Source organism: Entelurus aequoreus, linkage group LG11, assembly GCF_033978785.1.
Source record: "Entelurus aequoreus isolate RoL-2023_Sb linkage group LG11, RoL_Eaeq_v1.1, whole genome shotgun sequence".
Lineage (NCBI taxonomy): Eukaryota > Metazoa > Chordata > Actinopteri > Syngnathiformes > Syngnathidae > Entelurus > Entelurus aequoreus.
The window spans coordinates 58,799,831-58,924,067 of record NC_084741.1 but is presented as its reverse complement, the minus strand read 5'-3'; the positions used below and the strand labels follow the sequence as shown (position 1 = coordinate 58,924,067).

At 38.5% G+C, this 124,237-nt stretch overlaps 3 protein-coding genes across 3 annotated transcripts; 2 read left to right on the top strand and 1 right to left on the bottom strand.

Annotated features, from left to right (window-relative positions):
- Positions 1 to 3,329: 3,329 nt before the first annotated feature.
- On the bottom strand, positions 3,330 to 59,688 carry usp45 (ubiquitin specific peptidase 45). Its single transcript, XM_062063620.1, has 18 exons — positions 59,408 to 59,688; positions 54,998 to 55,106; positions 53,703 to 53,872; positions 51,257 to 51,357; positions 50,924 to 51,024; positions 35,473 to 35,624; positions 31,386 to 31,481; positions 28,974 to 29,104; positions 18,707 to 18,794; positions 12,314 to 12,395; positions 11,868 to 11,959; positions 10,822 to 10,878; positions 10,588 to 10,719; positions 8,417 to 9,059; positions 8,194 to 8,291; positions 8,028 to 8,114; positions 7,792 to 7,936; positions 3,330 to 4,727 (listed from the first exon to the last, which is right to left on the bottom strand). Exons 2-18 carry the CDS (start codon positions 55,098 to 55,100, stop codon positions 4,597 to 4,599), a joined length of 2,409 nt encoding a protein of 802 aa, XP_061919604.1. The 5' UTR covers positions 55,101 to 55,106; positions 59,408 to 59,688; the 3' UTR covers positions 3,330 to 4,596.
- Positions 59,689 to 63,735: 4,047 nt separating this feature from the next.
- Positions 63,736 to 74,381, top strand: tstd3 (thiosulfate sulfurtransferase like domain containing 3). The gene is made up of 4 exons (XM_062063619.1): positions 63,736 to 63,983; positions 64,125 to 64,292; positions 69,780 to 69,939; positions 73,714 to 74,381. The coding sequence occupies exons 1-4, from the start codon at positions 63,851 to 63,853 to the stop codon at positions 73,769 to 73,771; spliced, it is 519 nt and encodes a 172-aa protein (XP_061919603.1). The 5' UTR covers positions 63,736 to 63,850; the 3' UTR covers positions 73,772 to 74,381.
- A 23,433-nt stretch (positions 74,382 to 97,814) lies between these two features.
- Positions 97,815 to 105,420, top strand: prdm13 (PR domain containing 13). Its single transcript, XM_062063618.1, has 4 exons — positions 97,815 to 98,011; positions 98,863 to 98,994; positions 99,087 to 99,207; positions 101,960 to 105,420. The coding sequence occupies exons 1-4, from the start codon at positions 97,844 to 97,846 to the stop codon at positions 103,375 to 103,377; spliced, it is 1,839 nt and encodes a 612-aa protein (XP_061919602.1). The 5' UTR covers positions 97,815 to 97,843; the 3' UTR covers positions 103,378 to 105,420.
- The last annotated feature ends 18,817 nt before the right edge of the window (positions 105,421 to 124,237 follow it).

Here is a 124,237-nt window from a genome sequence, read left to right as displayed (position 1 = left end):
AGCCCATGTGGTAATATCCTTTACACACTGATGTCGCTTGTTGATGCAGTACAGCCTGAGGGATCGAAGGTCATGGGCTTAGCTGCTTACGTGCAGTGATTTCTCCAGATTCTCTGAACCCTTTGATGATATTACGGACCGTAGATGGTGAAATCCCTAAATTCCTTGCAATAGCTGGTTGAGAAAGGTTTTTCTTAAACTGTTCAACAATTTTCTCACACATTTGTTGACAAAGTGGTGACCCTTGCCCCATCCTTGTTTGTGAATGACTGAGCATTTCATGGAAACTACTTTTATACCCAATCATGGCACCCACCTGTTCCCAATGTGCCTGTTCACCTGTGGGATGTTCCAAATAAGTGTTTGATGAGCATTCCTCAACTTTATCAGTATTTATTGCCACCTTTCCCAACTTCTTTGTCACGTGTTGCTGGCATCAAATTCTAAAGTTAATGATTATTTGCACCAAAAAAAATGTTTATCAGTTTGAACATCAAATATGTTGTCTTTGTAGCATAATCAACTGAATATGGGTTGAAAATTATTTGTACATAATTGTATTCCGTTTATATTTACATCTAACACAATTTCCCAACTCATATGGAAACGGGGTTTGTATATATAGTACAGTACACAGTAATGAAAACACAGTTGTTCTACTAACTGTACTGTGCTTGCTGCTTACTTAAAAAAATAACACTTACCTTTCACTATTTGAGTAGCCTCTGTTCTACCATTTGAGTACTGGCGAGCGATCTCTGAATACGGGAACATATCCTTCACGGATTTGTTGAAAACATCCGCAAATGAGAACGGGATGTTGCTTGTAAGGTGGCCCATAATACTGCGTTGCCACCGCCTTGTGCTTCTCTGACCGTTCATGAGTGACTATATCCATTCGGCCACTGTGTTATGGGTTATATATAAACCTATGGATAACGGAGACATACATAATAGTCTCCTTTTCAGATGAGAGACGACGCTAAAGGCAGTGCCTTTAAGGCACGCCCCCAATATAGTTTGTCCGGCTGGAAATTTTGGACATTACTACTTGCCGTAGTTTTGAAGCAATGCATGATGGGAATCCGGATGTTGTGTGTCAGTGTATTAACGTGCCGGCTGGAATAAACACACGCTGAGAAATAGCTCCGTGCCTGCCTACTTTATGGGTTATAGATAAACCTATGGATAACGGAGACATATATAATAGTCTCCTTTTCAGGTGAGAGACGACGTTAAAGGCAGTGCCTTTAAGGCACGCCCCCAATATAGTTGTTCGGTTGAAAATCGGGAGAAGGGCTGTCCCGGGAGGTTTTCGGGAGAGACACTGAAATTCGGGAGTCTCCCGGAAAATTCGGGAGGGTTGGCAAGTATGCGATGTGGAGGGGCAACAGCTTTACTTTGAGCTCCCCCCGGAGCCCCGCCACCCGGTGGAGGAAACTCGTTTCGGCGGCTTGTACCCGTGATCTTGTCCTTTCGGTCATAACCCAAAGCTCAGGACCATAGGTGAGGATGGGAACGTAGATCGACCGGTAAATTGAGAGCTATTGCCTTCCGGCTCAGCTCCTTCTTCACCACAACGGATCTATACAGCGTCCGCATTACTGAAGAAGCCGCACCGATCCGCTTGTCGATCTCACGATCCACTCTTCCCTCACTCGTGAACAAGACTCCGAGGTACTGGAACTCCACCACTTGGGGCAGGGTCTCCTACCCAACCCGGAGATGGCACTCCACCCTTTTCCGGGCGAGAACCATGAACTCGGACTTGGAGGTGCTGATTCTCATTCCAGTCACTTCACACTAGGCTGCAAACCGGTAGGCGGGGTACTAATTCATATTAAAATCAAATAGTGTAGATAAAATACTTACAGTTGTCGTGCACAATGAAATACAATTATTTTCAGCCTGGATCTGAAAGTTGAGGCCGGTCTCACATCTTCAGGAAGACTATCACAGATTTCAAAAGCATAAAACTTAAACATAGCCTCGCCATGTTTCGTCCTGACTCTGGGCACCAGCAGGAGACTACTCCCTGAGCTTTTCAGAGCTCCAGATTGTTCATATGGTTCATATGTCAGAGATATACTTTGGCACAAGACTGTGAAGAGACTTGTACACAAGCAAGTAAAGTCTATTCTCTGAGCAACAAGAACTCAGTGCAGTGATTTAAGCACTGGACTATCCATCCATCCATCCAGCCATTTTCTACCGCTTGTCCCTTTCGGGGCCGCGGGGGGTGCTGGAGCCTATCTCAGCTGCATTCGGGCGGTAGGCGGAGTACACCCTGGACAAGTCGCCACCTCATCACAGGGCCAACACAGACGGACAGACAACATTCACACTCATATTCACACACTACGGCCATGTAGTGTTGCCAATAAACCTATCCCCAGGTGCATGTCTTTGGAGGTGGGAAGAAGCCAGAGTACCCGGAGGGAACCCACACAGTCACGGGGAGAACATGCAAACTCCACACATAGAGACCCCGAGCCCGGGGATCGAACCCAGGACCTTCGTATTGTGAGGCACATGCAATAACCTCCCAGCACCGTGCTGAAATTGTCAAATGAAGTGAAATTCCAAATTTTGCTCCTGTCTGACATTGACGTACATTTATTTTTATATTGAAACATTTTCTGCTGCATTTAAGTGGCATTGTAATTATGGTGTGTGAAAAGCAATGCCTCAGGCAATGTGTAGAGCTTCACATGAAGAGATGTGTTTAAGTTGTATTAATGCGTGCCTGGAGATGTGGCGTCAAGCAGTGATGATGTGGTGAGGGCAGCAAAAATGACACTGCTGGTCGACATTGATGACAAATTTGTTTCTTACAAGTGTCTGCAAGTCTGAGGGGGGCGGAGAGGAATCTTTTGTTAGCGGAGATTAACTCATGTCTAATGCATCAGCAGCATGTTCCTGAGCCAAAGGCCATTTTAAAAATAGACAATTTCAGAAAATATTTGCTCATTCGTTGGTGGCAGCTTGACAACCTGTTTTTATGTTCCAGCAGCATGACTTGTATGTCACAGCTTGTAGTAACAAGAAGATGCGCATGGCAATGTTTGTGGACGTTGCCCTTTTCCCAGATTCCACACCCACCTCCTCTTCACCAGCTCGCGACATGTTCTGGAGCAGTGCTGCTTTGCACCTGTCAGGCCACATCAGTGACGACAATGTGGCACACACAGTGACACTTGAGAGCGTTCGTCGCCACAATCCCGCAGGGAAGGCAAGATGACAACTCCAGAGTCGAAAACAACAAAGATATTCATCATGCTTCTAACTCAGGCTTTTCTCCCAAGAGTGGCTAAAACATCAAGAGAATAATATTTTGTCCATATGTCTGATTTATTTAGTTTATGATACATAACAGCTTGATGCAAATAAGTTCAACATTTTATGATGAAAAGTTCTCCTTTAAACAGGAAAAAAACCTTGCATGCCTAAAGCACCATCACCTTGCATTGCTTTTGTTTGTTTATACGTTTACATATACTATTATTACAAGCTGTATGTTGTACATGAATGTCATATCAATCAGAGCAGTTCTATGTTTTTCTTTCCACCATGCACACGTTTCATTAGGATTACAGGTGGCACATAATATGTTTAATCTAGTATTCATCTTTTGATGGCTACACATGGCAACCAATTCCGGTTTGGCAAATGTTCAAACAGACAAGAAAATATTCATCTAGAAAACAAATACTGTATGATGTCATTCAATGATGTCGATGATTCAAACGTGGCAAATATAAATCCATAGAGCAGTAATCCCAGGCACATTACAGCTAAGATCTATATTTTTATTTCTATCATTTTGTTCAACTTCACTGATAGTAACGAAATAGACAATTTTAATGAACCGATTTACTTACAGTAGAACTTAAATACTGTACAATAAAGGCAAGGTGATTTGTTAGGATGATAAAAATGCAGTATATTGTGCGCGCAACAAAATACACATAACCTGCTAAAAAAAAAAAAAAAGTTTGTGTTTGATTTGTTCTTTACTTTTAGCTCTGACCTGCAGCTGCATCTTTGGCAAATGTGACATATTGATACCTTCTTTAGTAAGATACTACTACTTTCCAATACTTAACTGTTTTACTACGCCTATTCTATATATGTTGCATTTTGGCGTATATGTTTCACGGGGGTCATACAAAATATGGCTTTCACTACACTTGACCATGTATTTATGCACGTATTGCTATAGTACCAACTGATAGTAATAATAATCAATTGTCAATTGCCTTCTACTGAACCTAACCAGCGTCACTGGATTTCAAAGATTGCTGAAAACGCTGCTATGACGTGTTACCACAGTTACCGCAAACATCAAATAATAAGCATACTGTAATTTGAAGAGAGCAATGATAGACATGTTCTAGCAAAATAAAAGTGAAAAGTTAATCCTAAAGCAACCGCATCTTCACATGTTTATCTATCAAATATAAGGATTTATGGAAAATTTAAATGCAAATTAGTCATTAAATAAAAAGAGTCCAATCATTTCCCTTTTTTTCAAATGCTTACAATTGTACTAGACAGACAAACACAATTGTCTACTGTGAGAGGGATTGAGTCCAATTACAGGATTTCTTCATAGAATAGCAGATATGCCTGAGAGTTAAGAACCCTGGACTCTGGTACCGTCTGGACTGTAGTATCACTGATGTAGAACCACTGGCCCTGGGAGCTGCTGCTAGAATCCTTGGCACCTGAAACACACGTATGCACCGTTAATACAACAAAGTGGTGAGTGGAAAAGGATATGTAAAACAAGCAAAGAGCAAAGAGCTTTAATTTCTTTTAACTGTATTATCATGGGTAAGCATGTTCTCCCCGTGACTGCGTGGGTTCCCTCCCACCTCCAAAGACATGCACCTGGGGATAGGTTGATTGGCAACACTAAATGGTCCCTAGTGTGTGAATGTGAGTGTGAATGTTGTCTGTCTATCTGTGTTGGCCCTGCGATGAGGTGGCGACTTGTCCAGGGTGTACTCCGCCTTCCGCCAGAATGCAGCTGAGATAGGCTCCAGCATCCCCCGCGACCCCGAAAGGGACAAGCGGTATAAAATGGATGGATGGAAGTAATGGTTCCATCTTTTAACTGAGAAGGTTGTTCTTAAAAATGTGGACTACCAGCCTCCCAAGAATGACCATTTAAATCTAATAATGCTACAAGGCATCACAACAGCATCACCACAGAAAATCGATTGGACAGGCTATTTACTATTACTATTTATGAGAAAAAAATACATTTAAATTTCAGCGTCTGTAAAAATATTTTTTTGACATACAGTAAAATCAAAACATAAGCAAAACATGACAAATGTGTCTTTCACTGTAACACATTACTGAATTGAGTATGGCGTCGAAACAGTGCCCAAAACCTGCTCGCGCATCTCAGGGCATTCAATCGATCACAACTGGACTGTTTGGTTGGTCTTCAAGGACGTTTTGCCTCTCATCCAAGTAGGCTTCATCAGTTCGCGCTAATAGACTTAGATTGGTCAGACTAAATCTGACCAATCTAAAATGACAGGAGGAAGTCTTCTAAGACAAACCAAACAGTCCAGTTGCGATCGATTTAATGCCCTGAGATGACAATGACCTGGATGAATGAGAACATTCCGTAAATTTTTACTCATGCGCACATTCTGTTTGCACTCGCGATGTATTTTTCTACACTCGCGGTGTTCCACCCTTTTAGCACATAGGAGCGGGCGTTGAACTCAGAGCCCAGTAACTCTCCTTCTTTTTGATTGGTCACTTTAAACGCCTACTGTCCTCTAGTCATGGCCAATACGAGGGAGACTGTTGTGTGTCCCTTCAAAAGAAGATTCAAGTCTTTGGACAGAACAACCCAATATTAGTGTATTAGTGCAGTGGTTCTCAACCTTTTTTCAGTGATGTACCCCCTGTGAATTTTCTTTTAATTCAAGTACCCCCTAATCAGAGCAAAGCATTTTTGGTTGAAAAAAAAGAGATAAAGAAGTAAAATACAGCTCTATGTCATCAGTTTCTGATGTATTAAATTGTATAACAGTGCAAAATATTGCTCATTTGTAGTGATCTTTCTTGAACTATTTGGAAAAAAAGATAAAAATAACTAAAAACTTGTTGAAAAATAAACAAGTGATTCAATTATAAATAAAGATTTCTACACATAGAAGTAATCATCAACTTAAAGTGCCCTCTTTGGGGATTGTAATAGAGATCCATCTGGATTGATGAATTTAACTCTAAACATTTCTTCAAAAAATAGAAATCTTTAACATCAATATTTATGGAACATGTCCACAAAAAAATCTAGCTGTCAACACTGAATATTGCATTGTAATGAATGGAATAGCCTACTTGATTTGATGTTCACATTATGAACTTACATTCATATTTTGTTGAAGTATTATTCAATAAATATATTTATAAAGGATTTTTTAATTGTTGCTATTTTTAGAATATTTAAAAAAAATCTCACATACCCCTTGGCATACCTTCAAGTACCCCCAAGGGTACGTGTACCCCTATTTGAGAACCACTGTATTAGTGTATTTTCTCATCTAATAAACATTTTTACACAACAACGATGACATTATCATTCATTATGTTAAAAAAAAAAAAATTGCTATTTTTAACAACTTGATATCATCAAAGATAGTGTATTTCGACTAGCAAAATGTTGTTCTGGATATACAGTATGCGCCTCGCAATGTTGCAATATATACACATACTTTATCATAAAAAAAGGTAGATCATTTATCAATGCTTTGATGTCATAGTGTCAGAGTTGCAAATGTGATGCGCTCACAATGTGATAACATTTGTGTGTTATTTTTTTAAGCACTTTCCTTTTTTTAGGGAATAGGTTTTGTCTAAATTTTAGATTCTCTAGACTACTTTTCTTCAAAAGGGACACAGTTCGACGGTAACAGTTCCCTCGGATTAGCTCTAACCAGGAGACAGTAGGTGTTTAAACTGACCAATCATAAAGGAGAGGTTGCAGAGGCTGTGTATTCAATTCCCACCCCAAAGTGCCAAAAGGGTGGAACACTTCGCATGTAGAGAAACAGAAAAACACAGCACAAAATGAGTCCATGCGAGCGTGGTTTCTGCGCGAACATTTTGGCATTGTTCTGAAGCCATAATTGAGGTTATCAATTAGGAAAGGTAATTCAAGTCATAACAATCTAGATGGAACTAAAAAACCCACATTGTACTGTTATCATATTAGCAGCAATGGTAACTGTCTCAGTTTAAGCCACTTCTTTGAGATTTTTTATAGAATATACAGAGTGGTTCTCAAACTTGTTTCACCAAGTACCACCTCAAAAAACCTTTGGCTCTCCAAGTACCACCATAATGAGCAACATTGAAATACAATATCGTAGTAGGCCTACATATTCATTAAGAACAAGTTTTACTTAGCAAGTCTATTGTAACATTACACACCGTTTGAACAGTAACACTGTTTGAATATAGAAAAATAAAACTGTTACACAACAATATTCAATGAAGTGATTATTTGGCGTACCACTAGATAGAGCACTCACTAGTGGTACCTGTACTACAGTTTGAGAATCACTGCTATACAGTGTATTGAATTTAGAGGCACTCTTGTAAAATTAAAACAAAACTTGGATCCATAGAGCACAAAGGCATCTATTTAACATTGTCTTTACAGAAGAGACATCAAAGACAACTTCAAGCATGCTGCCATAGCCGATCAACCGCGCACAAATAAAAAGGTTCAAGTTTGATAAGTGACCGCTGAACCCTGACCTGACAAGTTCCTGTGATGTTGTTCGGTTTTCCTCTGGGGAGCACGGACTTTTACATATGCAGTGTAGTGACCGCCACGCATTGAGCCACTATGTTCCACAATCCCATACAGGCTGTAAAGGACACGTTCATCATGTGCCAAGTTCTGTCATTGAGAAAAAAAAGATCCAAAAGGAAAACTCAATAAACATACAAATGATTAACAAAAAACTGTATTAATGTTCAGTGGAAGATACCTTGCATGATGCTGAACAGAATGGGGCCAAATCCAACACCAAAGGGAAGTCAACATGGCGGTTCACTTTTCGTAGATTCATCCCTGCCTTTGAGACAAAAAAAACACCCACATAAATATTCAACTTTAAAACATTAAACTTGTAATACCTAAATGTGTTAACAAACCTGATGGAAGCGTTTTAGATGCAATGTGATGACAGGAGGAAGTGAGGAAATGAGCATTTGTTTCCTTGCACTGGTGTAGATCTTTTCCACTTTTTTATCTACAACACCAAAGTAATGTGAGACTCTGAGCCTGCATTCAACATGCCTAACTAAAGTGTTTAAAAACAGCCCTATTACAATCCTGTGTAGGTAAACAATCGCACATTTAAAGATTGGGGCTCACCAGTGGACCTGCTCTTTCGCATTAGCTTCTGTCTGTGTTCAGTGCAGCTCTCACAAAGCAACTTGTTGTTGCCCATCAGTAGTTCCACAGAGGTGAACTGGTGAAGGCAGGACTGAACGGAGCACTCCTTGGAGCTGGGAGTGTAACTGTGGGACAGAGCTTGGAATGCCGTCTGGTGGTGCTGATGATGGAAATTATCACGTGATCTATTTTCTGTAGGCTCCTCTGGAGAACATTTCAAAGTGGGTGAGCTGTCCCCTGAACTGAAACCAAGGCTAACTTTGGACAAAGTGTAGAGTAGTGGCTCTACAGCGCCACCTTGCCTGGAAGAGGATGATGATGATGAGGTAAAGGCAGATATTGGGGATGGATTGACATTAGGTGTCAAGTGAGATTGGACATGGCTGGAGAAGGACGTGTGAGGAGTCCACTCCCCCTCTGAAGCCTCACTGTCAGCATCGTTACTGCTGTCCCGAGGACCAGAATCTGTTTCGCTGCCATCTGAAAAGCTTCCACAAGCAGCCATTTTGCAAGCTGAGACACGGCGTTCTGATCCCCCAGTGCTTTCCTCCTCAGGTTGTTCCATACTGCAGCTTGCACCCTTTCCATCAATCGAGCCAGAAGACCTCCTGCCCTGTGTTTTCTAGAAGAAGAATACAAATGTTAGCCATTTTTAGATGGCAAAGATGGCAAATGGAAAACATTTGGGATACCATCATCCCAGTCTTCCACTAAATATATTTTGCATGACTTTTCCAGGACATAAACCAAAACTAGTGACACTTTTCAAATAACAGTTGCCTATTTTCTTTCTAGGCAGTAAGTCCATAATGGGGTTTGAAAAGTTGACAAAGTCCATTAGAAGCACTGAAATGTGGAACTGCTCCCAACAGAAATGCAAATCCGTTTGGCTGGTAGCGTCACATGGGGCGCTGCGCTGGCTAGAAGCAGAGAAGCGCTGTGCCCTAAAGTTGCCCAGGAGATAAGGTGACAACAGACTAAATGCACATAACTTTTAACTTGTTTGCATTCACTTATTTTTAAACTAATTTTACATCTAATTTCACAAACTATAAATAAATAAATGATAAATGGGTTATACTTGTATAGTGCTTTTCTACCTTCAAGGTACTCAAAGCGCTTTGACAGTATTTCCACATTCACCCATTCACACACACATTCACACACTGATGGCGGGAGGAGCTGCCATGCAAGGCGCTAACCAGCAGCCATCAGGAGCAAGGGTGAAGTGTCTTGCCCAAGGACACAACGGACGTGACTAGGATGGTAGAAGGTGGGGATTGAACCCCAGTAACCAGCAACACTCCGATTGCTGACACAGCCACTCTACCAACTTCGCCACGCCGTCCCCGCCAAACCACATATATGTTTTGTTGTACGAACCTTGTGTCAGTATACAAACATTTCACTCACCCATTGTGGGCTTCGCAGCACAGCCATTGTGGGTGTGCTGATCGATCAATGGTGCTCACTGTTTGTCAGCTAAGTGTTGCAGCCATTAGCTAATGTGTTTAAGGGCTATTTGGGCTGATGTTTAAGTGTTTTTCAGACTTTTGGTAAATGTTTCTAGTTTTGTTGGCTCAAAATGAGTCCAAAGAAAGCAATGGACAAGCAATATGTGGTTTAAAACATTTAAAAAGTATCCACAGTGTTCTCCCCAACTTCCCCTCCCTTGTGCGGCACACCAAGAAAATTAACTGACAAGTTAAATTGGATTTTATTTTTTAATTCTAATTATAGTGGCGACCTGGCTGTTACATTAAGAAGTTGTGTGATTTTAAACTGTCAGTTTAGCACCACAGGGCTAAAGACATAGTGTGTGTGCGTGTCGGCAGGGCGGCTACAAATGAGGACATTTCAGCTTCACTTTGATAATAAATTAAACGTTTATTGTCTTATTATGTTTGTTTGATATACAGTACTGTATAGCATTTTATATTGTGTTCAAAGTTTACAAACCTTTACAAAAAATGACCAAGGTTGCAACCCATAATTCATATTTACATCGTTTCTTATGGAGAAAATTGCTTCAATATACAAACTTTTCTATTTACGAACCCTGCTTAAGAAACAAGTAAGTTCTTAAATCTTATATTCATAATAAAAGTATAGGAATGCATAATGCATGGCAACAAGTAACAATGACGTACCTGTCCACTAGGATGCCTTGTTTTCCTGTTGGCCGCATTTGCAGAGGAAATAGCTTGCTCATTATGTGTCGTGTTGGATTCGTGTTCTCGGCTTCCTTTTCCCGGCCTGCCCCGTTCGGATGGTTTTGATATCTAAGGCCAACAAATACAATACATCTCAACATAATAGTTGCCTAATATTTAATTTGTCCGCTATGAATCATCAATCATTTACAGTGATATGCATCATCTTACCCGTTCCTCTATAATAGGTAAAGAAATGTCTATGAAAGCTTCCTTCACAGTTGAGATCTGAAATAAAAAGCAAGGCATTAGAACTAAAGATCATGTTAATTGCAGTGATGACTTATTTTATTAAGTTCTTTCCCAAAATTCTGTTTTTCTTTAACCAGAATGTAATTGAAGTTTTGGAATTGCCGAGTTCGAGCCCGGACCAAATCCATTCGAAAGTCTTTATTTAGGATGTCTTCTAAACTGATGGATGTAATCAACGCAAAAGGTGCTTTATTGCTTTATTCACATACATATAATAGGTAACCAGCTTATTATATTTTCGAAAAATATTTCTTCCCCAGGTTTTGTAAAAGTTATAGTCAAATGCTTTAATGTGCTGTCTTTTTCCCCAGCAGTAAAACCTGGTATTACGGCTGCATGTTTATCTACTATATGCATTATAATATACATGATATGTACACTACCGTTCAAAAGTTTGGGGTCACCCAAACAATTTTGTGGAATAGCCTTCATTTCTAAGAACAAGAATAGACTGTCGAGTTTCAGATGAAAGTTATCTTTTTCTGGCCATTTTGAGCGTTTAATTGACCCCACAAATGTGATGCTCCAGAAACTCAATTTGCTCAAAGGAAGGTCAGTTTTGTAGCTTCTGTAACGAGCTAAACTGTTTTCAGATGTGTGAACATGATTGCACAAGGGTTTTCTAATAATCAATTAGCCTTCTGAGCCAATGAGCAAACACATTGTACCATTAGAACACTGGAGTGATAGTTGCTGGAAATGGGCCTCTATACACCTATGTAGATATTGCACCAAAAACCAGACATTTGCAGCTAGAATAGTCGTTTACCACATTAGCAATGTATAGAGTGTATTTCTTTAAAGTTAAGACTAGTTTAAAGTTATCTTCATTGAAAAGTACAGTGCTTTTCCTTAAAAAATAAGGACCTTTCAATGTGACCCAAACTTTTGAACGGTAGTGTATGTAGTGTAGAATGCAATAACTCTGGATTGTCAAATTCTTCTCTCCATCCAAACACACTTACATGTTCACACTCTTCACACATAATTGTGTTGGTTAGCTCTCCAACAAATATGCGATCAACGAAGTTCATCTTTACACCTTCCTTCCCATACGCTGATAGGGAAGACAGCTTTCGATTAGTTACAAGCATTATTTTACATCAGTTGTAATTCAATATTTTATATATTTCATCATCATCATTTCTTTTTATTCCTTTATCATGAAAATGCATATATACAAGCCATATACAGTTGACACTTTCGTTGTTTTTTTGTTTCTTATACATTTCCATGATCATGTTATAAGATCTAATAGTAGTCCCTACTAAAATGCAGAACAACACAACCACAGCTACAAATCTTCCTAAGGATTCACATGCTTATTAATCTAGTCTTAATTGTATTTCCTTGAACTGCCACAAGATGGAACTATGGCTCTTAGCCACCCGATTAGTGCAGCATAACAAACCTTTGACTTGACGCCTGGTTTCTTCATCTGCTGTCTTCTCTGTGGGATTGTTAAAAGCTCTGAGAATTCCAGCCTTCACTCTCTGGAAAGGAAATACATTAATTGTGACTTTGAATGGGTTTCCTGGGAGAAATTAAAATCAGTATATTACACTATAATTTCCATGTTAGATTCCTATTGCTTTTAAAAAAATATATATCAGGAGCGGGTACTTTTTTTACAACGAGCGCCACGTATTGAAAAATAACAGGTTGGATGGGCTACTTTGATATTATTCACCCATTTTAAGGATGCTATAACCAAATTCAAGAAATTATATTATGCAGTTCAATTTATTTAAATAATAAATACCTTACATCATTTGTGTTGTGTGTCACACGGCATATTATTATCATCAACATTTTAACTTTTTCCCAAAACATCATGTCTTTTTCCCCCACCTTTTTTTCCAGGTATTTTATTTACAAAAAACACACATAATGTTAATCTAATAAAAGAAAAGAAAGCAATCCCAACTCCAACACAATCCCAGTTTTACAATACTAGAAATTTACTGAAGGCATACAAACACGATACGGAAAAAAAAATAAAAAAATTATTAAGTATCAGTAACAGTATAAATAACAATAATGACATCAATAATAGTGAATAAAAAGTATTGAAAAACAACTAACTAAATTAATTACAATAACAGAAACATGTATCAATACTATTATTAGTAATCATTTCCATCACCATCACAACCAATAATAATGAAAAAACAATGCATCTCATAAGCTTGACAACAACACTGTAACCATTATACATCACAATAAATAAAGACTACTATTTTAAGTTTATTTAATAGTTAAAATAAATGTATAACTTTTTTTTTAAGTGGCCCTAATATTGTGTTTTTAATATTATGCCAGAGGCCAATAAAAACTAAGCTTTGTCCTGCAAATGGCCTCCGGGCACAACTTTGGACACCCCTGTCTTACATTCTCTTAATTACGTCCATTAGTAAAATATTAGCATTCTTACAATAGTTCACTTTGACAGTTACATTTATTATAAGCATCATTAGTGTAAAATAATTATTGCCCTTGTCTGAAGTTGTTGACTCGGGGCTCTCGTCACTAACTGGGCATGTTTCTGTGTGCGCGCGTGTGTGTAAGAAAGACTGAGTGTGTGTGTGTGTGTGTGTGTGTGTGTGTGTGTGTGTGTGTGTGAAGTTTTTTTAGAGGGCCCTCTGATTAAAGGTGACATGGTCAGTGAGTTGTTGATGAGAGAGCTGTGAAGAGGCACAACCACATTAAAGCACCAATCAATACATAATTGGCCATGGTCTATGCCTGCGTTTGAGACCAGTCGCCCCCCATTGTCCCGGGACCCACGCACTGGACTGGGTATTTAGGTCAAAAAGCCTCGTTAATCCCAGTCCAGCCAGTCTCAGCGCACCCACAGTGGCTGCGGTCACATCAGTGAGCACACTGAGACCAGGCTGCAGCTCTCCTAATTAATTACTGGTCACCCCCACCTATCCTCTCCAATGTAACAGCATGCACAATCTCACCCTGGATGGGTAGGGACAAGGGGTGGGGGGGATGGAAAGGTTAACTGGTGCAAAGGCGGAAAGAAAATGAAGATGGGGCGAAGAAGGACAGTCTATGCCCTGAGAGAGTAATAGCAACCATCGCAGTTAATTGCTGATAATTGACTGGGGCCAAATTAGCATATTTAAATCTCTGATACTAATGGCCAATGAACACAAACACTTAGGGCCTCTAAAAGGACGGTCACACCCTTCTCGGTCTCATGCACAGCTAGCTCACCACAAGCTTGTGAATGGACACTGTACTCCACTGTAAGAGTAGAATACTGCAAATGCTATGTGTGCACAATACAACCAAATTTAGGACTGTTTAACATCTGATCTGTTGAGCAAATCGTTTTACTTTATCATGTGTTAGAATTGTTGGTTTTCGTCTAAAATGGTATAAAAGAGTAGATAATATGGCGTTCTACAAGCCTGATTGAATAAATGTGTTTGATTGAATGAATAAAGAAGCTGTATCTCATTCTATATGCTTCCCTTTATTACAGTGGAAATTGGCTGAGTGTGCGTGTGAGAGGGGGTGATGGGCGACCCTTAAGCACAATGGGGCGACGTGGAGTTCATTCAGCAGCTGCGGGTTTCCCAAGATCACACAATGACGCTGGTTATGCCACTTGCAAGTCCACTAAGTGGCACAACTGTCAGTGTTCACAAGTTTGAATGGGAGACGGGGAGCCTAGACGGTGGAGCCCGAGGCTGACCACTAAACACACCCGCTAACTTCTCTTGCTAGGTTTACGCAGCCACTGGTGGGGCAACTGGGAACATGTCAGCCTTCAAAAAGCGAGCTGTGGGTCTGCTAATTGCAATTGGGGGGGTGGCAGCGCCATGAGAGTGCAAAATGCATGGCATCATTAATTGTCTAAAAAAGATAAGCCTCCCAAACATACAAACTCTTCGTCCAACATACTAATATAAAATTGTAAAAAATTGACAATGTAGCATTCCGCTCGTCTTTCATTCAAAATGATAAATAACATTAGATTGTACCTCTGATTATTTCAGTGGTTCTCAACTATTTTCTGTCATATCCCCCAATTGTTTTATTTTTATTTTTTTTATCTGTATGTTTCAAGATAGTTTTTTTACTACCACTAAATATGCAATTATGCTATTACTTATCACGCCCCCCTTCCCTGGACACCTCACAGCGCCCCAAGCTACTGTATTAAAAGAGGCTGTTTGGAACTTGCTCACATTTACATTTTCCTAAAGGGCGGCCCACGAAGTCAATATTTATTTATCGGTATCTGTTAAGCTATACACTATTACATCTCATCCTCCGAAAGGGTAAAAAAAAAAAACATGTTCGATATTTGTGTTAATAATTGAAGTTTATAGAGAAATCTGAGCAAAAAACACCATATCAAAACAAAACAAAAAAAAGACTCCATATAGGGTTTTGTCCCGTTTGTGACGCATTGGACATAAACCTAGGCTGCAGAGAAGGCAGGCAGTGTGTAAGCAGAAGGTCTCTTTATTAGGTCTCTTTATTGAAAAAAGTACCAATGATTGTCACACACACACTCGGTGTGGTGAAAGTACATGTCAAACTACTTCCTTAACATAAATGACCGCTATAACCACAACACCAGGGGGAGCGCCACTAACCACGTTAAACCCAGATTCCGATCTAACAAAGGTCTTAACTCATTCTCTTTCTATGCCACATCAATATGGAATGCACTCCCAACAGGTGTAAAAGAAAGGGCATCTCTATCCTCCTTCAAAACCGCACTAAAAGAACACCTCCAGGCAACTTCAAGCCTAAACTTCCACATCCCACCTCCCCGGATTGTAAATAATCAAATGTAGATACTTATTCTTATGCTTTCTGATCTCTCTATGTTCTCTACTTGCTGTACATATCCTACCAAGACAGTCCTACACTGTTCCAATGTCCATGTCTCTGATGATGCAATTGTTGATGACTGAAGTGTTGATATTAACCAAACCTACCCCCCCCCCTCCACATCCCACACCCCGGATTGTAAATAATGTAAATAATTCAATGTACATACTCTGATGATTATCTTGTGTGATGACTGTATTATGATGATAGTATATATCTGTATCATGAATATATTAAAGTGGACCCAGACTTAAACAAGTTGAAAAACGTATTCGGGTGTTACCATTTAGTGGTCAATTGTACGGAATATGTACTGCACAGTGCAATCTACTAATAAAAGTTTCAATCAATCAAATTAACCTCTGCATTTGACCCATCCCCTTGTTCACCCCCTGGGAGGTGAGGGGAGCAGTGAGCAGCAGCGGTGGCCGCGCCCGGGAATCATTTAAGTGATTTATCTCCCAATTTCAATCCTTGATGCTGAGTGTATTAGCTACCAAACAGAGTACTAAAAAAAAACAAAGCACACCGGCGTGTGCCAAGCAGTCAACCATAAGTGAAACTGCAAAAGATAGTGTCAATTTCCTTGTAAAAAATAAAGGATTGTTGTATCTTAAGCAGTAGACAAAAGGTAAATTACACAACTTAAGTGTGCACTCAACAATGTACTAGCACTGTCGGCTAATATACCCCCTCTAATCCGTGATTGTCCACAAGTGAATCTTCTAATTACAAACCAGAGACAGGCGTGTTAATCAACGCTCCAGACAGAGCAAGCACACAGGAAGTGTAAAAAAAACGGAGAATGGAGCACTGACACAGAAACAAACACAAAACACAGGGAAAAATATATGACCTGGCTTTGAAGATATTTGAAATCGAATGTCCCCAAGAGATGAGTCTTTTTCAAGTGAACGATGAGAACCGATTCACAGTTGTAGTTCATTCGTTTGAGAGTCGTTTTTCACACTGCCCTCTCAGAATCAGAATCAAAAGCAGCTTTATTGGGTTTATTTATTGAAGGAGTAATGACATCACTGAGTTAGAGTCATCCACATACAGGACTGTCTCAGAAAAGTAGAATATTGTGATAAAGTCCTTTATTTTCTGTAATGCAACTAAAAACATGGAAATGTCATACATTCTGGATTCATAACACATCAACTGAAATATTGCAAGCCTTTTATTATTTTAATATGGCTGATTATGGCATACGTCTTAAGAAAACTCAAAAATCCCATCTCAAAAAATTAGAATATTTCCTCAGACCAAGTAAAAAATAAAGATTTATAACAGCAAAAAAAATCAAAAATTTGAAAATGTCAATTAATGCACTCAGTACTTGGTTGGGAATCCTTTAGCACGGATTACTGCACCAATGCCGCGTGGCATGGAGGCAATCAGCCTGTGGCATTGCTGAGGTGTTATGGATGCCCAGGATGCTTCAATAGCGGCCTTTAGCTCATTTTCACTATTGGGTCTGGTGTCTTTCAGCTTCTTCTTCACAATACCCCACAAATTCTCTATGGGGTTCAGGTCAGGGGAGTTGGCAGGCCAATCGAGGACAGTAATGCCATGGTCAGTACACCAGTTACTGGTGGTTTTGGCACTGCTGGATCATGCTGGAAAATGAAATCATCATCTCAATAGAGCTTTTCAACAGATGGAAGCATGGAGTGCTCTAAAATCTCTTGGTACACAGCTGCATTGACTCTGGACTTGATGAAACAAAGTGGACCAACACCAGCAGCTGACATGGCTACCCAAACCATTGCTGACTGTGGGAACTTCACACTGGATTTCAAGCAACTTGGATTTTTCTCCTCTCCAGCCTTCCTCCAGACTCTAGCGCCTTGACTTCCAAATGAAATACAAAACTTGCTTTCTTCTGAAAACAAGAGTCTGGACCACTCTGCAACTGTCCAGTGCTTTTTTTCCATAGCCCAAGTCAGACACTTCTTCCATTGTCTTGAGTTCAGGAGTGGCTTGACCATGGGAATACGGCTACATGCTTCCATCTGTTGAAAAGCTCTATGGAGATGATGATTTCATTTTCCAGCATGATCCAGCAGTGCCAAAACCACCAGTAACTGGTGTACTGACCATGGCATTACTGTCCTCGATTGGCCTGCCAACTCCCCTGACCTGAACCCCATAGAGAATTTGTGGGGTATTGTGAAGAAGAAGCCGAAAGACACCAGACCCAATACTGCTATTCTAATTTTTTGAGATGGGATTTTTGAGTTTTCTTAACCTATATGCCAAAATCAGCAATATTCAAATAATAAAAGGCTTGCAATATTTCAGTTGATGTGTAATGAATCCAGAATGTATGACATTTTCATGTTTTTAGTTGCATTACAGAAAATAAAGGACTTTATCACAATATTCTAATTTTCTGAGACAGTCCTGTATGTATGTCTCTCACCCTTAATATACTGAAGTCTTTTAGCCTATGTATTTAGGCTCAATCCGAATACTTCCCTTTCCCCCTTTCTTTTGCACGTTCACACACACACCGGCTCCCAGAAAACATTTTTATTAACCAATGTGGCCCCCTAGTCAAAATAATTGTCCAGGTCTGGTGTAATGTATACATTTTGATGTATTGACCAAACCTTCAGTTATTACTGTAAAGAGTGATTTCCTTAATGAAAACAAGTTCATTAAAAATAAATAATTTATGAACATTTTGGCGCTAATATTTAGGATGAGTGTAACTGTATTACTGATGCTTTATTTTGTGTAGAAAAATGTTTTTCTAAAAACCAGCATCCTCTGCAGTGGACATGTGGGTTTTGCTTAACCGGGCTATTTTCTTCAGAGATTTGTAACTCCAACAAAAGAAATAGACCAAAAACAAATATCCACTGCAGAGCATGTTGGTTCTCAGGAGGATATCTGAGGTTCTTTTTCATCAAAGAAATGAAAACATATCACTCACTTTCGTTTCCTCTACTCGTATGGAGTCCAGTAAAGAGTGTAAAAGCTCCTGGCTGTCCTGTTGTTGATAGCCTTTAAAACGTGGAGCCCTCAAAGGAAAAAAAGGAAAACATTATTAAAATATTTATGCAAGATTAAAAGGGCATAATCAAACAATGTTCACTTTTGCAATTCTTTTAAATGTAGTAATGTTTTGCAACAGACAAAGTACATTTCTCAAATGTTGAAAACATTCTGATGCTTCTAAAGTGAATCAATTTGTCCTTGTTTGTAGCTGTATGGTAACGACTGAACGACTAAAATATCACATGAACCAAATATGTACTCATCAGGTTATTGCATCTAATCATATCTGTTTGTGTATGTGTCAGTAGACCAAATAACATATCAAGAGACATTATACAGAGCAGACCAAAAGCTTTCCAAATTTTCATATGATGCAGATTCAGTAGAAAAACAGTATTTTGAAACATGTTTATTACACATGGCCTTCATAGGCACATTATTTAAAATCCATTGGGAGAAAGTAAACAGGTCCATCAATCCATCCATTTTCTACCAAATATCCCTCTCAGGGTCATGGGGGGGTGGGGGTGGAGCCTATCCGATCTGCACTCGGGCGGAAGGCAGGGTACACCCTGGACAAATTGCCACCTCATCCCAGGGCCAACACAGATAGACAAACAACCATTCACACTCATATTCACACAAGAGGGTCAATTTAGTGTTGTTAATCAGCCTATCCAGAGGCGCATGCTTTTAGAGGTGTGAGGAAGCCGGAATAACTAGAGACAGCCCACGCAGTCACGGGAAGAACATACAAACTCCACACAGAAAGACCCCGAGCCCGGGAATCGAAGCCAGGACTTTCTCGCTGTGACATTAGAGATCTTCAGTATTTACTTAAAACAACAAAAATAAAACAGTTTAAAACAGTCTTGAACATGGTGTCCACATAATTACTGCAGGGGTCCGTAAAATTGTTGGTAGATTTTTGTGCAGTTTTTCCACATGTCTTTAGATTAGGATTGTCAAACAATTAAAATATCTAATTGCAATTTGTTCATAGTTAACTCAAAATAAATCACAATTTATTGCAGATATATATAATTTTTCATCATTAATAAGTGTACCCTAGACAGATCATTTTTGAGGTTTATATTGCCATGACTGAACAATTAGTTGCTTTAATTAAATGTTTTTTAAACAATATGCTTTTTAAACAGCTCAACCCAAAACTGACAAAAACACGCTTTTAATAACAATAAAAAAAAATACCTGCATTGCATTTTGTAGGAATACAGAATTTGTACCTCTGCTGTAGAAGCACTTGCATTCAGAGGAGAAGAGCTACACCATGTTTCAATACCAGTTTCACACATTATTAACACAAAATGTGGATTGTTACGATCATGTTAGGTAATGTAATCAGTGATATTTCTACCTGAATAAATGCTTATGATATTCTGTATCTTACATATTATACAAGTTAATGGTATTCATATCTCTGCATGACAATGTTTAAACCTTCTTTATTTATTAATAAAATGTAATAGTCAGCCTGATGAACATTCTGTAATTGCGGACTATTAATCAGAACAGGTTATAAAAGAATATATACTTTATTTAAATTTGCCATGAAACATTTATTTAGGGAGAAATATAACATATAACATTACAAAACACGGATGTGACGCATAGCGCTATTATTGTGAAGCCAGAAGTGTGGGATTAGTATTAGAAGTGTCATGACAAGTTTTGACGAAAGTCTCAGATAAAAGTGACTCTAAACTTCCTCTCTACCTTCTTTTTTTCTATTGAGCTTTTATTTTATTTTACCAAAACAGTTTGAGTAACAATCTACATTATATGTTATATACAGTATGTATGTATATATTTATATACAGTATGTGTATATGTATATATATGTATATATATATATATATAAATATTATTATTATTATTGGTATTATATATATGTTATTAATGCACTCAACTGTAATGTAAACATAGACATGAAGCTCCTCCTCTCTACAAGCAAAGGCGCCAGCAGGCATTCGCTACAATGATGTTGTCTCACGGCAATTGAAGATAAAATAGTACTGAGATTTTTGTTATGTACCCTTTTTTTTTTTTTATACATTTCTGCTCACTATTTTCCAGCATGTAGCTCAACAGTAACTGGATGTAATGCCTTTACATTTCCCCGTAAAGGAACGAAGGACGCAAGTGCGTTAATTGTGCGTTAAAAAAATGATCGCCGTGAAAGGAACTTATAGTTAACCCGTTATTATTGCGTTAACTTTGACACCCCTACTTTAAACACACATGAAGATTGAGCCAACATACTGTCATGTAGCTGAATGTGAATAAATAATAACATATAACATGAAAAAATAATATTAACGTACTTATGTTAGCATTTAAGATAGCGAGCAATTAACGCTCTAGTTGTCAGCTCGCGGTTTCAGATCTCGTTGCCAGCTAGCGATTGGCACGTTAGTTGCCAGCTAGCGATTAGCCCGCTAGTTTTGACAGCCAGCGATTAACGCGCTAGTTGCCAGCTAGCGATCAGCGCGCTACTTGTCAGCTCGCGATTAGTGCTATTTGTCGGCTAGCTATTGGCACGCTAGTTAACAGCTAGCAATTAGCGCACTAGTTGTCAGCCAATGATTAGCACACTTGTTGCCAGTTGGAGATTAGAGCGCTAGTGGCCAGCTAGCTATTAGTGGCAGAATATTGTTATTATTTGAATATCTTTAGTACTGCACAATAACAAAGTACCTTTAAGACCAGTTAATTGTAAAATACAATCACGTTTTTTTTCCAAGATATATAAGTAAGGGGTCTCTGCTTCTTCTCTCCATCAGTTTGGGGGTCTTTGGCTTGGAAAACGTTGAAAACCACTGGTTTAGAGCCTCCAGCCATTCTCCATACAGTTTATTAGGATTGCGGGTAAGCTGGAGTCTATCTCAGCTGACTTCAGGCTGAAAGTACAGTACACCCTAGACTGGATGCCAGCCAATCACAGGGCATATATAGACAAACAACCATTCACAGGCATATTCATACCGATGTACAATTTAGAGTCTTCAATTAACCTAACATGCATATTTTTGGAATGTGGGAGGAAGCCAGAGTACAGAGGGAATAAAACCTACGCACACACATGTACAACATGCAAATTCCACACAGAGAGATCCAAACAAAAAATTAAACCCCAAACTCCTGACAGTGCGACCTACTGTATGTGCTAACCACAAGGCTACCATGCAGCCTTAGAGCAAGGTTCTTAAATATTAAATTCTGTTTTGACCCAAGATCTAAAATGCGCTTTGAACTTTGGCCCCGTGTGATTGAGTGTAACACCAAAACAAAAAACATTTAACAGATCAACGAAACTGGGATTCAAATGTAAATATTTTACTGGAATTTTTTTAAAAGGTTTTGTGCATTTTACAAAATAATCTAATATACTAAGAGGAGTCAAATAGTTTTGAATACAAATCCAGGAAAACATTTTACAGACAAATAATTGGCTAGTAGTAGCAGGCATCCAAAAGCTTTATCTTGTGCGCTTGCAGGGTTTTTTAAAAATTTTTTTTAGTTGGAACACTTTCCAAGCAAAGCATTACCACCAATGTGTTGAGAGGAGAGTCTCTCCTTGGTACCGTCCCCTGGCTGTCAACAATGAACAGATGTGTGGGCAGATGTTAAGGCCAGATGGGCAGCAAAGGATAGAGTCACTTGAACCTGTTGGGCCAGGGCAGCCACATAACCAAAGGACAGGTTGGTCTTACAGCATTACAAAAACTAGGAAGCAAGACAGGAGTCTATAACGACTCAGCAAGTCCAGGAGACCAACAATCAAAATATTGATAATTGCTTTTTAGGCAGAGAGTTGGGACAAATAGACAATAACTTTTTTTGGACATGTACACACTTAGTTGGTAAAAGAATAGATGTCCATGCCCGGAAGAAAGATGGCCAACAACCTGTCCTTAATGCAGGTCACAGACGGGAAAGTACAAGGGCGGGGGGGTCTAGTGCTACCTTACTGTAAGTCAACCTCCCCCATCCTTAAATACTGACACAATATGCGTGCATTCGAAAGGCAAAGGTGGGTGGGTGGAGGGGTAAGAATGGTGGAGGGCACATATGTCATTTATTCGCAAGACCTAAAAATGAACAGCATGCAACGGAATGTCCACCTTTTCTTTCACTAACATGTCTGTTAACCTCCTCAAGGAGACCAGAGAGAATGAAAACTATAAGTCACAGGGAGGTAGAAGGTTAACACATAAAAATAAACATGTAAAAATTGGAAAGCTTGGTAAGAGTTAGTGGGAAAGAAGAGGTCTGTAAGCTCATCCCAGTGGAGGGAAGCAGAAGGGCCCTGTAGCGGTGCTCTCAATCTGGCCAATGCAAACAGCTGCGGTGCTAACACAATTAATAGCCGGATGAGTTAGTACCAGACACAAGGCCACACAAGCTCATCCCCCAAACACACACGTATAAGTAGCACAATGCACTTCGAAAGAAATAAAAAAATAAATGACTACTGCACTTACTCACATGAAGACAAACACTTTTATAGAATAATCACCCAACTGTGCCAAAAAAAATAATAATTATATACATATTTTATATGCATTAGTCGTTAACAGACTTTTGTTGGGTGTGTGTTAAAGTTTTATTTGAGCAGTTTTCTCATCACCAAACCTAACTTGCTTTAGATCTTCAGAGTTTGTAGCGGCCAGAATTATTCAATAAGTCAGCTGACCTTGTTGTCATTTAACAATGGTTGTGAACATTTCAGCTTTAATAATACAAAATTGTGTAAAAAAAAAGACATTCTTTATATCAGGGGTGCCCAAATTTTTTCAGCAGGCGAGCTAGTTATCAAATGACCAAGTCGATGTGATTTACCTCAGTTTGGACACACCTTCTCATTCAATGTGTTTTCTTTATTTCCATGGCCATTTACATTGTAGATTGTCACAGAAGGCATCAAAACTATGAATGAACACATGTGGAGTTATGTACTTAACAAAAAAGGTGAAATAATTGAAAACATGTTTTATATTCTAGTTTCTTCAAAATAGCCACCCTTTGCTCTGATTACGGCTTTGCACACTCTTGGCATTCTCTTGATGAGCTTCAAGAGGTAGTCACCTGAAATGGTTTTCACTTCACAGGTGTGCCTTATCAGGGTTGATTAGTGGAATTTCTTGCTTTATCAATGGGGTGGGACCATCAGTTGTGTAGTGAATGAGAAGGTGTGTCCAAACTTTTGGCCTGTACTCTATGTATATATAGAATATATAATACATGTTTTGTTTTTGTAAATGTCAAAGGTGTTTAATAAAAATCCTAGGACGTTTAACGCATATAGATTATTTTCTTTCTTGAAGACAATAATATAAGTTTGTGTAATACCTTATTCTGATGACGTGCATTGATTGCAGTCATACAGGTTTCACAGTAGTTGGTGATAAGTTCCACAACTCTTAAATTTACATTGTGGAAGGAAAAACAGGTCCTCCTCTCTTTCCAATACCACATTAAAGTGGTTGGTTTTGAGCTTCTTATTTGTCCAGCATCCATATTAGTTGTATTGAACTTTATAAAAATACATTGGCGTTATCTCCGTAGCTCGCGAGCTGGTTTGCACGACTTTTCTGAGACCCTTATTCTGTTAGCAAAGGCAGGATGTAGCAGCACTTTTATTGTGAAGACAGGAATTGTGCAGTTGGTCTGTACACTGTTGACTGCCGATACATAAAGAGTTTGTTAAAATAAAAAGTGCTTCTCGCATTCCTGCTGGTTGTTTTTTTTCTTCATTCTGAGCTCACAGCAGCCAGCGTCATATTATAAGCTCCTATAAATACCGTAATTGAACAGGTCCTGTGTAATAACATTTGGTTGGAACTACTTTCAATAATTGTTCGGAAGACCTCTTAAAATGGTTTTGGGTGGATGGTGAAGTGTCGCACCTTACAAAAAGAAGGGAAATGTTTGAAGTTTGCAAATATTTCTATTAAGATGCAATCCGCTCATTTGTATTTGCAGGTTTTCCTGTTTTACACCTAGAAACACTTCTGTATTCCAATGAATTTGTAGTCCAAATTTAATAGACGAGAATGTTAGCCTCTGCCCATGTCTTAGAAAAGCACACAAGCACAATATTTGTACTTTTTTTTTTTGTGAAAGCAACAGTAAATATCGCCTTCTTTAAAAAAAAAAAATCTTGCTCTTGTGCAGACAAACACATGAGGCTCGCCTTATTGTGTTTGTACCGTACGTGTGTGTATGTGTGACAGCAATAGATGGAGTTCATTGTTATTCTTGGCTGTTTCCAACTGAAATGCAAGGCTTCTCGTGGAGGATGGTGAATAATATTTGAAAGATGTGGGTATGTTGACATTTCCGCGAAGTAAACATAAAAAATAAGCTATCTCTCAATTTTTTTCTCCCAATACAACAAAGTGTAAAGTGGGTCATCACTGTCCGAGAAAGAAGCAGGTAAACATGAATGTCTCATCGTGACCTTTTTGTCAAGGCTGTTTATTAGACATGTCACTTCCACTGCAACTATAATTACAAGTATTAATATTTTCAACAAGAATTTAGTATGATTCAATCAAAAGAATAAAAGTACTTTTTCTAAGTGCATTGGATGAAGACAAATATTAGAATTTTAAAATGTTTTTTTACCTCTTTTTGACAACGTTTACAATATACAGTACTACCTCAACTTATGAGCTCAATTGGTTCAATGAACAATACCCATTGAACTTCATTTAATTTAATTGGTGCTGGGCCACTCCATTACATACCACAATTGTAACATGTAACATGCTTTTTAAAAATAAAAAATAACTTTTAGATAAGACATTGTTTGAAAAAGAATACATTACAATGTACGACTGACAAATACAGTTGTTTTATGAGGTACTGTAATGTAATAATAACAGGGTTTCCCCTACGTGTAACTGATCTTGGCGGTCAGCCGCGGCAAAATAAAAGCTGTCACATCTTAAAAATGAGGGGCTATTTTAACGTGAAAACAAATTTAAGTAGTATAATGTTTGCATGGATATATATATAGCCTATCATTTGCGCACTATTGACTAGTGATGCACCAAAAATTTGCTGCCAAAAAAATACTTTGATCACTGAAACAGCAATGCCAAAGCCGGATGTTGTGATGACGTAAGCAATACGCATGGGTTTGTTTGCCGCGTTGTGGACGTAATTTAATATAATTGAGATACTGTATACCCCGCGGACAGCGATCTACGAAATGTGCAATCTGCAAATATTAAAAGGATGGTGGCACTCCTTAAAGGAGAGAAAGTTCAGTTGGAGCAGCAGCGTGAAGCAAGTGTGACATCATTGAGAGTCGCTGTAGCTCTCACTGTTCCTCGCGGACATCAAGCAACATAAGTAAAGAGGCAAAGTTATGTCGATCTCAAGCTATAAACTAACACTATTTAGTAAGACGGGATGTTTTGGGCAGATTTTATTGAGTTCACTGTGGCGTTTGCTATGCCAACAAGCTGCTGGAAGGCTCATAACTTAAATTTTGCTCGAAACTTAAAGTATAACAATTAGCTGAGAGACAGTATCTCAAAATAGTCGTAAGTTGGGGTACTTGCAAGGTGAGGAACCGCTGCACATGGTTTGGATAGATGATTAATTAATAAAGAAAATAACCAAAGGTGGTATATCTCAACAAAAAGAAAAAGGAACACTTGTTCTTTTGACCTCTAATTCGACAAAATGTTACCAGATTTTATGTCCAACAAATTGGAAATATAATATGATATATATATATATATATATATATATATATATATATATACATATATATACCGTAATTTCCGGACTATAAGCCGCTACTTTTTCCCCTCGTTCTGGTCCCTGCGGCTTATACAACGGTGCGGCTTATTTACGGCCTGTTCTTCTCCGACACAGACGAAGAGGATTTCGGTGGTTTTAGTACGCAGGAGGAAGACGATGACACAATGATTAAAGACTGACTTTTTATATACCGGTAGGATGGTTATTTTGATAACGTACAGGCGAGCACTTTGTATTACTTTGCACCGTTGTATTATTTGTACTCTGCACAAATGCTGTTCGCCATGTCAAAGATGTGAAAGTTTGATTGAATGATTGAAAGATTTATTGTTAATAAATGGGACGCTTTGCGTTCCCAAACAGTCATCTCTGTCCCGACAATCCCCTCCGTGGTAGCAGGAACCCCTATATACTACGGTAATTACACATCAAAACCCTGCGGCTTATAGTCGGGTGCGGCTTATATATGGAGCAATCTGTATTTTCCCCTAAATTTAGCTGGTGCGGCTTATAGTCAGGTGCGGCTTATAGTCCAGAAATTACGGTATATAATACTCTTTTTGTTATTGAAATTGTGTGGTTATCATATCAAAATCTAAAGAGAACTTTTAGGAATTAAGAACGCTTATGAATTGGCCAAAGTGTTTGTCTTACTTTTGTCATTTCTTAACATTTCTCAAAAGTTACCATGACATGGTGTTAGTTAAATAAAAAGTGACAAGTGGAAAAAGCCAAATCTATAAAGTGTTGTGGAGTTAAAGAATACAATGTTTGACTGTTTAAAGAGTGTATTGTACTTACTAGTAGGGCTGGGCCGATAAAACTGTCAATACATATCGCGATAGAGACAAAATCGATATCAATAACAAATGGAGGACCGTAGTCCTTTCCACCCTCGTCCGTTCCTTATTCAGATATACAGAAACAACAGCTATAAACTAAAGTGCAGGACTGTATAAATAAATAACAAAATCTAACAAATGTGATACTTTAAATGATTATTAACTGCATAAAATAAATTCATTTTCATACTTAAATAAGAATAACAGACCAAATTAAATGTTGCACAGACCACTTAACTTCCTGGCACTAAACCTGAAAATAATTGTTCGTCTAAGTTTCTCTAACACTATTTTGTTACATTTTATTACGCATTTATTACATAGTACTAATTTTTGCACTTTAATTTAAAGAGATTATTGTTAAATTTTGTAATGTGATTTTAGAATTTTGTTTACATTGATTGAGTGGTTTCCATGGTTGTGTTGATATTTCCTATCTTTTCTGCCTTGAAATCTGAGGAGATTATAATGGAAGTAGGGTTACATTTAAAACAAAAATGTTAACATTTTTATACTTTTCTCCTGGTCCATATTTTCCATAGGTCATAAAAAATTACAGATATCGACCAATATAAAAATTTTATATTGTGATAGTTTTCAGCCATATCGCCTAGCCTGATTTACTATTTCATAAAACTCAAGTTTAGCATTATCCTGATCACAGATTATGCCGGTAATGAGGTAGTCAATTGGCTGAAGCACACATATGCGCATACTTTAGTAAGAGCATCAACACAAAGATGGGTACTATGGGGTACAAGTGGAAAAGAAGCACGATGTGGTCACAATATAAAATCCACAAATAGTATACTACAAGTTTATATACGTTGATCATAAGACTAACAGGCACCAAGTACTTAACATGATATATCTCATTTCAAATGCATGCGCGTGGAATAGATTAGCTCAACGAAATATTAGTTCCATGTGATTGCATACAGGTGGTTGCAGTGCTTGCTGTTTGAGTGCACATTGACTGCATGAGTGCTGTTGGCTGAAACGGTACCAGGTGAGATTGAAGCACAAACACACACATACACACACTTTCAAACAAATGCAGACACACAAGCCTGCTCGAAAGCTAGGTACCAGAATAAATGTCAAAGCCACACCAGAGATGTATCTAGTCATCCAGTATCAAATGTCCTGGTCACCCACCTGCACAACAGTGCAAGACCAACCCTAAACTCTATGCACGCACAAAATGAGCATGGCAGAGTACAGGTTGGATACACAAACAAGAATTTAGCTAAAGAACATGCTCATGTGAAGCTAAGTAAATTAAGGAAGTTATAACATGGCATAAAATGTGGGCAGTCCATCACTGCCACTGCATTAGATAATGGGGGACTTTTAGCAGCTGAGTTGTACAGTCTTTAGGAGAGCAAAGGCACTCTACATTGAGGGTTGGCTACCAGTGGATCCCACATAACAAGAAACATGCTGTAATGTACTGTAATACCATGGTTGACATACAGAGAGCTATAATCTGAGAATGACTTGAAGTGACAACAGGCTTACTATAAAAGAGAATGATCATCGATAATGTTAGTGTCTTACTTCTGGCAGAGCTGATTAAAGAGGATCTTGGGACTGACTGGACCTTTTCCTGGTTCTTTCATGCATTGGAGGAAGAGAAACATGGCTGCAGTCAGAGGCTCAGGACTGGGAAGGGTTACTAATAACGGACCCTGCAATTAATGAAGACAATATAAATAATGGTTGACAGACATTTTGTTTACAAAGGCAGTACCAAATGGCTATACTTGTTTTTTAATATCAACTTTAGAAAATTAAAATAATCTGCATAATTTTCAGGTTGTAATGGTTATATGGTATAACATGCAATACATTGGGAACATTTTACATTTGTAATATTGCAACGTATGCATGTGCAATAAATACATTTTATCCATAGACTGGAGTTTTTTGTAACAGACATTTTTAAAGGAACATTTGTAGCTTCCGCCCTGCCCTTCCCTTCAACTCCTTAGTAAAGATTCACATACATACCAACAACACAGCTACTGCTAATGCATATAGCAATCACTGAAGCTGTTGCTCTGCACATTGCTAATCATTTGCTGCCCTTATACACAGTGGAAAAGCCTTGGTTTATCCACTCACTAAAACTATAGACCCAACTCGATGTCAGAGTTTATTATTCATTTGCATACAAGGGGCAAAAGTAAAATTTTCATTACAGAAATATTTTATTCAAGACAGAAGTTTTGCATCCGAGAACACAGCTCTTTATTTTGTTTTTTGGAAATGATTTTATACAAAGTATAATTCAAATCTGTTAGAAAAATAACATTTGATCAAAAATAGAATTTCAGAGTAAAACTAAAAATTGAGTGAGGCAGTGTATGTTGATGGCATGTATCTCTGTAAGTTGTGACATTGCTTGTCTCCTTTCAAATTAGTTGTTTTTGATCAAATAAAAGAAAAACTTGTTTTCAATTATCTCTGTCATTTGTATGTATGTATTTATTTAAAGGTAAGGAAGAAAATCTGAAAAAAGGGTCAATTGAATAAAAAAATTTTTAGACCTTATTGCTCAGGCCTAGAATTAAAAGAGAACTGCACTTTTTTTTTTTTAATGTTGCCAATTGTTCACAATCATTATGAAAGACATGACGATGGATGTATTTTTTTTAATGCATTCTAACTCATAAATGTAAATAAAAGTCTGCTTACAGCGAAGCCAATTTGAGGTCCTCCATTCCGCCCATAAAACCCAGTTAAAAACCAATCAAAAAAGCGCAAACAATACTCCATTTAAATTTCATGACTTGAATATTAACCAAGTATTACTGATAATGTGGGCAGCACGGTGAAACAGTGGTTAGTGCTCAAGCCTCACAATAAGAAAATTTGAGTCTTTTGTTCTACCCGTGACTGTGTCTGTTCCCTCCGGGTACTCCGGCTTCCTCTCACCTTCAAAGACATGCACCTGGGGATAGGTTGAGTGCCAACACTAAATTGGCCCTAGTGTGTGAATGGGAGTGCAAATAGTTGTCTATTTGTGTTAGCCCTGCGATGAGGTGGCGATTTGTCCACGGCGTAACCTGTGTTACACCGTAAAAGCGAACATTGTGAACATTATTGCGCCACGTATGCTTAAAATAAGCAAAATACGTAAATATTAAATGTTATTATAAATGTGCCTGTTACAACATTACATATATACTTACAGCATGTATATAAAACCCGAATGAAGGTGTTTGGACGTTTTTAAGGGCTTTATAGGCAGAATGGAGCGATTCCCATGGTCTCCATTGTAAGCAAACTTTTGATCGCATGTATTTAATAGGATGAATTAAAAAATACATCCGTCGTCATATATTTCATAATGATTGTGAACGATAGGCAAAATTGCCAAAAAAAAAAAAAAAAAGTTCCCCTTAGAATTAAGTTTATAAAGTAGATTACATTCATGACTATTTATTGGAATTTACCACTTGCTACTCTCTACGCATCTACCTTCAGTGATTATTACTCCGTCAGAAGGACAACTGTATCAATTTTAAACAATCTCAAAGATCATAGGTTAAATCGGCAAATACACACTCTCACCTTTTGAACCACAACGTTGAAAGATCAAGGATCATATATTTATGAATTACACAATTTTATCGGCACGTCCTGCACTTTAAATACAGTGGGAAATACCCTAGTGGCCGTATAATGCAGAATTTGAACTGGAAACCTTTATGCATTTGTAGGTTTTTTTGGGAGTGGGGACACCTATTCCACAAAGGACAACTCTCAAGACTAAAATTGTATAAACTTTCAGTTTATCAACTTTTCTTTTATTAGAATGTACAATTAACAAATATTTCATGATAAATATTACAAATCAATATCACAAATCAGACCAATTGTTTTAATAACAGTAAACATTTGACCAAAATCTGCTATTTTAAAATGTATTGCAGAGGTCAAGAAGATTGAGAAATGCAGTCATACCAGATGGCCATCAACGAGAGGGCAGATCCTCAATTTGTACCCTTTGTCCTTCACTTCCTGGATGAGGTCAATGAGCATGTGTGTTTGAGACAGGTTCTGCAAGAGATATTTCATATCAGTATATTAAACCATTTCTTATAATTTAGAAAATCTCATTGCTGTATCCAATGAGTTCTAAAAATGCCAGGTATAGAGTATCTATTGTATTGCATATTATGAACGAGTAGTTTCCACTCCTAGATTCATTTAATTCAATGCAATAATTTTTTAAAATGTTTCTCTAACTTAAGTAGGGTGGTGGTGCGGTCATTCTATGAAAACAGGTTTTGAATCAGTATTTAATGAAGGACATGTCGGTGCGGAAATATCCCATCATAAGAGAGGAGTATCTGTTCCTTTTCTTGCAGGAGATTTGTTTTGTCGCATCCTGGCAATGACAGTTGCTATGGAAAACACACACAATGGAGCTGGCATTGTGAATGCAGACACAGTTCATCCTCTAACAATCACCTGTTTTCACCCAAAAGATTTCAATTTTCAAGGAGACAATATAAAGGGAGGGAGCAAGAGAGAAAGAGACAGAGAGAAAATAGAAAATAAAGCGCGCCCACTCGAATTTCAACAAACGAGGAAGGTCCTAGGGGTGATTAACAAAATGGCGGAAAAAACAGGTTTATTGTTAAAGAGGCGTGCCGGTTTGCAGTGACCATGACACAACCGGAGAGCGACAAGGAGGCTGTATGGTTGAACTGTATGGTGATCATGCTCTGCACCAACTGAAAGCCACTCGTGTCTGGGCAGGTAAACATGTTAGCATTGCATTTGTCACTGTATTGACCACATCTCAAAACCACCTAGCCGGTTTGCATACAGCCATTGTCAGGAGTGTTTACAAAAGTTGTGAGAACATAAGAGGCCACAAGGTAATTACGACAAAAGATACACAAAAAAACAGCAGTCTTTCAATTTTAACGCCATATACTATCATCTTTCCACTTTGTAGACACAAATTATCAAAAGGATTAGTGAAAAAAAATTATATACACCAAGAGTTATGATAACAAATTGTGTAGGTTTAAAGGTGGTCTTTGGTTTACGACGATCCGTGTTAGGACATTTTGTGGTTTTTCGAACGGTGTGAAAGGATCTTCCGCTACATTAATGGACAGTGATAACTAAGCAGCCTCATTATTAAGACTTCCTCCTGTCAATAAGCCTGCCTATGCGTTACTTGCAAAGCACCTTCAAATGTTCAGTTGTTCTCTTTTTACCTATGCCAAGATGTATATGTAATCGCCGACATCAGTTAGTTAGTTAGCAACTTAACTTAAAAAGTTATGGGCGGATTCTAATGAAACTTAAGAAAATGTCATAAACGGATTAAGGGGCCATCCAAATTACTTATGTTTAACTTACGAGGCTCAAATTCTCTGTGTGTGTATGGTTGCAGCACTGCCTCTACACACAGAGACAAAAAGAGTGGATGACTGACAAGAGTGTGAAAATTTTGTTTCGCTAGAGAAAAGACGCACCCAAGTGCTTAGACTAATGCAAATAGGGAACCCTCTTACAGCCTGTTTGGAAGTGACAGTCGAACAAAGCAACCAGGCACAAACACTGCAATTTTTATATATTATTCAATTCACTGTGTTTTGTCTGTCTGTCTGTAACATTTCTCAAAAAGGCATGGCCGGATTTTGATTAAAAATTCCCAAAATGTCAGAAATGGAAACAAAAACAGAAAAGGAACAAGTTTCGTCATTACCTGTCAATGGGAGAAGACGCAAAGAAAAAAGGCTCCGCTTTTGCTACTGGGGTTTTTGATAAATGTGAAGACTTTTGGCCACTGATTTGTGATCACAGCCACAGGAGAGTTACTTGGCAACTTCGAACTGATTTTGGTTAGCGAGTTTATACGAGAAGCACTGACGTCAGCGAGCTGCTGCGACGTCAAAATCTAAAAGAAAATCTCAAACCCTGAAACCTTCTGTGTCATCTGAATCAAATGATTCTCTGGACACAGGACACAAGGGGAAGTAAGATTTGATGTTGGACAAAGGACATGATGGGAAGCAAGACTTAATGCTAAAAAAATAGTCGATGATATAGAAAGAGTAAGATTAGAACACAAAGCAGACCTGGAAAGAGTAATAAGAGAACTTAAAAAAAAATCATAGAAAAGCAACAACGGAATACGAAGAAGATCTGAGAAGTCTGTAAAGAAGATCTAAGAAGTCTGCAGGAAAATATAGAAAGTCTGCAAAGTCAGAATGACAACATAGAAAGGACCTTCAAGAAATGCGTCAAGAAATGAGGATTCTTCAAGAAGAAGTTATTGCAGTGAAACGAGACAACATGCTGAGGAATATCATAGATGAAATGGATCAGGATAACAATGATACCATTGTGACAGGGCACTGAATTAAACCAAAATCCTATGCGAAAGCTGTGAATAATGGAGGAGAACCAGATAATGTGGATGTTGCCTCAGCAGAACAGCAAGTGGTCAACTTTCTGCAAAAAGTCTTTAAATAAATGACATTTGTAAAGTTACAAAATACTTAAAGTTAGTATTATTCGCGGACGATACAACAGCATTTCGTTCAGGAGAGAACACACAGAAGCTAATACAAATAATAACAGAAGAAATTAACAGATTAAAAAGATGGTTTGACAAAAAGAGACTATCCTTCAACCTTAGTAAAACTAAAATAATGCTATTTTTAACAGTAGAAGCGAAAGTCAAACAAATACAAATAGACGGAATAGAAATTGAAAGAATAAATGAAACCAAATTTCTTGGTATGATTGATGATAAAATGAACTGGAAATTTCATAAAAAATAAACAACACACAAGAAACACGTCAGTAATGAATAAAGCTAAATATTCATTGGACCAAAATTCACTCCATATTCTCTACTTCTCGGTAGTGTCACCATATCTGAGTTATTGTGCAGAAATATGGGGAAATAACTACAAAAGTACACTTCATTAATTAACCGTGTTACAGAAAAGATCAGTTAGAATAATACATAATGTTGGATATAGAGAACATTCAAACCCTTTATTTATTGAATCGAAAATACTGAAATTCCATGACATAGTGAATTTGCAAACAGCTAAAATTATGCATAAAGCAAACTACAACCTGCTACCGAAGAGCATACAACAATTCTTCTCAACAAAAGAGAAGAAATATAACCTTAGAGAAAATTTTTATTTAAAACATTTGTATGCATGTACAACACTTAAGACCTTTAGTATATCAGTATGTGGAATTAAATTATTGAATGGATTAGGCAAAGACATCAAACAATGTACTAATATGATCCAATTCAAGCTTAAAGTGTTCACAAAGTACAAAAAAAAAAAAACATGATAAACATTGTGAATTTTTTGATTATCTTATATATGTCACCAAAAGAAATACAACTTACTTCCCTAATTATCATTTTATTTATTTTTTAATGTTATTACTTATGGAGTATACTGTGAATAAATTGAGAACAGTAAGTGAACAAAAGTGGTAGCAACTGCTATATAAAGGAAAAGGGCTAGGATTAAATAAGCTCTGCATCTTCCTAAACTGGAAATTGTGATGTATCATGTTGTATGCATAAATGTTCGAAATAAACTCAAACAAGTGATTACATATTGGGGTGATCCAGACAACCAAAAAAACAAAGTGTTGCCATACAATGGAAGAGTGTCTCGAAGTTCTGTCTTCTTAGCACTGATTATAATGTTCATCAACGATGGCAAATTGGAAGCGCCAAATCTGCATTTGTTACTGGGAAAATGTCATTGATTGCCACAAATAAATACATATATGGGAAACACTGATATGTCTATGGAGACAGCTGTCACAGGACAGCAGATCATATGGTAGTTTGCATGAACAAGACAGGATAGAGAGATTAATTATTTTCTTTTGTAACATTTTCAAAATTAATCATTCCGAATACAATTCAAAATCTAATAATTGAGAAGCCCTAGTTGAACATAGATGAATATATAATTGGTAAAATCTAAGATTCTATAGTAGTTATTGAGTGAATTTTACTTACACTTAGAAATGTACAAACCTGCATAACAGCATTGAAGAAGCATGTGTTACCAAGGTTACTGATGCCTTTAACAGGAACCAATGCACTGCTGATGACTGAACTCTTTCCTCTTGGAGGGTCACTACAGTTTGAGGCTTCCTCTCTTGGTTTGAGGATCTTGGGGGTTGATGCTAGAACACAAAGCATATAAAAATATATGACTCAAGAGCCTGGTGGTTACATGGCTTTAAATCAGTTGCCTTAAACATGTTGAACTGGGTTGCTTTCAGACATTTTCTTTACAGTTGCAGTCAGAGGTTTACATACACTTATCACGGGCTTAGATGTAATTTTGTCTCAAATGTGTTTTTCTAGGGTGGAACTATTATACAACATATCTTTAATTATTTTTAAAACAAAAATTGGGTGTACAAGTTTGATTTATTTAGCCAGAGAAGGTAAAAATATTATTTGATCTCCAGATCCGAATTTTCATGATCATTTTAGAATATACATTAAATAAAAGGTTATAAATCTAAATAATTTGTATTTTATTGAGTGATATAAATACTTGATCTCCTGCCAACCAACAACAGTTCTGACTGGTCATGTGCCTATGAAGCACATAAACTAGTCTTGTCCCTTCACTAAAAACTTGGTGAGAAAAACTAAATTAAAAACACAACACAACACACACACAAAAAAAACAATCATTTGAAATGTAACAAACGTCAATTGTCCTTGCCCTGAAGTTTAATGCAGGACCTCACTTTGTGGAGTTACGATGATTCTGACAAAGATGGACACCCCAAATTACATTAAGAGCTTGTTAATTATCAAATGACATCTTAAATTTCGAATTTGCTGACACGGTAACAACTTGCAGCCAAGTTATCAAACAAACAAACATTGTTAATATGCCTCCTGTTAAATTCAGTTCAGTTCAAGGCTAAACCCATTTATTGGTCACTGAAATATTACAATTCAGCTATAATCTTGGCCTGGCGATTCACATTCTAGACGCAAACTTTACTTGAAATGTCTGCTTAGAAAAAGACAATTATTCAATTTAGAATAAATTAATGCTACTAAAACAATGTTGCTTGGAATTAAGTGTAAAGTGTTAAAAACTGATGACATATGAGGAGAGCCGTTGAAGGCCAATCCTGTAGTTCTGGGATTATAGAGGTTCAGCTTGAAGAGATTGCAGGCTGTTGCAGCACTCCACTCAGTGGTGCTAAATACATCTGGCTCCCTGTGCTGGCAACATCTGGGGTTTACAGATCCTCTATGAAGCCATAAGGGAGCTCCCATATGTCAAGACACACATTGTAGCGGTAGGGAAACCCTGATCATAAAAAACAAAGTACATTTCAATACTAGGGCTTCCACTGAAAATGTGTGGACATGTCAAGTGCCTCTACTTCTTGTGGGGCAAGAGGAAAGGAGAAAAGGTGGAGAAAAGAGGACAAAACTGCCCTAATGCAACATCAGTGGTAGAGTTGTAACAGGCACTAGCCAAAAGAGAGGAAAGGGATGAAGAAACTAAATTGGTGGAATGGGGATGCCTATGGACACACTACATCTGGGACCGTCATCGAAGGTAAATAATATTCAGGGAGCCATCTGGTTGGGACTGGCAAGGGTGAGGGGGGGGTCAGTGGAGTGCAGTTGTTGGGGGCAGTGGGTGGAGGGAAGGGTTGCAATGAGCACAAGCATATGGAAAAGCAGATTTTTCCTCTCCCTGCAGCAGTCAACGATGGCAAATGTCAGCATGCGCCATGTCCACGCTTGACTGTGCCGCACTAAGCATCACCACCTGGCCCTTCTTGCTCAGCCACCGAGTATGGGCAGCAGAAACAGTGTGGAGCCTTTCCCCAGGGTGGAGAAAAGCATCACAGTGCTCAGAGTCATCCACATGCATACTTGTACACCAACACCTCCCGAGCTCCCTGCTCTTTTCACACGAGAGCTAACCAAAAAAACGTAGGACTGCATATATTATTTTGTATAAAACTGTATGGTAAACAAAGACATACAAGGTTTAACCAAACACCCACCTCCATCATTTTATGGTTCGCAGTGACTGCAAAAAGGCGATCGGCAGGTTTGCAGTGAGAATCAACAACAATGCAAAAAAATTATTCTTTGCAACCGAGATAATTAAGTACCCTGTATAAGATATATCTCAATTATTGCAAGCCCTAGAGCCAGTGAAAAAATCCTATTCAGGGACTTGTTTATAAGACAGTTGTTTGGCCATCCGGGTTTTAGCGTCAATGTTTGCTTACAGTGTGGAAGACCAAAGTCAGCTCCTTTCATGCAGAGCAAGCAGTCATGAGGAAGGACGAGCAACACCAAATTTCTTATTAATTCACTAATTTGTTGTGACTGCTGGGCATAAAAAGCTTACTTCCTTGCCATCTGAGGCCAGGCGAGCCCAGTGACATTTTACTTACACACACATAAACATGCCAATATGTTAAGGGAAACTTGGTAAAATGAATTGTATGCAATTTCACTTTTACCAAATAATATCTTTACAGAAATATTGTTTTCAATTAGAGGGAATGTATTTGAGATTTAAATTTTAAGGCAAATTTTGGAGATGTATAGTAATCATACCCATGCACACACACACTGGCCTACTTTCATGTGCAGTGGTGGGAATTAAGGCAGGATCACCCTTGATTACATCTATGAAGGCACCACCAGGGAATGGTTTTAAAGTATTTTACTGGCCACTGACTTGGCTGCATAAGTAAGTGTCAAGCGGCTTATGGACCAATTAGTATTATTATCTTTTAGAAAGTAAATGCTAATGAATAAGTCCCAGGAAGACTGATCCAAAGTAAAGTAATAATAAGACAGACTTGAAATTAAATTAATTAGTGTCGGGCCCGCAAAAAACAGCAGAATTTTAACATGCACTGTAACAAATATTGAATTAAAAATTATACAATTGAATGTACAACAACTACAGTAGTTTTATTAAATAACGTAATAATAAATAGCATGTACCTTGGAGAGCGGTCTTCTACAGTACAATCACCCCTTGTAACAACGCGCTTTGAAATGTGTGGCTTTACTCTATTGGGATTTCCTGTGTTTTTTTAAGCATGCATTACATATGTTTGGCCTAAATTAAAATGTATTTAATTTAAATCATATAAATGGCTAAATGAATTAAAATTGTAACAGCAGTACTGGACACAAGTTTGAGCCTAAACCAATCAGAGCGCACTTTTCAGTATCTTGACGATTTACTGGCTCAGCCTCAAGCAGTATTACTACTTTAGATTAAATCAATCAATCAATCAATCAATGTTTATTTATATAGCCCTAAATCACAAGTGTCTCAAAGGGCTGTACAAGCCACAACGACATCCTCGGTACAGAGCCCACATACGGGCAAGGAAAAACTCACCCCAGTGGGACGTCGGTGAATGACTATGAGAAACCTTGGAGAGGACCGCATATGTGGGTAACCCCCCCCCCCCTCTAGGGGAGACCGAAAGCAACGGATGTCGAGTGGGTCTGACATAACATTGTGAAAGTCCAGTCCACAGATTAAAAGAGTGTGACAGTGACTATGTGGGTGTTACTCCATGTCTAGATGTTAAAAAAACGGTAAACAGGTTTTTAATGCCCTAGCTATGGAAATATCTCATTCATAATGAATAATTCCTACCTCACAAAATTGTATTTACCATTGTCAGGCCTGGAACCAACAAACAGCAATAAATGAGGGTTTACTGCATCTACTACTAGCTGCTTCTCCATCAAACACACAACAAGCAGTGTCTTTATATTTTCACTGGTACATGTCCTCATTTTAAAAAATACAATCTTAACGCCCTATGCCGGTATTATAATAGTCTTTATCGACTATACCCTCTTACGCTAGTACTGCTTCCCCAAAACACACATCAGTCGTGTTTTTTGATTATTTATTTATTTAAGTAAATGTATCATCTGCTTCTTTTCAGCACTGTCCTTCACACTTTCTTTCTTCAGACCCATGGTTCAAAAACATCAAATTTTTGTCTCTCTAGCATTCCGTCTACTATTAGCTAATACTAACAAGTGAGCCACCTCAATTTTAGGGGGATCTTAAGGGATTCCCTTTGGCATTCCCTAGCTGGTTCGTAACTAATGTTTTTGCTCGCGACTTAAAGCAAAAAATTGTCCAAAAGGCGTCCTGTACAATGTTCCCTCTAATTTTTCATGTGTGTGAGCAAACGCAAAAACTCCCTGAGCATTCAGTGGAGCCCATGTGAGCAACATCAGACGTGCACACTGTGGCTACACCAGCAGCACACCTGTCCCAAACCTGACTAAATAAGTTCAATCTCCATTCAACCATCCATTTTCTACCGCTAGTCCCTTTCGGGGTCGCGGGGGGTGCTGGAGCCTATCTCAGCTGCATTCGGGCGGAAGGCGGGGTACACCCTGGACAAGTCCCCACATCATCGCAGGGCCAACACAGATAGACAGACAACATTCTCTTATTATTATAATCAAATGACAGCAGTCATTTCCATGAGATAATTTTCTAATATAAGTGTTTAGGCCCACTTACAATGACAATAACAACAAATATTGTTTTTCATGAGCTGTGTACTTGTATTGTTTGTCTGGGTGGAGGTCCTGCTTTGGAAATAATTTGTACTCCTTTCAGACATTGCATTTAATTCCCATTAAAACATTCACATGTTGCACAATGAGATGTAAGCAGGGGATCATGTGTACATTCCTGCAACTTCCTGTTTGTAAAAAATATATTTTTATTAGTATTTATTTAATATACTAACAGCATTTCATGATTAATATTTATAAATTAAGATTCCTAATAAATGACACTAGAATAAGCACACATTTGATTGGTAAATCGTAGTGTAACGACCTGGAATGACACTTTATGTGTGGTGTTGGAGTTGTCCGACTTTTTGTGTGGCTGTAAACGCATCACTGGCTAAGTGCCATATGTGCATGTGTTGGCGCAAGTGAGAAAGAGCGAGCAGCTGCTGTTGATATAACAAAGTTTCTTTTGGTCTGGTTTTTACTGCAGAAAATGACCAGCTTTGCTAGATTTTTTTTTTTTTACTAATGTTTTGGTGATGTGTTTATGGCCGACAATAAAGAGTTTTGCTCAGTAAAGTGATGGATGGAATTCATGTCCTCAAAGCGTCTCGACAGACGTTACAATATTTGAACAATGATGACGAAAACTGTTTTCTCCGTCGTGTCCGTGTGTCGAAAATTGTTATGCGCTTATTTTTTTATTTGATTTTGTGTGTGGCATAGATTTGCCGTGCGCAGAGGACGCTTGAGCAGTGCGCAATTGCACAGGCGCGCACCTTAGAGGGAACGTTGGTCCTGTATCTCAAAAAATTCAGAATGTTAGGAACTCGTAAGCCAATGTACCACTGTACTGGATATATAATTTATTTATGCAAATCTACTCTACTCGAGGAGTGAGAATGTAGTGATTCAAAAATGTAACCAGATCAGTTACTTAAAAATATTTACATAGTTTATTAAAACAACATGTTAGTAGACTAATTACTGAATACTATTACCACAGTAAAACAATAACAAATGAAGGGACTCTGATAATAGAAATGTTTGTATGTCTATTCAGAAGCCTTTGATATGCTTTACAAAGACTCCCCGGCTGCATTGTAAGACAGGGTCAAACTTCCTAAGGTCAACCCTCTTTTACCAAGACTCTGGTACATGAGCCAAAGACCTTCATGGTGAGAGAGCATAGTTAATCGACTTTCAGTCTTCCAAGAATTGTTGTACCAAGTTATATTGGATTCTGAAAAAAATCCTTGTGATAGTTTTTTTGTCATTGAGGTGCATAGGAGAAACACAACAACAATGTTTTCTAAAAACTTGTCCTTCACACCGAAATGCAGTTTTACACGCTCCTCAGCCACAATACTGAAACTCTATTTTGCCCATTACTGGCTGCCTATTTACATAGCATTTTGCTCAACCAGTGTAGGACAATTGTGTGGCAGGAAAGGCGACTGGTTAATTATGCAGTCAAAACAGTAGGTACAGGAAAATTGTGCCCAAGTTAATTGTTGACAGACAGTTAGTTAGTACAAATCCACCAAAGGCCTACCCCATGAAGTAATAATATAATACTTCAACACAATATATGCCAAACAATAGCTTATCCAAAGGTTTCTTTGCTTAACTTACTGCAAAGCTCAATTATGTAAATGCCAGAAGTAAATTTTGAGACAAATTTTGTTCAAAGAGGTGAAAATGTGCCCATTTGCCCAAAAAAATTTATTTGTAGAACTTGCTCATTTTTTGTTCTCCACCATGTCTTGTTCGTTACGGAAAAATGTGTTGAGACAAAATGAAGCAAACTATATTCACCTTTTATCAAATAATCTGCTATCCCTCACGTATGTTATGTACTTGTCAACTCCATCTATTTGCTGTTTTTTTCAGAGCGTGCACCTTCTCTAGGAAAAAAACAACTTTGTATCCCGTTTGCTAGTGAAAATGTAAAATGACTGTCTAAAGGGTGATATAGTTTCACAATAAAATACAGGGCTTGCTTGAAATTAATGTTCTTTTCAACATTATCTGTGTGCAAGTCCAGAGAGAGTTGTGTAGTCCAGCTGTGAAGAGCTTCTATTAACAGCGGCTCCCCACTAGTGCTGCACACAGGCCCAAAGGTGGCAAGCTAGACTGAGCAACAAGGGACTGGGACAGATAAAAAGGAAAATGACAATAGGTATGGGAGAAGAGGCCTAACTCCACACAGCTGCTCTTGTTCTTCAGGGAACCCAGGCGGGAGCATCACTCAAGCGCCTAATTTCTCTAATTTGTGCAGTCATGTGACGTGCATGGCGAGTGTGGGAGACTTACAGCATTATTCCTGTAACTCTTTTTGAGAGACTGACAAAGGACCAGCCCCAATGAGCACGGTCGGCTGGCCTACGGACACTGGCAACTGGACACAGAGAGGCCGAAACTAGTGATGCTACATACATACAGGGAGGAGGAGCCACCACGCCAATCATCTCCCATACTTTCAAAGCCTTTTATCATATCTATACTGTATATACACAACTGCCTCCATGCTTTAGTTTAGATGAAAGACCCAATGCATAATTTGTGCACTCTAAGTGTCCAAAAAGGAGCATCCAATGAACAGTTGGAGTGATAGGGACAATCCTGTGACAAGAGTTGTTCTTGCACTTCATGTGCATACCATCTTTACAGTTATTCTTGTTGTATACAATAGGTGCGCCACAAAACAGGGTCCTTCAGTAGCTGACAATATTGTGAATATTAGCGAAAACTTTCCTCTTGACTTTGTGTTTAGTATGGAGTATGGACTCATAAATGTGAATAATACACACGTGTATATATGGCATAGAAAACAAAATAGATTTAAGTGCAGATATGTACTGACAGATGGCATGATGTCCAAACAGTCAGATACAATTACTTGAAAAAATAACTAGTCACTACCAGGGCTTGTCTTCGACTAAAGATTTTATAGTCAATCTGATTTACTAACTTTTACACGTAGTCGACTATCAGTCAAATTAATGGTGCTTTTTTTAAAGAGAGAAGTAACAGATTGTGATGATAGTAGTGAACACCGACTGGTCCCTATAAGTGTCAGTATAACGTCACATGATGTACATCTAGTCGCCAAGAGGTGATTCTTTCAGGTACATATAAATGACATACATTATGGCTGTCTTTGTCTAAGGATTTTTATAGTCGAATCTGATTGATTTGATTTTGCACATAGTCAACTATCAGTCGAATCTAAGGCAATGTTTTTTGAGAGAGACATGAACAGGTTGTGATGATAGTAAGGGTGTAACGGTACGTGTATTTGTATGGAACCGTTTCGGTACGGGGGTTTCGGTTCGGTTCAGAGGTGTACCGAACGAGTTTCCACACGGACATATTAAGTAGCGTACCGCACGTTGTGTAAACAATGCACACCGAGGCGCAACACACGGCATGCTAGCAGCGACCGGGCTACGACAACAAAACGAAAGCGGTTTGCCGACATTGTTCAGCAGCGGTAGGGTATGCTTCTGGCAACACTTCAAACATGCTAACCCATCTGAAGCGTCACCACCCCCAAGTGAACATTGCTTCAACGAAGAAAAAAACGAGCGTCGTGCAAACACCGCATTCAAGCAGCCTCTCCTCGGCGAGTCAGACAGGGCTAAAGCAATAACAAATGCTGTTGGTGTTTTTATAGCAGCAGATGTAAGACCATATTGCATTAAAAACTAGATTTTGACCCACTTCTTCTTTCTGCAGACAATGTGGATGAACTGAATTTTCTGGCAAAAAACATGAAGATTGAGTGAAAGTCACCAGGGTTAAAGGCTGGGGGGGAAAAGAAAAGTTAATCTGAGGCTGAGTTGACTTGAAACTGTTTAATGTTGCACTTTTTGTATGTAGAAGAAAAGTTTTGTCATTTTATTTAATCTGAGCAAAAACTTGAGGCAGTTTAATGTTGATTAACGTGGACCCCGATTTATACAAGTTGAAAAACTTATTCAGGTGTTACCATTTAGTGGTCAATTGTACGGAATATGTACTGTACTGTGCAACCTTTAATAAAAGTTTCAATCAATCAATCAAAAAAAGTACTTAATATGTAGAAAGGTTTTGTTAAGAAATCATTCTGAGCCTTATCTTATTTAGTTTTTATTTTATATATGTTGACCACATTAACCCTGGCAATGGACCCTGTGTGTATATGTATGTTATTGTTATGCTTAGCATTCATGACTGCCTGCTGTTGCACTGATCAGCCTAGTGGTGGCTCACATCCATCACACACAGAGCTATTTCTATTTTTGGGCAGAATTATTATAGTGTTCCCAATGTTAAAAGGAAAAAGCCATTGTTTACAAATTTGGTAAATAAAAAAAACGGCACAAATAGGCTAAATTTCAAACGGCTCATTCGGACGATGTATAAACAAAGGCAGGAATGTTTTATAATATCTCCGCTGTGCCTCCATGGTTTTATTTTCAGGACTTTCGCAGATCCTTACGCGATTGATTGGGTCATGCCAAGAGCTACAAAAGACAATAGAGGGGTGCAATGGACTTTAACTACCGTATTTTTCGGACTATAAGTCGCAGTTTTTTTCATAATTTGGCCGGGGGTGCGACTTATACTCAGGAGCGACTTATGTGTGAAATTATTAACACATTACCGTAAAATATCAAATAATATTTTTTAGCTCATTCACATAAGAGACTAGACGTATAAGATTTCATCGGATTTAGCGATGAGGAGTGACAGATTGTTTGGTAAATGTATAGCATGTTCTATATGTTATAGTTATTTGAATGACTCTTACCATAATATGTTACGTTAACATACCAGGCACGTTCTCAGTTGGTTGTTTATGCGTCATATAACGTCCACTTATTCAGCTTGTTGTTCACTATTCTTAATTTATTTTAAATTGCCTTTCAAATGTCTATTCTTGGTGTTGGGTTTTATAAAATACATTTCCCCAAAAAATGCGACTTATACTCCAGTGCGACTTATATATGTTTTTTTCCTTCTTTATTATGCATTTTCGGCCGGTGTGATTTATACTCCGGAGCGACTTATAGTCCGAAAAATACGGTAGTTTTTTTGATTACCTTGATTTTTGACATCATATACAAGAAATCATTGGCATGGAAGCTTGTCAAATTAGACTAAAAATACATCAAAACAAGACATAAATTATGGTGATAAATGGCAGAAGCAATCATAACATACAACCCAATGGGACAGCAATTGGACAAGTTGACAACTTTTGTTACCTGGGAAGTACACTAAGTAATGATGGGGATGTCTTGACAGAAATTAACATTAGGATTGGAAAAGTAGCTGCAACTATTAACAACTTAAACAACATATGGAAGTCTAGGAGTATATCAAAAAATACCAAAGCAAAACTACTTATTGTATATATCGGCTCAGATCAGAAATAAAATGGAAATTAACGACATAAATGATGAAATAACAAAACAGCGTTGGCAATGGCTTGGCCATGTTTTACGCATGGACAGTAGCAGACACACAAAGACAGTTATGCGATAAACACCACAAGAGCAGAGAAAGAGAGGAAGACCAAAGGGTACACGGAGAAGAACAGTACCACACATGAACAGCCCAGGGAGACTTGCGCAGAACAGAGGCAACTGTCGTTGAGCTATGGATGCACTAAGCACTGCAAAGTGTGAAGGGGATTAAGTTAAAACGCAGATACGAAAGACACAAAAGAGGTACCAATAGGTAAAAAAAAGTTGGTTTTGCACAATAGGTTTCCTTTAGAGTAAATAAGCAAGTTACAAATTATAGCTCAAGAAACAGTCTCCATGGTTACCACACGAAGAGCCTAGTGGCAATTACTGGCCTCACACTGGTCAAAGCAAATACAAAACGCAAAATGTCCCACCTGTTTTAACCATACCATTCTACTACTATAATCCATCCAACCATTTTCTACCACTTGTCCCTTTCGGGGTCGCGGGGGGTGCTGGAGCCTATCTCAGCTGCATTCCGGCGGCAGGCGGGGTACACCCTGGACAAGTCGCCAGCTCATCGCAGGTCCAACACATATAGACAGACAACATTCACACTCACATTCACACACTAGGGCCAATTTAGTGTTGCAAATCAACCTGTCCCCAGGTGCATGTTTTTGGAGGTGGGAGGAGTTTGAGTTTGAGTTTGAGTTTATTTCGAACATGCAAGCATACAACATGATACATCACAATTTCCAGTTTCTTTTCAACATGTTCGAAAAGGAGTAGGAAGAAGCAGAGCTTATTTAATCCTACCCCTTTTCTTTACATAACAGTTGCAAAACTTTTTGTTCACTTCCTGTTCACAATTTTTTCACAATAAACTCCATAAGTAATCACAAAAAAAAAAATAAAATAAATAATAGTAAGAATTTAATAATAATAATTGGTGAAGTAAGTCATATTTCATATGATTTGGTTTCGTTTACTTTTTCAATTTCTATTCCGTCTATTTCTATTTGTGTTTGACTTTCTCTTCTACTGTTACCAAATAGCATTATTTTAGTTTTACCAAGATTCAACGATAGTCTGTTTTTGTCAAACCATCTTTTTAATTTGTTAATTTCTTCTGTTATTATTTGTATTATCTCCTGTGTGTTCTCTCCTGAACAAAACGCTGTTGTATCATCCGCAAATAATACTAACTTTAAATCTTTTGTAACTTTACAAATGTCATTTATATAGAGATTGAATAATTTAGGTCCTAATATTGATCCCTGAGGTACACCACAGGATATATTTAGCGTTGTAGACGTGTGTTCGCCTAGCTTCATGTATTGTTTCCTGTTCGTTAGATAACTTCTTATCCAGTTTAAGACTAACCCTCTGATGCCATATCGTTCTAGTTTTTTGATTAAAATATTGTGATTAATTGTGTCAAATGCTTTAGTTAGATCCATAAAAACCGCTGCCGCACATTTTTTTACTATCTATTGCATTGGTAATTTCTTCTGTAATTTCAATTAAAGCCATTGAAGTTGAAACATTAGCTCTGTATCCATATTGGTTCTCTTCGAGTATTCTATTTTTATTTATGAAACTTTCTAATCTGTTATTGAACAGTTTTTCAATGATTTTAGAAAATTGTGGAAGTAGAGAAACAGGTCTATAATTTGTAAATTGATGTTTGTCTCCAGTCTTATAAATTGGTGCAACTTTAGCTATTTTCATTTTGTTTGGAAATGTACCTGTTTGAAATGATAGGTTACTAATATACATTAATGGTCCTGAGATCTCTTCAATAACCTTTTTTATCGTTTCCATATCAATTCCGTTACAATCAGTTGAAGTCTTAGATTTACATGTTTTCACGATTGTAACTATTTCCTCCTGTGTCACATTACTGAGGAACATGGAGTTGGGATTTCGCTCTATGGTATCATTATAGTCCTCAATTGGAACTGGGTCTGGAATCCTTTCTTCCAATTTTGGTCCAATATTTACAAAATAATTATTGAAGCTTTCAACTACTTCCTTTATGTTGTCATTTTTTTTATTTTCAAGTTAGAAGTATTGAGGGTAGTCCCACTTAGTTCCATTTTTAATAATGCTATTGAGGATGCCCCATGTTGCTCTCATATTATTTTTGTTCCTGTCCAATAATTCACTGTAATATTCTTTTCTACATGATCGTAGTATGTCTGTTAACTTGTTTTTATACTTTTTGTACTTAATTTCTGCCTCTATAGTTCTTTGTGCTATACATTTTCTATATAGTGTATTCTTCTTCTTACAAGCATTTTTTAATCCTTTTGTCATCCATGGTTGATTATTCTTTCTCTGCTTGTTACTGAGTTGTATCCATGGACAATGTTTGTCATAAAGTATTATGAACTTGTTTAAGAAATGTTCATATGCTTCATCAACCTCTTTTTCATTATACACATTGTCCCAATCTTGCTTTTGTAGCTCAATTTTGAAGGCAGTCATCCTCTTCTCTGTGCATAGTCTTCGAAATGTCCTTTTGTCTTCCATGTTCTTCTTGTAGTTTCCATCATATATTGTAAAAACTGGCAGATGATCACTAACGTCGCTTATAAGTAGACCACTTGTAGTGTTATTATCAAAATCATTGGTAAAAATATTATCAATAAGCGTGGCACATTGTCCTGTGATTCTGCTTGGCTTTGTGATTTTAGGATATAGACTGATGCTGTACATTGTATCAATGAAGTCATCAATAGACTTTTGCTTGTTGGGGTTCAATAAGTCAATATTAAAGTCACCACATAAGAACATTATTCTTTGACCATTGTCCATGTAAGTTGCCTTGATCCATTCTTCAAATGTTTCTATACTTGACTTAGGTGATCTATATATACAACTGATGAATATATTTTTGCTTTTTTCCTGACATATTTCAATGGTTATACATTCTAAGATATTATCTATGGCAAATGACATGTTTTTTACCACTTTGTAGTTCAGGTTCTTCATCACGTACACAGCTACTCCTCCTCCATTTTTGTTGGTTCTGTTGATGTAGTTTAGTTCAAATCCCTCCAGATCAAAATCTATTCCTTTTTTATCATCAATCCATGTTTCTGTGACAGCAATCACTTTGAAGGGTTCGTTGATGTGTTCCAAAAAGTTCTTAATGTTGTTGTAATTTGCATACAAGCTTCTACTATTAAAATGAATAATTGACAATCTGTTATCACATTCAATGTTGCTATTAAATTGATCATCTGTATAATAAAAACAACTATTACTGATGTGGGAGAAAAAATTTGTATCTGGATCTATATCATTTTCCAAATCCTGGTTTTTGTGATCTTTGTTGCAGAAATTTTTTAGTTCCATATTTTCTTGTTCAACAAACTTTGATGTTGTTTCAATAATCTCTATAAGTGTAGGTGGATGCAATCCTGAATGTAGGTCCTCTTGTTTAGTCGTCCCTTGGAACATAGTAGTGCCGATGCTGAATTTAGGTGCTTGTTTTCTGTCAGAGTCCATTATCATCGTTGTTGTGGTAGCTGTGTAAACTTTAAAAATTGTCCAGGTCCTTGATGTCATGGACAACAATTACTCTTGCTTCTGGACTTCCATTCAGCTTGATGTAGATTTTACAGTTGGCGCTCCAAGTTCCCTGGATTTTTCCCTGCCTTCTCAAGTCGCGTGCTTTCTTGGCGATTCCAGCATTACGTTTTGTGAGATGCTCATTCATGTACACATTTGTTCCCTTCAGCTTCTTTCCCTGTCTCAGCAATGCCATTTTAGATTTTCTGTTTACGAGTTTCACGAGCACGACTGGAGTGGCGTTGTTGTTTCTTCCGTTCAGTGGGATGCATGTTTCGATGGTATTAATGTCAATTTCAATTTCTTTTGATTGCAGAAAGTTGACCACTTGCTGTTCTGCTGAGACCATATCCATTTCATCTGGTTCACCTTCATTATTCACAGCTTTCGCATAGGATCTTGGTTTAATTCGGTGCCCTGTCACAATGATATAATTCATTCGTTTATCCTGATCCATTTCATCTATGATGTTCCTCAGCATGTTGTTGTCTTCTTGAAGGATCGTCATTTGTTTGCTCATTTCAGTGGCTTCTTTATTTCTGGAGTTGTTCTCTTTTTTCATTTCTTTAATTTCTTCTTTCATTTCTTTCATATCCTCTTTCCATCCATCCATCAATTCTTCCAATTTTTCTATCATTTCTTCTTTAAATTCCTGGAGTATTTTTTGTAGTATCCCTTCTTGAATCCCATCATGTCCTGTGCCCAGCTTCAAATCAGTCTTTCCAGTCAATCCTTTTACTTTTGGCATCGCGGCAGTCACTGACGTCAGCGCCTCTTATGTCTTAAGGGCAGTTACTTCTTTAGCGACTTGCGGCACTTTTAACTTGTTTTTTCAACAATTTCGTACCTTGCGCCGTTCAGAGATCAATTTGAGGTGTCAGCCTGTCAACTTATATCACTCTGCGACGTCGGGATCACTTTAAAACAGCTGTAAACTCGCCGTAACTTTTGGTTGCTAGGCAACCGCTTTGAACTGCGGGAGGCGCCTTTGGCTTGAGGCTAACGGCTCTTCCACTCGCCTTATTTCAGCGTATCAGTGCCTCTCAACTGACCAAAATCAGATCGAAGATGCCAGGTGACTCTCCTGTGGCTGTGATCGCAAATCAGTGGTCAAAATCTTCAGACTTAACAAAAACTCCGGTAGCAGAAGCGGAGCTTTTCTTCTTTGCGTCCTTTCTCATTGACAGGAAGTGACGCAATTGTAAGCGACATAATTGTACTGGCTCTCATCCGGAAGCCGGAGTACCCGGAGGGAACCTACGCAGTCACGGGGAGAACAAGCAAACTCCACACAGAAAGATCCCGAGCCCGGGATTGAACTCAGGACTTTCGTATTGTGAGGCACATGCACTAACCCCTGTACCACTGTGCTGCCCTACTATTATAATGTTTCTCTTTAATGGATTGCACTACAACTATAGAGGGATCATCTAGTGGTCCTGGTAAGGACCATGACTCAAAATGTTCACATTTTACATATAAAGTACTTGCTATCAAAGAATTTGTGAACAACACAATTATTTTCAAAAACAGTTCCAATATGCACATACAAGTCTGACACTGCTGCCCCTTCTGCCACTAGGGGGAGCAGGTATGCTGCAGTGCTGTAAATCCCTGACAGAAAATGTATACTGTATGGTACCTTTATGAGACTAGATTGTCATGTATGTATGTTATTGTTGTTGACTATAATGGGCTGGCTGATGATATTCATAGTATGTCACTCTACTCTACTTTAAGGATTACTACCATGTTTGAGAATTGTCTCTGTAATAAAATCAACAGAAATGAGCACTTGGCCTTGCTGAAATTATTTGCAGCAGGAGTGTTTGTAATTAGGTAGAAAACTTGTGAGACAAACACCTTACCAGATGTTGCCTTGACAGAGTGCTTCTGTAGAAAATCCAGAGTCTGCGCCAGAGGTTTTTTGTTACAGTGAGTGGAGAGCTCCTCATTACATTCAAAACACCTGGCACAAAGGGAGTACACAATATACATACAAAAACTCAGACCTACATTAAAATTAAATAATAATATTCATACTCATAATACTATTCTTATTGACATAAAAGCAGAACAACTTGACTGGGGGTCACTTTATAGGAAATACATTGGAAGTTGTAGATATTGGCTGGTAAAGAAACATACATTACTAAAATATTTAGTTTCTGCATTTTATCCGAATTTGAGAGATTTCTCACCAGGCCCTCCATGTGCTCAAGCTTATGGTGATGCAGTGTGACTCAGGATGGAAAGCTTTGTGGTGCTTGACAGCGTGTTCAATCCCTGAGTGGTTACAGCCCTGTAAAGTAGGACATAATATACCAAATGTTAGTCATATAATCTGTTGTCCAATTGGTACAAAACACTGTGGTGCACATGCAACATGTCCTAGTTTAGTCGGAAGCTAGGCTTTACCAAACAATATAAGACAACCGAAATAATTGTACTACATAAGTGACCTCAAACTAAATTACACTCAAATTAAAAAAATGTTTTTAATACATTTTAATATTAATACTTATTTTGATCACTCAATTAATTTATATAATGAAAACATAATAATGTTGAATAAATATTCCAGATCAGATTAGTTGATCTGTGTTATTAGTCATATTAGGGAGAGTGCTCCTTTCCTCCGCTGCATGCATGCATGTGTGGTGCTATTAAGCAGTTGTGTGTGTTTAGTGGCTTCATCAAGGGCACCAAGCGTGCTCAGGTGGTGACAAGAATATTTCCAACAACCAGCCCCAATTTGCTTTTTTTATGTTCAATGGAATACAAATCTATGACCTTGCGGAGTGCAGGCCAAGTGTTTACAGACTGAGCTACTGAAGTTGAATTTCAAAAATGTGTTTTTATGTGGTGTGTTGTTTTTGCATCACTGATACACACTGCCACAGTTCAATATCAACTTATACAATACTGTGGAAAACATTACTTTTGGTTTTGGGATTTTATTGTTTCTGTACAGTATACTGTATTGTGTTTAGGGCTGTCAAAATGGGTTACTCTATCACCGTTACTGATCAGATTAAAAAATGTAATGTTACTAAAAATTCCTGAAAAGACTCTGGCAATGCATTTAAAATAAAAATAGACAACATGATGGAACAGTCGATTGACATAAAGTATTATCCATACGCTGCAGAAGGATTTATCAGGTCTACATTAATGTGAATAAATGTATGATTATAGAAAACTTGACATAACATGAACATGATGTTAAAAATGTTTAATAAACATGTTAAGTGGTTTTTTTTGGTTGTCTCATTTTGTCTACAGGTTCATGCTGTGCGTGAATGCACGAAGGTGCGCTTTGTTGATGTGATTTACTTGTTGGAGTGCTAATCAGGCATATTTGGTCAGTGCATGACTGCAAGCTAATCAATGCTAACATGCTATTTAGGCTAGTTGTATGTACACATTGCATCATTATGCCTCATTTGTAGGCATATTTGAGACAATTTAATATCCTTTACTTTTATCCTAAATGTATACAATTTAATTTTGCATGTCTCATGACACATTATCTGTATGTAACATTGGCTGCATTTCAAATACCGGTAGTTGTTTGTGTGCCATGTTGTGCCAGACCACAGCAAACATTACCTAGCTTGCCAAAGATTGTAATAAATCTATTAAAAGAAGACAGCCTGCCGTTTCCTTTAACTTGGACACACACATCTATACCTTTGGCCATTAAAAGACAGTAATTTCCAGGAGTTATCTCACCTTCTGAGTAGCCTCTGATTTACTAATGGTTTCTAATGTTGTAAAAATGTGTAGAAAAAATATTACATTTTAACATTTCTGTCAACGAAGATTTGCGACATGTGCCTGCGACACATAGTCATTTTGATAGTAGGCTATTATAGCTAATATAGACACTTACATCATGTGTTGCCTTCATTATAAGACTTACATACGGCTTTTCATTTTTAGCGGCTCCAGACAGATTTGTTTTTTTTGTATTTTTGGTCCAATATGGCTCTTTCAACGTTTTGGGTTGCCGACCCCTTCTTTCATTAGACTCTTTACTCTTGCTAAATGAAACATACTTAATATGGGTTTGACAACTTTGCTACTGCAACAACTTCATGACTTGCTACCCTTTGTTATTGTAATGTACTAATTTTATATCATTTTAACAAAATATGATCTCCATTTTTTTCATTTCTTATTTTTCTTTTACATTTTTAAATTGTATTATTATACTTACTAATGAATTAATTTAAAGACGTCATTGCATTTATTTATTTAATTGAATCTATTTTCATTTACTTGTTTTTGAAGGGGCGTGGTGGGTGGTATGTTGGAATAAAGTAAATAAATAATATAAATAATAATAAATGACAATAAAGCTCCACTTTAAAAAATTGGGAAAAAAATCTTAGCACTATAACTTTTGTTTATCTATGCACTGTGTTGTACTCCATTGTTGATGCTCAATAAAACATATTGGGGAAAAAAAATTACATTACCGGTATATTTAATTGTGATTAATCAAAATTAATTAACAGCAACCCTTTGATTCATCTCATTGTAAATCTTAATGAATGGCTTATAGTATAGGGATAAATACGTCTCTGAATGTGTATCTTGGGTGTGCTGAGGTCCTTTGTGTGCATCTGCAGGAAGTCTTACTTGAAAACCACATTTGAGGCAGATTAGGATGTCTTGAGATGCTGCAGGCTCATTGTTGATCATAGTCCTTTCCTTTAGACACTCAGCACACACTAACCACAAGCTGGACAACATCGCTTTCTTCACCGAGCTCAAGTCCACTGCTTTCGTCACATGCTGGCAAGTCAATCCTGAGTAAGAAAAATGCACGTAATAGTCCCATGTAGCAATCAATTTTGCAAACCGGTTTGAAACTAACAACCACGCCACAGTAGCAGGCTGCAGAAAAGCGCTAGTGTAATAAATATTACAAATAATTGGGGACGATAGTTAACAGTAATTTCTAGTGAGGTATATGCTTCCCCTACTTCCGGGGTCACGTTTCCTCTTACGTCATCCCATAGCTTGGGTTTGTAAATTTGTATTTTTATTTTTTATAATATAGAGTTAACAAAACGTCTGTATTAATCAGACAAATTAACTTGAGGATATTCCTGACTGAATGCACATTTGACTCGTGGACATATGCGGAAATGAATAACAGTGTACAATAAGTTAATTCATTATCAATCAACATTATCAAACTTTATTAAAACTAAATGTATTCGTTATATTCACTTTTTTTTTAGTTCTCTGTGTAAATGAACTAAATTAAAATGACATTTATGTGAACTTTTTTTTTTTTAGTTTCATTCGTTGGGGGGAAGGTTTTGTAAGGGGGAAGAAATTTGGGGTGACAGCGCCTATCTCAGCTGCATTCGGGCGGAAGGCGTGGTACACCCTGGACAAGTCGCCACCTTATCACAGGGCCAACACAGATAGACAGACAACATTCACACTCACATTCACACACTAGGGCCAATTTAGTGTTGCCAATCAACCTATCCCCAGGTGCATGTCTTTGCAGGTGGGAGGAAGCCGGAGTACCCGGAGGGAACCCACGCAGTCACGGGGAGAACATGCAAACTCCTTACAGAAAAATCCTGAGTGCAGGATCGAACCCAGGACATTCGTATTGTGAGGCAGACGCACTAACCCCTTCCCCCACCGTGCTGCCCATGGTCTTGCAAGACATGGTAATTATAGATCTAAAATGCATATCAATGTTGAACTATAACTGTTGTACTTCAGCCAGTCTAACTATTTCAGTTATGAATTAACAGAAATAAATTAAAAATCATAAGTATCAAATTATTATATTAATAAAAATACATAGTATAATATTAATATGGGCCTTAATTTAGGATTCATCCCATTCAGTAACCAAACCATACTGAGTACTATAACAAATTGATAACGCTCAATGAGCGACTTACCGCTGACTTCATCTGACGATTCTTCATCTCGAGGTTTTCTTGGTTTATTTGTCCGCTTGGTCATGCTGGCGGCTGTCAAGGACAGGGGGTCCTTAAGACGCATTTGGAGCTTTGGAGGTTAAAACACTGGCGTTAGCTCACAATACAACCACAGTGTTTCAAGCTGTTCTTTGTACTTGCACTGTCAATTTTAACTTGTTTTTATTCATAAGTATTTTCTTTCTCATGTGCCAAATCAGCAGAATGCATGGGGAAATGTTAATGCGTAGCTTATTTTATTATTACTATACAAGTGACTTGCTTGTTTTATTAACCCAATGCTGTCATCCCTAGCTACAATGCACATCAAAAATGGCAGCTTCACAGCATTGCAAATTTTAAAAAAAATCTAATAAATATATTGAATACTCTACATATTTTTGTCTTAAATGTATTACACTTTGTCTTATTTTTTTATTATGAGGTTGTGGAAATTGATAGACATTTACCAAGCAGGACTTCTGTTTGCGGGATAAGAGTGAACAATGCTTACAACACGGCGGCTAATCCTGACACTCCTGTATCTTTACCGTGACAATCAACTTGACAAACTTTTGGCAGATAACTTTTTGATGCACTTCATATTCAACTCCTGCCTCATAAATAACACATCTCTACATTGGTGAGCCTCTGGCGTGAGCGATGTCAAAAGACAAGACGCGACACATACCAGTATTGATGCGCCACTTAATGCTAACGAGACTGCTATTAGGTATCAACAGCTGTCCGGGGAATGTTAAGTGGAGATGAACTGATGATGCACTTCATTTTCAACATAATCAGCTCCACAGAGTGAGCCTTTGGCATTAGTGATGTGGACTGACAATGCAAGACACAGAATGCTAACAACACAGAATGCTAACAACACATTAATTGATTAACGTGGACCCCGAAACAAGTTGAAAAACTTATTCGGGTGTTACCATTAGTGGTCAATTGTACGGAATATGTACTGTACTGTGCAATCTACTAATAAAAGTCTCAATCAATCAATCAAAACAGCTAATGGACGTAGCTGTGACTGTCAAGCACATCGAAGCCCAGTTAAAACTTTAAGGAATTACCCAGGTTGTGACAAAATATTTCAACATAGTGACCGTGTAATTTTTGTAGCCGCCAAGCCATGAGGCTTGGAGGATCCTCCTGCCTACTGTTAAGTACTGTAATCTACAGTAGAATGCACTCAAAGCTACTATATTGGGTGATACAAGTGTAAAGGTGACTATATGGCTGTTGTTTTATGTCTTAGAGGGCTTGAAATATGTTAAAAATAATTTTGATGGTCGTAAATAGTTTTTTTATGCTCTTACAATGAAAATATTACATTTAGTAATATTAATCCTACTTTGCGGAAATGTGTTAACCACAGTCAGGCCTGGAATCAATTGGCCGCGATAAGCAAGGGATGACTGTGTGGCAATTTACTCCCCAAACAAGGCAACCAAGCAGGCATCTATACTGCAAAATAGACAAAAGTGCACAAGTCTCCAGTCAAGACGTTCCCAAATAAAACTTTTGGCACCAGCCGCTAGACTAGATCTGACCAATCCAAGTCTATGAGCATGAACTGATTAAGCCTGCTTGGATGAGAGGAAAAACGTCTTCTTAGAGAAACCCAACAATCCAGTTGTGATGGATTGAATGCCCTGAGATTATAATGACCTGGATGAATGAGAACATCAATAGACACCAAATAAAAGTGTTAAATGTCTGATTAAATGTTCGCCAGTGATGTCTTGTATGATATAAATGGTATGTACATTAATTATGTACACTAGCATTAACATGTGACTAGTATGTGAAATATTTAGCTGCTACGAAAGTATTTACGGGGGCAAAGTGTTGTCAAATATTATCTTGTGATGTGTTGGCTCTTCATTGTCAAATGATTTTTTTGAACATATTACGCCTATACTGGCTCACCTGCACTGGCGTCCTGTGCACTTAAGATGTGACTTTAAGGTTTTACTACTTACGTATAAAATACTAAACGGTCTAGCTCCGTCCTATCTTGACGATTGTATTGTACCATATGTCCCGGCATGAAATCTGCGTTCAAAGAACTCTGGCTTATTAGTGATTTCCAGAGCCCCAAAAAAGTCTGCGGGCTATAGAGCGTTTTATATTCGGGCTCCAGTACTATGGAATGCCCTCCCGGTAACAGTTAGAGATGCTACCTCAGTAGAAACATTTAAGTCCCATCTTAAAACTCATTTGTATACTCTTTAAATAGACCCCCCTTTTAGACCAGTAGATTTGGTGTACACAGATGAAGCGCTAGCTGTTCAAAGTCGGGACCCGGGGTGGACCACTCGTCTGTGCATCAGTTGGGGACGTCTCTGCGCTGCTGACCTGTCTCCACTCAAGATGATCTCCTGCTGGCCCACTATGAACTGGACTCTCACACTATTAACTAGATCCACTCGACGTCCATTGCATCGGTCGCCCAGGTGGGGAGTCCCCTCCAAAGTTTCTTATTGTAGCCCATTGAGTTGAGTTTTTCTTGCCCTGATGTGGAATCTGAGCCGAGGATGTCGTTGTAGCTTGTGCAACCCTTTGAGACACTCATGATTTAGGGCTATATGAATAAACTTTGATTGATGATTGATTGATTGATGATTGTAGTTACAAATGTTTAAACTGACCTTATGCCATATGATACTCCCATATCTTAATTATTGTGTTGAAATCTGGGGTAACAATTACAAATCAAACATCAACTCTATGTTCTTACTTCAAAAGAAAGCGATTAGAATTGTAAATTATGCGGATTATCATGACCATACCAATGCTCTGTTTATTAAATTAAAAACATTAAAACTGCACGATCTTGTTGACCTCAACACTGCTATTGTGACGTACAAAGCTCATAACCACATGCTACCTCGGTGTCTACAGGAGAGGTTCAAACCCAGAGAGAATCCCTATGACCTCAGATGTTCAGCTGTCTTTCAGAAAGCAAAAATAAGAACGAGTTTAAAAAGTAGATGTGTTTCTGTCAAGGGGGTTCTACTGTGGAACAGCTTGGATGATTCCTTAAAATGTTCCAGTTCCATTCACACATTTAAAAAACACTTTAAGACCAATGTCTTGAAAAATATATCACTCTTGAATCAACACTGTAGTTAATACTATGATCAATGTTAATTAAAAACTAAATGTGGGATATAAACAATAATGGAAGTATAATTGTTTGTATATAGTATATAATTGGTACAAAGGTTTAACATGTGTACAATGATATTTCACATGCCTTTACTGTGTATATAATTGAACTGTGTTTACGTTGTGTATAATGTGTATTTATAATATGTTGTACAAAGGACATTTCATAATTTTCGGAAGATCATCTTGTATTTGACATTGTTTATAGGGTTAGGCGCAATAAGTGTTCAACTTCAGCCTAAACCCTTTCGGTCTGCAACATTTTTTTATTTATGAATGTACAACTGTTTGTTTATTTTGTTGACCATTGATTGATTGATTGAAACTTTTATTAGTAGATTGCACAGTGAAGTACATATTCTGTACAATTGACCACTAAATGGTAACACCCGAATAACTTTTTCAACTTGTTTAAGTCGGGGTCCACTTAAATTGATTCGTGATACAGATATATACTATTTTCATAATACAGTCATCACACAAGATAATCATCAGAGTATATACAATGAATTATTTACATTATTTACAATCTGGGGTGTGGGATATGGAGGGGGGGGGGGGGGTTAGGATTGGTTGGTATCAACACTTCGGTCATCAACAATTGCATCATCAGAGAAAGTTAGTTTAGGGTTGAAGTTGCCTGGAGGTGTTGTTTTAGTGCGGTTTTGAAGGAGGATAGAGATGCCCTTTCTTTTACACCTGTTGGGAGTGCATTCCACATTGGTGTGGCATAGAAAGAGAATGAGTTAAGACCTTTGTTAGATCGGAATCTGGGTTTAACGTGGTTAGTGGAGCTCCCTCTGGTGTTGTGGTTATGGCGGTCATTTACGTTAAGGAAGTAGTTTGACATGTATTGACGGAATAATAATAATAAACTAAACTAATAATAAACTAAACCTTAAACATGGTCTTGCAAGTAAAAGAAGCATGTCAAAAGCAATGATCTCGTATTAGGAGTCAAGATATTATCCAGTGAATTTGACATTATTTTACAGTATCACATCTTTTCTGAGACTTCAATCACGTCATTATTGTAAGGGGATGATTAAAAGCATTTACTACTGTAGTCACTCACGCCATTAAAGCCTCGATTAACCACATTTAAAATCAGAAAAATAAGGCAATCAGATAGGTCTAAAATATATGCAAAGTAACAGTATGCTCATAGTACTCGGGATTCAGCAGAAGCGAGGAAATAGCACTCACCTCTTTTCTGTAGATGGCTAACACTGATGATGCTAACTCTCTCTGGCTAGCAAACAAGCTAGCCAAATACTTGTAAAACTAATTGCACGATTAATTAGTTGCTTTAACGCCAGTACGCGTGGCAATAATGTCATTGCGAAATAAAGCCAAACCACCTGAAATGACCTTCATGCGAAATATAGTGAATGTTAACCGGGACTTTACGGATGTTGCCTGGTTCGTTTTAGCGTCAAGTAGCGCAGCAAGTAAACAACACGTGACGCACTCGGAAGCAATATGGCAAACTGGGGTGTTGCGTTCACGTCCAACGGGGAAATTTGGAAACACACCAGAATAATCCGAAAACGCTTCGTGTTTACGAGGTTGAATAATGTCGTTAACGATTCGGAAAGCTAACAAAAGGGACCTATTAGCCAGTTAACAGGATCTCTTACCTTTCCTGGCGTCCTGCAAGATCCAACTCCTACCTGAACTTTGAAAGCAGACGTGTTAATGGACTGTACTGTGGGCGAAAACATACATTGGATGAGCAGGTTGCATATCCTATTAGGGAGAAAGGAGATGCAATAAATGGGTCCCCAGACATAGGTCAGCCAGTAAACGTTAATAAATGATAGAAATTTTTTAATTTATGCATTTTTCTTTTGGGTCACATATCTTGGAAGTGACATCCATCCATCCATTTTCTACCGCTTGTCCCTTTTGGGGTCGCGGGGGGTTCTGGAGCCTATCTCAACCGCATTCGGGCGGAAGGCGGGGTGCACTCTGGACAAGTCACCACCTCATCACAGGGCCAACACAAATAGAAAGACAACATTCACACACTAAGGCCAATTTAGTGTTGCCAATCAACCTATCCCCATAGTGCATGTCTTTGGAGGTGGGAGGAAGCCGGAGTACCCGGAGGGAACCCACGCAGTCACGGGGAGAACCTGCAAACTCCACACAGAAAGATCCTGAGCCCGGGATTGAACTCAGGACTACTCAGGACCTTCGTATTGTGAGGCACATTCCACCGTGCTGCCCCTGGAAGTGACATGATGTGCCTTATTTAAAATTATTGTCTGACAAATAATGAACATTGTGTTGCATAAGCCTCACAATACGAAGGTCCTGAGTAATCCTGGGTTCAATCCCGGGCTCGGGATCTTTCTGTGTGGAGTTTGCATGTTCTCCCCGTGACTGCGCGGGTTCCCCACCTTCTACCATCCTAGTCACGTCCGTTGTGTCCTTGGGCAAGACACTTCACCCTTGCTCCTGATGGGTGCTGGTTAGCGCCTTGCATGGCAGCTCCCGCCATCAGTGTGTGAATGTGTGTGTGAATGGGTGAATGTGGAAATACTGTCAAAGCGCTTTGAGTACCTTGAAGGTAGAAAAGCGATATACAAGTATAAGCCAAATATCATTTATCATTTACTCCGGCTTCCTCCCACCTCCAAAGACATGCACCTGGGGATAGGTTGATTGGCAACACTAAAACTGGCCCTAGTGTGAATGTGAGTGTGAATGTTGTCTGTCTAACTGTGTTGGCCCTGCGATGAGGTGGCAAATTGTCCAGGGTGTACCCCGCCTTCCGCCTGATTGTAGCTGAGATAGGCTCCAGCGCCCCCCGCGACCCCGAAGGGAATAAGCGGTAGAAAATGGATGGATGGATGGATGTGTTGCATGTGCCTCACAATACGACGGTCCTGAGTAATCCTGGGTTCAATCCCGGGCTGGGGATGCTTCTGTGTGGAGTTTGCATGTTCTCCCTGTGACTGCGTGGGTTCCCTCCGGGTACTCCGGCTTCCTCCCACCGCAAAAACATGCACCTGGGGATAGGTTGATTGGCAACACTAAATTGGCCCTATTGTGTGAATGTGAGTGTGAATGTTGTCTGTCTATCTGTGTTGGCCCTGTGATGAAGTGGCGACTTGTCCAGGGTGTACCCCGCCTTCCGCCCGAATGCAGCTGAGATAGGCTCCAGCACCCCCCACAACCCCAAAAGGGACAAGCGGTAGAAAATTGGATGGATGGATGGATGTGTTGAGTCAACATTAAAATGTTTCTTTTGGATGTGTGAATTACTTTATTTTTAAGAGTATATTTACCCAAATTTAGGACCCTTTAAAAAAATTAATATATTCAATATCCATCCATCCATCCATTTTCTTCCGCTTATCCGAGGTCGGTTCGCGGGGGCAGCAGCCTAAGCAGAGAAGCCCAGACTTCCTTCTCCCCAGCCACTTCGTCCAGCTCCTACCGGGGGATCCCGAGGGGTTCCCAGGCCAGCCGGGAGACATAGTCTTCCCAACCTGTCCTGTGGCCCCCCTACCGGTCGGACGTGCCCTAAACGCCTCTCTAGGGAGGCGTTCGGGTGGCATAATTCAATATCAGGAAACAAAAAATCAGTATCTGGTCAAAAGTGAAATTATGTCCAACTGGGGGGTGTGAGTGACAGGGAAAACAGCTTTGAAACGCTTGGAAATGTCCTTTGACACCACCTGTTGGTTTGCATGTGCTTGGTGAAATATACAGACAGTAGTAAAAAAAAAAAAAAAAAAGTTAACGGTTCAAAATGAATGAGCAATGATTGGATATGCGTATTTTATGCACACACGAAAACAAATTTGAATTAAAATTCAAGACTAATGTTTGTCTTTGCCGTGTTCCTATACTGGTTATGGCTCATATACTTTCGACAAAGGGAAGCACATAAAGTTAAAGTTAAAGTACCAATGATTGTCACACACACACTAGGTGTGGCGAAATTATTCTCTGCATTTGACCCATCACCCTTGATCACCCCCTGGGAGGTGAGGGGAGCAGTGAGCAGCAGGAGTGAGCAGCAGCGGTAGCCGCGCCGGGAATCATTTTTGGTGATTTAACCCCCAATTCCAACCTTTGATGCTTGGTGCCAAGCAGGGAATTAATGGGTCCCATTTTTATAGTCTTTGGTATGACTCGGCCGGGGTTTTAACTGACAACCTACCGATCTCAGGACGGACACTCTAACCCAGTGGTTCTTAACCTGGGTTCGATCGAACCCTAGGGGTTCGGTGAGTCGAGCTCAGATGTTCGGCGGAGGTCAAGACACACCCGACTCATCGTGTAAATAAAAACTTCTCCCTATCGGCGTATTACGGATACAGCAACAGCAGAAGTCAGACTGATTGGCAGGTGTGTAATTTGTTGTGAGTTTATGCAGTGTGTTGGTTTTGTTCTTTGAACAAGGTGATGTTCATGCCCGGTTCATTTTGTGCACCAGTATAAAAACATGGTAACACTTTAGTATGGGGAACATATTCACTATTAATTAGTTACTTATTAACATGCAAATTAGTAACATATTAGCTCTTAATTAAGTACTTATTAATGCCTTATTCTGCATGGCCTCATTATAACCCTAACCCTGTAACCCTGGCCCTAACCCTCTAACCCTAACCCTGATTGATTGATTGAGTGAAACTTTTATTAGTAGGTTGCACAGTGCAGTACATATTCCGTACAATTGACCACTAAATGGTAACACCCGAATAAGTTTTTCAACTCGTTTAAGTCGGGGTCCACGTAAATCAATTCATGGTAAACCAAACCTAACCAAAAAACTCTAAATTAAGTCTTTGTTACTTAGAATATGTTCCCCATACTAAAGTGTTACCAAAAACATATAACTTTGTCTTGAATTTGAAAAAAAACAACATTTTATTTTTCACTAAAGAAGGCTTCGGTGAAAGAGCATATGAAACTGGTGGGGTTCGATAGCTCCAACAAGGTTAAGAACCACTGCTCTAACCACTAGGCCACTGAGTAGGTATCACAATGGGTCACAATATTATAATTTATCATTAACATGAACGCATGAAAATCTCACTGGAATATAAAGACAATATAACATACATCCATGAACGTGAATGCACATGCAAAAGTGCAATATATTTATCTGTACAGTAATCTATTTTTTTTGTATCTGCACCTTATTGCTCTTGAATCCTGCACTACAATTACTATTACTTTTACCATGAATTGATTAACGTGGACCCCGACTTAAACAAGTTGAAAAACTTATTGGGGTGTTACCATTTAGTGGTCAATTGTACGGAATATGTACTGTACTGTGCAATCTACTAATAAAAGTCTCAATCAATCAATCAAAACAACGAACTAATGCAACGACATTTCGTTCTTACCTGTACTGTAAAGTTCAAATATGAATGACAATAAAAAAGGAAGTCTTGCCATAAAAAAAAAAAAAAAAAAAAATTAAAAGTGTAGTCTAGTCATGGCTGTTGTATTCGTGAGCAGCTGTGCTGTACAGAACATGCATTTTGTCCTTTGAAGGACCCGTACTTCGCGCATGCGCTATAAATGATTAGAAGGGGCTGTGACGCTCACTAGTGCTCCATTACCTATCACCAAAAAGTCGTGTTACAATCAAGTTAGTTGGGTGTTTATTGATCAAATATGGCTCTCCGCAAGTGTCTGGGCGGTTTCAGAGCTGCCTACCGGCTGTTATGGAACAGTAATGTCCTTCTAAGTGCCTCTACCGCGAGCAGACGAACATTGTCCAGTGTTTACAGGCGGCCATGTTGCACCAGTGAGTTCTCTCGTTTACTTTGAGTTATTATTAGCAATGCGCCTACTTTTAGCGTGGCTGTCACTTTGTATGTGACACAAACTGTGGATTGTGTACATTTGCAATATGTGGTAAGTTGTTTGGTCGTTCTTTCAACCGCAGAGTTGTGGCTCGGCACCCGCAGCGTGGCCTCCGTGACAGCCAGCACAGATGTGACTTATGACCAGCTGAGGCGGCTCCTGGCCGCTGGCAAGGCTGTTGTTATAGACGTCAGAGAACCGTGGGAGCTCCGAGAGTTCGGCATCATCCCTGGATCCATTAACGTCCCCTGTGGGTGTTGTTTCCCCCCCAACTTTAAATGTTTGTTACTGTCCACAACTGCGCACACAAAATACTCACAAAAAGTTAAGAGGTATTCGGCATTCGGGTTAAATTTCAGGATGCACTTAAACTTAAGAAAAACTGCTTGTTTTAAAATGTCTTGATTGATTGAAACTTTTATTAGTAGCTTGCACAGTACAGTACATATTCCGTACAATTGACCACTAAATGGTATCACCCGAATAAGTTTTTTAACTTGTTTAAGTCCACGTAAAACAATTCATGGTACAAATATATAATATCAGCATAATACAGTCATCACACAAGTTAATCATCAGAGTATATACATTGAATTATTTACATTATTTATAGAGATGTCCAATAATATCGGCCTTCCGATATTATCAGCCGATAAATGCTTTAAAATGTAATATCGGAAACTATCAGTATCGTTTTTTTTTAAATTATTGGTATCGTTTTTATTTTATTTTTTATTTTTTAAATTAAATCAACATAAAAAACACAAGATACACTTACAATTAGTGCACCAACCCAAAAAACCTCCCTCCCCCATTTACACTCATTCACACAAAAGAGTTGTTTCTTTCTGTTATTAATATTCTGGTTCCTACATTATATATCAATATATATCAATACAGTCTGCAAAGGATACAGTCCGTAAGCACACATGATTGTGTGTGCTGCTGGTCCACCAGTAGTACTAACCTTTAACAGTTAATTTTACTCATTTTTATTAATTACTAGCTTCTCTTTAACTATTTTTATATTGTTTTACTATCTTTTTTATTCAAGAAAATGTTTTAAATTTATTTATTTTATTTTATTTTATTAATTTTAAAAAAGGGACCTTATCTTCACCATACCTGGTTGTCCAAATTAGGCATAATGTGTTAATTCCACGACTGTATATATCGGTATCGGTTGATGTTGGTATCAGTAATTAAAGAGTTGGACAATATCGGATATCGGCAAAAAGCCATTATCTGACATCCCTAATTATTTACAATCCGGGGGGTGGGATGTGGAGGAGGGGGGTTAGGTTTGGTTGATATCAGCACTTCTGTCATCAAAGTAAATAGTGAAAACTGCTACTACAAGGTGGATAACATTGCAGCTCATGATACGATACAATCTATTTCGTCTAAAACCCCCCAAAATAATAAGCCTTGAAACTAATAAAAGTCAAATACAATCTCAGATCTTCTTAAATTTTTTTTACCTATGCTCAATTTTTCAGCTAACAAAAACATAAAAGATCAAAATGTGAAATAAAGTGCCCTAGTTGAACAATTTCCCTTGTGGATCAATAGCGTTTGTCTAAGTCTAAGGCTATGTCTACACTAAGCCGGATAACCCCTTAAACAAATAATTATTTAGCCTAAGCCCCGTGTCAGCCACACTAAACCAGCGTTTAAGGTCCCCCTCCTCGGACAAATTTTTACACGGGTAAGTGCGCCGTGTATTTCTTGCATCTCCGGCTCTTAGCTTTGTATGGACTCATCGATCATTTACAATGCGAGTTCGGATGTTTGATCGAATTTGGATGGATTCATGAAAGGGTTGAAATCCCTATTTGCACATGTGCAACAGTTTTTTTTGTTGTTTTTTTCAAGTCGCACGGTCTATTTTTAGGCGCATTTGCGAGTAAATTTGTCGCACCGTACAGCGCTGTTCATTTGCCACTACGTGGACAAGGATTAGTAATTACCGGTAGAAACGTTTCCGCACTGTGGATAGACAAACATTAGCCGTTTGTTGCAGCCTGTTCGAACTTGTCACTCTCTGTTTTGTGGGACACTGCCAGAATGTGTCATCATGTATTATCACGATATGATGATAGAATTAAAATCTCTATCGTAGGCCAGATTTCTATTGTTTCTATCGTGTATTGTTTACATCACTCAAACCCTATTTGAACTCCTACCTAAATTAAACACCTGAACCGCATAAACCACACCTTCCTGGCCATAAACGCCTTTTTGGCCCTTTTTACGTTTTAACGTTTCAATCTTTTAACTCTATGCTAAATAAACATAAGGGCTCACTGCAATACAATCCTGGTCTTCACGCCAAAGCGCTATCACAACCTTTCCATCTCAATAATACACTTACGCTGCTTAGTTAACACTGTCACTTTCATAGGAGCTCAACATTTAACATGGAAGGATACAATCTTTATCCTTAATGATGGTGGCGACGACAGTCGAGTGGTTGAGACTAAAAGTGTGAGCAATATAATTTTCTTTGGCGCATTGTCACCTAAAATTAGGAGACATAAAGAAGTGCAAAAAGTGAACTAATGATGTTATACTTACTCAGTGTAGTTATGCGCATAACACATACTGTGTCGTACTCTTCTGGCTGGTGCGCGGTACTGTATTGTATATACTAAAGCAGGGGTGTCAAACTCATTTTAGCTCAGGGGCCGCATGGAGGAAAATCTGTGCACACGCAGTTCGGACTATTAAAATCTTCAGATTGTTTTCTTTGTCTTTGGCCAAAAATAGAACAAACACATTCTGAAAATATTACAATAAAAATATAGAAAAAACTACCGGGAGCGGTAAAGTTTAGATGCATGAAGGAAAGAAGAAAGGGTATGAATGTTTATAACTGAATACATTTACATACACTACCGTTCAAAAGTTTGGGGTCACCCAAACAATTTTGTGGAATAGCCTTCTTTTCTATGAACAAGAATAGACTGTCGAGTTTCAGATGAAAGTTCTCTTTTTCTGGCCATTTTGAGCGTTTAATTGACCCCACAAATGTGATGCTCCAGAAACTCAATCTGCTCAAAGGAAGGTCAGTTTTGTAGCTTCTGTAACGAGCTAAACTGTTTTCAGATGTGTGAACATGATTGCACTAGGGTTTTCTAATCATCAATTAGCCTTCTGAGCCAATGAGCAAACACATTGTACCATTAGAACACTGGAGTGATAGTTGCTGGAAATGGGGCTCTATACACCTATGTAGATATTGCACCAAAAACCAGACATTTGCAGCTAGAATAGTCATTTACCACATTAGCAATGTATAGAGTGTATTTCTTTAAAGGCCTACTGAAATGAATTTTTTTTATTTAAACGGGGATAGCAGATCTATTCTATGTGTCATACTTGATCATTTCGCGATATTGCCATATTTTTGCTGAAAGGATTTAGTATAGAACAACGACGATAAAGATTGCAACTTTTGGTATCTGATAAAAAAAAGGCTTGCACCTACCGGAAGTAGCGTGACGTAGTCAGTTGAACATATACGCAAAGTTCCCTATTGTTTACAATGATGGCCGCATGAAGTGAGAGAGATTCGGACCGAGAAAGCGACAATTTCCCCATTAATTTGAGCGAGGATGAAAGATTTGTGGATGAGTAAAGTGCAAGTGAAGGACTAGTGGGGAGTTGAAGCTATTCAGATAGGGAAGATGCTGTGAGAGCCGGGGGTGACCTGATATTCAGCTGGGAATGACTACAACAGTAAATAAACACAAGACATATATATACTCTATTAGCCACAACACAACCAGGCTTATATTTAATATGCCACAAATTAATCCTGCATAAAAACACCTGCGTGTTTGTTATGCTAGCTCCTAGCTCCTCTGCTAGCTCCTAGCTCCATAGAACACGCCAATACAATTCAAACACCTGATCAACACACACAATCACTCAGCCCAAAAGACCGTTTACCTAACCCAAGGTTCATAAAGCTTATATATTTTTAAAAAGTTACGTACGTGACGCGCACATACGGTCAAGTTATCGAATGTTTAGCAGCCAAGGCTGCATACTCACGGTACCTGATATTCAGCTGGGAATGACTACAACAGTAAATAAACACAAGACATATATATACTCTATTAGCCACAACACAACCAGGCTTATATTTAATATGCCACAAATTAATCCTGCATAATAACACCTGCGTGTTTGTTATGCTAGCTCCTAGCTCCTCTGCTAGCTCCTAGCTCCATAGAACACGCCAATACAATTCAAACACCTGATCAACACACACAATCACTCAGCCCAAAAGACCGTTCACCTAACCCAAGGTTCATAAAGCTTATATATTTTTAAAAAGTTACGTACGTGACGCGCACTTACGGTACGGTACGTGTTATGCTAGCTCCTAGCTCCTCTGCTAGCTCCTAGCTCCATAGAACACGCCAATACAATTCAAACACATGATCAACACACACAATCACTCAGCCCAAAAGACCGTTCACCTAACCCAAGGTTCATAAAGCTTATATATTTTAAAAAAGTTACGTACATACGCAAAAAAAAGCCAAAGCTGCATACTCACAGTAGCACGTCTGCGTCTTTGTCATCCAAATCAAAGTAATCCTGGTAAGAGTCTGTGTTGTCCCAGTTCTCTACAGGCGTCTGTGTATCCAAATCAAAAGTCCTCCTGGTTAGAGTCTCTGTTATCCGAGTTCTTCCATCTTGACTGCATCTTTCGGGAATGTAAACAAAGAAGCGCCGGCTGTGTACTGTTGTGGCTGACTACGTTCGAAAAATACGTCCATTTCGCACCGACAACTTTCTTCTTTGCTTGCTTGGCTTCCTTCTCCATAATGCAATGAACATGATTGAAACAGATTCACGAACACAGATGTCCAGAATACTGTGGAATTATGAAATGAAAATAGAGCTTTTTCGTATCGGCTTCAATGTGGAAGGCATACCCGTGTTCGCCGGGCTACGTCACACGCATACGTCATCCTCAGAGGCGTTTCGAACCGGAAGTTTAGCGGCAAATTTAAAATGTCACTTTATAAGTTAACCCGGCCGTATTGGCATGTGTTATAATGTTAAGATTTCATCATTGATATATAAACTATCAGACTGCGTGGTCGGTAGTAGTGGGTTTCAGTAGGCCTTTAAAGTTAAGACTAGTTTAAAGTTATCTTCATTGAAAAGTACAGTGCTTTTCCTTCAAAAATAAGGACATTTCATTGTGACCCCAAACTTTTGAACGGTAGTGTATGCATAAAAATTTGTTTTCTTTTTTATTATTTTTTTAGTGAATTAAGTAACGTTTATGACAACCTTTTTCCAAAACACAATGTATAATGTGAGCTGTAACAGGATAATACATACATTCATCATTTGTTTTCATAACGGTTACAAAAAAGTGGGACCCCCAAAAATTTCCTGTGGGACCTCATTTTTATGACTTGATGGGGTGCCTGGGATCCCATTTTGAAAATTCCTAGCGCCAACACTGATGGAGTATTGGTGCATGCAAAACAACAGCAGCAGGTGGCTGTGGCCTGCGGGCCTGTTCTAACACTAATCAAATATAATCCCGGGGGCCATAGATAATTCATTCCCGCAGGCCTTGACTTTGACACCCCTGTACTAAAGCAAGTCTGGTATATTTAGACCAAAATTATTTTATTAACTTATTTATCACAAAACGTCACCTGTTTTGCCTGTTTAGCTTGTTTGTAAGTACTTGTTTTTGCAGTGGGCCAAGTGAACGCAGCCCTGCAGCTTGTTCCCGAAGAGTTCAGGGAGCAGTATGGCGGTGAGATGCCTGGACAAGCAGACAACGTAGTGTTCACTTGCCTGAAAGGCATCCGGAGCAAGACTGCACTAGACACAGCCACCTCGCTGGGATACAAAGAGTAAGACTTTTTACAATTACCGTATTTTTCGGATTATAAATCGCTCCGGAGTATAAATCGCACCGGCCGAAAATGCATAATAAAGAAGGAAAAAAAAAACATAAGTCGCACTAGAGCAGGGGTCGGCAACCTTTACCACTCAAAGAGCCATTTTGGCAAGTTTCACAAATTAAAGAAAGTAATGGGAGCCACAAAAAATTTTTTTAAATTTAAAATGAAAAACACCGCATACAAAGCTTAAACGCTTTGTGCTATGTTAACTAGGGGTCTCCGACACACGCACCGGCACGCACTTTAATGTGGAAATTTGATGTTAGTGCAGCCCGCGAGTTTTGAATGAATGGCGCTTGATAGCGTCATACTTGCCAACCCTCTCATTTTTCCCGGGAGACTCCCGAATATCAGAGCGTGATGACACTGCATTTGGCGCCCTCTACAGTCTGCCCTAACAGTGTACCTGTTCGACCACACGTAGAATGCAATTTCAGCTTGCTCACGTAAGTGACAGCAAGGCGTACTAGGTCAGCAGCCACACATCTTACACTGACGGTACCAATACCCAGAATCCCATGCAGCCCTAACTCTTCCGCTCAACCAACGCACGGAGAGGGGGGGGGGGTTGATGTGTGGGGGGATTTGGTGGTAGCGGGGGTGTATAATGTAGACCGGAAGAGTTAGGGCTGCATGGGATTCTGGGTAATGGTTGTGTTGTGTTTATGTTGTGTTATGGTGGGATGTTCTCCAGAAATGTGTTTTTCATTCTTTTTTGGTGTGGGTTCACAGTGTGGCGCATATTTGTAACGTAACAATGTGAAAGTTGTTTGATACGGCTACCGTCAGTGTAAGCTGTGTGGCTGATGACTAAGTATGCTTTGCTGTCTCCTGTGTGTGCAAGTAATAACAACATGCAACGTGTGGCTGGACTGGCACGCTGTATGTAAATGCTATAGAGGACAATTACTGCAGTGCAATTAGGGCACGCCCTTTATTTAGTAATTAGAGTGTAAATAGGATTATTTTTTCCCTGGGAGTAATCTATGAGGGACACTGAGATCCAAAAATCTCCTGGGAAAATCGGGGGGGTCGGCATGTATGTAGCTGAGCCGCATCAGAGTGGTCAAGGAGCCGCATGCGGCTCCGGAGCCGCGGGTTGCCGACCCCTGCACTAGAGTATAAGTCGCATTTTTGGGGGAAATTTATTTGATAAAATCCAACACCAAGAATAGACATTTGAAAGGAAATTTAAAATAAATAAAGAATAGTGAACAACAGGCTGAATAAGTGTACGTTATATGACGCATAAATAACGAACTGAGAACGTGCCTGGTATGTTAACGTAACATATGGTAAGAGTCATTCAAATAACTATAACAAATAGAACATGCTATACGTTTACTAGGGCTGTGAATCTTTGGGTGTCCCACGATTTGATTCAATATCGATTCTTGGGGTCACGATTCGATTCAAAATCGATTTTTTTTTTCGATTCAACGCGATTCTTGATTAAAAAACGAAATTTTCCCGATTCAAAACGATTCTCTATTCATTCAATACATAGGATTTCAGCAGGACCTACCCCAGTCTGCTGACATGCAAGCAGAGTAGTAGATTTTTGTAAAAAGCTTTTATAATTGTAAAGGGCAATGTTTTATCAACTGATTGCAATAATGCAAATTTGTTTGAACTATTAAATGAACCAAAAATATGACTTATTTTATCTTTGTGAAAATATTGGACACAGTGTGTTGTCAAGCTTATGAGATGCGATGCAAGTGTAAGCCACTGTGACACTATTGTTCATTTTTATTTATTTTTATAAATGTCTAATGATAATGTCAATGAGGGATTTTTAATCACTGCTATGTTGAAATTGTAACTAATATTGATACTGTTGTTGATAGTATTCATTTTTGTTTCACTACTTTTGGTTTGTTCTGTGTCGTGTTTGTGTCTCCTCTCAATTGCTCTGTTTACTGCAGTTCTGAGTGTTGCTGGGTTGGTTTTGGAATTGGATTGCATTGTTATGGTATTGCTGTGTATTGTTTTGTTGGATTGATTAATTTAAAAAAAAAAAAAAATCCATCCATCCATCTTCTTCCGCTTATCCAAGGTCGGGTCGCGGGGGCAGCAGCTTAAGCAGGGAAGCCAAGACTTCCCTCTCCCCAGCCACTTCGTCCAGCTCCTCCCGGGGGATCCCGAGGCGTTCCCAGGCCAGCCGGGAGACATAGTCTTCCCAACGTGTCCTGGGTCTTCCCCGTGGCCTCCTACCGGTCGGACGTGCCCTAAACACCTCCCTAGGGAGGCGTTCGGGTGGCATCCTGACCAGATGCCCGAACCACCTCATCTGGCTCCTCTCGATGTGGAGGAGCAGCGGCTTTACTTTGAGCTCCCCCCGGATGGCAGAGCTTCTCACCCTATCTCTAAGGGAGAGCCCCGCCACCCGGCGGAGGAAACTCATTTCGGCCGCTTGTACCCGTGATCTTGTCCTTTCGGTCATAACCCAAAGCTCATGACCATAGGTGAGGATAGGAACGTAGATGGACCGGTAAATTGAGAGCTTTGCCTTCCGGCTCTGCTCCTTCTTCACCACAACGGATCGATACAGCGTCCGCATTACTGAAGACGCCGCACCGATCCGCCTGTCGATCTCACGATCCACTCTTCCCTCACTCGTGAACAAGACTCCGAGGTACTTGAACTCCTCCACTTGGGGCAGGGTCTCTTCCGCAACCCGGAGATGGCACTCCACCCTTTTCCGGGCGAGAACCATGGATTCGGACTTGGAGGTGCCGATTCTCATCCCAGTCGCTTCACACTCAGCTGCGAACCGATCCAGCGAGAGCTGAAGATCCTGGCCAGATGAAGCCATCAGGACCACATCATCTGCAAAAATCAGAGACCTAAAAAAAAATAGATTAAGAAAAAAAGAATCGATTCTGAATCGAAAAACGTGAGAATCACGATTCGCATTTGAATCGATTTTTTCCCCACACCCCCAACGTTTACCAAACAATTTGTCACTCCTGATCGCTAAATCCGATGAAATCTTCTTCCTCGGTGTTGCTTCTAAACAACTCTGCCAACTCCACATATACGCCTAGTCTCTTACGTGAATGAGATAAATAATATTATTTGATATTTTACGGTAATCTGTTAATAATTTCACACATAAATCGCTCCAGAGTATAAATCGCACCCCCGGCCAAACTATGAAAAAAACTGTGATTTATAATTTGAAAAATACGGTACCTTTTTTTGCTTTTTTAAAATAATCCCAAAACAGAGAATTAACCAATTTAATTGAATGTTGTATTGTCTCATTTAAAAAGAAGACATTTGAATTTACATTTCCACATGCATTGCAAAAAATCTCACTTCTGTTTTGACTTGTCACTTTTAAAAACAGATATGACTGCTTTTTTGTGAGAGTACTCATGCCCCTACTTTTAGCCCTGTTATGCACACACAAATGTGCACCGTAGAGGACGCTAGTTCTCAAGAGTTTTGTGGCCCTTTGGTCACAGACCCCCGTTCTTATACATAGGAATGGAATTCATATGGCCCCATTTGTCGCGGTTTACCTGACACATGAAATGTGACAAATTAGGGGGGTGCACTATCCACTTTAGCCGCCAAACGGCAGTAGTGTTTTATGGCAATTCCAACGCAGTGTCTAAAAGTTCAAAACAAATACTAAAAAAAATGAAATGTAGTATAATTTTTAAACCAAACTATTTCTGCCAGTTCACTATTTCACTCTATCCCCTATTTCAGTGTCCAGCATTACCCAGGTGGATGGCAAGACTGGGCTAAAAAAGAACATCATAACTGAAGGTTTATTTAAGATTCAAGCTTTTTTTTTTTTTTTCTTTCTAGGAAATGATAAGTATCTCTGTTATCTGCAATGAATGGTTTGATTTGTCTTTGAACTTATCACTCAGTAAATTTGAAATGTTTGAATCAAATGCCAAATGACATTTAAGGGCTCAACACACACACACTAATTACTAATACTAATGCAACACGTAATTGTTCCTTTTTGTTTTGCCTACATATAACACTACCTGTAAAAGAACAAACTGCTTTTTATGACAGCGGACATTTGTTTTGGTCCATTTCTTTTGGTCCATTTCTTTTGTCAAAGTTTCACATTTTGATTTTTAAAAAATATTGCCCTGTTATGCAAAACACAAAAGTCCACTCTAGTGAATGCTGGTTCTCAATAGGTTGTAGAAAATATGTATTTGTGATCATCAGAGGATGCCAAAATGTTTTCTATTATGCCTGGACTTTAATTCAAGGTTTATAAATAATGGTGTATGATTCTGTTAAAATAAAGTATAATACTAAAGAATGTGAATAAATATTGCATGTTGTATGTAAAACGTCAGTCTGTCCCTATGTATTCCATCCTATTGTGAATAAATTACAGTTTTAAATTACTAATGTTGTTTTTCTTATTCAGTCCCTCTGTCCTGTCTGCAGTTTTTAAGTATGTTTGTTAGACAAACTTAAATTTGTTCAAATGAAACACTGCATCTGAGATAATAAAACTCATGGATTGGATTTCTTTATCTCTGATGGTACAGTATTTACATTAGGCTATGCCACTAACCTTCAATGGAATATCAAGATTGGATAGCTGTAATAAATGTAATATTGTTCAATGTACTGTAACACATTACATCTCAACTGGAAAGTCAATACGTCTTAAAAGATAAGTCAATTTTTGTCAAATGTCATTGGACACTGACCTTTTGACTTAACCTTGTATCGGTAAATACTACCACCGTTAACAGGCTTTAAAAAAAATACAAACCCCGTTTCCATATGAGATGGGAAATTGTGTTAGATGTAAATATAAACGGAATACGATGATTTGCAAATCCTTTTCAACCCATATTCAATTGAATGCACTACAAAGACAAGATATTTGATGTTCAAACTCATAAACTTTATTTTTTTTGCAAATAATAATGAACTTAGAATTTCATGGCTGCAACACGTGCCAAAGTAGTTGGGAAAGGGCATGTTCACCACTGTGTTACATGGCCTTTCCTTTTAACAACACTCAGTAAACGTTTTTGAACTGAGACACATTTTTTAAGCTTCTCAGGTGGAATTCTTTCCCATTCTTGCTTGATGTACAGCTTAAGTTGTTCAACAGTCCGGGGGTCTCCGTTGTGGTATTTTAGGCTTCATAATGCGCCACACATTTTCAATGGGAGACAGGTCTGGACTACAGGCAGGCCAGTCTAGTACCCGCACTCTTTTACTATGAAGCCACGTTGATGTAACACGTGGCTTGGCATTGTCTTGCTGAAATAAGCAGGGGCATCCATGGTAACGTTGCTTGGATGGCAACATATGTTGCTCCAAAACCTGTATGTACCTTTCAGTATTAATGGCGCCTTTTCAACTTTGCGCCTATAACACTCCGGATGTTTTTTTCCCTCTTTGGTCCGGAGGACACAACGTCCACAGTTTCCAAAAAAAATTTGAAATGTGAACTCGTCAGACCACAGAACACTTTTCCACTTTGTATCAGTCCATCTTAGATGAGCTCAGGCTCAGCGAAGCCGACGGCGTTTCTGGGTGTTGTTGATAAACGGTTTTCGCCTTGCATAGGAGAGTTTTAACTTGCACTTACAGATGTAGCGACCAACTGTAGTTACTGACAGTGGGTTTCTGAAGTGTTCCTGAGCCCATGTGGTGATATCCTTTACACACTGATGTCGCTTGTTGATGCAGTACAGCCTGAGGGATCGAAGGTCACGGGTTTAGCTGCTTACGTGCAGTGATTTCTCCAGATTCTCTGAACCCTTTGATGATATTACGGACCGTAGATGGTGAAATCCCTAAATTCCTTGCAATAGCTGGTTGAGAAAGGTTTTTCTTAAACTGTTCAACAATTTGCTCACACATTTGTTGACAAAGTGGTGACCCTCGCCCCATCCTTGTTTGTGAATGACTGAGCATTTCATGGAATCTACTTTTATACCCAATCATGGCACCCACCTGTTCCCAATTTGCCTGTTCACCTGTGGGATGTTCCAAATAAGTGTTTGATGAGCATTCCTCAACTTTATCAGTATTTATTGCCACCTTTCCCAACTTCTTTGTCACGTGTTGTTGGCATCAAATTCTAAAGTTAATGATTATTTGCAAAAAAAAAAAAGGTTTATCAGTTTAAACATCAAATATGTTGTCTTTGTATCATATTCAATTGAATATGGGTTGAAAAGGATTTGCAAATCATTGTATTCCGTTTATATTTACATCTAACACAATTTCACAACTCATATGGAAACCGGGTTCCCCCCCCCTGCATTCAGAAGATGCTGCTGCAACAGAATCGCTTGTCTGATTACCTGTTTTGTCCTTGAAATTGCTTATGTGTGCTGTTCACAGTTCTCTAGTTTCACTTTCTACCACCTCCAATGTGAACTTCGTTTCGCCAATGTTTGATCTGATGTCAAGGGATACATAGACTTGGAGACTCACTTAAGGTCACAGAGATTTTAAATTAATTTAGTTTACACAAATACATGCTGACACTGTTTGTGTGTGTGTACAGTAGTCTGTTTCTTGATTTAATTTTATTTTCTTTCAAATGTGAGCGTAAACCTGAATCTTACTTTGTCAAGTGTTAAAATCTTCACTTTCTCCTAAAATAAACTGTTGGGTAATGCATTCAAAATGCTGATTGAAAAGTATTATCATTGCACAGTTGGATTCTTTAAGGGGACCTTTGACTAATCTATTATAAAGTTACAATCTTAAATGCTTTTGCTAAACAACGGCAAAGAGTCAAAGCATAAGTTTCATGAATTTTGACAGGAGCTTGCATGCAGTTTTTGAATGTCTCTGTTCGCTGGGTTGCTGCGTTGTGACATCACTGTGAGATGGAAGAATTTTGGGGGATATTAAAGTAGCTGTTTCAACATTTGCACAGATGCCTAGAAGGCGCCAACTTTACCAATGCATTGTATTTTATATACCGCCCTCTTACGGCTTCTAGGACGTAGTGACATATACAAGACGTAACACGCGCATTAGCTTTGGGTATAGCAATTTGGATAGTTGGTGTTAGCTGTCATTAAATGTATATTCTATCATAACATGAATGCAAATTGTTCGTTGCTTCTCTAGGACTGTTTTTGTATGCCAATGTGATGACGAAACAGGGTAACAGCTGTAAAGTAATTATTTTTGTTTTGGCCGGAGACCATTTTTATTACATAAACTTAGCAATTGTGAAATATTTAGACATTTTTAAACCAAATGTGTTCTGTTAAACCACTAATGGTAACATAAGCTAGCCAATGGTTTTCTTGTGAATCTATTTAATGTTTATGTAGCTTTGTTTTGGACCGTGTCTGGAAAAAAAAATAGTGTGGTGACAACTTCAACATATATGTACAAACAGTGTACATGATACACATTGAGTTTAAGGCGGGGCGTGGTTTCATTCGCAATCTGGGAACGCTTCCAGAATTTAACATCTTGCCCACAGATTCAAAAAACGTGTCATAAAAGTGACTGCGGAGCAAAATCTACACCAAAGCTTATCCAATACATATTGTATAGACCACAAGTGTTATACATTTTGATTAAAATAGTTCCCTATCTTTAACTTGTAACAAGAGTGTCCAAACTTTCCCCATCAAGTGCTGCATACATAAAAATTAAAGGATGTGAGGAGCCACTTTGAGACTTGTTGTACAAACCCCGTTTCCATATGAGTTGGGAAATTGTGTTAGATGTAAATATAAACGGAATACAATGATTTGAAAATCATTTTCAACCCATATTCAGTTGAATATGCTACAAAGACAACATATTTGATGTTCAAACTGATAAACTTTTTTTTTTTTTTGCAAATAATCATTAACTTTAGAATTTGATGCCAGCAACACGTGACAAAGAAGTTGGGAAAGGTGGCAATAAATACTGATAAAGTTGAGGAATGCTCATCAAACACTTATTTGGAACATCCCACAGGTGAACAGGCACATTGGGAACATGTGGGTGCCATGATTGGGTATAAAAGTAGATTCCATGAAATGCTCAGTCATTCACAAACAAGGATGGGGCGAGGGTCACCACTTTGTCAACAAATGTGTGAGCAAATTGTTGAACAGTTTAAGAAAAACCTTTCTCAACCAGCTATTGCAAGGAATTTAGGGATTTCACCATCTACGGTCCGTAATATCATCAAAGGGTTCAGAGAATCTGGAGAAATCACTGCACGTAAGCAGCTAAGCCCGTGACCTCCGATCCCTCAGGCTGTACTGCATCAACAAGCGACATCAGTGTGTAAAGGATATCACCACATGGGCTCAGGAACACTTCAGAAACCCACTGTCAGTAACTACAGTTGGTCGCTACATCTGTAAGTGCAAGTTAAAACTCTCCTATGCAAGGCGAAAACCGTTTATCAACAACACCCAGAAACGCCGTCGGCTTCGCTGGGCCTGAGCTCATCTAAGATGGACTGAAACAAAATGGAAAAGTGTTCTGTGGTCTGACGAGTCCACATTTGAAATTGTTTTTGGAAACTGTGGACGTCGTGTCCTCCGGACCAAAGAGGAAAAGAACCATCCGGATTGTTATAGGCGCAAAGTTGAAAAGCCAGCATCTGTGATGGTATGGGGGTGTATTAGTGCCCAAGACATAGGTAACTTACACATCTGTGAAGGCGCCATTAATACTGAAAGGTACATCCAGGTTTTGGAGCAACATATGTTGCCATCCAAGCAACGTTACCATGGACGCTCCTGCTTATTTCAGCAAGACAATGCCAAGCCACGTGTTACATCAACGTGGCTTCATAGTAAAAGAGTGCGGGTACTAGACTGGCCTGCCTGTAGTCCAGACCTGTCTCCCATTGAAAATGTGTGGCGCATTATGAAGCCTAAAATACCACAACGGAGACCCCCGGACTGTTGAATAACTTAAGCTGTACATCAAGCAAGAATGGGAAAGAATTCCACCTGAGAAGCTTAAAAAATGTATCTCCTCAGTTCCCAAACGTTTACTGAGTATTGTTGAAAGGAAAGGCCATGTAACACAGTGGTGAACATGCCCTTTCCCAACTACTTTAGGACGTGTTGCAGCCATGAAATTCTAAGTTAATTATTATTTGCAAAAAAAAATAAAGTTTATGAGTTTGAACATCAAATATCTTGTCTTTGTAGTGCATTTAATTGAATATGGGTTGAAAAGTATTTGCAAATCATTGTATTCCGTTTATATTTACATCTAACACAATTTCCCAACTCATATGGAAACGGGGTTTGTACATTAAACACCCAAAAATAATCAATCCAATGAAGTTCAAACTATATTTGCAGGGCTGCCCCTCCCTATATGCAGATAACGCGCTATACGTAGGGCCCAAGATCGATAGGGTGCCCTTTTTTGCATAAAGAAGCGCATGTAAAATATCAAATAAAAAAACAACCAGGTGCCTAACAGGAAATTTTACCACAAACTTATTCCTAGCCCGTCACTGATAAGAACATAATGGCAAATTTCCCCTCACAGTCGCACTGGGTCCCGTGGCGCAAAGCTTTAGTGCTTGTTCTAAAGGGATGTGGTGCTGGTTTCTAATCCCAGAGTTGAGTTTGGAAGGTTAATAAATGTATGTTTTAATGATGTAAGAATTATTTTGCACAAAAATATAGATTTTTTAATTTATTTCCATAAATATATTTTAGTACAAAGCATGCATCAAATTAAATTCAGGTTTGATTAAAAAAGTATATAAATCAGTTCACATAAAAAGTGTGATTTTTTTTTGTAATGAGTGTTGGGGGGGCTGTATAGGTGACAAACCAAATAATTACATGTATCATTTCTAATATGTCCTATTAATGATTAGACTTAGACTTCCTTTTATTGTCATTCAAATTTGAATTTTACAGTACAGATAAGAACAACATTTCGTTGCATTAGCTCGTTGTAGTGCAGGATAAAAGCGCAATAAGGTGCAGATATAAATAAATAGATTTAAGTACAGATAAATATATTGCACTTTTGCATATGCATCCACATTTATGGATGTATGTTATATTGTCTTTATATTCCAGCCAGTTAATCCGTTTTTGGGGGGGGGATTGAGGGGATTATTATGATGCGTTAAAGAGTTTTATGGCCTGAGGGGATTATTATGATGCGTTCAAGAGTCTTATGGCCTGAGGGAAGAAGCTGTTACAGAACCTGGAGGTTCTGCTACGGAGGCTGCGGAACCTCTTTTTAGAGTCCAGCAGTGAAAACAGTCATTTACCGGATAAGTACTTTTTTTTTTTTTTTTTTTACAATATGAGGATGCAATAAAAACGAGCTCTGGCCAGAAAAAAACACTTCAGATAACCGTGCATTAAAAGGGCTCTGATTGCGTTAATGAGGTAGACGGTGTGGTGTGTAATTACTTGATCAACTAATGTTTAGGTATCAATAGATAATCCCCCTGAGCAGGCCTGACCACTCTATTTTTGCCTCTCATATCACTATGCCATGTCAACCGTAAAATTCAGACTATACACCCTCACCCGCCCCTTTCTTCTGCCTCCTTATTTCCCCCCAGTTGCACTTAATTCCACTTTTTCCCCCTGCATTTCTGCATACTCTGGGTTTTAATGTGCGGAAAACAGACCAGACTAATAAATACTCATTTATGTCAAATCTTGCCAGGGCTCTTTTGTTCCTCAGCTGCCCTCATCAGGTCACCCCTTCAGCTTCTACTTGGCATTCAATTAAAATCCAACATCCCATCAGGGCAGATCACATCAGTTCTGCATCTTCTCTCTGCTCTCAATGACCAGGGCCTGGCCTCTGTGATACAATGCAAAATGGAGTGGTGGTGTGAACCTGGTTAAATCTTTTACTACTACTACTACTACTACTACCTAATTGAATGGATAATAATAAAGACCCAGATGTATTCTCAGCTATATACCCCTTGACCAGACCCTCACAAGAAGATGTCAGATGTTGCTATTATGCAAGTGTGGAACTTTAAGATCGCACAGATGTTCACTTAAGATTCTCACGGTCAGATTTACATAAAATAAAAGTATGGCAGGTAACAGTGGTATAAAATCTGACATAGCAGTCAGTGAGTTGTAGACTCAACAGGCTTTTGAGGCCCGATTTCATCTTTAATGTTGTTAATTGTATTGTGAATCAAACAATGTACCAATATGATCAAATTTAAGACGCTGTTCAAACGACACGTGTTTATAAAGTACAAGGAAGAAGAATCTTGAAAAACATCTTTGTTGAAAAGTAGGTATGATTCATCTCATTATGTACATCATGTCTGGTTCAACTATTAAGACAGCTGTTGTATTCATTGGTGTGCATTTTGTCACAATTACACAGTGGCGGGCCGTGGGTTTCCCACCTAGGCCTTCAGTGATGGCCGACTTCAATGATTACCTCTCAAAATACCATCATTTATGTCAGCACATGACCATTGCTGGAGAAATACTAAACAGGAACACATTTACGCACTACTGGGCATTGAAACACCTCAACAGTATACAAAACGGGTTATTTTCTGGCGCATTTAAAAATCTATTAAAACGCATCAGCAATTAAAACATATCTTATGGGGTACTGTCAAAATCTAATTTGCAAAAACATAATATAAATGAAAAAAAAAAAATCTTTGAATTCACAATTTGTAGCACCTATTCGACGCCGTATAAGCCAGTGGCACCCCTCGTAGTCGGCTTATTCGAGTGGAAATGGCGGGCTTTCCCCATTTCATCGCCAGAACAGCTAGGCCGACATCGTCTCACAAGATGAAGTTTCTCTTTAAATATCCTCCTTGAAAATGGCCTTGCAAATATATATCAGCCACCTAATCAACGTTTTGTTCTCCTTCTCTGCTATCACGGTCTGGCTAAGGCGCAACACTTCCTGCTTCCTGCTAAATTGAAACTTGTGAATGGATACTCACTTTGGAATGACAAGTGAGTATCCAATCACAGTCTCGTTAACATCAGGCTACTTAGATAGGCTACTGTCAACAACTTGTGGTCTGATTGGCTATCGCAACTGTCTATCAACTGTGTGTGTTCTCAAATTCATCCGCTAACGGTCCCGGTGAGTATCCAATCACAGGACGCGTAAATGTCACGTTCAACGTGAGGCCAGCTAGAAGGCCTTACTGACAACAACTCGCGATCTATCTCAACTGTCTATCAACTGTATGTCCCCGTTCACTAAGAGTGCACAGACGCCCGCATTGTTGATTCTGAAGGCCTCAGGGAGATTTCTTACAGCATGGCAACATAAGCAAGCTGAATTCTGATTGGATACAAACTAAAACTAAAAACAACAGCACTGGAAGGAGCATAATATGACATGAATATAATATGAATACTTTTAGATATTTAGGGAAAGTAAATTAAAAAATAATGTTATCTTTATTTATGATCATGATTTCTGGTTATGTTAGGCCAGCAGAGATGGCCTTGCTGGCCCTGACGGCACACCACTGTAGTTCCAAGATCAGAATGGGTAGTAAACAAATGTGTTGGTAATTGCTATGAACTGGAAAAGGGGTAGGATTAAATAAGGTCTGCTTCTCCCTACTCCTTTTCGAACATGTTGTAAAGAGAAATGAACGTGTAATTATTATATGATGTATCATATTGTATCTGTTAACCATGACCATTGTAGTGCAGTCGTCCCTCGTCACATCGAATAAGTAATTTAGGGCTTGTTAAGGCGACTATGTGGGCGTTCTTTCTTTTCTACAGTGAAATATGTAAAGAGTGAGTTATGTAAATATTTGTAATTACTATAAATAATCACATATGAACAATTAGCAAAAAAGCTACAATGACATGTACACTTTAGTTCAATCCAATATGATAAAGAGTCATGTGTCTATATTCCAAAATCTATAAAGAAAGAAAACAAATAGGTTGATATGACCAAGTGGGAAATGAAAGTGTTCAATATCTTCTATAGCAGTGAAGACAATTTATAAGGGTATTATTATGATTTCTTTACTACAATTAAAACACTTCATTGTGGTGCTTTGGTCAAAATATTGCATAGATTATATTTTACAGACCATCTTAATGCAGCTTTCTGATCTCTAAAGGATGCACCGTTTTGTGGTCGCTTTTTAGCACTTCCATAGCCAGTCTACTGACAGGTACAAGTTAGAACTACTTTGTATTACAAATGGAAACAGCGGAAGATGCATGTGCCTCTACGAGCTAGTCTGCACCACAACAGGAAGATAGAGAAAAAGAAGAAACTTTGTGACTACAACGTTGGACTACAATGGCAGACTTGCGCAAAGCTCTTCGGGTAAGCCTTTACCATATATGGAGATATCTGCTGACATCACCAAGTGGGAAAAATGTCACAAATTGGGCTAATTCAAAATGGCTCGTTTGAAAGAAGGAAAGATTGTTTTATAAATATGATCGCCATGCCTCCATTGTTTGATTTAACATTTTTGGGACTAAATACACAAAAACGGGTACCAGTAAATAAAAAAAGTTGGTTTTGCATAATAAGTCCCCATTCATACAGTTATGCCACGTTGGGATTAATTGAAAAAGTAAACAAACACAATAAATGGGCAAAAACTATGAAAATTAAATAAATATCGTATTTTTCGGACTATAAGGCGCACTTAAAATCCTTTCATTTTCTCAAAAATAGACAGTGCGCCTTATAACCTGGTGTGCCTAATGTATGGATTAATTCTGGTTGTGCTTACCGACCTCAAAGCAATTTTATTTGGTACATGGTGTAATGATAAATTTGACCAGCAGATGGTAGTCACACAAGAGATAAGTGTGGACTGCAAGTTGACGCCTATTCAATAAATGACGCTAGCGGTAAGCAAGCGACACCAAAACATTGATATTTCACTGAGAATATAGAGCATTACAGGCGGTGCTAAAAAAATCTGTCAAAATGTTTTAGTACAACTTTAGTAAGCTACGAAGCCACACTACTTGATGGAACGTGGAGCATTACGGCTACCGTAGTCAGACATACTGTGCATACCGGTATTCTGTTGTGTGTATAAGGGCCCCAAAATGGCACATAGTGGAAACATATTATTTGGCATTTTGTTTCACAATGTTATGCAAAACCAACTTTTCTTACCTATTGGTATCTGCTGATGTGTATTTGGGATCTGCATAAGTCCCACAAACATGTTTGTAGTCCGCATCGTACTCAATAAGCTTCTTCTTTTTCTCTATCCTCTTGTTATGGGGCAGTCATCTTCCGCTGTTGCCGTTTTTAAAAGTAGCGTACAGTTCTAACTTATATCTGTCAGTAGACTCTGGGATGTGGAAGTGCTACAAACTACTGTTACGACAAAGATGATGGGGAGAAGACGCTGTTGAAGTAGAGCCAGGTAAATAAGGTCACCCAAAAAACGGCACGTCCTGAAGAGACGGTCAGAAAGCGGCTTCAAGATGGGCTGCAAAATCTTTGCAACATTTTGAGCAAAAAAAACCCATTACATGTTATGTAGACCACAAGGAACTGTTATGAATGTAAAAAAAAAAAAAAGACCCCTTTAATGTGCCTTGTAATCCGATTCGCCTTTTGTATGAAAATAGACCTGAATAGACCCAGTCATCGGCAATGCGCATTGGCAATGGTCCAAAAATTACAGTATTCTTTCAACATTATATCTTTTAGTACAAGGTTCGGCTACAATATAAACTTAAATATTATGGTCAATCTAGAAATACGGCTGTAAATTGCTCACGATGACAGTGTTCTAAGCAATGCTAAATGAGCAATTATGTCTATGGGCTTTTGAATGGATGTGGCCATGATGCTGCTAAACCAAACTAAAAATATTAGAAAGGACATATTGAGTCACTGCAGAATTAAACTTTAGCAGAAACATGATGATCAACTAGTGAAGTGCCATTCATTTGGCCTCCCTAGTGGCTGTGGCCCTAAACAACTGCACAGAGTTTTTATGCGAGGGGCCGGCTTTAAGGAACACCACAGACATGGTTCTTGTTTGTTCTTTTTTCTTTATTTATATTCTCATAGTTACAAATCAGAGATGATGTATCATTCTTTGAGCCCAAAAGTAACATTTCTGGGTACGAAATATTAGATTAGAGAGAGGCCTGCCATGCACCGATAAGAGTATGAGTGCCACCTAATGTTCAAAAAGCCATTGCATGGTTTATAGAAAAGTGATGTCCTTTCAATATTTACACATTGGTATATTGGGTGTTACTTTCGGAGCAAAAATGCACAGATTAGAAAATGTAGGACATAGAGTGACTTCTGCTGTCATATACTCTAAGATCCTGTAAACTGAATTGTTTTCCAACTGTGCTTTTCTTTTGATAAGTAACAATTAGTGTTAATGTTTTTATTCATTTGATTTGCAGTACTAACTAACCAGAGGTTCTGAATGCAAATCAACCATGCCCCTAAAAAAATCACACCGGTAACCAGTGACATGTCACCGGGTGAGACAATATTTTTTTAGGAACTGAATTCTTGCAGCCAACAGAACAGAACAAGAACCACTCAAGCAACTATAACCTACAAGATGTCATCTTGGTGTTGTCAAGGTTCCTTACCTGGATACAGGCTTGTTTCTGGCAGGCACACAGAGGACTGCCTCAGTGTGTAAATGTGTCATGAAGCACAGCTGTCTTCAACTCCATTTTATGCACAGATAAGACAGCCTTATTATGCATTTGCACACACACACACACACACACACACACACACACACACACACACACACACACACACACACACACACACACACACACACACACACACACACACACACACACACACACACACACACACACACACACACACACACACACACACACACACACACACACACAAATGCAGAATAGGTGGATCTACATTTTGCACACACCCATGCACACACCTCCAACTATTAGATGACCGTATTACTTCTGGCACTGTGGTTTTCAGTACCTCATTTCCTTGGCAGCTAAGGAGCCCGCAGCTGCTCAACTTGAGGATATATCTACAAATAGGGCAGATAAGGAAAGCAGAGGATTACATTAGGGCTGCAGATATCGATTATTTTAGTATTCAAATAATCTATCGATTAAAGTTTGTTTGATTAATTAATTAATCAGATAAAACACTTGTTGTAGCACCAATGTGTATTTTAGGGAATATTAAATATTCTTTCTTCTTCCAAATATTGTCATTCTTTTTTTTGAAAAATGCACATCATCAACATTGAGAAGGCACTTTTAAGGTGTGCATTAATAAAAAATAACAGTTGCAGATTAAATTAAAAGCATTTTGCCCAGAATACCACATCCTTATTAAAATCATGTAAATTCCCATGATATTGGCATGCGTTGTCTTTCTACAAATCCTGCTGACTAGCAGTGTCATATAAACACATTATAGATGCATTGAAAGTGTGATAGTAATTATAAACAATTTGGCTGCTTTCTTTTTTTTTTTTTTAACCTATATTCAATCCGGCTTCATAGCCTCCTGGGAACCAGCGTCCATTGCAGTGGACATTCATGAACATACATACACGATGTTATGTAAACATAACAGATTATAGCAGTATTGCTTAATTTTCATGCATACTCCCTCTATAAAGCTCAGACTTCACATTTCGGGGGACAAAAATAGCCATGTTAAGCAAAACATAAATGTCCTCTGCAAAGGATGCTTGTTAGAAGATATTTACAAGACTGGCTTTAATGCAGCTAACCTGCACAGGGATCTATTATGATCATCGTTCATACGGAGACCCACAAACAGTGCCAAAATCTGGTGGGATGTACAATACGTAGTCGGAGAGTGACAATTGCTTTCAACACAACAGGGCAGGAGAACTGAGTCTTGGGTTAGTGAATTACAAACTTCTGTTTGGCTTCCTGTAAATCCGCTTTCAAGCAATCTACCTTTTCTTCTTCCGAATTATAAGACACAAAAGGATAACATTGGATTGAACACTGGGTACAGTGTATTGTAGACCAGGGATCTCAAACTCAATTTACCTGGGGGCTGCTAGAGCTATTGTGTGGGTGAGGCTGGGCTGCATATTATTCACTTCACAATCACATTTTTACCATGTGACTACATTTGTTGACAACTCCTACTCGCAGCTACAATCATGGTCAAAAGTTTACATTCACTTGTAAAGAACATAATGTCATGGCTGTCTTGAGTTTTCAATAATTTCTACAACTTATTTTTTTGTGATAGAGTGATAGGAGCACATACTTGTTGGTCACAAAAAACATTCATGACGTTTGGTTCTTTTATGAATTTATTATGGGTTTACTGAAAATGTGACCAAATCTACTGGATCAAAAGTATACATACAGCAATGTTAATATTTGTTTTCATGTCCCTTGGCAAGTTTCACTGCAATAAGGCGCTTTTGGTAGCCATCCACAAGCTTCTGGTTGCATTTTTGACCACTCCTCTTGACAAAATTGGTGCAGTTCAGCTAAATTTGTTGGTTTTCTGACATGGACTTGTTTCTTCAGCATTGTTCGCACGTTTAAGTCAGGACTTTGGGAAGGCCATTCTAAAACCTTAAAACTAGCCTGATTTAGCCGTTCCTTTATCACTTTTGAAGTGTTTTTGGGGTAATTGTCCTGTTGGAACACCCAACTGCGTCCAAGACCCAACCTCCGGGCTGATGATTTTAGGTTGTCCTGAAGAATTTGGAGGTAATCCTCCTTTTTAATTGTCCCATTTACTCTCTGTAAAGCACCGGTTCCATTGGCACCAACACAGGTCCAGAGCATAATACTACCACCACCATGCTTGACGGTAGGCATGGTTTTCTTGAGTGAAAACTTGCCAAGGGACATGTAAACAAATATCAATATTGCTGTATGTATACTTTTGACCCAGAAAATTTGGTCAAATTTTCAGTAGACCCATAATAAATGTATAAAAGAACCAAACTTCATGAATGTTTTTTGTGACAAACAAGTATGTGCTCCAATCACTCTATCACAAAAAATAAGAGTTGTAGAAATGATTGGAAACTCAAGACAGCCATGAGATTATGTTCTTTACAAGTGTATGCAACATTTGACCACGACTGTATACAGAGACTTAAGCTATGGAAGGCCTTAAATCATTATAAATGTAAAATTGTAGACTTACGCTTGCTGACAGAAAGTTGTAATGTTTTGTGTTTGTATCATTGTTGTATTTAGTAATGAGGCTCTGAAAACTTGATTCACATCCGAATCGTGTTGCGATTCTGAACCGATTACAACAATTTTTCAAATACGCTTTTTTTTAGGTCATCTCCGCACTTATTTTTGGCACCTATACATCATGTTTTGTAACCTGTTAAATTGTAATTTATAAACCAAATCATATATTGAGAGAAACGATTTGAAATGAGAATCGTGGCAAATGGAGAACGCATTCTGAATCAAATCACCACCGCAAGAATCGTGAATTTGTTGTAGGGTTAGCATTCACGGTATTTAGTGCTCCTTTTAGTGGGATTTAAGATTGCCACTATATATTTAACTATTAGCCGCCCAGGTTGCAAAATATGGGCCTGTGGGACCACAAATGGCCGGCGGGCGGCGAGTTTGACACCCCTGCTGCAGACGATCCAGTTTGTAATAACCTTTGGTGCAGCTGATGACCGGACAGGATTAGCAAGAAATCCCACGTGACTGTCGCTCTCCCTTAAACCTCCACGCCCCTCTGTGCTTTGCACAGACCAAACCCCATGTCTGGACACTGACCTTTGACCTTTGCTACACAGAAGACCTTAAAAGGCCTTTGCTACAAAGTCAGACATTGACCCACCAGAGTTAGAGTATGGAATGTTGACCTCACCATTCTCTAAACATATCCCCCGTTTTTGCTGCAGATAAAGTCATCAGGAGCCATGCTTTCATTTGACATATTTAGGAATGTTAAAACACATCTCAAAAACATTTTGAAATATTCAAAAGTGCAATTCAATCGGGAAGATATACGGGCATGCAAAGCATGTTGAAAGAGGAGCAACTGAAAGGAGATGCGAAGTCACCTGAGGGTTGAGGTATGTTGTCCTGACACTTTCTGGAGGGCCCAAAATCCATCAGTCAAATTGTGTCCTTTCAGCCAAATGACAGCATACAGCCGTTTCCCGTCCTCATTCCATCCCCTTCCACACCTTTTCCTCCTGCTGCTGATTGAGAGCGATCGAATTTGGCCAGGGGATGCCAAACACACTCAGTGTCTTTTGGCGGGGCTTTTTGCAGCAGAGAAATGCAAAGCATTTAGAAGCTGAAGAAAAGAACAGACCAGAGTTATTATGGAAATCATGTGAAAACGCAATTTTTTATCAATCTTTACAGATTGATGCAAAACCGTATGTCGGTGAATTGCCTCTTTGGCTTACAGTGAATTTAGTATTGCTCTTCATTTTGATGGGACTTTGCTGCATACAAGACAACTTTTTTCAAGAGTAAAAAGCATGACAAGAGTGTCAAGCAAAAAAAACAAAAAACAGTGGAATTGCCTTATAAGGACATATAGCAAATTTAGCAGGTTTCATATTCATACTATTCAGTTCTATAGGTCTAAACCAGGGGTGTCAAACTCGTTGTAGATCGGGGGCCACATGGAGAAAAATCTACTCCCAAGTGGGCCGGACTGGTAATATCAGGGCACGATAACTTAAAAATAAAGACAACGTCAGATTGTTTTCTTTGTTTAAAAATAGAACAAGCACATTCTGAAAATGTACAAATCATAGCTGTTTTTTTTTTTTTACACTTACATGTTGCGGTTAATAGTATTCTATCTTTATTTGTCGTTATTTATATTTTCTGATGAAAAAAAAAATTATATCAAAATCAAATTACAGTATGTCATTTATGTAGTTTGATCATTTTTCTCGACTCACATGATGTGGTTTATTTTGTACATCTGTAGCATCATCTACAAAGATACAAATAATTGCTATTGCGACATCCAGTGGACACATTTAGAAAAGCAGTTTCTTTTATTCTAAAATTTCAGGTTAATTTTTATACTTCGCAAAATCAGCCCGCGGGCCGGATAAAACCTGTTCGCGGGCCTGAGACGGCCCTCGGGCTGTACATTTGACACCCCTGGTCTAAACCTTATACGTAACACACTGTAAACATTTTCATTGTAAATTTACTGCTAATTATTGGCATTGTACTTTCACAGTAATTTACTGGGGAAATAGTGGTTGATTGCTGTGAAATATGAAGGTATCAAGAAATGGTACAGTATTTTACTGTGAAAATGTGTTGTAAAGTCTTGGTACATTTTTACAGCGTTCATGCAGCAATCAATATTTGTGTATCCATATTATTTAGACTTAGACTTAGACAAACTTTATTGATCTACAAGGGAAATTGTTGCTCGGTTACAAAGGACGGAAGGGTAAGGATGGAAAGGATAATGCTGGTATAAAGTTGACTAAAAATGTACCTTAGTAGCAATATAAAATATAATATATATGTAATATTTACATATTATATATACAGTACTGATATATTATAATATTATATTATATTTGTATTTAATATATAACACATTCCAATTACCATGTACAATATTACAGTATATGTAACAGCTGCAGCAAAACAAAGGGTCAGCATTTACCCATGTACTCCAACTATAAGAACCCAATTAGTTTAAACCCAGAAATACCAATCATGCCACTGACGTCATTAGATTCCATACTACAGTGATTTACCAACGTGCATCCAATCGGAATGTGTTCGGACTTGATTGTAAAAAGGATTAGCGACAATAGCATCGAAATGACGCCGGCACGGTGGAATTCTTCATGGATATAATGAACCACCGTCACGTGCGTATGTGTGAGTGTGATTGTGTGAGTGCGTGGAAGCTGACCGCGGAGCTCTCCATGGTGCCTCCATGCAGACGCAGCAACAAATACCTGCAAAAAATTAAACGTGATTTAATTACTAAATCAAACTCATACCAGAATGAAGCTTTTTTTTTTTAATAGTATTTTTAAATGCACATACATCTGCAAGTGTGTTTACATTTTGGTGAATTTATTGTATAAAATAATGCACACACACACACACACACACACACACACACACACACACACACACACTTACATATATATATACTGTATATATATATATATATATATATATATATATATATATATATATATATATACTGTATATATATATATATATATATATATATATATATATATATATATATATATATATATATATATATATATATATATATATATATATATATATACTGTATATATATATATATATATATATATGTGTGTATATATATATATATATATATATGTGTATATATATATATATATATATATATATATATATATATATATATATATATATATATATATATATATATATATATATATATATATATATATATATATATATATATATATATATACACAATCATATCGAATGAAAGGAAAATCATTCATTCAACTCACATTTAAATGTCACAAATGTGTTACAAAAGAGATCAGTTAGAATAATACATAATGTTGGATATAGAGGACATACAAACCTTTTATTTATTAAATCACAATTATTGAAATTCAACGATTTGGTGCATTCGCAAACAGCTAAAATGATGTGCAAAGCAAACTATAACCTGCTACCCAAGAATGTACAACTATTCTCAACAAAAGAGGAGAAATATATAATTTAAAACATGTGTATGCTTGTACAACACTTAAAACCTTTAGCATATCAGTATGTGGAATTACATTATGGAATGGATTAACCAAAGAAATCAAACAAATCACCAATATGATTCAGTTTAAACTACAAGTGTTCACATAGTACACAAAACAAGAATTATGATAAACATCTTGAACCTTTTTTTTCCTTTTTTTTTATTGAAACAAAGATGATTTATTTTTTAATATTTGTTTGCTTACCAAGGTATATTATTTATTTATTATGCATTTGTTCACTGTTCTGTTACAGAGAACAAGGACATTGGATACAATTGCTATGGTATGAAAAGGGGTAGGATTAAATAAACTCTGCTTCTTCCTACTCCTTTTCGGACGTGCTGTAATGAAACTGATGGAATTGTGTGATGCAGTGCATTGTATCGTATGCATGTTCCAAATAAACTGATCTAGTTACTAAATTAAACTCATACCAGAATGAAGTTGTTTTTTTAAATAGTATTGTAAATGCACATGCATCTGCAAGTGTTGTATTTATTGTGTAAAATAATGCACAGCATATATGATTAATATAGAATTAAAGGACCGTTTCATTCCAAATGTAAATGTCACAAATAATTTCATCAAAATTGATGTACATTCTGTCAACTGTATTTAATGTTATATTTTGACACATAACCTTGCTTCTTTAGTGGTCATTTTTTTAAACATTTTTTTAACTATAGCGCATTCCTGCTTTATTATGGTGGAGACCATAGTGGTCATGTTTTAAGAAAGACCAATAATAGAAATTATGCTTGGTCAGTTAAAAACCATTAGATCCTTTTCAAACTTCAGAACAGACCGGTGAAGGTTACATGTTAGAAACATGCTCTTTGCCATGACTTTTTTTTTTTAGCTTTGCAGAAAATCCAAGTGGGTCACTAACCTTCATCCTGCACTTTTTTTTTTACGCGCGGGGACGAGGCAAGGAGCTGCTTGTATTCAGCAAGAAAGGGCAAAAGTTGTCACTTTCTTAGAAACTGGTGATCTGCAGTCACTTTGTGCATATGCTTTGGTGGCTAAATCCCAATTAGGGTCGGCTGACACGCTGCTCTATTCATGCCTGCATACATTTGCCTAGGAATGGATGTGGCGCTAAACGCGTCGGACACCACAGAGAATCGGCCTGAGTGACACGTTCTTTCTGGGGCGCTGGAGTGAGAAAAGGTATGAATTTATAAGGTACACCGAAACATATCAATTCACGCGACTTCACGCGCCTTTTGTGCGCGTCTTCTCTTGCACAACAAAGTGAGTTTGAACCCCTGCAAATGTGCCTCTGAAAACTAAGACTTTTTTTTTTTTTTTTTTTTTTTTTTTTTGAATGGGCGCAAGGGCAGGGGGGGAAAAAAAAGGAAAAAAGGTTGGGAATAAAATTACGCATGCATGAGCGGAGTTGAATTATGTGGCGTTTATTTGCATACTCCGGAATATTAGTCTGGGTTAAAATCCTAATCGTGTCACCTGGTGGGAGTCCCATACGAGCACAATTACTATTCACTGGGTCGCCAATGTCCCACCCGCGTTAAGCAGCTGGTCATGATGCTGCAGCTTGCATCTTTCCCTGTGCACAAAACACACACACACACACACACAATTAATTTGCATAAAATGCATCAAATGTGGCTGATACATGCATTAATCATATAGTTATTATTATATTTGAGGTGGGGTTTTAAAACGTGGGAAACTTTCAGAAATAGGTTGCACAATGATTGGGCTCTCTTGAATAGAGGCACACAAAGTTTTATGGGTCGACATAAAAAATGTGTTTTCTTCTGAGCTCGGAGGGGTCCCTAAATAGTGGGCCATTGAAAGCGGTCCAGGAGAGGTGGTGGTGAACCCTTGGCACCGCTCAAGTATAGTCAGGGGGCATGAATGGAGATCCCTGGTGGGGCATTGCTCTCTGTATTTACGCCTTGCTTTGCAGACAGGTTGTTCCTTCTTATGTTCATGCATCATCAATGGCCGACCGGTTAAATCACAGCCCCCGTCGTTGACACTGTAAACATAATGCATGGCAAGAGCCAGGCTGAGGCTCCCATAAACCCTTCAAAACTTCAATCCCTTCTCAGGTCGTAATTAAACAACTTTATATTGATGTCAGTTGCATTTAAGAACTGCATTGACTCGACTAGATTGTCCTAGAATTAAAAAAAATCCAACATTGTAATTGATGTTTAGTGCAAAGAAACACATTTAATTTTCCATCCCATGTTTGCAAGCCTATATAAAGTCTTAAAATCAGATTTTTTTCCCCCTGTTTGGAGTGCAGAAGGTGGATGGGAACCAACGTAAAAAAGACATGTTAATAAATAACTCCTCCACACATGCAGACAGGCGCAATGGAGGAGCGCGCATAGAAAGGCGCAACACCGTGGAAGCTGCACATTCACTCATGCATTGTTCAATTCATTAATTCTATGTCGTAAGTCACATAGGAAACGATAATTGCAATTGATGAATAAATACATGTGTGTGATTATGTTGGGGTATTAATCAACTTTTGCATGACAGGTCAAAAGTTAGCATGTTAAGGTGTATCTGCTTTATTAAAGGACCGTTTTCAATTGTTTTACCTGTGGAAAATCCAATCTGGACAATTTTGTTTTTGCATGGAACACATTGTGGTGAAGAAAAAAAAAAAGGATCAATAATCGAACAGATCATTAGTCACTCATCTGAATAATTTACATTTTATTAAAGTATGCATGCACACTGCAGCAAACACACAATTAAATACTTTTTTTTTTTTAAATTGCCACTTTCATATTGCTTGAATACGCATAGATGTACTAATTAACTGATCAAGGAGTTTTTTTTCCACTATTTTGCTTCATAAAAAGAGCAGCTGTAAAAATAATTAGTCAAAGTTTTTGGATGGTGCTTGAAGCAGAATGAAGATAGTTTAAAGAAATGGTCTTTCTTTTTGTATGCATGAAGAAGAATAAAATGGTATAGGGAAATGGTGTTTCTGCTTCCATGGGTCATGAAGCAGAGTTCAATAGTATAAGGAAATGGTGTTTTCAATGTGTCATGAAGCAGAATAAGAATACGTTTTTTGTTTGTATATTATGATGTGGAATAAAACAGAATAGGAACATGGTGTTTCTGTTTTTCTGCATGTGCAAGCAGAATACTATGGTATGGGGACATGCTTTTTCTGTTCGTACAGGATGAAGCAGAATAAAATGGTATAAGGACATGGTGTTGCAGTTTGTATCCTGAAGCAGAATAAAATGGTATAAGGACATGGTGTTGCTGTCTGTGTCGTGAAGCAGATTAAAATGGTATAAAAACATGGTGTTGCGGTTTGTATCATGAAGCAGAATAAAATGGTATAAGGACATGGTGTTGCAGTTTGTATCGTGAAGCAGAATACAAATAAAATGGTATACAGACAAGGTGTTGCTGTTTGAATAGTGAAGCAGAGTAAAATGGTATAAGGACAAGGTGTTGGTTGTATAGTGAAGCAGAATAAAATGGTATAAGGACATGGTGTTGCAGTTTGTATCGTGAAGCAGAATTAAATTGTATAAGGACATGGTGTCGCTGTTTGTATCGTGAAGCAGATCAAAATGGTATAAGGATATGGTGCTGCAGTTTCTATCGAGAAGCAGAATAAAATGGTATAAGGACATGGTGTTGCTGTTTGTACCGTGAAGCAGAATAAAAATAAAATGGTATACGGATAAGGTGTTCCTGTTTGTATAGTGAAGCAGAATAAAATGGTATAAGGACAAGGTGTTGCTGTTTGTATAGTGAAGCAGAATAAAATGGTATAAGGACAAAGTGTTGCTGTTTGTATAGTGAAGCAAAATAAAATGGTATGAGGACATGGTGTTGCAGTTTGTATCGTGAAGAAGAATAAAATGGTATAAGGACATGGTGTTGCAGTTGTATCGTTAAGCAGAATAAAATGGTATAAGGACATGGTGTTGCTGTTTGTATCGTGAAGCAGAATAAAAATAAAATTGTATACGGACAAGGTAATCCGTTTGTATAGTGAAGCAGAATAAAATGGTATAAGGACAAGGTGTTGTTTGTATCGTGAAGCAGAAAAAAATGGCATACGGATATGGTGTTGCAGTTTCTACCGTGAAGCAGAATAAAATGGTATAAGGACATGGTGTTGCAGTTGTATCGTCAAGCAGAATAAAATGGTATAAGGACATGGTGTTGCTGTTTGTATCGTGAAGCAGAATAAAACGGTATAAGGACATGGTGTTGCTGTTTGTATCGTGAAGCAGAATAAAATGGTATAAGGACATGGTGTTGCGGTTTGTATCGTGAAGCAGAATAAAATGGTATAAGGACATGGTGTTGCGGTTTGTAACATGAAGCAGAATAAAATGGTATAAGGACAAGGTGTTGCTGTTTGTATAGTGAAACAGAATTAAATGGTATAAGGACAAGGTGTTGTTTGTATAGTGAAACAGAATTAAATGGTATAAGGACAATGTGTTGCTGTTTGTATAGTGAAACATAATTAAATGGTATAAGGACAATGTGTTGCTGTTTGTATAGTGAAACAGAATTAAATGGTATAAGGACAAGGTGTTGTTGTTTGTATCGTGAAGCAGAATAAAATGGTATAAGGACATGGTGGTGCTGTTTGTATCGTGAAGCAGAATAAAATGGTATAAGGACATGGTGTTGCGGTTTGTAACATGAAGCAGAATAAAATGGTATAAGGACAAGGTGTTGCTGTTTGTATAGTGAAACAGAATTAAATGGTATAAGGACAAGGTGTTGCTGTTTGTATAGTGAAACAGAATTAAATGGTATAAGGACAAGGTGTTGCTGTTTGTAACGTGAAGCAGAATACATTGGTATAAGGACAAGGTGTTGCTGTTTGTAGTGAAGCAGAATAAAATGGTATAAGGACAAGGTGCTGTTGTTTGTATAGTGAAACAGAATTAAATGGTATAAGGACAATGTGTTGCTGTTTGTATAGTGAAACAGAATTAAATGGTATAAGGACAAGGTGTTGCTGTTTGTAGTGAAGCAGAATAAAATGGTATAAGGACAAGGTGTTGCTGTTTGTAGTGAAGCAGAATAAAATGGTATAAGGACAAGGTGTTGTTGTTTGTATAGTGAAACAGAATTAAATGGTATAAGGACAATGTGTTGCTGTTTGTATAGTGAAACAGAATTAAATGGTATAAGGACAAGGTGTTGCTGTTTGTAGTGAAGCAGAATAAAATGGTATAAGGACAAGGTGTTGCTGTTTGTAGTGAAGCAGAATAAAATGGTATAAGGACAGGGTGTTGCTGCATGCATGTGTGTGTTTGAAAGGCTTCTTTCCACGTTTCTGGCCTCTTCTCCCGCTGCTGGTTGTTCCCTTTCAGTACCTGCCTCATCTCAAGCCGGCACACGCCGAGAGTCAATAGAAGTTAACAAGTCCTCTAAACTTTCCTGCTCCTTTTGTCTCAGTAAGGAAACAAAGGAGGGGGAGAAGAGTGCGCGTTGACGTCTATAATAGACCAAAGGATGCCAGCAGAGTAGATTTAAAGTAACCATTGATTTCTAAAAAAAAAAAAAGCATAGCTTGAATGGGGAAGCGTGGAAAAGGATGGCGATTTATGGAGAAATTATACAGTGGATGTGTCAGTTAAAATATCGGAACTGTCTGCAGGACAAAGCCACATGCTGAGGATTAATGGTCGCACTGGACCTTTGATTCTGCGCCCTCTTTTCTCGGCCCTTGACAAATTGGATTTTGGGGATGGGAAGGTCGCCGGGCGCTTTTGTTCTCATGACCGGTTCGGAGCCATTCATTATGCGGCGGGGGTGAGGGAAAGTCTCCATGTGAGCAGGCCGGTGTGTTCTCCACTGTCCTCACAGCTGCAACTCTCTCACACTCACACGCACACGCACACGCACTACTCTCCCATCTGAGCCACCTTGCAGTGCACTTGCATCCCTATAGGGAAGAGGAGGCGGGAGTGTGTGTGTGCGTGGGGGGGTCACCTTGCCTGCACCCATCACTAGAAAAGCGGGGTGCATAACGCCACCGCGTCACTTTGAGGGCGGATATCGGCCATTAGTCCTCCTCCTTGTGCAGCCCGCGTCAACTTTCCCCGCCGCACTCTCTCTCTCTCCCTCTCTCCCCTCTCTTGGCTTCCATCAGCCTTCATGGTTCTGATCTCACCCCACGCCATGCAAGCCACCCGGGCGTCCACCGCCGTCAGTCTGGTTGCAGACTGCGGAATCCCAGCCGGGCTCCGGATAGGACCGATGCCGGGCGTCTTTAAATTGGGGAAGTACGTGTCGGACCGCAAAGATTTTGGGCCCAAGAAGAAGGTAACTTTTAAATTGTATGGAGAACTTTTTTTTTAAAATTATTCTTACATTATGCATTTTTCCCCCCAACATTCTTAACTATAACAATTGAATTTGTTTATTATTTTGAAAAAAAGTAGCACTGTCAAGCTCAATCGGATCCCGCCTGCCTTATTAATGGGTTTGTGCTGTCAGGCTGGAAATAATTGAGCCCAATAAGTGACCAACTTGTCAGTCTGGGCTTCTACTTAACCGTCCTAATGGGCAAGCAGCTTCCATGCCCTCAAACGCCTCACATTTCCCCCGCCTGGCGGGCCTGTTATCCCGATGTTTCATTTTAATGGAATGTGGCCTCAGAAAGATGTCACTGCAGACTCGGAGTGAGAACACAAAATATCCAGCTGCGGGGTTTCAATATTTAAATCATTTAAAAAAATAATTATTCATATTATTATCATAGATAAACGATAGTAAACAATTTCCCCCCCATAAATGCATTTAGAGGCTCACCCTGTTATTGTGGCGGCTGTCAGCGGCGGTGATTGATGCATCTAAATGCGTGGCCCCCGGGCTGCGGGCGATCATCAGGTGCAATCTCCGTGTCAAATGTCACGCTTGGATCTTTAATGTCCTTGAACAGTTTAGAAACGCTTTGACACTCCTCAAATTCGTTTCCCATATCAAGTCAATTAGGCCCGTGTGTCATTCACTTTAGTAAATTATCAGCAGAGCGGATAAAGACGCATTAAGCGCGCAGTTGTGCTCATGCGCCTTCAGGTGCCAGTGAGGACGTGGCTGATAGAAACGAATACAATCATTGAGATTATTTTTTTTCTTCCTGTGTCATTAAAATATGAATTTGTGTCATTTAGATTCGTTTGGTGCGGGAGGAGTTTGTGGACGAGTCGGGTTGTCCGGTGCCGGACTGGATCGGACTCATCCGAGCCGCCAGAAACAGTCAAGAACAAAACTTGGAGGCTGTGTCGGAACTACCTGGCGGACAGGTAAAGATTCACCTGTGTTTATGAATATTATAATCACCAACTTGTGCATGGTCACTTTCAAAAAACGTATATTCTTTTTTTTTTGTGTGAAGATTTTTTACCGAGTGATGAGAGAAATTCCAGCCGGAGAGGAGCTCAGTGTTTGGTATTCTAATGCTTTGGCTCAGTGGTACGACATCCCCACCACGGCAACCCCCACGCATGACGAGAAAGGTGAGACATGAGCAGACAGAAAAAAAAATGACAAATTAAAAATAAATACCATTAAATGACCAAGTTAAACATTTTGTAAAGTGATGGAAATGGGATGGAAATCAATGACATGTTCTTTTCCCTCGGTCGACAAAAAAAAATCGATATAACAAAGTTAAGTTATTTCGTAAAAAAAATGTTTTTACCTTTATATATTCGATACAATACAGATTTTTTTAAAACCCACACACGCACATGCTGCCAATTAAAAATACTGCAATCACATAAAAAGACAACAAAAATAAATACAAATAAAAACGAAAAATGCTGCAAATGGCTTAACAACAAACCCACACGCAATAATAATAAAAAAACTGTACAACAATGATTCGTTCTTATTAAAAAAATAAACACTATTTGGGGATAATGACGCCGGTGCTTGGGGATTATCCTAAATGCTTGTAATCTCACAGCAAGAGTTAATCCGTTTAGAAAAGAAAAGCAAATCCTTTACACACATTTATATACCTATAATTAGATACACATTATTTAATTGACCATGGATAATTGTTTATATGTTTCTTAAACATCAAAAATATATCAAAGTAAAATACATTAATTACAGAACTTGAAATGTGGATTAAAAAAAACCAAAACGCCATCCTAATCACCCCAAGAGGAGTCCCTAAAAGAAGAGGCTGTCTATTTATATGGAGGTTAACGAATGTCACCAGGCCATTAATATTCATGCATTCAAAAGCAAATAAATTACAAAAAACGAGTGCTTCACGGTAAATTAGGTGGGTGCGTTAAGGTATTGTGGCCTAATGAATGCTGACTTTTATGTGGAGTGTATATTGCCCTGATTCCCCGGCCCAGCGCACCGTGTGTACGCTCCTGGACATACGCCGCGGCCCATTATTAGGCGTCAACAGATGGGTCGGCCTCATTGTTTCTGCAGACTTGCGATTTCAAGCCACAGCTGCTGTGACTTCCACGGCGAGAGGAGGAAAGTAGAGTCTTCAATGCATCGCTCTCGGGGCGCCAGATTGGGCTGGGCGTTTTGCGCTTTTGATGAGAATCATTAACAATGGCCCGGGTGAGGATTACAAAATCATTACATCTATATCAACCCCTGAACGCCCGCCTGGGAGTCATTAAAACATGACTCACCCTGGCTGTCACCCTTTCAAACTATTGAGAGCGGAAGGCCGTTTCAAAAAGCTGGTTAAATGGCGTCTTTCTGCACAGGTCGCCGTACCTGTTACATTTAAAAATGCATGTAAATAATGAATACACTTACACACTCTGCACATTTGCATCGAAGTACAATTATAGTCGATCAAGTGTGAAACACGTTTTTTTTTAAATTCAAGAGTTCAATTAGGAGACCAATTAAAGGACGTTTTTGCAGCTCATCAGTAAAATTTAAAATTTGAATTCGAACTGAATTCGTTTTTCTATTAGCTATAAAATTCAAATTGCATAATTATAATTAACACGTGTCCCCAATCTATAACAAGTAAGAGTGTCACTTTTTGAATTAAAATACAACTTTTAACTATATCTAATTTTTTAGATTTATTTAGTGGTTTGCAGCTTAATATTTGTTGTGTATTTGTATACTGGGCAATTCGTTTTCATTGAGGACCACATTGCAGTTCAACAGTGAATATAATTTATTTTTAATGTATATTTGCCTCATGATATTATTTCACAATTATTATGCATTTGATTCATATTTTTTCACGCATAAAAAATTGATGAATAACTTGCTTTGAAATCATCAATCAGAGTAACAAGCCGATTTTTAAGTATTTATTTTCATTTAAACATGTAACATTACATTTCAAAGACATGCACTTGCATGCTATTTTTCTGTCAAATATGAAAGAACAAATACATTTAGTGTCAAAGATGATGTGCTTAATTGACGACCATTAATTTTCAGGCTTTCGTGGGCCATGTAAAAGATGTGGCCCCCGGGCCTTGAGTTTAACACCTGTAAAATAAACAATGGACAAAATAACAAAATGTACCAACATATAGTTTGAATGAAATATATGAATGGGATTTATTACAGTCAGTGCATATTTTTCCAAAGGCAACATGCACACGTTTTCAAAAATACAGTCAAAAAACAAGACAATTTTTAAGACAGTTTGAAATTGGAGGCCAGAAGCATACATTTATACTGTAGACACTGTAAAAATCTTCATTGTAAATTCACAGTAAATTGCTGGCTAATAGATGCCTTGCTTTCATGCATGAGTAACATAATGTGAAGTTAAATGCTGTAAAATATAAGGGCATTGTAATTTTTTCAGTAATGTGTTTCAAGGTTACAGTAAATTTTGATTATAGTATTTTGCTGTGAAATAATTATTTTAAAAGCTGTGAAATCCATGGTAAATTATTAGAGTGTACCAAATAATTATAACGTACACATTTTTAAAAATCGTATTCTGATCAGAGGATATGGTAGCATATTAAGCCATTATATTATATTAATAATTTATAAATTTTTGATTATTTCCAGCATTCCATTTATTCATCATGGTCTCCTTTTCTTGTCATTTGTTTGTCTTCTATTGTCTTTAATTATGCATGGTTTCAAACTCACGTTTACATCATCCTGGCACTATCAGACATTTAAAGAGAGTTATACCAATCACTTTGGGCCGTATTGATTTCCAAAAATAGTCACGATCTCATTCAGACCCAACGATCTTTGTGCATCCATCACTGACCTGGGTCTTTCTGACTTGTGCAGGTGAGGAGCGTTACATCTGCTGGTACTGCTGGAGAATCTTCAAGTACCCCAACACCCTCAAAGCTCACGTCCACTTCCACTGCGCCCTCAGCAACGGTCGAGGCTTCGTGAATAGCGAGCAGGCCCGCGGCACGGAAACCTTCAGCCGGTCCCCGAAGTCTGGGGACATCCCCAACACGTCCTCGCACAACATCTCAGACTCCAACAGGCGGCCTTTGTCCTCACCTTTCCTGGGAAAAGCCGGGCTGGCCAAGAGAAGCAGCGCCGAGGAGCAGGACCGAGCCCTGGACATGAGCGTCACCTCGTCCCGGAACCACGCACACATGCTCGGCCTCGGCTCAGCGTCGTCGGTGCTGACCTCCATGGGCTTCCACCCGGGTGTGCGCTCCGCCTTCAAGCCCACCGGCGTGGCGAAAGGCCCGATGGGTGACGACGCCGGCTCCAAGATGGCCGGGCTGGGATTCGGCAAACTCATCGGGAACATGAAGCCGAACGGAAGCGGGAACCCCTCAGCCAAGTGCGGCCCCGCCATCATGGACGCTCCCGTCATGCCTTGCGCCAACGCCATCCGGGGCTTTCCTCTCCTGCCTCATGTGGAGGAAACCTCCGCTTTCAAGCACGTCGAGAGTCGCTTGCACGCCGGTCTGTCCCCTTCCCGCTACTCCCACGTGCCCCCAGGACTCCATTTTGAACGCTTCTCCCTGCCGAACCTCGACGGTGTCAAGACTTATGGCGGCGACTGCAACATCCCTCTTATGCCCTTCACGGTCTACAACGGGGAGCTGCTGTACAGTTCCCCGTATTACCCTCTCAAATTCCATTTTAGCAACCTCCTCAAGTACCCAGACTCCATGTCCTACTTTGGAGCGCCCCCCATCACCCAAGACCTGGGCGCCATCACCAACATCGACCGGGAGATAGCCATGCACACGCAGCAGCTCTCCGAAATAGCCGCGGAAAAGAACCGCGCCAGACTGGACCCTTTGCCGGCGAGCAGCAACGGCAACGCCGGCTCCGGCAAACCCAAAAAGGGCCACTTGTGTCTGTACTGCGGCAAGCTGTACTCCCGGAAATACGGCCTGAAAATCCACATGAGGACTCACACGGGCTACAAGCCGCTCAAGTGCAAAGTCTGCTTCCGGCCTTTCGGGGACCCCAGCAACCTGAACAAGCACATCCGACTCCATGCGGAGGGCAACACCCCGTACAGGTGCGACTTCTGCGGCAAGGTTCTGGTGCGGAGGCGGGACCTGGAGAGGCACGTCAAGTCCAGACATCCGGGTCAGACCGTCCGGAAGTTGGACGACAAGGCGAGTTTGTTTGAAGGCGCAGAACCGAAGAGCGATAACGACAGCGACGTGGACGTCTGCTTCACGGACGACCAAAGTGAGCCCGAATCCAGCAAGAATAACGACTAAGACAATTTCACATTTTTTTAAATGTACAATTCCACCATATATTGATACTTCTCTCGCCCCTGTCCTAATATTGCCATCCATTTTCTACCGCTTATTCCTTTCGGGGTCCCATCTCAGCTACAATCGAACGGAAGGCGGGGTACACCCTGGACAAGTCGCCACCTCATCACAGGGCCAACACAGATAGACAGACAATATTCACACTCACACACTAGGGCCAATTTAGTGTTGCCAATCAACCTATCCCCAGGTGCATGTCTTTGGAGGTGGGAAGAAGCCGGAGTACCGGACTCCACACAGAAAGCTCCCGAGCCCGGGATTGAACCCAGGACTACTCAGGACCTTCGTATTGTGAGACAGACGCACTAACCCCTCTTCCACCGTGCTGCCCCTAATATTGCCACGTTTATTTAAAAAAAAACAACTATATCCTAAAGCGGGGGAGTCCATGAGGGGACCTTGGCGCCCATGGTTAGTTTTTTATTGGCCCATCTCACATTGTAGAAATTACATAAAAATAAACAAAGCAAAATGGCACATGAAGAGTAAAAACTGTAGTTTTGTACTGCAAAAACAAAATACGTTTTTTAAACCATTTTGGCACACACACAAAAAAATCAAAATCCAATATGTTGAAAAGAAGAGCAAAATGCATTGTGTAAGGCAGTGGTTCTTAACCTTGTTGGAGGTACCGAACCCCACCAGTTTCATATGCGCATTCACCGAACCCTTTAGTGAAAAATAAAATGTTTTTTTTTCAAATTCAAGACAAAGTTATATGTTTTTGGTAACACTTTAGTATGGGGAACATATTCTAAGTAACAAAGACTTAATTTAGAGTTAATTGGTTAGGGCTAGGGTTAGAGGGTTAGGGTTATAATAAGGCCATGCCGAATAAGGCATTAACAAGTACTTAATAATGACTAGTTAAGAGCCAATATGTTATTAATTTAGTAACTAATTAATGGTGAATATGTTCCCCATACTAAAGTGTTACCATGTTTTTTTTACTGGTGCACAAAATGAACCGTGCATGAACATCACCTTGTTCAAAGAACAAAGCCAACACAGTGCATAAACCTACAACAAATTACACACCTGCAAATCAGTCTGACTTCTGCTGTTGCCGTATCCGTAATACGCCGATAGGGAGAAGTTTTTATTTACACGATGAGTCGGGTGTGTCTTGACCTCCGCCGAACCCCTGAGGCCGACTCACCGAACCCCTACACTGGCATAATGTAAGGGTAAACGTTGATTCTATTAACACAACGCTGACATGCAGGTTAATTATTTGCATATTTTGGATTGTTTTTATCCTTTTTTTTTAAACGCAATTTTAGTTTGGACACCCCTTTCCTATAAATCAAACATTCAAGAGACGATGGCGACTGTATGAAACCATAAGCAAGTTGAAAACTTGTTAAAATTGCAAAATGTCAATGTTGTTTTAATAAGAAAGTGACAGTATATTAGTACTTATTTACATGTATTTTTATTTTGCAGCAATAAAAAAAAAGGCCTCTGTTTTTAATGTACCACTGAGGTTTACTCAGATTTAAAAAAGAAAAAAAAATGTTGCATTCCACTAAACTGGTACATCAAATGATTTTTGTTTAATTATTATTTTTCTTAATCGATTGATGAAATTTACATAATTCACTACAGTCACACTTCCCTGACAATTACTGTTTGCACTTTAAGGAAAACAACATTTGCAAAAAAAAAGAAAAAAAACTGGCTGCCTGATGAATATTTTATGAATAAAATGTATTTCCTTGACTTCATTTAAAACACAGATCCTTGCCTCACTCTTGAACACACTGTACTTAATTTTGCACTTTCTTGCCGAGGCACGCTGTTCTTAAAGAACCAACCAGCAGCGCCCAGTTTATTTATGGAATTATTTCTACAGAGAGAAAATGTATAGACTTGATCTATGTAAAAATGTGTAAAGTATGATATTTCACATTACGGTGTTGTACGTGCTTGTTTATACGTCACATTGTCAAACGGGACAAGATTTTTACCCCTGTCCGATATGTGGTTGTTGTTTTTTTTAATAAATTAAATTGAAAAAAAAAAAAAGTAATGTGTTTTTCCTTAACACTTCACTTTGAGGATTTTTAAGATTTTTTTTCCAGTCACAACTAAGCTCCAGAACAATTATTAGGACTTAATTCCATTATGTTTATCCATGCAATTCACAATGGAGTACTACTATACAATTCGTTTAATTTGTTAAAATTAATAACTGAAATAAAAATATATATTTTTTAACCTGTCTGTATATTTTTTAATTACGATTTTCAGTTATTTCCTATAAGATTTGGGGATATTTTTTCAAAGTATAATTATATATCATAGTATAACCTCACTCGTTTGCCTCTATACTGATTACTTATTAAATTCAGTGGCCTCTTTTGTGCCCAAAAATTTTAATTCTTTAAAAAATATACATTATTATTTTGATCTCATTCAAGTGCTGTATTTATTTGTTTTATGTTTTAGTTTTCTTTGGAGAATACAATGGTATTATAATTGTCAGTCTGTGTTCTTTTCTGAGAATTAATCTGCAGATACAATACTTTCTCCTGCATTGCTGATAAACTAAAGCATCAATATGGCAGAATAATGTTGTGTATTTAGTTTTTAAATCCAAATATGGGCTTTTTAATTACCTAATTACTGTAGCAATTTTGACCAAAACTTCTAACCAAAATAAAAACTATCTGTTGGCATTGTATTTACTATTTGTGACATAAAATAACCAGAATGTGTTTTATTTTATGCATATAATTTCACAATCACTAATGAATAATCAGATAAGATCTAACTCTATTAATTGCTGTATGGCAAAAAAGATATGCAAGTTTGTCAATTCAGAATATGAAAAATAATTATTGCTTATGTACACTATTTCTTAGGCTATTGACAACTGTTGGATGTATAATTATAAAACCTTCACTTTACTTATAAAGGTAATGCCATATCCACATATAACATTATGGGCCAATATAGTTTAGCCTGACTTATCTCCATCAGGCATGCATGATGTGACATGAAGTGATGTCATCCAAGTCTGACAGGATGCAGAGTTATAAGGAGGCGGTTATGATGCAGACACACTGGCATTTTTGCATGCCTGAGGTTGAGTTTGATTTAAAAAAGACAACAAAGAAGAACACACCACAATGCTTGCATAGCAGGTAGCTTAACCAACGAGTGCAGTTCATTCAAGGCCTTTCCTTTCAGACATCAAATTAAAAATATCCTATCCTGTTTTCACTCACTGCAGCCGAATCTAAAATAATAAATAGTATTTACACATGTGAATATCATGCTAAGAAGCAGCAGGAATGGGGAAAAAATGCTCTAACATGTAGCAAGCTTGAGTATTTTGATCCCGGCATTCTGTTGGGACTGGAATGATGAAAGTGGACGCTTTTCACCACTGAAGAGGAGTTCAAATATGTAGAGTTTTTTTCGTCAAGAGATAACAAAATGGATTATGAGATTGCTGTAAGTGTGAAATCAAATTCTGGGAGAGGGCTCTGCTACTTGAACTTGGGTTTACCAACTGGAGCCAATCTTTGGATTTCATTGCTGGTGACCTCAGTACTGCTGAGAGGGGAGTTCTGGGATGCTCAAGCAGTGCAAGCAATAACCCAGTGAAAAAAAAGACTAAAAAAAGCTATGTTACAATAGCCAAAATATTATATACCCATGCACAATATACAAAATTCTGTAAGAACATCAATATTGATGCTACTTTCTCTGTCCCCATATTAATTCAAAAATATGTATCGTACCTAATATTTGCACAGATGTAGAACTGCACTGATGTGTTTCCTTTAGCCATGGGTGTCATTTTTTTAAAGACCACATCGCATTTATGGCTGCCCTCCGAGGGCTGCTTGAAACAGTGAATATATGCATATAATATAATAATAATTATTATTAGTTATATATAAGCATATAATAACCTCGTTATACAATTTGTGTAGGAAATTGTGTTTGTTATTTTTTTTTTATACTAACATATTGATGGATAATTTGCTTTGAAAGCTCAAGTCAAGGGGATAAGGGGATATTTGAATATTTATTTTTGAAAAGGAAACAATGGTTGGAATATCTTGTCGCATGATTTATTTTAAAAGATCTGCAATTGGATGCGGTACGTTTCTTGTCAAAAATTAAAAGAACAAGTATTTTATTATGCACAGTACATTAAAAAAACATTGTCTAACCGGATATGGCCCCCCGGCATTGAGTTTGAAACCTGTGCCTTAAATTATTATTTGTATAGCATGAGTGCTGCAAGAAAAACAAGGGGCGTGCAGTTAGGGTAGGCCTCACTTGTTTTGATGCAAAAAACAAACAAAAAACAAATAATTGATTAAAATAAACATTAATATTTGTTCATTAAACTGTTATAAATATATTTTCTGTACGATTACAATCTAAATTTGATCATATAAGGCAGTGGTTCTCAAACTTCTTTCACCAAGTACCACCATAATGACCGACATTAAAATACCGTAGCATACTCGGCATAAGTATTCATTAAAAACAAGACAGTGGTTTTATTTAACAATTATATGTAATATTGTGGCCACTGTAACATTACACACATTTGGAACAATAACACTGTGTTTGCATATAAGAAAATAAAACACTGTACTTTAATCCAGTGGTCCCCAACCACCGGGCCGTGGACCGGTACCGGTCCGTGAATCGATTGGTACCGGGCCGCACAAGAAATTAAAAAAAAAAAAATTAAAAAATTGCTTTTTTGTTGTTGTTTTTTTTAATTAAATCAACACAAAAAACACAAGATACACTTACAATTAGTGCACCAACCCAAAAAAACTCCCTCCCCCATTTATACTCATTCGCACAAAATGGTTGTTTCTTTCTGTTATTAATATTTCTGGTTCCTACATTATATATCAATATAGATCAATACAGTCTGCAGGGATACAGTCCGTAAGCACACATACTTTTTTATGACAAAAAAAATAAAAAATAAATAAATAAAAAATACCTTACCACCCCCCCTGTTAAATAAATACTTCTCCGACAGTGTTTTCTGACCGACCTAATGTAAAGTAATCTCTTGACAGGTGAGTGTATTGTTACAATACAGAAGATTCAAAACAATATTCAAAACATACCGTTTTAGGTATTTTCATTGAAATCTCTCCGGTGTGGGCCACTATGTCAACCTGGACCAGATTCCAATGTTTTCAAACCAACAACTCATATTTGGCCTCTCAAACTGACACACTTCCCATCACTGTTTTCAAATAATTAACATTTTCCATTGGGAACAACAGGAGGCGGGGGCAAGAAAAACTGGTTGGGAAAGTTTGACTGTGTAAATTCTGATCCAAAGCCAGACTTTACTGGCAAGTCAAGGCTTACACGTCTCTAGAATATTATTGTATTTCTTCAACATTCCATGTCCTTGATCACGAGGACTCTATTCAGCTATTTTCTCTAGCAGGCCATAGGCAACAGGTCAAAAAGATACGACATAGCAGACACTTGTTTCACTTCCAGGAATGCGGTTCACTGTACAGCACTCATTTTCATAGAGCGAGGCACAAAGGTGCAGGGGTGCCAACCGCAATAATCAAGTGAAGCTTCACAGCTTATAATGCGCTCAACAGGGACAAGAGGAACAACAATGGGTCAGGGTTGTGGGGACAATTTATTCCGTTCCGTTTTTTTATGTGGTCAGCCTTGTGTAGCTGAAAATCAGTGCCTTTTTTTCCAACGAAAACTGGGAAATTCTGTCTGGAAGATTTTTCAACTAACCAATAATTATTAATCTACCTCTCCGACACCTACTGTTGACTCCTTTATATGAGGCAGTTAATTATGATCATTGGCGTGAGGATTAAGGATTACTGGGGGTACATCACCAAAAGAGTTTATGTGGAAAATTACTGAAAATGCTATAATATCTTCCCGAGAATCAACACACTCTGCAGTTGACATTTGGTTTTGGTAAAAAAAAAAAAGTTGTGTTATGCAAAACCGTAATTAGGTTAGTAGTCAAGTATGTAGGGAGGTCTTTATTGTCATTGCACAAGTACAACGAAACTTTGTTTTCGGCACAAACCCGTTCAAGATTAGACAAACAAACAGTGTACAGGGTTACAGAACAAGAATGCTGATGGGTCGCCACAAGGCACCCCGTAAAAGATGAGAAAAAAGATGGTAAACGCTGGGGGAGGATGTGTAAAAAAATACAATCACGCCCAGTCTGGAGTGGGAAAAAAAACTCCATAGCAAAGCACATATACATATTACAACATACAACTCGAGACTTGCATCAGAGGGGAGGGAGTGGGAGCTACGGTGGCAGGCTGCAGCTCTTCAGGCGCTGCCCAGCCGTCCATCACCCCTAAGAGATTCGCGTCAAGGGAGTTGGATGGGCGTTGGGGTATGTGTGTGTGGCGTACATTTTTTCTGCATCCATGTGTGTGTTTAAGCTGCGTGTCTCTGTTCCGCGGCCTTGGTGTTCTTGCCAGTCAGTCCAAAGTCAACAACAACAGTGTGTGTCCATGAGAGACAAGAAGGGAGTTTGTTGTGTTTTCGCCGCAATGTCCTCGAAGCCAGGGAAGCAATCCAAGTTAGAATGTTTTGTATGCGAGTGAAAATAAAATTAGCTTTTCACTCTAAATTGTCTATGACTGGTCCTCAAATTCATAGTTGCTAACATTAGCTTATATCTAGAAATGGACATACCTTTCTAGATGTAGGAAGAAAGTGAGTGTGGAGGAGATTGCTGAGAAGAAAAGGTAGATGATATTAACTCAATTAAACAAATAAATAATCAAAAACCGAGTGTGTCGCCAACTTGGTGAAGCAAGTCTAGCTTTGCTATTCTGCACCATACTAAAGATGATATCTAAACGGCAGACATTTACCCATGAAAATATGGAGAAACCGCTGATGGTGTGTTTGTCAGAGAAGCAGCTGGAAGGAGATACCGTACAAGTCTACTTCCCAAAGTAAATGCTGCATGTACATTATTATTATTTTACTTGAAAAAACTACTGTAGTTGTGAGTATTAATTTGATTGTATTGTTTTTATACAATATTTATTATCAAAACGTTTGGTTTTCTCTTTAAAAGATCGGTAGATCGTGAGTTCAAACCCCGGCCGAGTCATAAAAAAAAGACTACAAAAATGGGACCCATTACCTGCTTGCTTGGCACGCAGCATCAAGGGTTGGAATTGGGGGTTAAATCACCAAAATGATTCCAGAGCGCGGCCACCGCTGCTGCTCACTGCTACCCTCACCTCCCACGGGGTGGAACAAGGGGATGGGTCAAATGCAGAGGGTAATTTCACCACACCTCGTGTGTGTGACTATCAGTGGTACTTTAACTTTAACTTTAACTTTAAAAAAGGCATGTACCGTGTCAAAATAGTGTTGTTTTGCGTGGGCCAAGCACCAATTACCGTATTTTTCGGACTATAAGTCGCAGTTTTTTTTATAGTTTGGCCGGGGGTGCGACTTATACTCAGGAGCGACTTATGTGTGAAATTATTAACACATTACCGTAAAATATTGAATAATATTATTTAGCTAATTCACGTAAGAGACTAGACGTATAAGGTTTCATTAGATTTAGCGATTAGGAGTGACAGATTGTTTGGTAAACGTATAGCATGTTCTATATGTTATAGTTATTTGAATGACTCTTACCATAATATGTTACATTAACATACCAGGCACGTTCTTAGTTCGTTATTTATGCGTCATATAACGTACACTTATTCAGCCTGTTGTTCACTAATCTTTATTTATTTTAAATTGCCTTTCAAATGTCTATTCTTGGTGTTGGGTTTTATCAAATAAATGTCCCCAAAAAATGCAACTTATACTCCAGTGCGACGTAGATATGTTGTTTTCCTTCTTTATTATGCATTTTCGGCTGGTGCGACTTATACTCCGGTGCGATTTATACTCCGAAAAATACGGTACATCCATTTCAATCAATTTCACTGGAGGATGTTGATTTGTGTCACAGAAGCTCGTTTAGAGGGCTCTAATAATGTAAAAAAAGGTCATAAAGGTCATTGGAAGGTCAAACAATTTTATTATGCTTTATGAAAATATTTGAATTTATTCATCAAAAAAAAACCCTGGGAGAAAATGGAATTTAAAATTGATTGTGGATATGCCCTGGCAGTTATATGATAAAACATGCTTGATTGAACAATAAAGTCTGTAGTTGAGAGACAGTGGATGCTGATCTCTCTCTCAGTCCAGTGATGCCTAGTGACTGCTCAGCTGCAGGTAAATCTGGACATAAACACAAGTAGTCATCATGCACAACTGGTCAGACGTTGCCTGAGAGAGATGGAACAAACGATGTGCACACAGCATGCAATTGCAGACTGACAACGTAAACCGGGACTGATGTTGCCTTTGCTGGCAGCCTGCGCTCCTGGAGCAGGTAAACCAGGTAGAATAAACACACACAACTGGTTTCCCAGAGCTGCACGAAAATACTCATACACGGAAAATTCCGAAGGCACCTTGAGGGGAAAGTGATGCATGCTGACATCTCTGCACACGACTAACTTGGGGGAAAGGAGAGGGACATCCGAGGACTGGAAGACGGACAGCTGTGCATGTAAATCAGTGTATCAGCTACCATTTACTGCCTTGGTCCAGACCGCTGCTTTACAGGCCTAACACGTGCTTTCTGAGGTTAGGTATAACTGAGGTCCGAACAAGAACTAGGGATCAACAGCTGACAAGTTTGGTTCAGATTGATAAACCAGAAGAAGCGGTTGATAGACGGAGTAGAACGTCAGTGGGATTAGTCCCTAGTTAGGCCTCCGTGTGTCAGTTGCGATAGCAGCAGGTAGAAGGTTGGGACTGTGACACACCAGCTGTGGCCCACTGGTACCCACTCCTCCTCCATCCCTCCGCCACCTCTGCTACACATACACATGCTAAACAGGCCTCTGTCTCAGCAGCGTCCCACATTCAGCTGCAAATTAGCCTGCTTTGGGCCTCAGCTTGATTTGTTTGATGTCATGAATAATGAGGGATGAATTTTCATTTGCCCAGGTTTGTGAAAACTATAATACCTATTGTTCGTGTCCTTTGCATAGAGCAGTCAGGTCTGAGGGCTCAGGAGTCTATTTATGTTCAACTCGCAAACATTTACAATTCAAATCCAAACATTAGCAGGCAGATTGGTGAAATTGGCAATTTGTGGAACATTGCGGTTACGTCGCAAAACAAACAATCACCATTTCACCCATACTGTCCGTGTTAAGATGTCTCACATGAAAGATGACCTCATCATCTTTAAAAATCCAGTAGCAAGGGTGAGAGATAAGGATTCACAGTTAATGGGACAACTTTCTTTGTTAATTATAAATAAAAATGTTGAATGAAATAATTAATTCCTTTTTTGCGTTATTTATGTCACGATGGTGTGAGGTTGCGGTTGTCGGTGTGATCCCCGAATGCAGAGAAGGCAGGCGGTGTGCAAACAGAAGGTCCAAAGTACCAAACGGTATCAAAAACAAAGAGCGCCGGCGTTTGACGGGCAGAAAACCACAGGAGAAAATGCAAAAAATAGCAATAAGCAGGACAACAAATGCAAAACATAAACTACACCAGGGCAAATATAACCCTCTAATCAGTAATTGTCCACAGGGGAGTCTCCTGATTACCAAACAGAGACAGGTGTGTTAATTAGCGGCTCAAAACAGACTGCAGATGAAGCATACAGGACGTGGAAAAAACAGGGAGGAAGGAGAACTGACACAGAAATAGACACAAAACACAGGGAAATAATTTACTAATTTTGGCAGGTCATGACAATTACTATACATTAGAACAGCAAAATATTATAAATATCGTTATGTATGTCAGCTCTGCACCAATATAAACTACAATCTAAACACAAACATGGTTAAATAAGGAACTATCTGACTTTGGGCCCTTTGCTCTCTTTCACTCTCTTCTTTGAGCCATCACTCTCATTACTCCCCTGTTTCCAACACATCACACCCACAGGCCACATCACTCGCAAAACAACCTACATCACCACAGGTGCACCGCTCTCATGTGCACGCTATTGGAGCAGTCCTGCGGAAACAATGTCCAAGTATTTTAAGTTCTGGGAAGTCAATGTGGTCTGGATTGAATACATTTGTATTAAGTAAACTTATTAAACAAATCATTGAAGCATTGCAATGCAAATTAACAATTTTCTAATCAAAATTAATTGATTAATCGTTGCAGCTCTATAAAAATATGAAATTCTCGACGGTTATTATTAGAGATGTCCGATAATGGCTTTTTTGCCTCTATCCGATATTGTCCAACTCTTAATTACCGATTCCGATATCAACCGATACCGATATATACAGTCGTGGAATTAACACATTATTATGCCTAATTTTGTTGTGATGCCCCGCTGGATGCATTAAACAATGTAACAAGGTTTTCCAAAATAAATCAACTCAAGTTATGGAAAATAATGCCAACATGGCACTGTCATGTTTATTATTGAAGTCACAAAGTGCATTATTTTTTTTAACATGCCTCAAAACAGCAGCTTGGAATTTGGGACATGCTCTCCCTGAGAGAGCATGAGGAGGTTGAGGTGGGCGGGGTTAGCAGGGCGGGGTTGAGGTGGGGGGTGGGGGGGGGGTAGATGGTAGCGGGGGGTGTATATTGTAGCGTCCCAAAAGAGTTAGTGCTGCAAGGGGTTCTGGGTATTTGTTCTGTTGTGTTTATGTTGTGTTACGGTGCGGATGTTCTCCCGAAATGTGTTTGTCATTCTTGTTTGGTGTGGGTTCACAGTGTGGCGCAAATTTGTAACAGTGTTAAAGTTGTTTATACGGCCACCCTCAGTGTGACCTGTATGGCTGTTGACCAAGTATGCCTTGCATTCATTTGTCTGTGTGAAAAGCCGTAGATATTATGTGATTGGGCCGGCATGCAAAGGCAGTTGCCTTTAAGGTTTATTGGCACTCTGTACTTCTCCCTACATCCGTGTACCACTCCGTACAGCGGCGTTTTAAAAAGTCATACGTTTTACTTTTTTTAAACCGATACCGATAATTTCCGATATTACATTTCAAAGCATTTATCGGCCGATAATATCGGCAGTTCGATATTATCGGACATCTCTAGTTATTATTACTGTGTCAAATTTATTAGTTATTGTAAAACTGTGATTAATAACCGCACTTTGATAAAATCACCGTAACTCTTACAAGTGTCATCCCTGAAGGACGAGGAATAGCTAAACATGCTTCACTACACACCATAGGAGGATACAATAGCTAACCACTAACAGCAAGCTCGCACCCTGAATGTAAAGAAATGCCATGGGGGGATCTACACCTGACATCCACTGTAATGATACCAAGTACAATAGCGTATCTAGTCGATACTGCTATGATTATATCGATATTTTTTATCGTCACAAAATGTTTTTTCCTTTTAAAAAAAAATCATATTATGTTTATAAATTCAGGAAATATGTCCCTGGACACATGAGGACTTTGAATATGACCAATGTATGATCCTGTAACTACTTGGTATCGGATTGATACCTAAATTTGTGGTATCATCCAAAACTAATGTAAAGTATCCAAACAACAGAAGAATAAGTGATTATTTAAATTTTAACAGACGTGTAGATAGAACATGTTAAAATAGAAAATAAGCAGATATCAACAGTAAATGAACAAGTAGATTAATAATCCATATTAACAATTTGTCCCTCATAATTTTGACAAAATAATAGAATGATAATTGACACAATATGTTACTGCATATGTCAGCAGAAATATTAGGAGCCTTTGTTTGCCTACTTACTACTAAAAGACAAGTTGTCTAGTATGTTCACTATTTTATTTAAGGACACAATTGTTCTTCAATTGCAATAAGAAACATATGTTTAATGTACCGAAATATTTTTTGTTAAAATAAAGCCAATAATGCAATTTTTTGTGGTTCCCCTTATTTAGAAAAGTACAGAAAAGTATCGAAATACATTTTGGTACCGGTACTGGTACTAAAATATTGGTATCGGGACAACACTAGTACATACAGAACAATACTTAATGTTTCTTCAGCCCAAGAACGTATATTGTGTGTGTGTGTGGTTTTTAATTATTTGTTAAATAAAACAAAAAACGAAGTACTTATTGAGCATGTGATAATAAAAATAACCTTGTTTGTTTTGGTACATATAATGTGAGCTTATTGAAAATGTGTACAATACAATAGCTCAGACAGCAAATTCTATATGCATGGCTGGAAAAAGTTACAGGTTGAGTATCTCTCATCGACTAATTGGCTGAAACGTTGGATTCAATTGAGGCCTACAGGCGTATTGAACCCCATAATAGAGAAACAATCAGCTGGTCAATGTTACACTTTGCACAGTTAAAGCAAACCTTGTCCAATACGTTTAGATTCATTCTCTGACAGATTATTGTTGTTTGCTGCAGACTTGATCAGCTCGCAAGATAAATGAACTCTACTTCTGGACAATGTATTTATCGCTGAGCTGTGTTGGTTAGTAATGATGTGTTAACTGTGGACCATTGATTTCCCCATTACCTTCAGCCTAGTAAACAACCAGGCGACTGCCTGCTAATGCACTTGTCATTATCATTCAACTTGCAGGGCGAGGTCTCTTCCGAGCAACCTTTCTCAGCCATCCCCAAGGACAGACACTTGTGCACGCCTGCGCTTAGTTTAAATAGAAGCGCTATGAATGAAATATGCACTGAGGTGTTTTATTTTAACGTGCTATTTCTCTTCAGAAATCAAATAAAAGATAATGAGCCAAAGTTATGGTTCATTTAGAGGTTAATAAGCCACTTAACACAACGTGACAACACTCCTCTAGTGCGAGGTTAACAAGGATACGCGTCTATGGAATTATAAGGGTTTTGCTGCGTCAATACAGCATTCCAGTTATGATCGGATTTTCTCGCTGAACAGATGAATAGTTCTTGAAATCCTAAATAAAAATGTATTAAGAAACCCTGAGAATTGTGCAGAAATTGAAACAATTTGTTGTTTGCCAATAAATTAGAAATAGTCATAACAGGTTTTATCAAAGATAAGACACAATGGACACACGTTATTTCCCTTTACTACACATTCATTAACCATCAGCCATTGTGCTATTTGCTTGTTGTTACTCTCTCAAAATAAACTTGTTTAATTTTGTGATTTTGTCATGTGTAAATCTACCCAAAATGGGTATTGGTCCATCTCAGGCAACTTTATTTTTGTGCCGAAGATAACCCCTTTGTCATTTGCATCACAGGATTGAAAGTAACAGGAGTGAGTTTTTAGCATAGAATCAGCAAATTGAGAACCATAGCAAAGTGACATTTATGCTTACAGCATGTTGGTGCTAAACACTTTACAGTGATCAATCAAATACATTGACAAGCAATTCACATGAAAAATAATTTAAGTAACAGGACTCTGCTGAGACTTTTATACACATGAAAATAAATAACTTACTTACTTTTGGCCTTCCCATGGCCTGCAAAGCATCTGAATGATACAACTTTCTGTGGACCAGGCAGGGTCACTCAAAGCAACATTTTATTTTGAAAACCGCCCCCAATCCCTTTCCCTATTACATTTTTTTACACAATTTTTAAAATGTATTTATGTGAAAGAATTTTTGTAATTTTTTTGATAAAACTTTAATTTGACGCATGTTAAGTATTAAACCGAATTTATGGAAAATAAATTGTTCTTAAAATAATACTAATAAGACAATCTAGAAGTTGCTACTTCAACTCTGAGTAGGATTCTAACCCAGTACCCTCTGCCTTGCAAAGCGAGCACTAATTATGTGTGCCACAAGAGTACTACAATTATAGCCTTATCAGTGACAGAGCAGGAAGCGGCTGGCAATAAGTTTGCAGTAAAATTGCATATGTGCCCTGTCATTTATTAATTGATATTTTACATTACTTCTTCACACCAAACGGGGCCCACCACTGATCGCTGGGCCCTATGCACAGGGCGAGGTCTGTGTTTAAGGCGGGGTCGCCTTGGGACCATCAATCAATCAAAGTTTATTTACACTTCCCTTAATCACAAATGCCTCAAAGGGCTGAACAAACCACAATGACATCCTTGGCTCTGATCCCACATCAGGGCAAGAAAAAAACTCAACCCAATGGGAACAATGAGAACCCATGGAAGGGGGCTGCAGATGTGGGGACACCCCCCTCTCATGATGCTTGTGGAAGTCATTTTGCAAAAGTTTCCAATTTTTTTTAGAGAGGAAATGGTTTAAAGGGAACCTATGATGAATTTTGTGTTTTCTAACTTATAAACCTTACAAAGTTGGATATTCGTGTAAACAATAAGGAAACGTCAAATCATCAGATTAATGCATTTTGGCTTGAGCTTTTGCGTTGTTTTGGATGCCTCTATTCGCAGGGTTTTGCAACTGGCTACGTTGTAACGTCACCATGAGGTGGAAGCACTTTAGACAATTTAGACATTTAGTCAAGCTCTCAGCCAGGAGGAAAGAGCTCTTCCTCCTCTGTTTCAGCTTATCAGGAAACATAATAAGGTAGGATTAAGTGAGTTTTTTTGTATCTAATCTTGGCATGCTCATAATAACACGACATGCAACATGCAATGCCATAAATGCTGCAAAAACAGCTTTTTTGGGGCAGGCGTGTATCATTCGGACACTGTGCAGGTGTACATAATGGTGTAACCGGGTGAATCTATCATATTTACGATGTTCATTTTCGACCATATATGGATGAAAAATAGCGATGATGACATAAAGATATATATTTAAACCTTTTCAAAAGATAAATTATATTTTTGGGGAAGGTGGGGCATGGTTTCATTTGCAATCTCAGAACGCCTCCAGGATCAAACATCTTACTCTTGCCCTATGTTTATTCTATTGTGTTGTTTATGTATATGCTTTGGTTTTATTGTATTTTATATTGTTGTAAAGCGACCTTGAGTTTCCTGAAAGGCGCTACAAAATTAAATGTATTGCTATTACAATTATTATCTTGCAGACAGACTCATAAAACTGCTTATAAATGTGACTTTGGACAAAAATTCACACACAATTTACACCTAAACATACCCAGTACACAGGGCCGGCCCGTGGCATAGGCCGTATAGGCAAATGCTAAGGGCGCCGCCCATCAGGGGGCGCCACGCCAGTGCCACAAATACAAATACTATTATTTCTAAATACATAAAATAATCCCACGTTAATTAAAATGCAAAGTAAAGCCTATTTAATAGAAATATTATTTGTTACAACATTACACCCCCCCATCCCCCGGCACGGTGCGCCCCCTCCCTTCCCGTATCATGACTCTTTTTGGACGTCACCACATAAAAAAAATCAACACAAGATGTCAAAACGGCCAAAACTGTCAGGTGCCCAGGGGAGAAAAGAAGGGGAGAAACGAGAAAAAGACAGAGGTAGCAGGTAGGTAATGTTAGCCTACATGAAATTATTTGTCTGTTACAGAATGTGATAGTAACCTGTCTTTTTAGCATTAAGCTAATGTTACATGATTCGGCAATTGCTAATCAATAAATAGCTAGTTCTGTTTTAACGTCGGGTTAATATTGTGGAGGGGGCTAAATTGTTATGGAAAATAATAATGTAACGTTAGGTAATTACAGTACTCCCTGGTGTACAGTAATTTGTAAGTCATTCTAGTTAATGCAATATTAAAAAGCACAAATAGAGAACTCTGTAGGATCCCCTTTTTTTGTAATATAGTTGTTAAAGTCATACTGGTTTGATATCTTGTTTTGTGCAGTGCCTTATTTATATTGTATTTTTAATTTATTTTATGCAACTTGTTGACACGTTTTATTTTGTGTTTATGTATGTAAAAAATATTGTATTTCATATATTCATTTTTTATTTTTTGTATTCATTTATTTATCCATATTTTTTTTAATCTTGTTAACTATTCTGATTGTTAATTTGCTTTCTTTAAGTAAAAAAAAAGGTCAAAGACAAAGCTATTCGGTTTCTTGTGAGTATATACACTTCACTGCCGATGTGGGGGGGCGCCACCTAAAATCTTGCCTAGGGCGCCAGATTGGTTAGGGCCGGGCCTGCCAGTACATATTATCCAGACCAGTGTTGGGCCGCGAGCGCCCCCTTGAGATCCGTCAAAAAATATGTTTCTCAGCTGTGGTCGGTATGGGTCGCAGCGGTACTCAGTTGTAATACACTTTTCCACCACTTTTGGCAGTAATGAGAATATAAAACAAACAGAAGAAGTCAGGATTTAAAGTAATTGAAAAATGTAAGTGCAAAAATGATTACTAAAAGTGGAGAAGCTGTATTTTCATTTGCACTTTAATTTTATTAACAGTTTAATTAAGCATTTGTATTATAAATATTACTATTATCTCTTAATTTAGTTTGCATGTATATATTTTAGCACTGTATGTAATGCATTTTTCATCAGTTTTTATGGTTACGGTTTGAGTTTATTTCAAACATACATACAATTACAACATGATACATAACAATTTCCAGTTTCTCTTTTTAACATGTTCGAAAAGGAGTAGGAAGAAGCAGGGGCCGTATTTATCAAGCGTCTTAGAGTGCCATTTTACACTTAAGTCCTGAGAATTTGCGAAATTTAGTCCTACTCTCAAACTTAAGAATAAAAGCTATTTATCAACTTTCTTAAGTCTAAGAATCACTCCTACTCTCCACGATATTTAAGAGACCTTCAGAGGTGTCTTAAGTGGTTAGGAGTTGCCAGCAGGGAATGGCACTGAGGCGAGAGAGACGTGCGCAAACGTTCAGGGAGCGGAAGGATGTCCTGGCTTTGTTTGATGACGAGCAGCTGATCAAACGGTATCGTTTAGACAGAGCGGGTATTATTTTTGTCACAGATTTAATCATTTTCGATTCCATGTTGATTTCTGCTTGTGGCTGCAGTGGGCTAGTATATATAGAGCCACTCACACCAGTTTCAAATTAGTTGCCTAATTAATGAATTGGAAAGAAAATGTTATGAGAGTAGCGTATGTGTGTGTGTGGCCCTTTAATAGGTGACAACATGTGAGGTGAGTGACGTCAGTGAGTGTATGGGCGAGAGAAGAGAGGGAGCGGTAGCGTGAGTGCGGGCGGGGACTAGTTTGTTTTGTGTTGGATTGGCTGTGTGCAAGCAATCAATAAAGCAAGATTTGCAACTAATCGCCGGACTCATCATTCACCCTAAAGTCGTCCGCTGTGGAGATCCACTGCCGGGTAAAGTGAAGGGTGTTGCCCCGAGCATACATTGGCCCTGGAGAAGTGTCTCCCCTGCGCTCTTCGACTACGGTCTGGGAGCAGGAAGCAGGAAAGGTGCAACAAAAAGGAAACATTTATTTTTGATTCATTGCCAATATTGTTTGTTTGTTTTGTATTATTTTGTAGTTTATTGTCAAAATATACACTCCCATTGTCCACTTAAATATTTCTAAGATATTTCTTTATTCTTAGACAAGGGATTCTCTTCCGTGATTGGTCATTTCTATGGACACAGAAATGACGTCACCTAAAATTCCGTTTACGGCACATAGTAATGTCGTAATTCAGCTCTGAGTGTGACACTTAAGATTCAGTCCTACACTTCGCTGAAAGTGTGAGTAAGACGCTTGATAACTAACTTTTAAGTGCAGCTTTCAGCGAAGAATTTATTTACTCTTAAGTCAACTCTTAGCAGACTTCTTAGGAGTAATTCTAAGAAGCTTGATAAATACGGCCCCAGATCTTATTTAATCCTACCGCTTTTCCATTACATAGCAATTGCTTTTTTGTACTTTGTAAACACTGAGTTTGAACAGTTTCTTAAATTGGAACATATTAGTACACTGATTTATTTACTTAATCCATTCCATAATCTAATTCCACAAAGTGATATGCTAAAGGTCTTAAGTGTTGTACGTTCATATAATTTTATTATTTAGTACTTATTTTCTTTATATGCCTGACCTAAGCCTTGATAATAATCTTACATGGTTGCAAACTGTAAGTAGGTTAGGTATAATTATTGAATACGATTACAACGAAGAGGAAGATGACTAATTCAGTGTTAATATTTGAGTGGACCCGGGGCCCCTCTGGAGTGCAAAAGTTGGGCCCTGAAGTCAAAAAGGTTAAGAACCCCTGATCTAGACCACAATGAAGTGTTTTAAATGTATAACAAACTCATCAAAGATGCCCTTTAAAAATGTAAATGTTACCTAAATTGTTTCAAAAAGCATTTCTGAAAAATGTAAATGATTAAATTTGATAGTAACGTCTAATTTTAAAAAGTGGGGTCAAGCAAGTGTCCAAAGTAGATTAAATTGATTTTATTGTAGAACTCAATTTGAAAATGTATTTAACAGGTAATTATAATTGTGCATTTATAAATTTGTATTATTTTATTTACCAATTTAGTGGAACGGCCCACATATATTTCAGTATTGTGCTGTCTCGTCTGGGTTAGTTCAGGTTTGACATACAAGCAGCATCTATTAGAAAAAAATAACTTATTTCAAAATTGTACTTTGTAGGGGTTTAACGATTCCATTCAATATTTGTGGTTGCCGATACGATTCAGGGACAATTTCTATATTGTTTGGAACAATACAATACGAAACGATACAGTGAGTTGAAATCAATTCAGTAACTTTTTAGCAAAACAAATCAAGCAGTGTGACTGTGAAATAAACACTGGATACTGGACACAGCAGGTGAAGTTTCCTCTATTCCTCTTATTTCTTGTAATGGTATTATGTATAAATGAATTATGGATACCAACAAGCAAGTAAAAACAATTAATGGCCAATGCATTCACATCTTCTTTGAATAAACCAACACTTTAGGTTGAATTAATAAGAGGAAACACTTTCTGCTCACATTTTAAACATTTAAGCAATTTTAAACAAAACTACAGTAGCCAACATTTTGAGAGTACATTTACCTGCTAAATGAAGTTCCCTGTATCTGTTCTCCGCCCTCGCGTTGCTGATGACGGACAGCGTCCCAGGTGTGCAGAAGCATGCATGTCCCCTCATCCATGTTGGCCCCTCCTTTCCTGATTTTCATAGCCTCCTTCATCCATCTCTTGTATTCATTTCTTTCTCATCAAATGACTTCTCCTTGTGTTCCAAGAGTCGGTTACTTCGTGGTAACTTGCACCGCTGTCACTTTCGTTATGTCGGTCGCGTCTTTTGGCCTAAAGTTGTGTTGCGGCTATGTCATTGTGTTATTGTCATTTGTATCTATTGTGGGTTTTGCAATCAAACTGTAGCTGAAAGTTACGATATTGAAATGCCCGGTGGTGGAGAAGGAGGGACACAGTCGGAGATACACTCTCAGACGCTTTCTTAACAAGCGGCTTATCTCAATCATAACCGCCACTTTTGTATTGACGACACTACAGACGGGAAAATAGACTTTACTATTACATTCTTTATTATTAAAAGTGCTAAACATAATATACCGCATTTTTCGGACTATAAGGCATCCTTTCATTTTCTCAAAAATCGACACTGCATCTTATAAACCAGTGCGTAATAATTCTGGTTGTGCTTACCGACCTCAAAGCTATTTTATTTTGTACATGGTGTAAAGATAAGTGTGACCAGTAGATGACAGTCACTCATGAGAGATACGTGTAGACTGCAAGATGAGGCCAGTAAACAACACCAAAACTTTAAATGTTCCATTGAGAATATAGAACATTACACACGGCGCTCAAAAATCTGTCAAAATGTTTTAGTATGACTTTGGTAAGCTATGAAGCCGCACCGCTCGATGGATTGTGGGAGCATTACGGCTACCATAAACAGGGTATTAATATGGTGTGTGTATGAGGACCGCAAAATGGCCCCCATTAGCAGACATAATATCTGGCGTTTTGTCTTGCAATATTATGCAAAAATAACTTTTCTTGGGTTATACTTGTATAGCGCTTTTCTACCTTCAAGCTACTCAAAGCGCTTTGACACTATTTCCAAATTCACCCATTCACACACACACACACACACACATTCACACACTGATGGCAGGAGCTGCCATGCAAAGTGCTAATTACGACCCATCAGGAGCAAGGGTGAAGTGTCTTGCTCAAGGACACAATGGACGTGACTAGGGTGGTAGAAGCTGGCGATCGAACCAGGAACCCTCTGGTTGCTGCCAAAGCCACTCTACCAACCGCACCATGCCGTCCCGTTCACGCCGTTCTTACCTTCTGGTGGCTGCTGATCTGTATTTGGGATCTGTATAAGTCCTGAAAATTTGCGCGCATCTGCCATTGTAGTCCGTGGCAACATCATAGTCGATAAGCTCCTTCTTTTTCTCTATATTCTTGTTATGGGACATCCATCCTCCGCTGTTGCCATTTCTAGTATAAAGTAGTGCAAAGTTCTAACTTATATCTGTCAATAGACTCACTATAAAAACGTTAAAAACTACCGGTGTCGTGGGTTTACATAATTTACCCAAGGAACGTCAGTTATTAAAGAGTTCCGGTCGAATGGTTTTTCACGGGACACATTTCCGGCGTTGTTGTTGCACTAGTGAGCCACGGATGAGGAGATGCTGCTCCGTTATTAATTTAAGTAAAGTCTGAATGTCATTAAAACAGTTAGCTCCATCTTTTGACACTTCTTCCACTCCCGTCCTTGCACGCTACACCGCTACAACAAAGATGACGGGGAGAAGACGCTGTCGAAGGTGAGCCACGTAAATAAGACCGCCCACAAAACGTTTGCATCCTGAAGCGACTGTCAGAAAGCGGCTTGAAGATGACCTGTAAAAAAT

Bases quoted from the DNA above. Each gene is read 5' to 3' on its own strand.
- tstd3 (XM_062063619.1), top strand. From the start codon at position 63,851: ATGGCTCTCCGCAAGTGTCTGGGCGGTTTCAGAGCTGCCTACCGGCTG. The intron at 64,293-69,779 runs GTGGGTGTTGTT...TTGTTTTTGCAG, and splicing joins TGGATCCATTAACGTCCCCT to TGGGCCAAGTGAACGCAGCC. The intron at 69,940-73,713 runs GTAAGACTTTTT...CCCCTATTTCAG, and splicing joins ACCTCGCTGGGATACAAAGA to TGTCCAGCATTACCCAGGTG.
- prdm13 (XM_062063618.1), top strand. From the start codon at position 97,844: ATGGTTCTGATCTCACCCCACGCCATGCAAGCCACCCGGGCGTCCACC. The intron at 98,995-99,086 runs GTAAAGATTCAC...TTTTGTGTGAAG, and splicing joins CGGAACTACCTGGCGGACAG to ATTTTTTACCGAGTGATGAG. The intron at 99,208-101,959 runs GTGAGACATGAG...TGACTTGTGCAG, and splicing joins CCCCACGCATGACGAGAAAG to GTGAGGAGCGTTACATCTGC.
- usp45 (XM_062063620.1), bottom strand. From the start codon at position 55,100: ATGCGTCTTAAGGACCCCCTGTCCTTGACAGCCGCCAGCATGACCAAG. The intron at 10,720-10,821 runs GTAAGATGATGC...TGTTGGCCTTAG, and splicing joins TACCTATTATAGAGGAACGG to ATATCAAAACCATCCGAACG. The intron at 8,115-8,193 runs GTTTGTTAACAC...TTTGTCTCAAAG, and splicing joins ATCTAAAACGCTTCCATCAG to GCAGGGATGAATCTACGAAA.